The following is a 108,774-nucleotide window of genomic DNA, read 5'->3' on the forward strand; positions in this document are numbered from 1 at the left end:
TTCATATGTGATTGATCCCACTTGATTGAGGAGCTCCTGAAGGCCTAAGATATCCTTACATGGTGTCATCATCTGGAATCAGATGAATGCTGGTTCCAGTTATGAGATGTATTCATTATTAACCAATAGTTTTTATCAGTAATAATTAACATGGCCTTTGAAAGTACTTAATGGTAACTATACAGTAAATGAATTATTGCATAAAATGTATTAACATGAAGTATGAACTTGTTAATTTATAAAATGAATGTCGATAATGAGACTAGGTGTTAGTGACACTAAAATTTCTTATTTATATTTCAGGTCTACAAAATGTTGCACATGATGTAAGGACTATTACACATATTTTTGGAAGGAATGCAACCATTTTCTGCAAGGTTGATAGGAACCTTAGGAGCTGTACACTTCTTTCACCAACTGGAGAACTTTTTACTGGTGATGTTAGTTATGTTCATTCAGGGAAGTGTGCGTCTCCAGTTATAGAGATGAAAGAGGAACATAACGGTGAATGGAAATGTTTCATGACACTAGACACAGATATGCAAGGCATTACAGAAACAGTTAATGTTATTGTCACCAGTAAGTACTCATGACTTCCCTAGTCAAAGGAGGCACTATGAACAAAACTTGTGAATATATCACTTAAAATGCACACATTCAAAATATGAAAGAAACTTACTGTAACATTAAATGAGGATTTCGGCTTGTAGAATAACTGATTATGTTTACTGAAAGCTGAAGAGACCATAGTTGTTGGTAGGGATAAGACTTTGTCTTATTTTAATAATGAATGCTTAGTATTTTTTCAGAGTTCCAAAGATATATAATGATTCTAAATATTCATCACCTTTTTAGTGAAGTCATTAAGTCATTGAACATTTCATAAATTTCACTTCATCCTCTTCCCTTCACTACCATCAAGAGAAATTTACTTTCATCTGTGAGTAACAGATTGTAATTGTTATTGTAATTGATTTTGAAAATTTTTTCCTGTGCACTTTATATTCCTCATTTCCTTGCAAAAATATTGCCAAGCGTAAAAAGTCAGAGAGCAAATGAAACTAGTCTTCATAACTACCTATCCTATTACAACTGATGCCTTCTGCAAGGGCATGGTCACAACATATTTACCTACTATGCAGATTAATAAGTGTCTATCCTCCTCAGGAACCAGGTTTTAAATTGTAAGACATTTCCAGGGGCAGATGTGGACTCTAACCACAATCTATTGGTTATGAACTGTAGATTAAAACCGAAGAAACTACAAAAAGGTGGGAATTTAAGGAGATGGGACCTGGATAAACTGAAAGAACCAGAGGTCGTACAGAGTTTCAGGGAGAGCATAAGGGAACAATTGACAGGAATGGGGGAAAGAAATGCAATAGAAGAAGAATGGGTAGCTTTGTGGAATGAAATAGTGAAGGCAGCGGAGGATCAAATAGGTAAAAAGACGAAATATTAAATTTGATTGATGAAAGGAGAAAATATAAAAATGCAGTAAATGAAGCAGGCAAAAAGGAATACGTCTCAAAAATGAGATCGACAGGAAGTGCAAAATGGCTAAGCAGGGATGGCTAGAGGACAAATGTAAGGATGTAGAGGCTTGTCTCACTAGGGCTAAGATAGATACTGCCTACAGGAAAATTAAAGAGACCTTTGGAGAAAGGAGAACCACTTGTATGAATATCAAGAGCTTTGATGGAAACCCAGTTCTAAGCAAAGAAGGGAAAGCAGAAAGGTGGAAGGAGTGTATAGAGGGTCTATACAAGGGCGATGTACTTGAGGACAATATTATGGAAATGGAAGAGGATGTCGATGAAGATGAAATGGGAGATATGATACTGCGTGAAGAGTTTGACAGAGCACTGAAAGACCTGAGTCGAAACATGGCCCCGGGAGTAGAGAACATTCCATCAGAACTACTGACAGCCTTGGGAGAGCCAGTCCTGACAAAACTCTACCATCTGGTGAGCAAGATGTATGAGACAGGCGAAATACCCACAGACTTCAAGAAGAATATAATAATTCCAATCTCAAAGAAAGCAGGTGTTGATAGATGAGAAAATTACCAAACTATCAGTTTAATAAGCCACAGCTGCAAAATACTAACCCGAATTCTTTACAGATGAATGGAAAAACTGATAGAAGCCAACCTCGGGGAAGATCAATTTGGATTCTGTAGAAATGTTGGAACACGTGAGGGAATACTGACCCTACGACTTATCTTAGAAAAAAGATTAAGGAAAGACAAACCTGTGTTTCTAGCTTTTGTAGACTTGGAGAAAGCTTTTGACAATGTTGATTGGAATACTCTCTTTCAAATTCTGAAGGTGGCAGGGGTAAAATACAGGGAGCGAAAGGCTATTTACTATTTGTACAGAAACCAGATGGCAGTTATAGGAGTCGAGGGACATGAAAGGGAAGCATTGGTTGAGAAGGGAGTGAGACAGGGTTGTAGCCTATCCCTGATGTTATTCAATCTGTATATTGAGCAAGCAATAAAGGAAACAAAAGAAAAGTTTGGAGTAGGTATTAAAATCCATGGAGAAGAAATAAAAACTTTGAGGTTCGCCGATGACATTGTAATTCTGTCAGAGACAGCAAAGGACTTGGAAGAGCAGTTGAACGGAATAGACAGTGTCTTGAATAGAGGGTATAAGATGAACATCAACAAAAGCAAAACGAGGATAATGGAATGTAGTCGAATTAAGTCGGGTGATGCTGAGGGAATTAGATTAGGAAATGAGACACTTAAAGTAGTAAAGGAGTTTTGCTATTTGGGGAGCAAAATAACTGATGATGGTCGACGTAAAGAGGATATAAAATGTAGACTGGCAATGGCAAGGAAACCATTTCTGAAGAAGAGAAATTTGTTAACATCGTGTATAGATTTAAGTGTCATGAAGTCGCTTGTGAAAGTATTTGTATGGAGTGTAGCCATGTATGGAAGTGAAACATGTGTGATAAATAGCTTGGCCAAGAAGAGAATAGAAGCTTTCAAACTGTGTGAATAGAAGCTTTCAAAATGTGGTGCTACAGAAGAATGCTGAAGATTAGATGGGTAGATCACATAACTAATGAGGAGGTATTGAATAGAATTGGGGAGAAGAGGAGTTGTGGCACAACTTGACTAGAAGAAGGGGTCGGTTGGTAGGACATGTCCTGAGACATCGAGGGATCACCAATTTAGTATTGGAGGACAGTGGGGAGGGTAAAAATTGTAGAGGGAGACCAAGAGATGAATACACTGAGCAGATTCAGAAGGATGTAGGCTGTGGTAGGTACTGGGAGATGAAGAAGCTTGCACAGGATAGAGTAGCATGGAGAGCTGCATCAAACCAGTCTCAGGACTGAAGACCACAACAACAACAAACAACATCCTCTTCTAGTGCTGTCCTGCCAGTTAAGATGTCAATTTACTTTATGTTTCTGTGTATTCTATGGACCATGTACATGACAACTAGTTATGACGAGGAGCTTGCCAGTAGATTTAAAATAAAGTACATTATCTCTTTGATAACATTACTACATGCTGGCTGTTTACATAACCAGATTTTTAAAAATGTATCTGTAACAAAATATGATAAAATTAACCCAGCTATACTAACATTCTATCTATTCATAATTCCATCTACAAAGTTGTAAAACAGAAATGATTTCAGTTTGCTTTTACAACTTTCACTATCTGCCAGCACCCTTAATTCACAAGGGAGATGGTAAAATATTTTAATGGCTCTATATTTTTCTTATCTGTGGAAAAGTAAGGTTGAGTTGTGGATTGTGGACGCAATTTTTGTTCTAGTGTTATATTTATGAAGGCTACTACTATTTTCAAATTGTCTGGTACTTCACAGAAAACTTTATAAAAATTCATTTAAGTTTATTGAAGGCAGACATAGAGGTGGGTTTAGTGTTATTTTGTAGGGAAACACATCAAGTTTTTTTACCTTAAACTAAAGATGTTGTATGTGACTTCCATTGCTTATCCTGCACACATCCCATTGGAAGTCAATTTCTTTCCAAACTCACTGTAGCATTGCAGGTGTTACTTGCTCAGTGGTGGCATAACTTCTTGCTTTAATTTCAGGTAGAGAAGCCAGCACAGGAGGTACAAACATCTGTGAGTAACAGATGAATCACTATTAAAAAAAAATTGAATGGTGTCAAGTCTGGGGCTCATGGGGTCCACACAATTGGGTCATCACAACCAGTCCATAGACCTGGAAAGCAGTCACTGAGAAAATCCCAGATGTTAGCCATGTAGTGGGGTGGTTCACTACCTAGCATGAAGTAGACATTTTGTTCTTGGTCATCCTCATCAATCTGTGGTTTCAAAAATTGTTGTAACATATCAAGGTACACTGTCCCATTGATGATTCTCTCACAGAAAAAAAAGGGCCGTACACTTTGTTCTTGCTCAATGCACAAAAAAACGTTCAGTTTAGGGCTGTGACGAACATGTTGCAATGTTTGATGTGGATCTTCACTGCCCCAAATACTACAGTTACGTGTGTTTAACTTGCCACTTAAGTGAAAAGTTGACTCATCAGAAAGGATGATTTTGTCCAAGAAATGTTCATCCTCATGTAATCAGTTTAACATACCTGCACAGATGTTCTTGTGAGCAATTTTATCTGCGTCTTTTATTGGATGTATGATTGTCAGTCTGTATGATTTCAAATGCAAACGGTATCTCAACATATGCAAAACAGTTATATGTGAGATTTGCAGTCTGTGAGATGCATTTCTTAGGACTTTTGACAAAACATTGTCTCACTCACTCAACAATGTCATCAGATGTGCTTGGATGATCTGATAATTTCCCATGTCTTAACAAGCACCCTGTTTCTACAAAACATTTATGCCACTCACAAATTGCAGGCCTAATAGGAGGGTCTTTAGCATATTTTGTATGGAAATTATGCTGAACTGTTGTTGCCAACTTCGATTCTTCAAACCAAAACACACAGCTAGCATGCATGGGTGTAGTAGGGGCAGTCATGTTTAACGCAACTGGCACTACCACTCCTTATGGTGTGATTTGGCACTAGTGAACTATGCAAGACAAAACATGATGTATTTCCCTACAAATTCACGCTACAGTCACCTCTGTAGGTGCTATAAATTAATTTATATGAATTTTCAAAGTTGTTAAGTCCTTTTTGAAACAAAATTGATGTGCATACTAAACATATATAATCTGGTTGGAAAATATTTCCTGAAAAGAAAACATGTAAATTCTACATACATAATTACGAACAGGATAGCAGTGGTTTGTCCATGTTTAACTATTGGAAAAAAAAATCATTACACTACTTAATAACACTACCAATCTCTACTATTAAAGAAAATCAAGTTAATTAAATTCACTAAGCTTACTACTGAAACTTAACACACACTAGTTCTACATTCCAGAAAATTTCCTTAAAACATCTAAACACGTAGTGAATCAAGTTCTTTCTCTGCCTCTCTGTAGAACACTTCTTTATGCCTTAATGAGGGTAGAGCCCCTTCACCTTCTTTGTTTGTGGGTATGCCAATAAGTACCCACCTGGAAATGGACTTCTTATAATCTCAAAAGAACCTACAAACAATACCTGCCATTTCTTATTACATTTCTTCAACGGGGTTGCCTGTGGGCCTATCCCCCTCATTAAAGGTTTACACTTTTATCAAACTACTGTTATGCTTTAATCTCCTCTTCCTGGCCTCTGCAGTTATGTTAAGAAAGGTCATTTGTATTTTTTCTTATCAATTCATTTTTGTATTCTGTAATTTGGGAAAACTATTGACACATTCATTGTTTTCTTCTTTCATAAACATCAGTTCCACAGGTGTAAGTCTTGTTGGAATATGGGGTAGATTAATCACAATTTTCTCAAAATCTGGTACATAAGCTATCCACTTCATCTGTCAATTTGGACAGAATCTCCTCATTAAATCAAATGAGCTCTCAAAATACACTCACTATTGGACTTGCCTGAGTGTGGTATCTTGATGTTAAAATTGGCTTAATTTTATTTTGGGCTGATGTTTATCTCAAAGTGTAAGAGGTGAAATTGGTGGCATTATCTGAGAAAATCTCTTGTGGCTTGCCCAATGGTACGTACTCCTGTACTAGCTTCTGAAGAATGGTTTTACTCATGGCTGTTTTCAGTTTATGTTGTTGTTGTTGTTGTTGTGGTCTTCAGTCCTGAGACTGGTTTGATGCAGCTCTCCATGCTACTCTATCCTGTGCAAGCTTCTTCATCTCCCAGTACCTACTGCAACCTACATCCTTCTGAATCTGCTTAGTGTATTCACCTCAGTTTATGTAACTTTACATATTTTGTAAATATATCTAGGAAATGTACAATAAATATTCATACACCTCTTGTTCTTGGTAATGGCCTGCGTACATCAGCATATACCAGAGCTAATCACTTCTCTGGAAAAATTGAATGGAGTAATCCAATGCTTCCTCTGTTATTTGGTTTAGTTCTGACATATTGTGCATGATCCAATTATTCTCTGTACCTTCAGCCACAAGTTTGGGAAATAGCAGTATGTTTCACAGTCTTTTAGCACACTTAAGCACTCTGAAATGGCCCCACACCAGGTGCGTATAATGCATCAATTTAGTTTCATAGCTGTCAGGAATACATACACACCAATTATCGCTTCTGGTTCTCTGTCTGTGGAATAATACTTCATTTGCTACCCTAAAATACCATTTTAACTCTGAAAACCCAGTTTTTCCAAACTTCTCTTTGTATACTACACCAGTGTAAATCCCTTCTTTATGATGATGACATATCCTGACATAGTTCTAAATAATATATCCAAGCTGTTTTACATTTCTTTTTGTTCTAAAACCACAAGTCTATATAGCGTGTCTGTAATTTGATTCTCCTTTCCCTTGGTATATTGTATCTGAAACTTATACTCCTGCAGTGCCATTGGCCATCTTAATAGCCTTGGTGTAAGTAACTTGCACAGCTGCAAGAAACTAAAGGCGTGATGATCACAGTATACTACTGTCGGTGCTCCATATAAATAATAATGGAACTTCTTAAAAGATCAAACAGCTGCTAAAGCCTCAATTTCAGCAATCAAATATGCCCTTTCACAACTTGATAACGCCCTGCTTGTAAAGTCTATAGGACAGAATATTAGTTATCCCTCAGTTGTCATAATTTGAAACAAACACATTCCTAACCCTACATACAAGGAATCGGTCATCGAGTGAAATTCAAGCTCTATATCCAGGTGATACAGTAATTTTGCGTTTCACAAAACATATTTAATTGCTTAAAATGCATTTTCAAATTCAGTTGTCCATTTCCAAGAAACTTTCTTTCTCAACAGACTGATTAAAGGCTCTGAATTTATAACTTGGTCTTCTATAAACCAACAGAAAAACAAGCCTAGGCCTATAAATCCTTTGAGCTGTTTCTTATTCCTGGGTGTGGCAAAATTCTTAATAGCACTTATCTTTATCGTGTCAGGTTAAATTCCTTTTTTTGTCTATCATGTAGCTCAAAAATCTTATCCTTTTCATTTCAAAATGTGGTTTTTGTAAATTAGCTGTCAGTCCACATCTTCAGAATTTTCCAACAACTGTAGTAACAAGTTCACATGCTGTTCCCACATTGGTATAGCTATTATTATACACTACTGTCCATTAAAATTGCTACAGCATGAATATGACGTGCTACAGACATGAAATTTAACTGACAGGAAGAAGATGCTGTGATATGCAAATGATTAGCTATTTAGAGCAATCACACAAGGTTGGCGCTGGTGATGACACCTACAACATGCTGACATGAGGAAAGTTTCCAACCGATTTCTCATACACAAACAGCAGTTGTCTGGTGTTGCCTGGTGAAATGTTGTTGTGATGCCTTGTGTAAGGAGGAGAAATGCGTACCATCACATTTCCGACTTTGATAAATGTTGGATTGTAGCCTATTGCGATTGCGGTTTATCGTATTGCGACTTTGCTGCTCGCGTTCGTCGAGATCCAATGACTGTTAGCAAAATATGGAATCGGTGAGTTCAGGAGGGTAATACAGAACGCTGTGCTATATCCCAATGGCCTTGTATCACTAGCAGTCGAGATGACAGGAATCTTATCCGCATGGCTGTAATGGATCGTGCAGCCACGTCTCGATCCCTGAGTCAACAGATGGGGACGTTTGCAAGACGACAACCATCTGCACGAACAGTTCGACGACGTTTGCAGCATGGACTATCAGCTCAGAGACCATGGCTGAGGTTACCCTTGACCATGCATCACAGACAAGAGTGCCTGCGATGGTGTACTCAATGACGAACCTGGGTGCATGAATAGCAAAACGTCATTTTTTCAGATGAATCCAGGTTCTGTTTACAGCGTCATGATGGTCGCATCCGTGTTTGGTGACATCGCAGTGAACGCACATTGGAAGCATGTATTCATCATCGCCATACTGGCGTATCACCCAGCGTGATGGTATGGAGTGCCATTGGTTACATGTCTCGGTCACCTCTTGTTCGCATTGACGGCACTTTGAACAGTGGACGTTACATTTCAGGTGTGTTATGACCCATGGCTCTACCCTTCATTCGATCCCTGCGAAACCCTACATTTCAGAAGAATAATGCATGACCGCATGTTGCAGGTCCTGTACAGGCCTTTCTGGATACAGAAAGTGTTCGACTGCTGCCCTGGCCAGCACATTTTCCAGATCTCTCACCAATTGGAAAGTCTGGTCAATGGTGGCCAAGCAACTGGCTCGTCACAATACACCAGTCACTACTGTTGATGAACTGTGGTACCATGTTGAAGCTGCATGGGCAGCTGTACCTGTATACACCATCCAAGCTCTGTTTGACTCAATGCCCAGGCATATCAAGGCCGTTATTACGGCCAGAGGTGGTTGTTCTGGGCACTGATTACTCAGAATCTATGCACCCAAATTGCATGAAAATATAATCACATGTCAGTTCTAGTATAATATATTTGTCCAATGAATACCAGTTTATCATCTGCATTTCTTCTTGGTGTAGCAATTTTAATGGCCAGTAGTGTATGAGCTACAAACTGTATTAGCCGACTTTGCAAGCCTGGCCCCAAAATACATCCAATGCCATTATAAATATCCCTGCACTTATGTTCAGCCTGAAAGGCATTACTTTAAATTGACAGCTTCTTCCAGCATTTGTTAAGGCTGTGTATTTCTTTGTTTGTTGGTTTAATTGGATCTGCCAGTGTGAGGGTCACAGGTCTATATGTGTGAAATACTTTGCCCCATGAAACTTTTGTATCAGATTGTCTATGTTCTCTGGATGGGTTCTCACTGATGTAAGAATTGTATTTATGATCCATGCATCTAATACCAGCCTTACTTTCTTTCCTGGTTTTGATACAATGGATAATGGACTACAATAAGGACTAACTGATAGTTCGATTAGGTCCCCATCTATCATTCTGTTTATTTCTTCATTATCGATTTCTTCAGTTTCCAGATAATTGGATACAATTTGTTACAATATTTATTGAGTGGAAGCACTTCTAAATAGCACATAAATCCACGGATAATTCCAGGTCTTTCTTCAAAAAGCAGACTACATTTTTCCAGAATTGTTGATAGCTGTTCTCTTTGTTTGGTCCCTATTCCATCAGCTTCCTCTGCCTTCTCTTCTACCTGTTCATATATCCCAATTATCTTTATTTCCTTTCCTTCTGGACACTTCTGATGCCTTTCCACTCCGATAAATTTACTTCCACACCCAGGACAGTACTCTTCTTGACTTCATTCCTCCATGACAAGATCCAGTTGTGTTACTTTCCACTGATCACAAAAGTGATTTTACCCTCTCAGAAGTCTCTTTTCAAGTCCTTTTCCCTCATTGCCTCAGATCCAATGACACAATTGTCAATTAATTTGTGAATCAGCAGGAATATGAACAAAATCACTCCATTTCCTTGGTTCATTTATAACATGGTCTGCATAAGAACAGTTTGTGAGAGGGTACCTATAGCAGCAATTATCTTACTGTCATGTACTAGAAATGTTGGTAACTCTGTTTTCTGAGATAATGTTTTAAACAAATTATGGGATATGGCATTTACTGAAGCTCCAGTATCCAGTATTACTGTAATGGGATCTCCAAGATTTCTGCATGTATAGCTGAGACCGGTTCTGTATGAGAAATGGCTCACATGTATTCAAGTCCTCAGTTAACTCTTCCGTAATAGTTAGACCATTGTTGTACCTAAAATAGTTTACAAGTTGTGGTTCACCCCTCATTATTTCTTCATTGACCAAATGTCTGGGGGATGACCCAGTCATATTCAGTTTAAATTTTTGTGTCTATTTAGGCTGTGGTCATTTTTTGCTTCTGATATGATAGGGGCCTCCTCCCTTCATGGTGAGTTATTTGTAGGTTTTGGCTATGGAAAAATTTGGTTATGTTGTGCCTGATTATGGTTAGCATTATATACTGGATTGTATCTTATATTGTATCTTCTCTGTCTGTTGCTACTGGATCTGAAATCGTTTTGGTCACCCTGCTGTTCTTGGACTCTTATTCAGTCCATTAACACAACTATTATCACTGTTGGCCCTATCAGTGTTATTCCCCTCCCATCCATTGTTTCTTCCATTACCACCATTACAATTGACTTGCTTTTTCTCTTGTGGGTGAAAGCCATTATAATTTATCCTTCATGCAACAGATCTATTGAATCCACCGTCCATCCCTGGTAGCTGAGTGATCAGCGCAACAGAATGTCATACCTAACGGCACGGGTTCGTTTCCCGGCTGGGTCGGAGATTTTCTCGACTCAGGGATTGGGTCTTGTGTTGCCCTTATTGTCATAATTTCATACCCATCGACATGCAAATCGCTGAAGTGGCGTCAACTCAGAAGACTTGCACCAGGCGAAGTCTACCCGACGGGAGGCCCTAGCAACACTGCATTTCCATTTTCCATTGAATCCACCACTGTTTAAAGTCTTATAAATTGTCCTCAAGATACATTTAATAACTCCTCCCATGTCTACATTGGAAATTAGGATTTAATGATCATTATAACAATTTTGTGAACAATCGGTTCATTCCAGTATGATGCCTTGTTCAAATATTTATCAAAATACCTTCTTAGGCTGCCATCTTTATATGATAGTGCCTCTGGATTATGAACTTTCTTTTTCAACTTCTCTTGAATCCCTCTTGATCAAAAACAGTTTAAGAACAACTCAAATTCTTCATATGTTCAACGCTTATTTATCACATCTGTTATGCATAAACTCCTGTCTCCTTGGATGTATCCTGCTACATATTCAATTTTTTGCTGGTCTGACCATGCTTGTAGTAACAGTCCCTTAAATCTCCTACTCAGGGAAAGTATCTGAAATTACCTGTGTTTTAATATCTTTCAAGATTGATTTTGTGTAATCATTAAATGATGACACACTTCTTGAGGCTTGCAGTCCCCATTCTGGGTTAATTTCGTTTCCACCTTCCCTAATTGCCCCTCACATTTCCTCCAAACCTTGTGTACATGCCTGTACATTATGTGTGACTTCTCTTTTCCATTTATCTGATTCAGTCCCTGATTGGTTATGTGCCCCCTTCGGCTCCTGATCCATTTTACTAGGTATGGGTGAGCCTTCATATACTATATTTTCCAAAGCTTCTTTGATTCCTTTATCCACATTAAGCAAAACTTGCTGTTCCTTGTTTGACACTCAGTCTTCTAACTGTTGATTAAATTTCTTGTGATGCACTTGAAACTTTTGTTCCATTAGCCCTTTGCATCCTGAAGCTATCTCCTGTGCCATTAAGGGAAGGTTCTGCACTTCATCCTCCATCGTCTGTTGCCTTCCCTGTACAGTTTCAAATTCCTTGTTTATCCTATTCATCTGCATCAGAAACTTTTCTTAAGTTTTCTTCAAGCTCATTGTCTCCCTGTTCATTTCCACTTGTACATCAGAGTATTAAATTCATCTAATTCTTTGACAAAAATTTTCCTTCATATCTTTTCTGGCAAATTCTTAACTTTGGTAGACAACTCTACCTGTTCTGATACTAAATTATCCACCATGGTTGATAAAATCACCATTGCAGCCACAATGTTCATTTGCTTCTTAGCTATGTTGCTCACCATTACTACCATATGTGCCAACTCAGAATCCTCACCATGCCATCTCAGTACATTTTTTCACTAATGTGCTTTGTGAACAATAATCATGCCTATTCAGTGCCTAAATTTGTCACAGTTGTCAAAATAGTTGCCTGTGTAGCTGACATATTCAACTGTTCCATAGCTAAATTTGTCACTGTAGCCTCATCCCTACTGCTTGCTCTAAGTTTGGCTCCTCACCAGTCATCTGACCATTAGCTTCTTGATCCTTCTGCATTTAAGAAAATTACCTAATCCCCACTATAACACACAAAAGTTCCTTCTTCTGCTGTATGACACAAAAAACACACTTCAACATATTTGCTGATGGCAAAACCAACATGACTGACAAAACATCCAATTGTAGTCAGAGAACACTGCGACCACTATATTCGAAGCAGCTCTGTTTTGGTTCACTTCAAATGGTCTGTCACTCAATGTTAACAAGAAGAAGCACTTCCTTTAGTTTCAAACAGCAAATAAAAGACAGGAAAATATTGATATAGTATGTGATGACACAAAAATTGAGTTGAGTCTCCCAAATTCCTGGGCTTACACGTAAACAACAATTTTAACTGGTCTGTTCATATCCATGACATCAATGACTTACGTAGACTGAATTAAGTAGCATTTGCCATTCACCCAATTTCATCTTTTTGTGACTTGGGAACAATTAAGACTGAATATCTAGGATATTTCCATTCACTTATGACGTATGGCATCATATTTTGGGGTAACCAGCCATGAGTAAACGAAGTCTTCATTGCACAGAAGTTCGTCATCAGAATTATGGCTAGAATGCACCACAGATGTTCTTGCAGAAACTTATTCAAACAACTCAGAATCCTCATCATGCCATCTCAGTACATTTTTTCGCTAATGTGCTTTCTGAACAATAATATATAATTTACAAAACAAACAATGAATATCATGATCATGATACAAGAAGTACACATGATCGTCACAAAGATATAAGAAATCTCAATGTGGAACAGAAAGGAGTACATTATTCAAGCATAAAAGTACACAATAAACTTCCATTTCATGTTAAATCACTCATTGGGAATACGACAAAATTTTTAAAAAATGAAACTTTATCTTTTGAATACTTCTTTCTATTCCTGCCAGGAATTTTTTGACAGTGAGTAACAATTAGTACAATGTGTTTAATTTTAAGCATTCCCATAAGAACTGGCTGTGTAGCACTGGCATATCAACTGATGAAAGAATGATTTTTATATGTATTAGAATGTAAGACTTGTAATTTGTTTGTGTAATCATTGTTACTTCTATAATCTGTGTTATTGTGTAAACACTTCAACCTCTTGTATCTGTTTATATGTGATTTTCCTACATACATCACAATTGTCCCTTTTACAATCACTAATACCTAAAAACTTTATCTACATATATCTCCTTTATAACAAATTATTAAAAGCAGAAATTTCAAGCTATTTAAAGTTGCAGAAAAACTCCCTACAAAGACCAGATTGGTGTACACAATGAGCTAGAATTCATTCTTGTGCTTGCTTTAACTTCATATTTGATCAGTGTGAAATTTTTTTGTGATAGACCTGCGTTGTCATAGCTGACTGTATGACTGAGATGCAGCTTACACAGAATTAGATCTCCACCACTAATAGATGAAATTGTACAAAGACATGTATTAATACATGCACTATGCATGCATCATACACTGACCATAACAATGTCCAGTAAGTATTATGATACTATAATAAATGAAAGTATTTATGAATGTAAAGATAGAAATCCACTGCTTCTAGTCCTGTCACATCTAAGCCACTTACAGTATATCCCTTATTATGTTTGTGTATATTGTTGTATGATGTGCAGATGTATGGGGTGAACACAGTCTTGTCCTGATTATAAAACTTTATAACAGAATAACTGTTGGACATAATAAGTTACATTTGATGCCATTACATAGGTTAGTGTTACTAGTTGTGACCAATATATGGTGCTAGTGCTCCACAACACTGACATGGCCTGTTAGGTCATGTTAGTTGCTGGCGAAATGGCATCAAAGGAGGAGAAATCGCAATGTATGCTTTGGTTTCACGAAACGAAATCGCCCATCAGTGTTCAGTGTAAATTTCGGGATTCTTATGGATGCAGCCCTCCTGACGTTAAAGCAATAAAGCGATGGTAGGCAAAATTTAATGAAACAGGCAGCATTGAAGATCATCCTCGAAGTGGCAGGCCTTGTGTGAGTGATGCAACTGTTGATCATGTTTGGCAATCATTTCAGTGGAGTCCGTCGAAATCAACTTGTCAAGCATCACGTGAACTTCATATACTGCAAGCAATTGTGGTGAAGATTCTTCATGAAAGGTTTAGGTTGCATGCTTACCAAGTGCAAGTCATGCAGGCCTTGAAACTGAATGATTTGCTGACACATGCTGAATTTGCAACTGAGATTCTCAACAGGATTGATCCCAGTAATGATTACTTAAATCACAGATGCTTTACCATTCCACTGACATGAAAGGTGGATTCATTGGTAAATAGGCATAATGTCCATATATGGGGTTCAGAGTCTCCACATGCTACTGTACAATTACAGTGAGACAGCGAAAAAGTGAATGTTTGGTGCAGCCTCATGTATAACAAGGTTTTCAGACCATTTTTCTTCATGGAAAAATCCATTACCACTAACATTTACTTAGACGTTTTGCAACAGTTCATTGTCCCACAGTTAGAAGAATATCAACCATGGATAATTTCCCAGCAAACACCCCCCCCCCCCCCCCCCACACACACACACACCACACACACTGGGCTTTGACAGTGCATGATTTCCTGGATGAAACAGACCGGTGGATTGGAAGGAATCATCCAAGAGCCTGGCCTCCCTGCTCTCCAGACATTATGGCCCTAAACTTTTATTTTTCTGGGGCCATATCAAGGACAGAATCATCATCTCACCAGTTGCTGACATCGATGAACTGAAGGCTAGGATACAAGCTGCTGTGGGTACTGTGACAGAACACATTACGAAACACCTGGCAGGAATTGGAATACCGCCTTGACATTCTCCGAGCTACCAAGGGAGCACACATTGAGGTTTACTAATGTAAGTGGTCTTTAAAAAACTAGTAACACTAACGTATGTAACAGTATCAAATGTAAATTATTCTGTAATAAATTGTCATAATCAGGGCAAGATTTTGTGCTCACCCTGTATTGTACTGAATGTGCATTTAATCATGGGAAAAAAAGAAGAAAAATGGTTAAAATGGAAGTAATTATCACTTGGATCTAATAGACACACACCAGTGTCTAAATCTGTGTCTATTGCTCTAAAGTGAGAAAGTTTGTGTTGTGAATAAGCAGAAACTCTCTTGCTAACACTTGAAAGTCTCAGTTACTAGAGCTCAAATTACCATTCTTGTTGTACCTACACTCTCTTAAAGAACATGAGCAAACATCATTAACTTTCATCAAAAATGTCTGGTATTAAGATTGTAACCTAGAAAGAATATTAAATCTGTAATGGTGAAATCTCATTGATTTTGTAGAGCAAAAGCAACTGCTGATATCCTCCGGTTGCCTGTAAAAGTTTTACTGTTCATAAATAGGAACTTGTATAGGATCCTCAGATACTGATTCTGTATGACTCAGTCCACGTTTGCATATATTATGTGTAGCCATTTGCAAATTTCTATTAATAACAGGAAACACTTCGAAATTCCCTTGCAGTGCTTGCAGATCCACCAGCAAACGTTATTAACTAAATGTCTTAAGCTCCTACAGAAACTTAGGACAATTCACGTCCTCAAAATTCACTTTGGAAAATAACTGAGCTCAATTGAATGATCTTTTATAGAATTTCCATATATTCTCACGTAAGTTTACAATGATAAAATCTCAGATCTCTCTCTCTTTCTTTATACAACTTTGTATCAGGTCATTTTCTACAAAATGCTCAACAATTGACAATTATGTGCATCTGAGTGCCATAGGTCCATATGTTAACAATTCTCTATAGTGAGCCCTTTCTGATCAAAAATATTTACTATAGCCGACCTTGCACAATAGAGCAACTCTATTTCTTGGAGCTAACACATCCCCCTCACAGGAAAATGCACTGACTTGATGTATTTTCTCAATTTTAGCTTTAACAGTAGAAGGTTTTATGATCTGTCAGCTGATGGGGCCAGCTTTAAAAAGATAAACGAATAAAATATCTTGGCCTAGTGCAGATTTGGCCAGGATATTATAAAATCAGCATGAGCTATCTAATGTGACTTTTTGTTGCCTATCAGTTAAATATTAATTAATCCATTTATTCATCATACCTCAAAATCCATGAACTTTCCCCTAAATAAATCTGTGATTTGCCCAGTCAAATGCCTAAGACAGGGTTTCTTATCATGCAGCATCGGATTAGATTATTACCTGCTAGTCAATTCAAAACTGATTGTTATTAATTAAAAAGGGAGTGATCCAGACATTGTTTCTTTATTCATACAGCTCCCTAGAAAGGTTAAATCTTGTCATTCATATATTTTAATACATATTGAAATAATATATGGTTCATTTAGTGTAGAGGCTCTTTTGGAATTCAAATAGTGACTGTCATAGAAACTTATATTTGCAGATTTATTTGACCATTCTTAAATATATTACCTTTTCTAAAAACTTTCAGGATAGAAGTTAATAATGAGTGGGGTCAATAGCTATTAATATATGTCCTAATACCTTTATTGAAAAGGGTTTAACAAAGACATATTTTAGTCTGTCTGTAAAGAAGGGTACCTTGTGAAAGTCACGCATTGAATGTATTGCCGAGTACAGCAGCTGTGCCAGAAAAACATGTTTTCAATATTTTACTTGAAATCTTCTCAACCCCACAATAATTTTATCACTAGCAAGAGTTGATTATCTTGCTGATTTCCCTGGAAGGAGTTAGCATGATCCCAAATTGATTAAATGGTTGTGATACTTATTGTTGCACATGCTGCGATGCTTTTCCCTTGAAGCTGACTACACTGAGTTTCTCTGCTGCATTTAGAATGTGATCGTTAAGAAGGATTCTATTGTGATTGATGTCATGGACCATTTGGTAATTAACTTTAATTTCTAGATAATCTTGATCTCTGACAGACTTCTTCATTTTTCTTCTAACTTTGCTCTATGTTGTTTTGATTTTATTTTTTACTATTATTAATCTCTGGCATGACAAGTAAGCTTTCTCAGCAAAGAACAATATTTTCCAAGTAATATGGAAACAGCTACTCATCTGTGGTTATCCTGATCATTTTGTTTAGTTATCTTTTTCTGCTATATTATACTTTAAAGCCTATTGTGGTCCAAAGTTTCTTTGAAACACCAATGCAGCTATATTTCACAGTTTTTGTCTGGAAAGAGCTATTATAGATGGTAAGAAATATATCTAGACATGCATTAAGTTTAGAATTTATATCCATTGCCACATATACCTCATTCCGGTATATGCTTTGCAGTTTCCTTCTAAAAGTGTCAGTTGTAAGCTCATTAATTATTGTAATAATTTTCCTAGTGAACACATGCTTTAGACGTGTCATGTTCTCTGTAATACAAATTGGCCATAATTTTATAACCCATTTAGAACCATGTCAGTGACTCTAGGCTTTCAGTGTTCAGTATAATTCAAACTATCTGACACTATGTGAGGTTACCTACCTGCAAACTCTTAGTGTGCAGTTGGTGTCTCATTGAAGAAACTTTGATGAATCACTGTAAAACTAGTGTTACAGGAAATATTCCAATTATGTACACCAAATAACTTTTAATTAGTATGACTCTTCCTACATTTATCACCACTATAGGCCAGGGATTAACAACTAACCGATTTTGAGTGTGAACACTCGTGCATTCTCCCGCTCTTACTTGAAAGCAGAGCAGTTTCAGTAGGATGGGGAGTGAAACAAATGTGCAAGCACCAAGTGGTCATGACAACATGGTAGAAGCGCAACTGTGGTATAGGGAAGGGTAATTTTGACAGCAGTGTCATCTAAAAGTGGCAGTGATGAATCAGCATTGTGAAACACTGTCAACGTCTTTGCATGTCACTCTGCAGTGTGAGGAGTCTAACCTTTTTACACAAAAAGATGGGTGCACACAATGTTTTTTATGTCATAAGACAGTGAATGCTTTCAGTGAGCTCAATTTTTACAAAGGCACTACATGTCTTACCAAATCAAAGAACTTGGAAATGGAAAATGTGAAGGATGTTAGTGTGGATAAAAAGTTTTAAAACTTAAAATGAAGCTCTCTGAAGAAGAAGAAGAAGAAGAAGAAGAAGAAGAAGAAGAAGAAATAAAGTGAGTTTGGCCTTTCATGGATAGTGTTTTTATAAAAGAATACTTGGTAATTGCACCTCAACATTTATGACCACTTCAAGTAAATTAATTTTATGTGTTGTCATTAGATGACATTCCAATCATACATTACACACAGGTTATGGCAGATGAAATTCAGAGCCAGCTTGCAAGACATTTGTAATGAATTAGTTGCATATTCTTTCATGCTCTATGAAAGTGGAGGTATAAGTCACACAGCTGAATTTAACATTCTTTGCAGTGTTGAAGAAAGTATAAAATATAAGTTTGTCATAGAATTTATTAATTCATATATAAAAACAAAGATGAGGTGACTTACCGAACAAAAGCGCTGGCAGGTCGATAGACACACAAACAAACACAAACATACACACAAAATTCAAGCTTTCGCAACAAACTGTTGCCTCATCAGGAAAGAGGGAAGGAGAGGGGAAGACGAAAGGAAGTGGGTTTTAAGGGAGAGGGTAAGGAGTCATTCCAATCCCGGGAGCGGAAAGACTTACCTTAGACAGACATATGTCTGCTTGTGTCTGTATGTGTGGATGGATATGTGCGTGTGTGCGAGTGTATACCTGTCCTTTTTTCCCCCTAAGGTAAGTCTTTCCGCTCCCGGGATTGGAATGACTCCTTACCCTCTCCCTTAAAACCCACTTCCTTTCGTCTTCCCCTCTCCTTCCCTCTTTCCTGATGAGGCAACAGTTTGTTGCGAAAGCTTGAATTTTGTGTGTATGTTTGTGTTTGTTTGTGTGTCTATCGACCTGCCAGCGCTTTTGTTCGGTAAGTCACCTCATCTTTGTTTTTATATATAATTTTTCCCACGTGGAATGTTTCCTTCCATTACATAAATTTATTAATTCATGTAGACACATGAAAGGACCACCAGGCATGTCAGAAAACAAATCTGGATTCATAACATAACTGAATGGGAAAAGGAGAGATCTTCCAGTACCCAATTCACACTAATCTGCAGCCTGCAGTAATTGATTTGCAATGTGACAAGGAGTATAAAGGCAGTCCCTCAGGATCGATTTCCTCATTAACAGAAGTCTCTACATGGCTCTTCACCCTGTTCGCTGTGACAATGGTGGGGGTACAGTAATCGCTGCTCGCTCCTCGCAGAGTGCACTGGCTGTGAAGCTCTGCTATAGGCCTACAATGACGAGTTCCAACTCTTGTGTAAAATTTGTTTGAACAAGCAAGTACTCTTACCTTACTACTCACCAGCATGGCAGTGACAAAATATTCACAATACATAGTCGCAATTGAATTTTGGTGCTGCAGATGCCTTACAATAGTGGCGTCAGTTTATGTAGGCAACGGATACACTGTCTTTTAACAAATGACACAAATAAATGAGTGCCTGCCTTGATACAAGACATAGCTGGAGACCAAATTATTCACGCATTTGCTTGAATGAAAACTTCACAAAAGTTAATAACTTTCAATAGTTGGATTTGATATATTAAGTCACATGGATACACAAAGTATGCAAATATTGGTGACAAAAATGCACCTATTGTTAGGATTTTACACAGACTTGTTGTATAGATGTTACCATAGTGCTGGTTAGGCAAACTTATAAACTTGATAAACAACATTGCTGCTACAATCTCCATGCCCATACCAGAGATTTTTGGGGTGGAATTGGCTATATAAAGACAGATGTATGAACATTTTGGTATTTTGGAAACTACCATACACAATGATTTGAAAATACTGCCAGGTCAGATTTTTTTGCCATAGATGAGCTATAGATTACAACAGTAATTTGATTACAAAATATGTGGTGGTTTAGTGTAGCACAAAAGATTGTGGAACCATTTTGTATACCTACGTTTGGAATAACCCATTTATGACTGCAGTTGCTATATTGAAAATTATGATAAATTATGCAGATTCTTAATTGATCAGCTTAATTAATTAGTGAATATCATCATTCAGTCCAGAAAAATTGGTGGAAAAAAAAATATAGTGGAAGAAACTGTAATTTAATAAGAACAGTGGAGAAAATAGAAATTTTGAACTGTAGGAATTTTAATTTTAATTACCTGTTAAGTTAGAGAGTTGCTGGGAAACTGAAACATGTCACTGTAAAGTCTGGAAGCTGGTCTTTCTAATGAGTATTTTTAAGACCAACTTTTGGCTCAGTCTAAGATAGTATTTTCAATTATAGTAATAACTGCAACTTTCAATTATGTTAATTAACATCATTTTTAGCAAAACTAAATGCATGATTGGTACATTCATGCATCAATAATAAATCTGCATGAAGCACAACTTGATTAATTTTTAGAAAGGTTCAGGCACATGCACTACGTAAACAAGAAGATGAAAGCTGAAAAATGAGAAGGAAAAAAATTAATTATTGATGGAAGTGTAATCATAGAATGTGGTATGGTTCCTAATTGATATGTTATAACATCCATTTAATACTGGTTTCTGTGAGCTGCATAATTATAATATTTCAATTTTTCCACTGCAAGGAATTAGTGAAGGAAAGAAGATCCTTTATAAGCCCAGCATGGTTGAAATTAGATTTGGGGTGAAAGGTGAGGCCTTTAGGAAGTAGTGAGGCTTCTGCAGGGGTCATAATGGCATAGCATTGGCAATAGTGAGTGGTACAGGATGGGTGTTCAGGAGCAGTGTGTTTTGTGGAGGGTGGTGGAAGTTGTCAGGAATGTGGAGTCAGCTATGACAGGTTGAGGGGGGGTTTGGATCAGATTAGTAGGCTGTTTCTTTGCTATAAGTCATCCTATGTTATTATGAGACAGGAGTAGCTGGAGCAGCTTCCTCAGATGGTGCTGCAAATGCTGTTCCAACTGTGGAGGAGCAAGAGTTTCTATTGTGATAATGGCATTCAGGAATTTGGTGTCACAGAGTAAAAGGATTTTGCAAAAAAAGTAAAGGATGTGTTGTATGGTTTGATCTTGGCTTGTACCATTATAAAAAACCAAACTGATCAGGGTAAGGAACTGATGGAATTGAAAAAGGTGAAGGTTCTTGTGGTAGTGTGTGGTAGGATGAGTGATAGCCTGAGATACCAATTTTACTGGTAATCCCATTACCTGGGATATCTTGTTCCATATAGGATTTCAAGAAGAGTATGTGTGAGTGGAGTTCTGCAAGAGCAAAGAAAAGTTTTTGGAAATAATGAAGGCAGATTTAGCAGAAATTTAAGATTGGATGGTCAGAGGATAAAGGAGATACTGAAAATTCATTAAAGAAGGTGGAAAATAAGAAGGTGGAAATTTATGGTCAAAGTGTTAGAACAGAAATAAATGCTAGGTGCTATACAGTGAGCTATGTAGGAAGTTCAGAAAGCATTTAGTTCAGTGCACTTTGAACATATTCTCCTCTAGCAACTCGTGCTGCATGAATTTATTATTGCCAGATGCTGAGTACTCATCCCATAACACAACTGTCAATCTTTCTGCCTCAACTCTGACCCCTGCAGAAGTCTCACTACTTCCTAAAGACCTTATCTTTTGCCCCAAATCTAATTTGAACCATGCTGGACTTATAAAAGACCTTCTTTCCTTAACTTGTTCTTTGCAGTGGAAACATTTTTTCACCACACACTTCACTGACAACAGCCAACTAAAACCAACATAGAAACTTCTTTACAACAGTTCCAACCTCCCTCCAATCATAATCCCACTCCCCTTCCACCCAGTCATCCCCTAGTAATCTTTAGGAACTACTCCCTTCTAACCTGGTCTGACCTTCCTTTCCTAAATCCCTCCCTGATGAGTCCAACATCACTCCTATGGAATGCACTGCTATCTGTAGTCTGAAAAACAATCCAGACCTTATCATCATTGCCCCCAGACAAGGGCTCCAACATGGTGGTCATGAATCATAGTTACTAAGTGGCAGAGGGTCTCCACTTAATTTCTGACACCTCTAGATACAAACCTCAGAACCATGATCCTGTCCCAGAAGTCCAACATGACCTCAAACAGCTTCTCAAAGTCTTAGGTCCACCCCAAAATGAGACATGTGGGGAACTCAATTAATAGGGATTGTATCTTCAGCATACAGAAGTTTGATGTAAGAATTATATGTGGTGTTTTTTTCAAAAAAATCCTTCAATGACCATTACAAAACACTTTTCTGACAACAGTTTTCTGTGTATACTGGATGAACATTAATAAAACTGATGAACTGCAGAGATGGATTCCTGACTGGAAATGGAGAAAAAAAAGAGGTCCTATGATCGTGAGTCTGGAAATGCATCATTGCCAAGGTGGATAGTACTGACAAATGACAGCTCCTCTGACTGTGTGCCATGTGTTCCCTGTATGTTGCAGGCTGTGTGGTTGATGTAGCAAACAGTAAGCAGTAGAATGGTCCGTATTCATGTCGCAAACAAACCGAGGTAGCGTCTGTGTACAGCCTGACTGATGGAAAAGGTCATGAGGCAGCAGGGCTATACCAGAACATGTAGCCTCACAAAAACCAACCACATTACACACCATTTCACAACCTTTATCAAGTCTTTTTTGGGTGTTTCTGTGATCAAGGGTCCTTTCAGACATGAACATCCAGGGAGACAGCAGTCTGTGCATACACCAGGCCTTGAGGATGAGTCTTTACAGGATACTGAAACAAACCCCAGTACTAGTTCCAAACAAGTTGTCAACCAGCATGGTGTAAGCTGAAGTATGATTATGTGTATCCTGCATGACAATCACTACTACCCCTATCACCTTCAATCCCATGGAGCCTACTTTGAGCATATGTTGTAACATGGATATGTTGCAGCTCTGTACTGTGTTCCAGGACAATTTGTTGTTTTTGCATCTGCACAGTCCATTTCTGGTCACATGTTCATAGGATCTTTTTTCCTCCATTAGAATATCTGGCACCTAATGTGACTAGCTTCCATATCATATTGTTTGTTTCATAAAATAACAATGAATACAATAATAGCTAAACTGATCAACAGTTATGTTACATTTGCTGGCGTTTATTGTGTATGTAGTTCTATAAGAACCCATTTTTCTATCCTGATCAAGTGTATTTAATTTTGAAAGCCTTTTATTATTAAAGCTGCAGACAAAAAAACCTTCATAAATAATGATATTAGTATTTAAATATGTGTTTTGTATGTTTCAGAGAATTTTGTGGCACCTGTGGAGTCAGCAGTGTATGCACCTCTAGGAGAAAGGGCAGTCATGTCATGCAACAGTTTGCTGAAAGAGACAAGTTTTTCATATTGTTGGTTTAAAGATCCTACTGGCTTATTAATTAATACCAGGGAAGATCTTTTAGAGACTTACAATTATTATGGAGCTGGTAATGAGTATGGTGAATGTGGCATTGAAATAAAACACGTTGGTCCACAACATATTGGCTTGTGGAAATGCATGGTTGCCCTTGAAGAAGGAGAGTATGAAGTGAAAGCTGAAGGCAGCATAAGTCTCAATGTTTCCGGTAAAATTCAAAACAGCCATTATAAATGTAAACTAATATTATAAAAACACTCATTTTAGATAAATTTCTAAATGTTGTCCCCTGTGTCCCTTACATTTATTGATAAACCAATGCTTTTTTTAAAATTTACAATTGACTTGAATTTACTCATATTATGAACATTTAATCTAATATTCTTGCTGTCAGAGTTTATTCCCATGTTATTCAAATCAGTCACTGAACCATTTAACACTCATAAAACGAAATTTTGAAGGCAGTGTAAGTTTATTTTACTTTTACTGCAGAAAAAACTCATTTTTATTTCCATGTGTCTAAATATTATTGATTGTGACAGCCATGGGTGAAACAAGATATGATTTAGTTTATACAGATTTAATGGTGAAATGTAAATGATATGAAATTGGAAGATATCTAAAACAGAACAAATCAGTTAGTTAAAAAACCCTGAGACTGGCCAACTGAGCTAGAACTTTCACCAGCAGACCACCGAGTGCAGATAGAAGATGATAATGAAAAATGGCGGAGTAACCAAAACATACCAAAGTGGGAAACCAAGATCAACAGTGCGTTATGGTTAGGAATATGACTGGAAGGCAAATACATCACTGAAAGTGGAACAGCAGTGCCCTAAGCTTTATGGTACTGTGGTGAGCATTATTTGGCTAATGAGATGGATGTGGCTTTGCAGTACATTGAGACCAGCACTACAGGCACTGATTCTAGTGCTCATAGCTTTAACTGTGTTGCCTATCATCTGAGATAGAGTTCCATGCTTTCCAGTGAGCTTGCAAAGTCACTGAGTCAGTATACCAGTTCCTGACACCCCCCCCCCCCCCCCCCCCCCTCAAATGCTCCTCTTGAAATGGACACATATGGAAAATGTCCTGGACAATGCTTCAGAAGGTGAAGTGATGGCATGGTTGTTATCTTGGTACTTAAGCCAGACAGCTGCTGCTACAAATTAGTAGCATCTGGCATTGTGCTGGGATGGGGCAATGTCACAGTATTAGCTGGGGTTGCTGAGACTGTGTGAAGATTTCCACTTCCATGCTGATAACCACAGAAATTGCTGCTGACAGTTTGGAGTGCAAGTTATACCTTTGTGGCAGTGGGACTGGTATGAGATTTCCTGCTGATCAAAAGGCAGGTCTGCTCCCATGCATAGACAAGATCCACATTTGTGTTTCATGCTGTGGGCTTTTATTTATTGGTATTATTACAGAAGCTGAGGAAACATGCCGAACACAGGAGCCATTGTGCCATGCATTTTGGAAAACAGCAATACAGCCCAAATAATGCTACTAGTGGTTTCTGGTCCATGGTTAAGTAGTAGTATAGTATTCTGCCTTACGGCAGGTCTTGTCATGGGTTAAGCCTCTTCTACTTCTGTCTGTCCATAGCCAGTCTTTTCATTTCTGAATATTTGCCTCCTTTGATATTGTCCAGTATTTGATTTCTTCTTTTTCCTCTTCCCCTTTTTCCCTCCACCATTCCTTCTATTCGTTCCTTCAATAAACAGTCCCTCCTCAAACAATGTCCAATCCAGTTCTGTTTTCTCTTTCTGATGACTTTCAGCATGTTTATTTCTTCTCCAACTCTTCTTAATACTTCTTCATTCCTTACTCCATCTTCCCATTTCACTTTTCCCATTCTTCTCCATATCCACATCTCTAGTGCCTCCAATCTTCTTTCATCTTCCATGATTAAAGTGAACTCTATTTACAAGTTGGTAGACATGGAACTTCTTAATTTCAAAAACAATCAGCAAAGCTTCCTTCTCTATCTGCAAGTTGTCCCTTTGAGTAGGTTTCAGCATCTTTGACACAAAGGCAACCAGTTGCTCAGTACCATCATCATTCCTATGCACTATCACTACACCAGTGCCACATGGAGAGGAACCCAGAACCAAAACAAGTGTTCATGATTGAGAAAATGGCTGAAGCAAGGTCCTGTATGCAGCATATGCTTCAACTGCATGAAATTATGCGCACAGGCAGCTGTGCATCTGTACTGATCATCTTTATTCCACAACTGGTTTAGCAGATCCATAATATAGGCCACTTGTGGAAGCAACTTAGAATAATAATAATATTAATATTAATATTATTATTATTATTATTATTATTATTATTATTAACAACAACTCACCTGTCCCAAAACAGTCTGCAGCCGCTGTAAGTTTGGTGTGGGGTGAGAGGTAGAAAGTCAATAGCATTGACGTTGTGGTCAGTGGACTGAATCCCTTCTTTGTTGAGCAAGTGCTTGTGGTATTCCACTTTCTCTTGATAAACTGACATTTGTCCAAGCAGAACTTTATCCCTGCATCATGTAACATAGTGGGTAGAGTGAAAATGACAATTAAGAGGTCAACATAATTTGTGCAAACAGGGATGGATATAGTTAACGGTTCAAGATATCTCTCGGAGAGTGCTGGAGTGGAAGAGATCTGGAGTGTTGATTGATTGATTTCTTTATTAATCCATGTAACAATTTACATTGTGTGGATTTTGTCAGCAAAATCATATACAATTTATACACATAAAATTAGTATTTACACACATTTTTGAGGTATTTTACATTAGTTTTATATCCTTATGTAATTTGTAATTTTCTTATAGTACTGTACAATTCTGGATTTCATATTATAATTATTTCCTCATGTATTACAATGCAGGCTACTTTAATTACACTACATGTTTTAATTCAGATAGTCTGTTACTGCATAATAACTTTTATTTAATTAAAAAAATTTTAGTTTTGTTTTGAACTGTCCAATTGTGTCAATATCTTTTATTTGTTGGGGTAATTTATTATATAATTTAATGGCATTGTACAACAAGCTCTGCTGAGTTTTAACTTTATTTTTCCTCTCTAGATGCAGATTGTATTGGTTTCTGGTTTCATAGCTATGTACTAAAGAATTTTTCATATAGCAGTCAATATTTTTTTTACATACATAATACTTTGAAAAATGTATTCACAGGGGACAGTTAGGATTTCCAGCTTTTGGAAATGTTCAAGGCAGTGAGCCCTACTGCCACTCTTGGTTATTATACAAATTGCTCTTTTCTGTAATTTGAAAACTATTTGAATATTTTTACTGTTGACTCCCCAAAATATTATTCCATAGTAATAACAGAGTGGATATAAGAAAAATATACAGATCTGACACATGTAGTATCACACACTGCAGTCAGAATTATAAGAGCATAGCATGCTGTAGCGATTCTGTTACTAAGTATTTTAATATGTTCTTCCCACTTTAACTGACTGTCAACACGCATACCAAGAAATTTTGTGTAGTCTACACATTTTATAGTTTCAGTGTTTAAGTTAAAGTTGTTATAGTGTGGTTTCTTGCAGACATAGAATTGAACAGCATTTTTTTTTTTTTAATTTAGTGTTAGTTTATTATTGGATGCCTACTCACGTACACTGTTCAGTGTTTGTTCGGCTTTTTCTTTCAGTGCATCTGGTGATTTGTCACTGGTAAGAACATTTGAGTCATCTGAAAACAATATTGTTTCTCCATGCTTGATGTTCTGTGGGAAGTCATTTATGTAAATGAGGAATAGTATTGAGCCAAGGACATTATGCTGTGGGACACCTATATTTACATAATTTGGGTCTGAAGTATACTTTACAATATAGTTTGAGCAACTTGAAATATGTGAGATTTCAGTTATCTGTCTTCTATTTTTTTAGATATGACTGGAACCACTTTTTCACAAGTCCCCTTATTCCCAGTTCATCTAACTTATTTAACAATATGTTGTGGTCTACTGTTTCAAATGCTTTAGTTAGATCAAGAAATATACCTGTTGTGTAGTTCCCTTTATCTAATGCTTCTAGAATGTGTTTTGTGAGGTATGCTGTTGCTGATTCTGTGCTTTTCCCTGATTGAAATCCAAACTGGTCAACAGACAGTAAGTAAGTAAGTTGTATTTATTTAAATAATTCATTAGCCTCTCTTTCATAATAGTTTCTAATATTTTTGCAAAGCATGATAGTAGAGAAATTGGCCTATAATTTTCAATTTTTCCTGTGCCACCTTTTTTGAAGAGAGGTAGTAATTTAGCATATTTTGAATAGTCTGGAAAGTAACCCTGCTTGAAAGATTGATTTATAATATCAACTATAGGTGGAAGTAGGCTCTTGATACAGTCCTTAATTATAAAAATGGGGACTTCATCCAGACCAGCTGAGTTTTTGTTTTTCAGTTTGCTGACTGCGTAATAGACTTCTTCCTGTGTTGTAGGGAATAACACCATTGAGTGTGATACACCATTATTTGGCTTTTTGACCTGAGGGGCTGTTAGAAACTTTTCCTGTAATTTTATTCCTTTGCTACTAAAATAATCATTTATATAATTTGCCATCTATATTGGGCCTTTCATTAGAGTCTCTTCCTCTTTGATTTTCAAGTCTGACAGATTCATTTTCCTGGTACCAGTTACCTGCTTCACAATCTTCCATACTGCCTTATTTTTGTTTTCAGCAGAGAGCACCAGTTTGGAGTTATGTGCTCTCTTTGCTGCAATCAATATTTTCCTATATCTTTTATAAAAGAGTAAGAAAGCTGGATTAGTTTGGCTGAGTTTAACGGAGCTCAGGTACTTTAGTGTTTCAGGCGATTTTTTGATGCCTTTTGTGACCCATTTGTTTTTTCCTGCTGTTGATAATGGACATAATACTTTAGGAAATGTTTCTTCAAAGTTTAATTTAAACAATGTCATGAAATTTTTTTAATTTTTAATTTGCATCTACCTCTGAGTATACGAAGTCCCATGTTTGTCCTGCTGTCTGTTTGGCAAACTCATGTCTATTTTGTTTAGAAAAAAATCGTCTGTAAGTATGCATTTTCTTCGTTTCTTCTGGAGATATATTAATGATTTGACCTGAGTGATCAGATAATCCTAGCTCTGCTACCACCACCACCTCACAGTTTTCTTTGCCTAAATCTGTTAGTACCTGATCAACAGCTGTCTTTGAGTGTTTTGTTATTCTGGTTGCACTGTTAACTATTGGAACTAGATTGAAACTTTGAGCAAGACTTTGTAATGAGTCCCATGTAGAATCAGGATTCAGTTTATCTACATTTAGGTCTCCACATATGAGAATGTGGTTCTTTGGAGTGGATATCTTGTCAAGAACATGATTAAGTGTGGAGAAAAAGATGTTGAAGTCTCCACCAGGAGATCTGTAAATACATAAGATAATGAAATTCCTACACCTGTATTGGTCCCTGATTTCAACTGCCGCCAGTTCAAAATGTTGCTCTTCACTGATTACTATGATGCTTGTGATTCCTCATCCAGACAGATCTGCAGCTATGTTTTCCCAGTTGGACCGCTACATCTCGAATTATAGAATCTCTGATAAGACTGACCAGGTTGCTTATGATATTGATGAAATTTGAGCCATATTGTGGCCACATGGAATTGTTGCAAATATAATTTGAAAGCAACATTCAAATATCCTTCAATGTAAGTGCAACCACATTCAGTAAGAAAAATATCTCTGAGGAAGATCAACAAAGGGAAAGCAGCCATTGGAGAGAATCACATCTGGCCTGAAAGGTGATGAAGTGCTGTTTCAGCTACTATAAATACATGTCCCAGTCATCTTTGTCATCATTAAAAGTCAGAAATGAGGGTGGACCATTCTCCACCTGGGGAGTGGGGAACCATGAATCTGCAGTGGATCCTTCAAAATCTGAATTTCTTGTGACATAGCAACTCATTTTGCTGCTGCTGGTGTTGTTGGAACTGCTGTTGTAACTACTGCTGCAGTAGCAAGAATCTTAGCATCCATAGCATGCCGTTAACCTTTTACCTCATCACTATTTATCTAGCAAAGATTGGAAATGACTCAAAGTACCCACAGACGCTAGCTGGAGTTATCATCAGTGGATCGAAAATGGATAGGTGAAGATGTCACAAGAAAGAGACAAGTACAGCAAGTAACCCAAAGGGGGTAACCAAGCTGTACCAAACTAGAAAAACAAAAACAATGGTGTAATATAATTGGATAGATAAAAAAATTTATTCAACAAGCAGTGGTAGTAGACCCATACGCCTTCAGCACCTGGTTTGATTTAGACTCATTGATGATATCTTTGCCATGTGGACTAACGGTGAGGTGACCTTTTAAAAAGTGCTGAAATCTGATAATACAATCTCCAAATTAAATTTCAGATGGCCCTATTTTGAATCCCATGCCACTTTCCTTGATGTTGACCTCATTCTCACATATCATCAGCTACACACTCCTGTTCACATTAAATCTACTAAGGAACAATGGTAAAAATCAAAGAATGGAAAATCCAGGATGGAATGTAACAATATGAGAGAAGAAATGTCGCTACTCACCATATAGCGGAGGTTCTGAGTCGTGATAGGCACAATAAAAAGATTGACAATCATAGCTTTCGGTCATTAAGGCCTTTGTCAGCAGTAGACACACACGCACTCATGCAAGCGCACCTTGCACACACATCTGCAGTCTCAGAGAGCTGAAAGAGTGTAGTTTCACCTCTCTGAGAGTGAAGATGTGTGTGCAAGTGCGTGTGTGGGTGCACTGCTGACAAAGGCCTTAATGGCCGAATGCTATGATAGTTTGAATCTTTTTATTGTGCCTATCGCGACTCAGCACCACCTCCACTATATGGTAAGTAGCAACTTCCCTTCTCTCATATTGTAACGAACAATGGTACTTATTGATAGTTGCTGACCTTTCCTTTTCAAATTTTCCCTGCAATACAGTCTTGGCATTTGAGGCAGACATATTTATTAAGATGCAGACTCTTGACAGCAATACACCACTGTCCTCACCTAAACTTCACTGGATGTAATTACCACACCAGCCTAGTCCAAAAGCAGATTTACCAGGTCATTACATCCAATCCTGATACTGCTGATCACTCCGAACAACAACATAAGAGTACACCTCTTGTCACTCAGTATTATCCTGGTCGTCAATGTATTAATCAACTACTTCAACAAGGCTATGAATTCCTAAAATCATGCCCTAACATGAGGTCCGTTCTGTCCAACATTTTGCCCACCACATGTATAATAGCTTTCTGGTTTTCAAATCTTATCAAGTGTAGAGTCTAACAATCAGATTTCCTTCTCATCCTGTCCTGAATGTCTCCTGTGACATGGGGTTCTGGGTGACTTTTTCAAACGATCCCCATTTCCAATATCCCACTAGACCTTTTCTTTCACCCCTCTTCTTTCATCTTTAACACTTCTGACAGAAGAAGAAGCCACTGGCTCTGAAAGCTTGTAAATTTCAATAACTTTGTATGTGTGTTCTGCCACCACTTTCTGAGTAGATTTTTTTTTTCTATTCAGTTACATTATATTCTCAAAAACTGATTATTTTTTAAGAATAGTGGTGTGTTATGGCTGGCAGTATGAGTACAAGGCGAAAAATCCACGGAAAATGGAGCTGTGATGTGGCAAGCTTTATAGTGCTGTGGTGAGCATTGATAGCCTGACAAGATGGGCATGGCCTTGTAGCACATTAAGGCCAGTGCTGCAGTAGGTGTTGCCAGCAGTCGTAGCTTTAACAGTGCCACCTGTCTGCTAATTGAATTCAATGCTTTCTGGTGGGTTTTCAAAGTCACCAGGTCAGGATACTAGGTCTTCCTTCTTTGGTATTAGAGCTATTACACTCTTATTGAAATCTTTGTGTGTTTTACCTGTTTCATATAAACACAGATAACACACAGCAGGTGGACTGCTTAATGATGGTTGGCTCTCATAACAATCTTAATAATTCTGAAGAACTACTATTTAATCCAGGTGCCTTGTTTCAACTTAAGTCTCTCAGCTCTCTGTAAAAATTCTTCTCACACCTCTCATCTTATCTTCATATACTTCTCCTTTCCTTTCCTTAATGTTGTCTTAAAGTTTCTTTTCTTAATACTGCCCTTGTATATATTCCTTCTGTCCTTCAGTAGCCTTCTCTTCTTTGCATAGTATTGGCTTTCCATCTGAGCTCTTAATGTTTATCCAGCTTCTTCTCTTTTTCCAAAATGTCTCTTTAATTTTCTTATGGGCAACACTTGTATGTTTCTACAACTTTGCATTTGTCCTGCTCACCATTCTTGTATTCCCATTTTCACATTTTTTAATATCAGTTTCCTTTCGCCTGTTTTATTTCTTTCATTTTTATGTTTTCTCCACTCCCCAGTTAAATTTGACATCTCATGTGTTATCCAATAATTCTCACAAGTATTTGTTTTTTGTCCACGTGAAACTGAAAAGTTTCCTCGCCGGTCACACCTTCTATTCTGTTGACAAGTTCCTTGAAAATTTGCACTGACTCTTATGTTATATTGTTGATTATGTTTAAATAAATTTGTGGCTTGACTTTTTTGGGTTCATAAACATTTTATTTTTATCTGTTATTACTTTTGTGTTGTAATTTCATGTACTGACACTTTCCATGACCTTGGAGATTGGATCCTCAGTTTGGTCCTAACTTGACGTGTAAATAAATAAATAAATAAAGCCACAACAATGTCCATAGGTAGAGGGAAGGGGACAGGGGATGGGGGGGGGGGGGGGGGGGGAAGGAGGCAGAAGTCGTATTGAGGTAAAAGTTCCTAGGGAGAAAAACATAGCTGTTCTTAATGCATTCTTGCAAAACAAAATAAAAAGAAAATGGGCTTTGCATGGACCAGATGTTACTAAAACTGAATTGACTATTTTGTGTCAAATAATAAGAAATTCCACACTCTGTGATGATCTTAAACCAAATCAGAATTTCAGCTGTCCATAAAATAGTAAGACAAGGAGTAAAAACATGTACAAAGCTGAACAGAAACAAACTGATCAGAAAAGAAGTCATAAATGAGGTATGGGTGAATTGATTTAAGAATGACAAGCTATAAAATATTAAAGTAAACACTAAGTTCAGCATCTGAAAGAATGAACATTACACAGCCATAAATGGAAGGGGAAGCTTCTTGACAAAAGTTTCTCCTGCAAAAACCAGATGATGTTATGAGTGTAAAGTAAGAAAAAGTTGAAAGAAAAGATGAATTCCAAGCAAATAATAATAGGAGAATGTCAGGATATTCTGAATTAAACAAATCTGTTTGAAAATGTTTTTAGAAGCTTTTGAGAATACAATAAGAAAATTTGCTAAAAAGGCAATTTATTTGGTCTGTGGAAAACCTACTGGAGATTTACTTCATCTACTGCATTGGAATGGCTTATCAGCAACAAATTTGTCACTGAAAGGAGGTTACAGATGTTTACTAAATGTCATTCTTGATTATACTGAAATATTGATCAATCACAGCCAAAGAAAATTCCTGAAAGTACATTCAAAGTATCTACACCTCAGCAACGCATGAAATAATTATGCAAATAATGTTGTTCATAACTCACCACACCATCAATAAAATACAAAAAAATTGCAGTAAATTAGTTGTCTTCAAATCTCAAGCTTCACCACAGTTAAATGAAGCTACAGGTGTGATAGAGCAAACTGTATTTAATGGAGTAAGCGTTCCTCAGCAATATCATTAACACTGCATTGAAAATTCTTTGCTGACTGAAACTGGACTTGAACTCAATTCTTTACCTAAGGGATGAAAATCAAAGCTGTGGTCTGAACCTTATTCAGGGCATAGTTCTGGTGTCAATAAAATGCAATTTACATGATACTAAGTTACATATGTACAGTTGTATTACATGACAACTAACTATATACTCTACACATAGTCACAATAATTACTTATATTTGCATAAGAATTCACGATTTTTCAAAAATTTTATGTTGGTAATTAATGAATCTTTTAGCAGGACAGTGAGTGACACAACATTTGTACAAACCATTCATCACTATAAATCTGACTGTTTCATTGTTGTTGTTGTTGTTGTTGTTAATCCAGAAAAGTTTGTTCTTCCAAAACACGTCAATAATTTATTGTGGAATGTATTATTTCAGATTTCAGTACAGGAATTTTTCCCAGCTACCTAGAAAGTGTAGAGGGGAATGTGGTGGTACTAAAACTATTACACAGTATGGAAAGTGTAAATAAATGTGATCTCATAACACCCAGTGGGAATACTGTGGATCTTCAACCAAATCAGCGCTTCCAAGTTGATGCTGATGTACAGGCAGAGTATTGTGGAATAGGACTGGAGTCTGGAGACTGTGGAGTCTGTCTCCATGGCCTTACACCAACAGGCACTTTTGAGATGTGGCATCTGTCTGCAAATAGCTCAGATGGTAGTAGTGCTGAGGGACTTGCTTTTGTTTCTGTGTCAGGTAAGCTAACTGTATAACAAATTAATTTCATTATACAATGTAAATGGATAGATAAAAAAAAAAATCTACTCACCAAGTGGTGGCAGGGGAACACACACACAAAAGGGTTTAATTTCTACAAACTTTTGGAACCAGTGGCTCCTTCTTCTGGCAGAAGAGTTGAAAGGGAGGGGGAAAGGGTGAAGGAAAAGAACTGGAGAGGTTTAGGGAAAGAGGCACAGTTCAGAAAATTCACCCAGAACTCTGGGTCAGGGAAGACTAACTGGATGGTATGAGAAGGAAAGAAGTCTTACTTTTGCATCCCATCCAGTAAGTAAAGGTAGAAGTTCAGTGTAGGACAGGGGTTATGAAGATATTTGTTCAAGTATTCGCAATTGTCACACATGTAATAATAAGTTCCAGAAGTGTAATGATGATAGGAGCAACATGATGAGCAGAACTGGATAGATTTCGACAAAAAAATGCAGTAACTTTCTACTTAAATAATGTTGATCTATAATCCAATGGTTGGGTGGGTAGGTGGATAACAGCCACTTTAGCTGAGGAAGTTCCTGCTGGTGCTACAGTGTGTCAGAAAAGTCCTACATGACCACAATGTTTAGGGCTGGTAAATTGTGTGCATAAGAAATGTGAGATTCAAGACACAGGGGATTATGCAGCTGGACAATAAGATAGAGGTAAAATGGATGTAAGACATGAGACAATAACACAAGATGAATGGTATGAGATATAGGATGGGAAGGACCCATTTGGCAATATAAGTAATTTAAAGTAATATACACTGAGGTGACAAAAGCCATGGAATTGTGACATGCACATACACAAATGTTGATAATAACGTGTGCGCAAGATATAAAAGGGCAGTGCAGTGATGCAGCTGTCATTTTTACTCAAGTTATTCATATGAAAAGGTATCAAAATGATTGTGACTGCACAACTGGAATTAACGAGTTTTAAATGCGACATGGTAGTTGGAGATAGATGCATGGGACATTCCGTTTCAGAAATCAATAGGGAATTCAATATTCCAAGATCCTCAATGTCAAAATGTGCTGAGAATACCATATTTCAGGCATTACCTCTCACTACGGGCAACACAATGGCCAGAGGCCTTCACTTAACCCAGATAACCCTGACGTCCTTCTGGAAGGATGACGTCACTGACTGTTGAAATTATTTATTTTTGTAAATAACACATTGTTGCAATGAACTGTGATGCATTGTTGTATGAAGTAGGCAGAATCACTTGTGCACTGCGACAGTCAGTTTGACGCTGTCGTTAATAGTGAGTGGGAAACTGTGTCTTGAAAATAGGGCCGATTTTGCCGTGGACCAACTGACTGACCTTGTCATCGATGGGTATGTATATTTTCTTTCATATTGCGTCAATAATTCTGAAACTTGTCATATAATATCTTAAAGAATTAACCTATATTATTTATGGGTTCATATAATGATTGAAAGCTTTCGTCAGTTGTAATTCAATAATGTTTTCAACCGTCCTTCCAGAAGGACGTCAGGGTAATATGTTGTCATTTTGTATTTACAGAAAACGATGTACACTGATGGAACTTTCAGACATGTTAGAATCAAAACATGAGGAAATACCTAACACTGGTACAAATGTAACATTACACCCTCCTCTAATTTCAACTGATGACATAACAGATGAAGATTCATGTGCTGAAGAAAATCCCAGTGTAGGTAAATTACCAGCAAGTCAGCTCAATGCTACTGCACTTTGTGATTTGACCATTTCTACCAACGGTAATGCTGTGAATGCAACAAGTAAACAATCCTTTACCTCTGATGATGTTCCAGGACCCTCCAGCAGTACAAAAACAGCAACAATAACAACAATGACTTATGTTGACCAGTCACTTACACATGTTCCATATCGAATATACTTTGATAACCTCTTTACCAGCGTTGAACTACTACATGACCTAAAAGAGTGGGGCGTGGAAGCAACTGGAACAATAAGAGGAAACAGAGTTAAGAATTGTACTCTATCATCTGTAGATAAAATGATAAAAGAAAATAGAGGATCATATGAAGTTTGTTCTGAATCAACATCCAGGATTTCCATTGTACATTGGAATGACAACAATTTTGTTACTGTAGCCACCAACTTTGACAGAATGCAACCATTACACTCTGTAGCAAGATTTTCCAGGGAACAAAAGAAAAGGATTAGTGTGCCTCAACCTAATTTATTACACTCCTACGATACTCATATGAGAGGCATAGATCAAGCTGACCAAGATGTATCCCTATATAGATGCTCTATAAGAGGGAAAAAGTGGTATTTCCCGATCATTGCACATTTTATAGACATTGCAGAGCAAAATGCCTGCGATCTTTACAAGCACAACGAAGAACCCATAGATCATCTGACATTTTGTCGTCGAATTATCACTGCAATTCTTGAAAGTAACAAATGAGTCACTACCAGCAGATGATGTCCTAGTAAGAAGGCAAAACTAGATTCTAGGTTTGTAGGAAGAGAACATTATTTTGCTGAATTACCAACAGACGAGCTAACAAAAAAGAAGAAGCAGCTGAAATGTCGAAGTTGCCACAAAAAAACAACTACTATGTGTGTAAAATGTGACAAACCACTTCATGTTTGTTGCTTTTTGTCTTATCATACTAGTGCATAAAATATTTCTATAGGTTATTTTCTTTGTTTTTTTGTATTTATTAGCTGTTTTAGCCCATAATTCAAATTTATTTATATTTATTTGGAAGTATGAAAACAAAATAAGTTAATTGTGCAATGTCATACACTTTAAAAACATGTTCCCTTATTGTCCTGACGTCCTTCCAGAAGGACGCCCATTTTTGGAAATACCAAATAAAAATAAATACTCAAAATTGTTTTTACTTTCTTCCTTACAACCTTGTGAATGAATGTAGATAAGATATAAATCAATTTTGAAAAACAAATAATTCAGGACTATCTTGGTTAATGACCAAGAGCAGTGGCATTTGTGTAGAGTTGTCAGTGCTAACAGATAAGTAACACTGCATGAAGTAACCACAGAAATCAGTGTTGGACATTCAGTTAATGTATACATTAGGACAGTGTGGTGAAATCTGGTGTTAATGGGCTATGGCAGCAGACAACCAAAGTGAGTGCCTTTCCTAACTGCACAACATTGCCTCCAGTGCCTCTTCTGGACTTGTTACCATATTGGTTGGACCCTAGGTGACAAGAAAACCATAGCCCAGTCAGATGAATCCCTGCTTCAGTTGGTAAGGGCTGATGATAAGATTCAAGTGTGGTGACGGCTCCATAATGGTGTGAGCTGTGTTTACATGGAATGGTCTGGTTGCTCTGGTCCAACTGAACTGATCATTGATTGGAAATTATTATGTTCAGCTACTTCATTTGCAGCCATTCATGGATTTCATTTTCCCAAACAATAATGGAATTTCTATGGATGACAATGTGCCATGACACTAGGCCACAATCGTCCATGATTGATCTGAAGAGCATTCTGGACAGTTCAAGCAAGCAATTTGTCCACCCAGATCACCAAACATGTGACAGAATTGAGAGGCCAGTTCATGCAAAAAATGCTGCACTGCCAACACTTTCGCAGTTACAGATAGCTAGAGACAGCATGGATCAATATTTCTGCAGAGAACTTTCAACAAATTGTGGACTCGATACCATATTTAGTTTCTGCACTACGCCAAGTGAAAGGAGATCTGACACGGTATTAGGAGGTATCCCACGACTTTTGTCACCTCAGTGTAAAGACTAAGAAGTAGCCATTCAAGTGGAGCATGCTATGCTCAACAGCATGTTCCATCAGTGGTTAATACTGCTCTTGGCCACAATTTGGTGGTGACTATGCAATCAGATACACATCCACATCTTAAGTGTTCAACATTCATGTCTGAGTGCATTGCAGAGGACCCATGTTCAGTTCCTGTTACTGCCAAGGATTTTTCTTTGACAGAGTATTGTAGTGAGCTAGTCTCAGTGTTGTGATGCCAGTTGAGGAGATTCTTGGGTGAGAGGTAGCTGCTCCAAGAGAGAGTGTTGTGCTGACCCCTGTCTCTCCATACAGCATCCAAATGACATCATTAGCAGGGGAAGACATCATGGCCAGCTGAAACAGAGTGGCTTCTCAGAATGAGTCCCTGGAACTGGTTAAAATTTCATTTGGATAGACAGCTTATTGATAGTTAAGTCAATATAAAATTCTGCTCAGAAACTGCAGCAGAGATGATATGACATGAGAGCTTTGACAGGCTGCCCTGCCTTGATGGGATAGGACAAGGCTGTGATGGGAATGGAGTGGAATGTACTGGATGACTGTATCTGCCAGGTTTTTCACTTTTATAATGTTATAACTATATATTTAACTGATGTGACTGTGTCATGCATCACACTACTAATGCTGTATTTGAACATTACAAAATTGTTTCTCCAACATTAATGTACATTGCTCTACATTTGGAGCAAACTGCCGTCCACCATACCAAACAGAAATTCTAAGTCATCTTGTGTCCTCCTGCAGTCATTCAACAATAACTCCTTCCCATAAACCACAGCATCATCAGCAAAAACCATGGATTGCTGGCCACACTCTCCATCAGATCAGTCTGCAGCTCATGGTCTAGTAGCTAGTGTTGCTATCTTTAGATCACAGGTCCTGGGTTAAATTCCTGACCAGGTTGGGGATTTTCTCTGCCTGGGGACTGGGTGTTTGTGATGTCCTCATCATTTCATCATCATTCATGAAAGTGGCTAGATTAGACTGTGTACAGACTGGGAATGTGTACGGGAGCTGATGACCATGCAGTTGAGCATCCCGCAAACCAATAATCATCATCATCACCACCACCCATTGGATCATTTATGTATATAGAGAAAAAGATTGATTCTATCCCACACTCCCCTGGGCCACTCCTGATGGTACCCTCGTCTCTTGCTGTTGAGGACACCATACTGGGTTCTGTTACTTAAGAAGTCTTTGAGTCACTCACTTATATGGGCACTGGTACCACCTCCATGGGGCCTGAGGGGACATGAGCCCCCTCGAAAATTCGTTTGTGGGGGTGGAGCCCCCCAATAATTTAAGAAAATCATTGCGAGACCTTAACTTTTCCTGGCGAATTGAATGTTCAAATAACTTACGGGTTGGCTGCCAGGTGATGTCGTCGACCACCACCGATATTTTGACAGGAGCACACCCTGCCATTCTCAAGGCACAACTGCAAGGAGGAAGCAGTGTGCAAGGGAATTTAATACCTCGGTTCACAGAGGAAAACCAAGGAAGATACTACACACAGAACAAATAACCGCAGAGTCAACACACAACCAAAGATAACCAACATCAGAAATTTTGATAGTTACTATTAATCAACAGGTGAGGTAGGACTAATTGCGTCCCTCTGTTTTTTGATGAGAGACAGAGCTGGATTCCAAGCAGCATTTAAACAAAATCCACCATCTCTGTTTATAAGGTTGCTTGATAGTTTGATTTCAACAGCTTCCTTAATAACACTATCCCAATAACTGGCCATGCAAGCCAGAATCTCCATGTTGTTGTATTCCATAGGATGACAGGTGTCAAGGCAATGTTCTGCAATAGTGGATTTGCTCATCTGTTGTAAGTGTGTGTGACGCGTCTCGTTTGTGTAAGGCTGGTGTATATCATATTCCTTGCAGTTGTGGCATGTCATATAGTGGTCAGACAATCAGGACTGTGGATGACTGGTGTATTGAACATAAGCAGAACGTTGCCTTGACACCCGTCATCTTATGGAATACAACAACACGGAGATTCTGGCTTGCACGTCCATCTATTGGGATAGTGTTATTAAGGAAGCTGTGGAAATCAAACTGTCAAGCAACCTTATAAACAGAGATGGTGGATTTTGTTTAAATGCTGCTTGGAATCCGGATCTGTCTGTCATCAAAAAACAGAGGTGCAGAATTAGTGCCTAGTGCTACCTCACCTGTTGATTAATAGTCACTATCAATATTTCTGATGTTGCTTATCTTTGGTTGTGTGTTGACTCTGCGGTTACTTGTTCCGTGTGTGGTATCTTCCTTGTTTTTCCTCTGTGAACCGAGGTATTAAATTCCCTTGCACTTTGCTTCCTCCTTGCAGTTGTGCCTTGAGAATGGCAGGGTGTGCTCCTGTCGAAATATCAGTGGTGATCAGTGACATCACCTGGCAGCAAACCTGTAAGTTATTTGAACAAGAAAATTATTGGTCATATTATGCTTTGTAAAATCACAAAATTATGTTGGAATTTTTTATTTTCCTTGTTTGATGATAGTTACCTTTTAAAATACATTCAGTAATATGTTAAAACAAATAATTATTATGGTAGTAAGCAGGTTATCTGAAAATGAGTGGTGTGAATCATGAAAGTGTTACAGTGCTGCGGGCAAACTTAGAATTTGTCCCAGTGTGCGAACCTTTGGGTAAAGTCTGGTGCCGGGGGCCAGCACTACTGCCATGGTGACATCAAAAGGACTGGAGCAGAAGCACCTGCAACCCTCCACCTAACGTTGCCTTGACGCTTTGAGTCATTATGATGTCACTGCTATATAAAGCCACCCTGCTGTCACAGTCATTCAGTGTGGATAGTTTTGTTCAGTGCATGCTGCAGACGTGTTTAGTGTTCTAACTTTAGTGTCTAGTGGACTATTTTATATGACTATATTTTATTCGTTTACTTTAGTCTCTTAGTGTATTGTGAATTAAGTTTGCAATGGATAAATTTGTTACCAAAAAGGTGCGCATGGAAGTTGATGCGACTGCAAGTCAACCTCCAGCAATTATTGTGTCATCAGTTGCTTCATCACCTTGAGGTGAGATCCATTCACAGCTGAAACCTGGACAATCCAGTAAGGGAAAATCATTTCAGAAGTCTTGGTTGATAAAATATAAATGGCTAGAATATGAAGCATCTACTGAAAAAGTTTTTTTTGCAAAACCTGCAAACAGGCAGATGCTAAAAATCTATTACAGTGTTCTTAACAAAAGAAGATGCATTTACTTCTGTAGGGTTTTCTAACTGTAAAAAGGCTCTGAAAAAAATCTGTCTTCATGAAAATATGTTTACGCATGAAGAAGGTGTTCTGAAACTAAATTCTATCACTAACCAAAGTGTGGTGTCCCAATTGAATGAACAGTTAGATAGTGATATGAAGAAAGGTTGTTTAGCTCTTGAGACAATTTTAACTACCATGCAATTTCTATGCCAACAAGGACTAGCAATTGGAGGACATGAAGATGTAAACTCAATTTTTTTTCGATTGTTGGAACTCCGAAAGAATGACATACCTGAGTTTAAAGATTGGGTAGGGCATTCAGGGTATAAGTGGATGTCCCACAATATTCAAAACAAGATCTTTGATCTACTAGGAAAGTCTGTGTTGAGAAAGGTATTGGCTTCAGTCAAGAAGGATGAACATTTTTCTATTATGGTTGATGAAACAAGTGATTCTTTGATTCGCGAACAAGTGTCATATTGTATTCATGCTGTCAACGATTTCTTAATCACAATGGAGACTTGATTGGTTTATACAAGACCCCCAATACTGAATCACAAACCCTGCTTAGTATTTTAAAAGACATTTTTGCTCATCTTGATTTGTCAATGGATAACTTAAGAGGACAGTCTATGATGGTGCCTCGAATATGAGAGGTAAGTTCAAAGGACTAAAAAAGTTAGTTTTGGATATACAACCAAAAGCACATTATGTGCACTGCACTGCTCTGCTCACAGTTTAGACTTGACAGTTGTAGACAGTCTCCACCATCTTATGTTTATGAGGGATATTATGGCTTTAGCCAAGGACTTAAAAATCACCATAAGGGGATCCAACAAAAGGATGAGACTTTTCAGAAGCATGCACTGTCTGAGCGCCAATGACCAAGCTGGTCTGCAACCCCTTTGCCTGACTCGATGGGCTATGTGAGCTTCTTGAGAATATTGAGAATACTGAAAAACTTTAAAGAACTTCTAGAGTTTTGTGAAACATTTTCTGCAGAGGACAAAACAGAGGCAGGTTACATATGTGCAGGACACATTGAGTCAATGTTACAATTCAAGACTTATTTCTTCTTATATCTTTATTGCCATGCAATGAACACAGTAAAGGATGTCAATGAAAAAATTCAATGCCCTTATCTAAGTGTTGCTGATTTGGAAAAAATATATGAGGGCTTGATTTGTATATTTGTATATTGAATGGAAAACGTGATAGTTTTGGGAATTGTGTTTAAAAGTAAAACCTTCACAAGTTGATGATCCTTTGCTTCCTCACAACTGAAGTATACCAAAGAAGTATGAAAACAATGAAGCCAGCTTGCCGTACACTTTCAAAACCCCAAAGGAATACTACAAAGCTATTTACATTGAAGTTTTAATAGGCCCTCTAATACGATTGGCTAGTCATGATGTCATGACTAGCCAGTCGTATTAGAGAGCCTATTAAAAGTTTTACAACAGTGACATCAGACATCAATACTCTCTAATAAATAGAAGCACCTATCCCCATCTAAAACCAGTCATGCCCTGAGGAAGGCCATTGCAATTCAGCTGAAACGTCGGTTTTAGTTTATTATCATTGGTAGTTTTTAGCAATGATACAGCATAATGCCCAGAAGAATTTTAATCACTATATATTCACTGTTCTGTAATAGTCTATAAGCATGATTGTTACTGTATATTAAATTAGTTTATTACGAAAATACCATGCAATTTTTATGTTTTGTTTCCTTTTTCAAAGCCAAAAAATGTCAGGCTTGTCAAGCTTCCTGGAGTGTTGAGTTATTGATAGTCCAGTTTTTGAGGTTCTAATGTTGATCATATGAATCTAAAATGCTTAAAAAACTTTAAAGCTCACTATTTTTCATCTAAAATTTAGAAAATTTCCCATGGTAAGACCCCCAGTATGGGCCCCTCCAATATTTTTTTATAAGTCGGCATCCCTGTATGTGGGTACATTTTCTGTATGCTTGTACCTTCATTAACAATCTGCAATGGGGCATCTTGCTTTCCAGAAATCTAGAAATATGGAATCTGCCCATTACCGTTCATTCATGGCTTGCAGGATATCATGTGAGAAAAGGGCAAGCTGATTTTCATGCAATTGATGCTTTCTAAATCCATGCTGATTTGTGGCCAGAAGCTTTTCCATCTCAAGGAAATTAATTATGTTTGAACTGAGAACATGCTCAAGAATTCAGCAACAAGCCAATGGTGAGGATATTGGTCTGTTATTTTGCTGGTCTGTTCTTCTTATACAGGGTGGGTCACTATCTATTTCCACCTAGAATAACTCCAAAAGTATGACAGGAGCTGGAAAGTTTGTGGAACAAAAGTTGCATGGGACAATGGGGGCCATAATATGACGTTGGATTTTTGTTACTAGGTGGGGCCACTTCAGAGATATGAAGGCCAACTCGGTTTTTCTAAATGGGATGCTATAGTTTGGTACTTATTTTCTGATAGGGGCTATTGACGCAAATCCAATGAAGTGTAACAGTAAGGTCTTTGAAGGTCTTAAAGGTGGCATGAACATTGATTTACAGAAGTGATGACCATTGGTATCAATATAGTGCTGCAATCTTCTTTTCATGGATAGAGTGGTATTCCTTATCAAATTGTCACTTATCAAAGCACATGCTCTGACAATTCTCTCTCACATATCCTCAAGTGTAGTTGGAATGTCTTCATAAACAATGTATTTTATGAATCCCAACAAGAAAAAATCCAGAGGCGTCAAGTCTGGTGAACAAGCCCGCCGTGACACATCTCCTCCACATCCAATCAAAAGATTGGAAATTGTCTCTGCAACTCATTTCTAACCATCAGCAAAAAAAGTGCTGGACACCTATTATGTTGATACCACATTCTGTTCCTTATTCCTAAGGTATTTCTTCTGATAACAGACCTAATGTTTCTTGCAGGAATGTGGTGTACTTCCTACCATTAAGATTTCCTTCAATGAAATAGGGGCCTATAATTCTGACCTCCAGAATCCCACACCATACATTCATTGACCATGGTTTTTGGTGTGCAACTTGCCATAGCCAACATGGTTTGTCAGTTGCCCAATAATGCATGTTATGCAAATTAACATTTTCATGGTTCACGAATGTAGCCTCATCAGTAAATAAAATCAAATTAATAAATGTGTTATCCCTGTGAATCTGAAGATGAGCCCATTGGCAGAACTCATTGTGAAGCATACAGTCCATATCTGTTAATTCTTGGTCGAGACTAATATGGTAAGGATGATACTTATGGTAATGCAGAACACAAACTACACTGTATGGCTCATGCCAGATTCCCTTGCAATTTGACATGAACTAACCCAAGGATCTTGAACCACAGTGGCAAGAGTACCAATTTCCATTTCCTTATTAGTAACTTTCCTTTGCCTGATATGTTTCCAATGTGTTAAAGATCCAGTTGTTCTGAATTTATCATACACACATTTAAATGTATGACATGTAGGGAGAGTACATTGAGGATATCTTTCAGCATATAAGTCTCTAGTTTTCACTGAATTTCGTTGGCATTATCCATAAATGAGAAGCATATTGACTTGTTATTGGAAGGAGAAAGAAAACTGGCATTCTACGGATCAGAACATGGAATGTCATATTCCTTAATCGGGCAGGTAGGTTAGAAAATTTAAAAATACAGGGAGCGAAATACTATTTACAATTTGTACAGAAACCAGATGGCAGTTATAAGAGTCTAGGGCCATGAAAGGGAAACAGTGGTTGGTAAGGGAGTGAGACAGAGTTGTAGCCTAACCCTGATGTTATTCAATCTGTATATTGAGCAAGCAGTAAAGGAAACAAAAGAAAAATTTGGAGTAGGTATTAAAATCCATGGAGAAGAAATAAAAAATTTGAGGTTTGCCGATGACATTGTAATTCTCCCAGAGACAGCAAAGGATCTGGAAGAGTAGCTGAATGGAATGGACAGTGTCTTGAAAGGAGGATATAAGATGAACATCAACAAAAGCAAAACGAGGATAATGGAATGTAGTCAAATTAAGTCAGACGATGCTTAGGGAATTAGATTAGAAAATGAGACACTTAAAGTAGTAAAGGAGTTTTGCTATTTGGGGTGCAAAATAACACGATGTTCGAAGTAGAGAGGATATAAAAATTTAGACTGGCAATGGCAAGGAAAGTGTTTCTGAAGAAGAGAAGTTTGTTAACATCGAGTATAGATTTAAGTATCAGGAAGTCGTTTCTGAAAATATTTGTATGGAGTGTAGCCATGTATGGAAGTGAAACATGGATGATAAATACTTTGGACAAGAAGAGACTAGAAGCTTTCGAAACATGGTGCTACAGAAGAATGCTGAAGATTAGATGGGTAGATCACATAACTAATGAGGAGGTATTGAATAGAATTGGGGAGAAGAGAAATTTGTGGCACAACTTGACTACAAGACGGGATTGGTTGGTAGGACATGTTCTGAGGCATCAAGGGATCACCAATTTAGTATTGGAGGGCAGCATGGAGGGTAAAAATCGTAGAGGGAGACCAAGAGATGAATACACTAAGCAGATTCAGAAGGATGTAGGTTGCAGGAGGTGCTGGGAGATGAAGAATCTTGCAGAGGATTGAGTAGCATGGAGAGCTGCATCAAACCAGTCTCTGTACTGAAGACGACAACAACAACAACAACAACAACAACAACAACAACAACAACATTGGAAGGAATACATCATTCACAATCAATTGATTCAATGCTACTAGTCTTACCATTCCTATTAGTGTTGTATTGTGAAACTGTTGAATGGTGTATACATGTCAATGGCACGTTAGATGGATACGCCATATTCGGCAAATATTTACTATTTGCACAATATATGGGAGAGAACTATCAGAGCATGTGCTTCAATAAGTGGCGAAGTGATAACGAATACCACTTAATCCATGATAAGAAAAGGCAGCACTGCATTGGTACCAATGGTCATCACTTTGAACACCTTCTGTAAATCGACGTTCATGCCACCTCTGTGACCTTTGTTGACCTTCAAAGATCTTACTGTTACATATCATTGGATTCATCTCAATAGCTGCTATTGGTAAACAAGTACCAAACTATAGCATACCATTTAAAAAACAAAGTTGACCTTCATTCTCTGAAGCGACCCCACCTAGCAACAGAAAACCAACATCATATTATGGCCCTGTTGTCCTATGAAAATTTTGTCCCACAAACTTTTCAGCTCCTATCATGCTTTCGGAGTTATTCTAGGTAGCAATAGTTAGTGATTCACCCTGTATGCATGAATCACCTGCTCTTCTCTCTGGTCACTTGAGACTTTGTGCTTGGTGAGAAATTTGCAATAAATGCAAGCAAGGATAATTACCATAAGGTGTTCTCTGCAAAACTGAGTTGGGATACTACCAAGATCTTGTGACTTACTTGTTTTCAACTCTTCATGGGTGCTTCTGTATGCCAGTGATGCCTATTACTACGTCTTCCATACAAGAGTCTATGTGACAGAGAATTGGGTGTCTGAATGATCTTCCTGTGTGAATGATATCTTAAATGCAACATTTAAAATTTCAGCTTTCCTTTTGTTGTCTTCTGTTGCCACATTTGATTGGTCAACAAGTGAAGGAGTCTTTAACCCAATTATCAATGTTATGTAGGATTAGAATTTTCTCAGGTTCTCAGCAAGATTTTTTGCTAAGGTATGACAGTGGTAGTTGTATGCTTCATGCATTGATCTTTTTACAGATGCATGAATTTCCACTATTTTTGGATCATTTGCACATTCTTTTTTGATCCAAGAGTCCAACAATCTCTGTTTCCTAGCATTTCCCAGTTTTGTTATTAAACCATGGTGGGCCTTTCCCATCCTTAATCCACTTACTCAGCACATATTTCTCCAGAGTGCAGTTTATAATTCATTTAAACTTTGCCCACAATTTCTCTATTTCCATCATAGTGGAACTAAATGATCTCTGTACATTGCCTAAATGGGAAACCAACAGCCACTTATCTGTATTTTTCAGCAAAAATGCTCTCTTAGCTTTCTTGATGGATTTATCAACATTAGTAACCTTCATCACTAAGATAATATTCCTGTCTCTATATGACACCAATGATGTCTGACATGTTTTTGGCTATAAGGTCTATAAATACTTCCATTGCATGTGGACTGTCAAACCATCTGCTCAACACAATTTTCAGAAAACATGTCCAAAAATAGTTCACAAAACTGCCTGTCCATATCATCTGCAATCAATCCATAGATGTCCCAGTTTATACTTCAAAATAATTTAACTGGATAGAAAAAAAAAATTTATTCAACAAGTGGCAGCAGAATATGCATATAAAAAATGGTTGTGATTGGCAAGGTTTTGGAGACAGTGGCTCCTTCCTCCGACAGAAGTGTTGAAGGGGAAGGAAGAGGGGTGAAGGAAAACAACAGGAGAGGTCTAGGAAAAGAGGTAGATTTCAGGAAAGTCACCCAGAACTGCAGGTCAGGCAACACTTACTGCCAGGATGAGAAGGAAAGACTGATTGTTGGGGATTGCAATGGATAAGATTTGAAAACCTGAGAGCTTAGAGGTGGCAGACAGGGTAATATGCAAACAGAGATTACTGCTTAAACACCATGCATCAGTTAATAAGAGTGAAAAGTTAAGTGCATTGTACAAAAGAGAGGGGGAGAGGGGTTGTGAAAAATAGACAGGTAAGACAATGAAAGATGTAGAAAATTAAAACAGAAAGAAGCAGGTAGTAATTACTGTGAAGAAATGCTGAGATGGAATAAATCAACATAAATGAAGGCCAGGTTTGTGGTAAGAAACAAGGACATGTTGTAGTGCTAGTTCCCACATGTGGAGTTCTGTGAAACTGGTGTCTGGGGGAAGAATCCAGAGAGCACATGTGTTGAAGCATGCACTGAGGTCATGATTGTCATGTTGTAGAGAATGCCTTGCAACAGGATATTGCAAGTTGCCAGTATACATCCTCTGCTTATGCTTGTTCATCCTAATTGATAATTTGGTGGTAGTCATGCCAGTGTAGAAGGTCAAACAAAGTTTACATAACAGCTGGTATGATGTGTGTCATTTCACAGGTGGCTCTCCCTTTGATAGTATATGTTTTGCCAGTTAAAGGGCTGCTGTATGTGATGGTAGGAGGGTGCATAGGACAAATCTTGCAGCAGAACAGTCATAGGGGTGGGATACATAGGGTTGGGAGATGGGTGCAGAAGAAACATAGGGTCTGACAAGAATATTATGGAGATTGGGAGGGCAACAGAAAACTATTTTAGGTGCAGTGGGCAAAATTTCAGACGGAATGGATCTCATTTCAAGACATGATTTTAGGAAGTCAAGGCCCTGTCAAAGTAGCTGATTAACACATTCCATACCAGGATAGTAGTGAGTCACCAATGGTGTGTTCTGAAGTTGTTTTTTTGAAGGATCAGCAGTACCAGGATTGGATGTGAAGGCCTGGGAAATCTGATTTTTAATTAGGCTCATGGGGTAATTACATGCAGTGAAGACTGGGGTGTATTGGTGTGTATTGCTGTGAAGAGTCTTCATCCGAACAAATACCAGGCAGTATGGGAGGGAGTGTTTGGCATGGAAAGGATGGCAGCTGTCAGAATGTAAGTACTGTGTTTGTTGGTAGGTTCCACGTATACAGAAGTGTGTAACTGGCCCTTGGTGAGGACGAGATCAACATCAAGGAAAGTGACATGGGATTCAGAATAGGACCATGTGAAATCTTATTGGGAGAAGGTATTTGGAGATTCTAGGAATTTTAGCAGGTCAGCCTCGCCAGAAGTCCATATGGTAAAGATGTCATCATGTATCTAAACCAAACCAAGGGTTGAAGACTTATTGATCCCAGGAAAGCACCCTCAAAGCGACCCATGAAAAGTTTGGCATAGGAAGGAGCCAACCTGGTTCCCATGGCTGTACCCCTGATCTGTTTGTATTTTCCCTCTCAAAGGTGAAGTAGTTGTTGGTAAGTATAAAATTGATTTGATGAGTAGGAAGGATGTCATAGGTTTGGAATCAGGTGGATGCTGACTGATGGAATGTTCAGCAGCAGACCGACCATGTATGTGGGGGATGTTGGTATAGAATGAGGTGGCATCAGTGGTGACAAACAAGGTGTGTGGTGGGAGTGGAATGGGCATGGATTTCAGATGATCCAGGAAGTGGTTGGTATCTTTGATGTAGGAGGGCAGTCTTTGTGCTATGGGTTGCAGGTTTTGATCAACAAAGGCAGATATACATTCAGTGGGAGCTTTGAACCCAGCAACTATAGAATGGCCAGGATGATTGTGTCGGTGGATCTTAGGAAGAAGGTAAAAGCTGGAGTACATAGTTTGGATGGGGCGAGAAGTTCTGTGGATTGAGGTGTTAATCCTTGTGTGGTTTTAAGGGGGGGACTGCAGGTTAGTTTGAATCAGGTGGATGGGGTCTTGATGGCAGGTGCTAAATGTAGGGTTGTCAGAGCTGGTGTAGATTTTAACTAATGTACTCCTTTTGGTCAAGTACTGTAGTAGTAGATTCTTTGTCTGCTGGGAGGATAATGATAGTCATCAGCTTTTAGGTAACTTAGAGTCAGGAGTTCTGCAGAGGACAGGTTAGGATCATGTTGTAGGGACCTGAGGAATGGTTGTGAAGCAATGCTGGATGTGAGGAATTCTTGCAAGGGATGATGTAGAATCAGTGGTGGGGATTCAAGTTGGGATTGTGGTCTTCACCATTCAAGGCAGGTGTTAGGTTTGCTGTTGGATAGGTTTTGGGATTGGGTTGCAAAGTGATTTTTCTATTGGATATCATGTGTGAAAAGTAGGTCCTTCACCAATGCAGAGTATCAAATGCAGGTTTAAGACTGAAAGTGAGACCCTTAGATAATATAGATAATTCAGGAGGGGAGAGTGGTTTAGATGAGAGGTTACGGACACTGTACTGTTGTGACTCGTTCTTGTGTTTATGAGTTATTCTTGGTCTGGGAGGCAATGGTGAAGGCTGTCAGATGTTAAGGAGGTTGGCCAAGCTCCGTTTGTAGGAGAGGAGTGGTTGTTAATGGTGTGGCTGTTTAGGGAGCTGCAGAGGGAGTAGGACAGGAGGGACAGGAAGGGAAACACCACTGTTGGGGTAGTTTAGCAGAAGGTGGGATAATTTTTGAGGTGAAGTCTGGCATGTTGTTGCAGTTTGAAGTTGGCTTGATGGATGATACCATTCAAGGAATGTATGCACTACTGAATGTAGACTTTCTTTGAATGGTTGTAAAACTGTCACAGCAAAATTGGGTAGTTGTTAAAGATATCTGATAATTAATTTCAGTTCACTTAGATCTCTTACATTCATCCAAATAACTTCTCAGCCAAAATCAATTTTGGCCTTGATAGGCATAATACTTTCCTTGACTGCAGTGAATACTTTCCCTAATATGGCATTTTCCCTAATATGGCATTTTCCCTAATATGGCAGTTTTGTTTCACATTGCTTGCCTAACTAAATATTTCAGAAATTTGTTATGATTAAAACAACTATTTATTGTTAAAATTTTGACAGCTGAAGTATCTTTACTTTGTACATGGTCTGCCATGTGCACTCCACAAGTACTCTGCCACCCAAGCAGCTGCTTTGTTTGTGTAGTGCACCCCGACCTATAAAAGACAGTCCCACAATTCTCCACCCCACTACATGGGTCCATACATCTGTGGTGAAGATCATTACAGAATCAATGGAGCCTTTGGTAGAGACCCTCCGCATGGCTTGAAACCAAAGGACCCCAATCAATTCTGGGAATGGTGCTGCAGATTGTGAGTTCTGCATGCACCCTTTGAACTAGACCAGCAGTTTTCATCATCTCCACCAGCTGCCCTTACGAAATGAGGACAGGACTCAAGAACAGATGTGAACCACAATTTGCAGACAGCTGCACCCTGCACATATGATAGCTGCAGGTAGGGCCTCGTCCACATCTCAGATGAGATCCCTCCAGCAAACATGCCGAGCACATGTTGGATTTCTTCCTCACCCTAGATGGAGTTCCATAACGCACACAACATTGGAACTCCCAGTAACTAGCTAACCTCTTCTCCTGTGTGTCTGCTGGGATTCTGCATGAAGGAGCAGCCACCTGTACACTCACATGGTGGATAGGTGAGGCCAGCTGGCCAGGATCTGTTTTGACTCCCTGCATTCTCAATCTCCATTCACTGTGTGGTGAGGGCACATGCCCACATCAGGTGCACTGCAAGTTGCCTCAGCAGCAGAGCCTGTGAGAAAAACAAGCAACACCTGAGGTGTCCTATACAGTGTAGCATATTATCTGCCACCACTGCACATAAAGGCAACAGCCTGAAGACAGCTAACTGTGGCCAAAAGCTTCTGCAGCTGTTCAAAAACTGTGGCTAGCTGCTCCTGCATCTGCACACAGTGTGAACACATCCTATCCATCCTAATACTACCAAATTAAGAATGAACTATAAAAGCATGCAGAGAAAGCTACCCTCCTGAAGTGTCACCAACAAGGCTGATACCTTACTGAGCAGTATAGCTGGCTGTTCAAGAGAGATGACAACTGTGCTGAAGACTGCATGAATCTACACTTTACAGTTACTAAAATGCAGGATTATATCTCTTAAATTCAAAAGCACACAAGAAATTTAAGAATTACGCTAAGACAAAGACAGAAAAAGCTAAATAAGTAACTTGCTCCTTGCTCCTATGCTGGAGTGTCACAGATGGCAGCTGAGCCTGATTAGGCAGAGACAAATGGTCACTGGGCATTCAAAAATTCTCTCTCTCTCTCTCTCTCTCTCTCTCTCTCTCTCTCTCTCTCTCTCTCTCTCTCTCTCTCTCTCTCTCGTGTGTGTGTGTGTGTGTGTGTGTGTGTGTGTGTGTGTGTGTGTGTGTGTGTGTGTGTGTGTGTGTGTGTGAGCAAGACCTAAATATTTTTATAATTTACATGCACAAGGTAGGTTCTAGCTAAAATATATGTGAATAAAATGCATACTTTTTAATGTATTATGTTCACCTGCAGAACAATTAATTGAAGCTAAGCTCTTGTAAAATAGGTGTAAAAGTTTTGTAAAAATGTTTGAAAGTCTTGAAAAAGATTGAAATCTTGTATTTAAAAAAAAAAGAAAAAAAATAAATAAAACGCCACCAGTTTCAGTAAACTCTCCTCAAGGCTGGCTTCATGTGGAGGCAACACTTGGGCTCTCGCTATATACGTTATTTGATTTTAACTGAGTGTGGATGTTTTGTGCAGTGAAACAATTTGTTTTTTGCATGCAACATTTCCATTGTAAAAGTTTGTTCATTTATTAGGGAAACATATTTATGCATTGCTTTTTAAACACTGTGTGTAATTTAACTTCAGTTGAGTCGATTGAAATTTAAACTATACTAGTTCTTTTATTATGTATATATGCAGGCTGAAGTGATGAATTAAAATTTGTAGCAAAGCTGGGATTTAAATCTGAGTCTCCTACTCATTAGGCTGATGTGCTACCCACTAAGCCTCCATGACACAGTGGCTTTGCAACTCCATTGACTATCCTATGTCACCTCACTCCTCAATCCAAATTCCCATTCATATCTCAGCCCACTTGATATTGCCTCTGAACTAAAACAGCATTGCAAAGGTTCTCTACCTGTATTGGAATAGTACCTCAACAGAATGTTTCGTTTGATGCTGACATGTTATTCCAATACAGTTGGAGAACCTCTGCAATGCTGTTCAAATTTAGGGGCCATACAAAGTGTGCTGAAGCATGAATAGGAATTAAGATTGAGGAGTGAGGCATGCTAGGGTATTCCATGCAGTTGTGCAAAGCCATTGAGCCAGTGCGGGGTAGTGGTTAGCACATCTGCCTAGTGAGCAGAAGACCTGCGTTTCAATCCCAGCCTTGGTACAAATTTTCATTCTGTGCTTCAGTCTGCATATATACGTCAAAGATGTTTGAAACTTGAGAAAGTCTCTGGAACCATATAGTTTCATTTGACTCCTTTTTTTATGGTTGAATTATTTCTCTTCCTCAGCTTCCACAGAAATGAAAAATGCTTCAAAGGTAGTTGAAGTGCAACTGGGAAGCAACCTAACTCTTACCTGTGGAGACAACATTAGCAAAGATTATTGTGTGTTTCAAGGTCCAAGGCCAGAAATTTCAACTGGAATATTGACCTCATGCAAAGTTTTACTGTCTCCGGTAGCAAAACTACATTTAGGGATCTGGACATGTACAATTGGCCTACCACACACGACAAAAGAAATCCAAGAAGTTATTACTGTAACTGACTTAGGTAAGTGAATATTTCTTCTCTTATGATTTCCATTAAACTGTGAATGAGAGATAAACTCATTTATACAATGATGAAGATAAAATGGAAAAAGTATCCATAAATTTAGTGGTCAGTATAAGGTTCATAAAATGTGAAGTTCCACGCAGAAAAATGAAAGTGCTGAGTGAATGTCAGAAGGTGTGTTGTGCAAATCACTTCATTACATGGAAATCATTGAAGCTGAACTGGTACATCCTAATGGATACAAACTTAAATTATACTACTATGAAACCAGTAAGAAGAAAGGTAGAGTTTTTTCAAGTACAAAAAGATGGGCTTTAATCCCATGCTCTTCTGTGCAATAAGATTTGGATAGTATTCCACAGAATTGTATCAGGAAAACCAAAGCCTGTTGTACTGACATCTCTCACATCACCAGTAGAATAGCTGTGGACATTATAAGGACATTTGTTGGAAACATGTTGCAGTCCATGCAAATAAAAGATAAATATGGAAATACTTAAAAAATGTCTACTTTCATATTATGTAGACAAACCATGAAGTATTTCAGAGTTCAGTACTAGGATCTCTGTGCTTTATTTCATATATAAATATCATACCCATTGCAATAATTGGAAAGCTGGTTATTTATGCTGACAACACAACTTTATTAGTATATAGCAACTCAGTAAAGGATCTGGAGAAAAGAACCACTGAGAACATGCACATGTCAGAAAGATATTATGCAGAAAATAATCCATTAATGCACAGGAGGAAAATAACAAGTACAAAATTTTAAACAAACAGAATGGACAACTCAGAGGATTGTATTCTAAGCGTTGAGGATGCAGTTCTAGAGGCAGTGGACTTTAATAGATATCTGAGGACAGAGGTGAACAAACATCTGATGTGGGAAAACCACACTGATAAGGTTTGCTCAAAAATAAATACAAATATATTCTTAATGAAGGAAATGCTTACACTACTGGCCATTAAAATTGCTACACTATGAAGCTGATGTGCTACAGACACAAAATTTAACTGGCAGGAAGATGATGCTGTGATGTGCAAATGGTTAGCTTTTCAGAGCATTCACACAAGGTTGGCGCCGGAAGCGACACCAACAACATGCTGTCATGAGGAAAGTTTCCAACCGATTTCTCATACACAAACAGCAGTTGCCCGGCATTGCCTTGTGAAACGTTGTTGTGATGCCTCATGTAAGGAGGAGAAATGTGTACAATCACGTTTCAGACTTTGATAAAGATCGGATTGTAGACTATCGCGACTGCAGTTTATCATATCGTGACATTGCTGCTCTCTTTGGTCGAGATCCAATGACTGTTAGCAGAATATGGAATCTGTGGGTTCAGGAGGGTAATACGGAATGCCGTGCTGGATCTCAACGGCCTCGTATCACTAGCAGCTGAGATGACAGGCATCTTATCCGCATGGCTGTACTGGATTGTGCAGCCACGTCTCGATCCCTGAGTCAACAGATGGAGACATTTGCAAGACAACAACCATCTGCACGAACAGTTCGATGATGTTTGCAGCAGCATAGACTATCAGCTCCGAGACCATGGCTGCGGTTACCATTGGCGCCACATCGCAGACAGGAGCGCCTGTGATGGTGTACTCAGCAATGAACCTGGGTGCACAAATGGCAAAACGTCATTTATTCGGATGAATCCAGGTTCTGTGTACAGCATCATGATGGACGCATCGATTTTTGGCAACATCGCCGTGAATGCACATTGGAAGCATGTATTCGTCATCGCCATATTTGCGTATCACCTGGTGTGATGGTATGGGATGCCATTGGTTACACGTCTCGGTCATCTCTTGTGTGCATTGATGGCACTTTGAACAGTGGACATTACATTTCAGATGTATTATGACCCATGGCTCTGCCCTTCATTCGATCCCTGCGAAACCCTACATTTCAGCAGGATAATGCACAACCGCATGTTGTAAGTCCTGTACGGGCCTTTCTGGACACAGAAAATGTTCGACTGCTGCCCTGGCCAGCACATTCTCCAGATCTCTCACCAACTGAAAAAGTCTGGTCAATAGTGGCCAAGCAACTGGCTCGTCACAATACACCAGTCACTACTCTTGACAAACTGTGGTATCATGTTGAAGCTGCATGAGCAGCTGTACCTGTACACGCCATCCAAGCTGTGTTTGACTCAGTGCCCAGGCCTATCAAGACCATTATTACGGCCAGAGGTGGTAGTTCTGGGTACTGATTTCTCAGGATCTATGCACCCAAATTGTGTGAAAATGTAATCACATGTCAGTTCCAGTATAATATATTTGTCCAATGAATACCCGTTTATCATCTGCATTTCTTCTTGGTGTAGCAGTTTTAATGGACAGTAGTGTATATGGTGGATACAGAAGCCTTGCTAAAATGTACTATAGACTTATTTTCTCACAGATATCATACTGAAACAAAACTGCTGGTGAGTTTGGGAGAGCCAGCTATGACAGAACTATTCCTCTTGGTGTGCAAAATATACAAAACAGGTGAGACACCCTGAGATTTCAAGAAGAATGGGATTATTCCAATCCCAAAGGAAGTAGGTGCTGGTAGGCATGAATAATACCAAACTATCATAAATGAGAAGCACCAGTTTGCTTTTGTTCTACAATATTACTTTTATTGTAAACCGGTTTTCAGCTTACAAGGCCATCTTCAGACATTTAAACATCTGGTAAAAAGTAACATTGTAGAACAAAAGCAAACTGGTGCTTTTCATTTATTATAATGTTGTTCTACCAAGAACTGACAGAAGATTCTGTTAATATGACCAAACTATCAGGTTAATAAGTCATGGCTACAAAATACTGTTGCAAATTATTTACAGAAGAATGGAAAAAACTAGCAGACGCCAATCTTGGGTAGATCAGTTTTGATTCTAAAGAAATGTAGGAATGTGTGAGGCAATACAGACCCTTGACTTTTCTTAGAAGATAGATTAAGGAAAGGCAAACCTATGCTTATATCATTTGTAAACTTGGAGAAAGCTTTTGACAGTGTTGACTGGAATACAGTGTTCAAAATTTTGAAGATAGCATGGAAAAATTTGCAACTTGTATAGAAATCAGATGACAAGTATAAGAGTTGAAGTACATGAAAGGGGAGCAGTGGTTGACTAGGCACTGGACAGGGTTGTAGCCTATCCCTGATATTCACTCTGTACATAGATCAATCAGTAAAGAAAATCAAAGAAAAATTTGGAGACGAAATTAAAGGTCACAAATAAGAAATAAACACTTTGGAATTTTCTGATGACATTGTTTTTTTGTCAGAAACAGTAAAGGACTTGGAAGAGCAGTTGAATGGAAGGGATGGTGTCTTGCAAGGGGGTTACAAGGTGAAAATCCACAAAGGTAAAAGAAGGGTAATGCAATGTCTCCAAATTAAGTCAGCTGACACTGAGAGGACTGGATTAAAAAATGAGACACTAAAACCAATAGATGAGTTTTCCTATTTGGGCAGTAAAATAAAAGATGATGGCCAAAGCAAAGATTATATAAAATACAGACTGGCAATGGAAAGAAAAGCATTTTTGAAGAAGAAAAATTTGTTTACGTCGAATATCAATTGAAGTGTTACGGATTCTTTTCTGAAGATATTTGCATTTAAGTAGTCTTGTATGGAACAAAACCATGGACAATAAGCAGTTCAGAGAAGAAGAAAACAGAGGCTTTTGAAATGTGTTGCAACAGAAGAATGCTGAAGGTTAGATGGGTAAATGAGGAGGTATTGAAAAAAACTGAGGGGAGAAAAGAAATTTGTGGTACAACATGATTACAAGAAAGGATTGGTTGATGGGACATATCATGAGACATCAAGGAATGGTCAGTTTAGTATTGAAGGGAAGTGTTGCAGTAAAAACTGGTTTAGGGAGACGTGGAGATAAACACATTAAGCAGAGTCAAATCGGTGTTCGTTCTAGTAGTTATTAGGAGTTGAAGATGCTTACACAGGATATAGGAGCATGGAAAATGTATCAGACCAGTCTCTGGACTGAAGACTAGAACAACAACACATAAGTATGGGGAGGAGAAGCAGATGCACACATTCAGAGAATTTAAAGAACTTCTAAAGAATGCCACCAGATGCATAGTAAAATGACCACCATGGTAATACTGCAATAACAAATTTAAAGAATGTGAAATATTAACTGTATCTGGTTTGTACATAGATGAGGAAATACTCCTTTTAATGATAAACTGTACAGTACCTGCAAACACACTTTTTCATGACGACCACACAAGAGCTAGAAAAACTTACCAAATCTGCAACAAAAGGTTGAAAATGACAGATAGGGATGCTAGAAATGCAGGAAACTCATTTTATAACAGAGTTCCACTTAGCATTAAGAGCATAAAGGAAATGAGCACTTAAAAAAGAAAACTGAAGGAATATATAATCTCTGGATGTTGGTAGAAGGTGAAGCAATACTTGTAGACAAATTCATGGAACAAAGTTGTATTTAAAACTGGAAGAAGTATAAGGTAATTCTTCTTTGTGTACAAGCCAAGACCCTGAGGAAGGAAGATAGGAAGATCTGAAAGTACATAAGAAGAGAATGATAGACTAAGTGCAAATCTGAGTTTCTGATGCTGTTTATTCCTGCCAGTGTGAGTTTAAAAATATTTCTTCAGTTTATGCAAATGTCTCGGTATTTTTTATGTAATATGGCATTCATATATAATTTTGTCTCCTGTTATTTTTAAAATATTATTTTTATAAGGTGTTTTTGTGTGTTTTTGCTGTATATACAACATCTATTTACTACTGATTACCTGTTATCACTATTAGCACATAAAATTATGATTTCACTCTATCGATGATAAATTTAAAAGGAATTTTGTTAAGACTATATAAAACTTGCAACATGACATGTAAAATATCATTATAAAATATGTTCTATGGTTAACAATAAACTGAACTAAACTAAATATCTTTAGCTTCATAAAGCAAATAGAAACTGTTTTAATAGGGTTTTGTAGACATAACTATTCTATTGTGTTCTAACTAGATAAATTATCTTAGGAGACGTTAACATAGATTTTCTGTCTGATAGTATTGATCAAGAATGACTAGAATTGTGATGTCCAGCTTTGCAGTATTTGGTACAGCATAGTTCCTTAGAAGGACTGAAGGACAGTGTGTAAAACTTTGGCAATTTGTTTCTTTATACTCAGTTATCTTTAATGATTTAGATGAAAATTAAAGGCAATGGTTTAGTATGACCACGATGGTAAAATATTCTGATTCATATTACAAAAGAAATTTTGTGTGTGACAGAATCACAAACAGTTACTCAATCCATGGTGTGTGGAGAAAAATTATGAGGATAATACTGGGACGCGATTTATAAAACAGTCTGTGTAGCTAGAAAATTTAACTCTTATTTAATCCATTCAATGGGTATGATGGATATACAGATCCTTCACTTGCTTCTTCTCAGTGGAAATAACACATATATCCATCCTACATGATTCTGTACCTGGTAGTGAATGACAATGACAAGTTACAGGCTGATGGTGTCATGCTGGTAGTTAAAGCTTACTCTACTAGGAAGTACCTCTCATTAGCCAAGTCAGTGTTTTCTCAGGTGGTTGTACTATTTGTGTCATGAATGTGCTTAATACATCACTTGGCAGTTGAGCAATACACTTTTCACTTTCCTTAAAATAATAAGGGTAAAACTGGACAAAAGAAGGCCATGAAATATTTATCAGTCAGAAGCCCATTCATTGCAGCAGCATAACTTCCTTTTCAGTATTGAAATAAGTTGTGATTCAAATCATGAATTATATCTCAATCTGATTATTTTACTTCTCTACTGCAAGTCACATTACAAAAGAATAAACCATTCATCTTTCACTTTGTGATCATAATAAAGCAAAACAGATAGAGCTAAATCACATGTGTCTCTTAACATTTTATGTAAGTTTTCAGTTTGCAAATTTAAAAGAAGGTATATTACAGTTCATGAAAAAAAATCTTCTGCATGAAATCAATGTCTATTTTCTTTGATCCTCACTTGGAGAATGGGCAGCAAATTAGTTCATAAAGTTAGGACAAAGATTTTGCCATCACCATGTTTTTGAAAGGAGAAAATATGGTGGTGCAAGCAGTCTCATCTGAAGTGACATAATGTTAGGATTAGACTCAATGGAAAGAGGGTTAATAACATGAGATTTAGAGATGACATTGTATCATTAACAAATGATTTTGATGAACTATAGACATTGATATCAGATCTTGTCTGAGACTGCCAAGTAGTGGAATCAAACTCAAACTTTACCAAGACAAAAGCTATGCCTAGTAAATGAAGCATGATAGGAAACAAACAGCTCAAAAACACACACTGGGCACTCTCAGGAAATACATTTATTTTGGCCAGCTTGTAAATATGATAGGAGGCATAAGACTGGAAACCTTTCAATGCACTGAACTCACCTGGCAAGCATTTGGAAAACATTTAGCTATCTTAAGGTCAAATATGTTAATAAAACTGAAAAAAATAGTATTTGATCAATGTGTCATCCCCATTTTGAGTTACTGATGTGAGGTGCCTAGACACTTTATGAATATACAGGATGGAAACTTGGAACTGCACACCTAAGCAAGGAACCTCTATATTGGAATTAACAAGGAAAGATCAAGAAAGGCCAGTGGACATAATATCAAGATCATCCTGCAGAGAACAGCCATTACGAATTGGCTATGGGCAGCATTGTTCATGGAAGGAATGATGACTGGACAAAGGTGATGCTGAAATGGAGTACCAGTGTCAGAGACATACCATGAGGAAGACCACAAGACTGATTGGACAAATATCTGTGAAAGATCAATGGAGTCACTGACCGAAAGGACCATTCCTAAAAGGAGAAGAATTTGCAGACATAACTGAGCTCAGTACCTGTAGATCATTCTTTGATAGAGACAGCTACTGCTGCTGCTGATGACAAAGATAATGATGATGATAATGATGATGATGATGATGATGATGATGATGATGACAATGTTGAGTAGTAACTGTGTATCAAATGTTGCTGTGGGAGATACTATTAATCATCATCATCTTAACTGGGATGTGAAAAACCTGATTACATGAAGTAGCAGTGTGTAGTTACTACTCAGTGTCAAGAAGAAGCTCAGAATACTGCAGGAGTAGCCCATAGCTAATGGGGATATTTTTATCCAACTCACACCTTTTTTACAGTAGTAAGTGTAAGCTGAGTATTTCTGCCCATATGTATCCTCTTTGTATGTATGGAGAATGGAAACATTGCATCTTGCACAGATTCAAGATATATTATAGAAACTAAACCTCCTGAGATGTTGCTTGTTTGTTAATTAAAACCTAAATCTCAACAATAATGTACTACATCAGTGACCCACCAACACTGGGATTGGGTCTTATGATGCAACTCTATGTCCAAGCATACTGTATAGAGGCACAGTAGAGCAAAGAACCATCTAACTTGTTACATGCCATATTTGAGAACCTACTTTTAGATTGTATCCCTTACACATGGATTGACTTGTGGTTTCCTTGAGATTATGATCATTGAATGTAATTGCTCACTTCATTTTTTTTAACTAAAGCATACCACATGTTTCTATACGTATGTGATGACTCAGCAATTTTTGCAGTACCAGTTTTGCTGCACTGGTGACTGATCTGCTTTTAGCTCAATAAATTCATACAAGGAAGTACTTAAAGATTATTGCAGTCTCTCATGCTTCATGGATCTTGAAGATCTTTTATTATAAGAACATGAGTGTATATACATTTTCAGTTACAACATGTATTTATTACACACTCACAACAGTGCACAGATGGATTGCATATTGTTATTGGTGATGATCTAGGGCAGAGTTTAGAGGCAGCATTCACTTGGTAAGTTAGTTTGCCCATAAAAAGAATCTGTAAGGCTATTTGGGGCAGGGTCCAGTGTACAGCAATCACTTGTAAGTCTGAAAGTTAATCTGTAAGCAGAGCCCAAGTCAAAATTGATGTCAGTGATAATGTACAGGTCCCATGCTGCCACCAGCATGGCTTGGAGAATGTGTGAAGGTCAGTGTTATCCTCTCCACTATGTTCTGATACTGTGGGAGTTAATGCGAGGTTGCAGGTGCCCTCCATGATATCATCAGCTATTTCTGACAACAGCTCCACATTTATGTGCGCTGACTGTACACCAGTTTTAGTGGTGCCTTGTTTGTTGTTGTGGTCTGTGTCTGGAACTAGCTCTATATTCGCATATTCTGTTCTCAGCTGGATTTAATTGGTGTCTATGGCTGATTGTGGCCAGCAAGGTGCCTGCATCTTGGGGAGTGGCAGAAGTTATGATGTTGAAGTAGTTCCATGGGACCCCTCTCATGGAGCCGTGGCTGGGGTTGGTTATGAGTGTGTAGTCTCTGCCATCAGGAACTGGTCCTGGGTTTGTTCCACTGGTACTTGAAGAGTGATCTCCACATTGTCTGTGGTAGCTTGTGTGGGGCTGTTGGGATGGCAGGTGGTGCTGATGCCTGGTGACATCCAGGTGGGGAAGAAGGAGCCACTTATGTGGTGCGCAAGTCCTGGGTCACAATGGTTGTGATGGTGTACCATCTCACCATCCTTAGTGGAAACAACATACATGTGGTGCAACTGACATCAGATGATTGATGTTGGAATCCACTTGTGATGACACCTGAATGCATGAACCACTTCTTGGCTTTCATTTAGTGGCCCAGAGGCATGATTTGTTTCCCTGTGACCACCCCTGGGCATGGTGAGAGCAAGTGCACAAGGGTGCAAGTTGTCAACCAAGGAGTACTTCAGCATGGCTGTGACTGTTGACTGTCATTGTCCTGTAAGTGCTAAGAAATAATGTTAGGCCTGCCTCTGTTGGCTTTTCTCCTGTGGCCTTTGACATTTGTCTGGGTGGAAAGGTGCCACTGTGATATGTGATATGCCATTCTGGGAGCAGATTTCTGTGAATATTGTGAATGTACGAGGGTAATCCCAAAAGTAAGGTCTCCTATTTTTTTACAAGTACAGAGCTCTGTTTGCGTGGTAGGTGGTCACACTTTTATGAAGAGTGCTTCATGCACTGTGTGTGTAAACAAGCGCACCCCATGCTGAGGCACTCAGTCTTGGCTTGGCAATCGTTGAGAATGGAGCTCCCATTGGATGTTACCGCCAAGTGCGAATTGTGTGCAGTTATTCGGTTTTTGAACACAAAGGGTACTGTGCCAATTGAAATCCATTGCCAATTGACAGAAGTGTATGGTGAGTCATGCATGGATGTCAAAAATGTCCATAAGTGGTGTAGAGAGTTTGCAGCTTGTTGGACCGAAATTCATGACAAACAAAGGAGTGGGAGACCGATAATACAAAATAATTGATGTTAAAATTCAGAAGTGGCCACATTATCCATTGTAGATTTTGAGATTTTGCCTTTGTGTGTGTTAATTTCTAAACCATTATACTTTTATTAACCTAATTTTTATGCTCAAAGTTGCATACTTCATTAATTAAGCGATTAATTAAGATTTTTTCATAATTTGCCATAGTGCTCAGAGCCATTTTTTAACTTTTCTGAATTTTTAGACCCCTTATATTTCACAAACCAAATTTATATCAATATTGACAGTTACATTCCTCTCGGAGTGTTACATTTAACTTAACTTTCTATTGCCTGGAGTTCATTTGATGAAAGAATATAACAATTTCCAACTTCACAAAATTTATTGGCAACTGAACTGCATACTCATCATGTTAACAAAACACTGACTGACATACTTCACAGATCTCTTTGACTGACTGACAAAACAACTCAACAACTAACGCTCCTGCAGCTTCACCGCTTTGCTTTATATAGAATTTTAACAATAAATTTCAAAATAACCCATTGTTAATTTTATACTATTTTGATGTTACAATTAAAATGTACAAAACATAAAGAAACTGATGTTACAACCAAATAAGGTATAAAATACAATATTAAGTCATATAATTTTTTTTAGTATCATCACTAGTTTTAAATATGAAAATTGATATTAACTTTAATTACAATAATGTATCTTGTATTATTTTAGTTACATAATGAATTACAGTTTGGATTTGGTTACTAACATTCAATGACAGTACAAATCTCATGCTTTATCCATCTACATATGTAAAATTTACAAATAAGGCCTCAAATTCTGAAAATGGGAAAGTTGTGTGATGTAAACAATTGGAGAGTTAATTAGAAATGTAATTACAAAGGATATTAATTACAGAGGAGGACATAAAAATAGATAACAAATGAAAATACATTGCTTGGCATCTTTTAAGCCATTTCTCAAGATAATGATGTTCTGTGTCAACCCACCAATCAACTCTAATTAAGGTAATTAGAGGTGCCAACCACTTATGCCAACATTTCCACAGCCTCTTAATATTTGCACCCAGATATTTAACACTTCAATTTCTTGATTAAAATCTAACTCAGCACCTGTACGTAATTTTTTTAATGACAACAATCCGCTGACAATCATGATAATATACGTCCTTTCAGAACATTCTATATGCTTTCACAATGAATATCAAATGTTTTAGCATATTGGACAGAATGATTATATATAAAGACACACATACAAGTCCCTAGGAAGCACCGACTCATCCAATAACTATCCCGATGCGTGAAGAAGAAGAAGCAGGAGGAGGAGGAGGAGGAGGAGGAGGAGGAGGTGGTGGTATCGGTTTTTCAAATGATTGTGTAGTTTCCAAAATAACAGTTTGTTCTTATGCCAGTCCTTAAATAGTCAGATGTCCCTTAAAGTAGTCAGTTGGTGACCAGCAAGTAACCACCTATGTGAAAAAATACGGATACTGGCACTCACAAAAACTCTGTAATGTTGGTGCATAATAACTTACATGTGTTTTCTTTAATTCAGCACTGGGAATATTTGATGGAATTTTACTGTGGCTGGTTGGAGGTTCAAACAACCATTGTGACTGGAACAATTAATTTTTGAGCATGATGAATTTCATTGATGGCTGCTCTGTGTGAAATATTGCCGTGTAACTTTCTTTGAGGAATTTATGCAAAAAAGTATTTTTTATGTGATCTATGACGTAAATATGAAATTCTCTCCACTATCCAGTACTAGTTGAGGAAGAAGTATTTCATTTGTTCATAGTACCATATATTTGTGTACCATAAGCCATGCACATTTATGAGGTACCTTTATAGAATCATCTCCTATACATACTATGTTGATACACTCTTAATAACCCAGTTGTACTTCTTGTTCCCACGATCATTGTCTGACACTACATTATTCTACCCAACCTAACCATCATGGCCCAACATAGCTTCCTACTTTTTATCTATTACAATCATGTTGTACGGTCTTTCATTTTTCTGAGTTTTGGCTTTGCTTTCTTTCCCCCAATCACCCTGTCTCCTTTGCAATATCAGTTTAAACAAATAGTTCGTAGTGTCTGCTATGACATTTACACCACCTGGCAATGTCATTATGTGAGTGCAGTGTTGTTAGTGTGTGTGATCAGTGATAACAAATCAGTTACAGCAGTGAAACAGCTTCTGTGCTGACCTCCAGGGGTGCTGCATTTCATATTATGTTTATATGTTCTCTTGTATTGTTTATTCTGTGGCATATGAATTTTTATATGATTTTTTTTGTGTTCCGTGTGTTTTTATGTTCTGTTCTTCATTCAGTCACTTAGGGATACAGTATCAATAACTGTTTTTCTGACTCACCTCTTCCTGTGTTTTATGCACATTCAGAATGTTTCACCTGTGAACTAAATGTTCAGATGTGTAGCCAATTTAGAGTGTAACAATTTGTCCAATTTGTTTGGTGGATATGGTTGCCGAAATAAATAATTTTGTTCCAATGAAACTTTCAAACACAACATTGTTGTCCTCTTCTGCCACAGGTATCTGTGTATATGCTTTGGAGCAATCCAAAACATTGAATATTGTTGCGCCATGCAGGACGTAATGATAGTCACACAACAAAGGCACAGGATATCGATCAGGCATTGTTGTTGTACTGAATGGATGATAGTCACTGCGCAGGTGCTAGGCAACTCCTTTCTTCATGACAATGTGCAGTATTGACAACCACAGGCTAACTGATGGCCCTCCTTAAGCATCACATGGAATTCCATTTAAGCAATGGACAATCAGATGCTATTCTCCTGGATCTACAAGACACTGGTGGACCATCTGTGGTTTATATATGGTGTACCATGTGGTATACCATGTGCATAGGTGTGCCTTGTAGCCTGGTTGAGGTCAGATTTTGCCCCAGCAGTGCAGTGCACTCCTTGTCATGTGCTTGTGCTGGATTGGCACTCTGCACTGAGGCGTTGTTGTGAAAGCCACCCATCATCAATCAGGGAACACTGTTGACCAGTTTGGCAATAACTACATCTAGTAATAGATGGCAGTGTACCAGAAAATCAGCTCCGTAACATTGACATTGGTAAAATCCCATGTAAATGGAAGTGGCAGTCCCAAATTTACCTCTGTTGCTGCATTCCATATGTAGAGATGGATGAGATATTTGCGGCAAATGCAGTTGGCAGTCTACAGCAGTGAACTTAGTCTTCTCTGAGCTGGTGACTATTAAATACTTCTGACTGGATCCCCTATCACTAACAAACAGGCACCATGACTTTGTTGAACAGTTTTTTTCATCTGCTACTGGATGCCACTCGCATTTGGGTGTGATACAGAGTTGTACATTTATGCTCATTTTTGGTGAACCTGTGGTGATATCAGCATGTAGGGTGTTCTGTATTCCACGATGCAGCATTCATTGATGATTAGCTTCTGGATCTCCAGTGATTACATCCTGTACCATTAGAATCACTGCCCTGATGTGGTAGTGTACCAATCTGTGTTTATAGTGTGTCTACTTTCATCACCAGTAAGTCTAAATTGTGTTTGCTACTGTTGCTTCCACTGTTGTACTACTGCATGGCACTGTTACTCCACTATCCTTCATGAGTGCATGATGCTGTCAGTGCACTAATCTGCATGGGTGTGTTGATCTTTGGAATCTGATCAGTGAGCTCCACCACCACATCCAATGATATTTCCATCAGCCATGCCATGATTGCTTTAACTTGTAAAGGTAGTAAGCTGCTCCACAGTGTGTGTAGTAGGTTGTTAGGGATATTAACGGTATCAACTTTGCTACACAGTTGACACAGATATTGAGACAGCTTGTGATCATTGATGCCTTTTTGTGTCTGTACCTGTCTGATCCACTCTTTGTGTGACATAGAAATCCTTCAAATTAATTCTGATTTATGCTTTTCATATGAATTTTCGTGGGGAGGTACTATGATCATGTCCTATACTTTTGCAGCATAGCAATGGTAAAGTTGGCTCATTGTGAGGATGAATTTTGTCAAGTTGACCATAATTCCTATGTAGCTAAAACTAGCTTCGACTTGAGCAAACCATAACATTGGTTGTTTGGCCAGAATGGAGGTAAATGGACAGCAATAACCACTCCATTCAGAACCTATGAGAGCGAATCTATGATGTTTGGGTTATAGAATGCTGCACAAACTTGGCAGAGGCTTATCAACTCTGCTGTATGAGGACTGCCACTTTGTGTTGCATACCTGACAACATAATTGTGTTTTCTGCCACCGGGAAGCAACAACATCAGCAACTACAAGAAGTATTTAAGTGTCTAGAACAATTTTGTGTGGTGCTGAAAGTGGCCAAGTTTGTGTTTGGACACTCTGAGGTAACATTCTCAAGTACCGCATTTCATCTACAGGGTCCCTACCACTAAATGAAAAGGTTGAAGCAACCTTATTGATACCATGACTGATGACACTCAAGAAGTTATGCTGATTTTTTCGCATGCTTATCTATTACCGCTGACACTTACACGACACAGCAAAACTGCAAGAGCCGTTGAACAAAGCACTTTCTGGCCTCAAGGTTTGAGATGGCACTGCAATGCAACAGTGTGCTCCACTTCCAAGGTTGTGAAAAATAGCACAGCAGATGCAGCACTGCTCACACACACTAAGCTGGAGACACCTTTGGCATTAGTGATAAGTGCAAGTCAAACGATTATAGGTGTGGTACTCCAACAATGGCCAGAAGATTCATGGCAACTGCTCGCATATTCATCCTGCAAATTGTTGCCATCACAGCATAAGTGGCGAGTATGTGACCAAGAACTCCTGCCATGTATGAGTCAATTAAATACTTTCATCCGTAACTAGAAGTGAGGATGTTCATGATGTGCACAGATCACAAATCACTGTTCTATGTGTTAAAAACGAATAGTGTCAACTGCTCTCCCTGCTGGTTCAATTATGTAGAGTTTTTAAGGCCATTTAGTACAGACTTGAGGCACATTTCCAGAATTGATAATGTCAGGCATCAGCTATATAGTGAGCCCTATTGACTTTTCAGAACTGGCACATGCACAACAGGATGACCAAGAGCTCTGAATGTTCTTTACGATGCCACATCAGCATTGCAGCTGCAACTTGTTGGCATTCCAGGAGAATATGGCAGACTATATTGTGATGTGTCTGGAGGAAGACCTCACCCTTTTCTCCCATCACCACTCCAACAACAAACCTCTGATGGTGTCCACAGTCTAAGCTACCTTGAAGCCCATCCCACCTTTCACCTCATGTCACAGTGCTTCGTTTGGCTAGGTATGGAGAGGGATTGCCAGCAGTGAATGTGGACATACCTTCAATGCCAGCATTGCAAAGTGTCCCATTATGTACGTATGCCAGGAGGTAACTTTCCACACACAACCTCTCATTTAGCTCAATTACGCCTTGATGTAGTGGACCACTTTCCACATCGAATGGCCAGCAATATCTCCTTACAATAATTAACCAATATACCTGCTGGCTAGAGACAACACCTTTGGACGACATCACCATGGAAACCTTAGCCTCTGCCTTAATGTCAACATAGCTAGCTGGGTCTAGCTGTCTGCTCCACATAACTGTTGATTGAGGCAGGCACTTTGAGTATAATGATCATTATTATTATCTATTTCATTCACTATGGGAATCAGACCTTACTCTATTAATAAACTCTATTTTCTTTTTGTTTGCCAAATTTTGTCATCCTAGGTAACATAATAGTATTGTTTTGACACAATTATGTCCTGCTTTGAGACCACATAATGTGGACAAACAATGCTTGAAAAGAATAAAATACTCTAATGACCCATCTTTCACATTGTTTTTAACATCAGTCTCTGTGCATTTGGCAACCATGTAAGGTTATACATTATATGGCCTATTTCATAAATTAAGCATGCATGCTGATTTGTGAGGACATGAGCCAATTTTTTTAGCATACTGTTCATATTGATGTTACAATTGAAGGGTGGATTATGGCCAATGACTATGCAAACATTTTATGTGACCAAATTTACAAATGTTAAGTGAATCTCATGGAAATAGTTTGAAGATAATCTTATAGGGCTATAAGACAGCCCCTAAAATTTGTGTGATACCTGGGCATACTATACACAGTAAATGTGAGAATTGCTCTTTCTCCCATTTTTTAAAAAAATTCTCTACTCTCAACTACATCAAGGAAATGTACGTTGAGAATAGTAACATTTTTTGGAAGCAAAGTGGATAAGTAAACTTGTCACTATGACAGATAACAATGGATTAATAATATTAAAAAAGTAAAACCACACAGTTCAATAGAGTTTCTTCTTAGGCACAGAATAAACTCACACATCAGTGCCCTAGGCAGTGAGCATGTGATTTTTTTTAGGTAACTTGGCAATCAGCTGATAATGCTGTAGAATGCACAGTCTCTGCCATCGCCAGTTCAGCCCCCCGTGGAGAAGCAGAACAGCATCTGCTTCCATCAGCCTTAGCACCATTGAGAAATCTTGATGGAAAATGGGCACCTGCCATTCATCGGATGGTGGTTTGATCATAGAAGATGGGGAAGGCAGTTGGCTGGTTGTAGAGGGCAGAGGTGCATCAAAATAGTCATCAAATACAAACACTGGCCTGACACAATCAATGGAGATGGTGCTGCACTTGCCCTTTAGCAGAATGTCCATTGTTTCATCTGTATGAGTGAGGCCATCATGAGGTCTGATATATGGTGATATGAGAGGTGCTTTAACTCCATCTTGTTGAAGCATGACATGAGTGCTGTTTGTTAATTCTTTATGCACAAATGAAGGACATGAACTGTGACATGATGCCAGTTGAGGTTGCATTTGAGCAATGTATTCTTGAGTTGAGTTATTAATTATGGTTGACGTAATGCTCTTAACTTAACAGTTTCCTCTGATAGACCAAGTCTCTCTCCAAAAATGAGCTCTGCCAGTGTTACATCAAGGTCTGGCTTTTGTACTGTTCATAGGTAAGGTCACGGCCCAATTTGTATAGTAGCACATGAGCACAGCTTTCAAGCAGTGGGTCCAGTCCTCCACCATCCTGTTCTGCCTGGGTGGTAGCTTCTGGTTAGTGCCATGTTGCTCCACATAATTTGCCTATCTGTGTGAAAAGTTCAGATTCAAACTGACATCCTCTATCAGTTTTTTTATGTATAGCTGACAACCAAATGATGCAACCCATTGCGTCATTAATGCTACTGGAAGTAACTCAGCAGAGGTATTGTTGACCAGGATTCCTTCAGAGCAACACTTTAATCTATCAGTAGTAGTTGTTAATAGGTATTGCTGTCCTCCTGATGATAGAAGGAGTCCCATGATGTCCAGGTGAATGTGGGCGAATCTCTCGGTGACCTCTGGAAAGCTGCCAATGGGCACGTTTACATGCTGTGTAACCTTGCTTTATTGGCATTTTGTGCAAGAGTGGGCCCACTGCTATCAATTCTTTTGGATACCTGGCCAAAGGTAATGAAAGGCAATGAGTTTTGCTAACACTCTGATGCCTCAGTGGTTGACATTATGTAGACCATGGAAAACCAACTTGTGCTGTCCCACTGGCATGTAGGCCAGCCTGTGTGCTGTGCAGAAGGTTATAGAGTTCCTGACCAGTCTGTTGTGTATCACATAGGTGTGAGAGATCGACAGTCTTTGTGACTGTGCTAACCCGAGACAAGCTCTCAGCCACTATGTTCTCGAGGCTCCAAGGATTGAGATGCTTTGTATGTCAGTCTAGAATTGCGCTATGTATTCGAGGTGGCTACACTGTCATTACAAACACTTGTCTTTGTTTTGCTGCAAGACATATGTAAACATCTTATGACTGGTGTGTATGGTAAAGGTTCTTGCTTCCAGTTGGAAGTGGAAGTACTTTACTGCTCCATACATGGCTAACAGCTTGCGATTATACACACTCCATCTTTGCTGTGCTTGTGTCAGCTTATGCAAAAAGAAGGCAAGAGCTTGCCATGTGTCGTCTACATGTTGCTGAAGTGCAGATCTGATTGCTGTTTGACTGACATCTACAACTAAAGCAAGGGCATTTCTTTGGTATGGTGTGCAAGGAGTGCAGTATTGGTAAGAGTTCTCTTGGCTGCCTCAAATGTGTTGATCATTGTTGGGAACCATTGCAGTAATGCTTTGCCCTTTGGCTTGGGGCCTGACAATGCAAGCACGAGTTGTTCCTACACTTCAGTGGCATGTGGCAAATGACATTGGTAAAAATTGAACATGCCAAGGAATCTGCGCAACTCTTTTGAAGTAGCCAGTTGTGGGAACTTTAACACAGCCTCAACTTTCTCTGGTGGTGGGAATGAGCCTGCTGATGAAATTTGATGTCCCAAGAAAGTCACCCCTGGTTGACCAACCACACACTTCAACACATTTAAAATGATGCCATAAATAGTGAGATGTTCAAAAACCTGGGTAAGATGCTGCTGGTGAAATTGTGGCATTTATGAGAAGATGAGGACATTATTGAGGTAAGCAAAAAACGTGGCAAACCTCATGGTACAGAAATGATGAAGGCTAAACATGATATCCTTCATTTCAATGACTGCTTCACAGCTATGCCTTATGGATCCATCCCACCAACACCAGCTTTTCTGACCTGCGTGGGTGGGAACTTTCTCTGCAATACATCCTACATTCCTGTAACCCTCCTGGCCCCAAACTTTGTTAGTCACTGTCCTCACCCATACGGCCCCCTTCCCTGTTCCCATTCCAGCACTAGACAGCTGTCATTCCACCTCCACAATCAGTCATTTTATTTCTCTCCTTTTCCACTGCTCCCCCCTCCTCACTTCTCTCCTGCCCGCCATCTAACATGCAGCACTTCACTGTCCACCACCCCACCATACTATTCCTCCCCCTCCCACCCCAGCCTCCTCCTTACCCCCACCCACTTAGTTGCTGAGACTACAGTCGAGTGTGTGTGTTGTGCTTGCATGAGTGTGTGTGCGTCTGCATATGTGTGTCTATTATTGAAGAAAGCCCTAATGGCCAAAGGCTATAATTGTGAGAATCTTTTTGTTGTGCCTATCTGTGACTCAGCATCTCTGCTATATGGTGAGTAGCAACTGTGCTTCTCATAATATTGAAAACTTTATTAAGTGTGAATACATTATAACATATATTCAAGAATATAAAACATCTGAATCAATGAGAATATTTGTTCAGGAAGTTCTGAAAATGCCATTAAGATTGCATCAAGACTCCAAAAGAAATAAATCATATTCTTCCAAAATGTACACTTGTTTAATTATAGTGTGGCTTGAGTGCAATAACCTCTTGTAGTTAATTACTTGCACACATCATAAGACCTTTCCCACTATCAATGCACAAAAATCTCTCAGGCTAAACATGTTATTTTTTAAAGATCCTTACCAAAATGTAACAGTGCATGCTATAATACTATTACACAAGTGGGTAGGAAATAGATACTATTTCTGTTTGTATTAAGTCTGATAGATAACAACATAAATAACATTTTTATTTGCCATTTATTAATAGTCATAATCTCATTGAATTACAGATCCACAACTCTCAGCAATGGTACAAGGTGATGCCACAGTGTCTGGTAGTGTTAGTATGCACTGCACCATTCCCAGGAGCCTCACATTCTGTCGCTTCAAACCTCCTTACAATGATTCAGCATTTGTACTGTCTCCTGGTGTGATCACAGGAAACTACAGCTATGTTGGAACTGGACTCAATCATGGTGATTGTGGTCTGCATATAAAAAGCATCAGTGATTTTGACATTGGCCCTTGGCAGTGTTCAGTAGGTTGGCAAGAAGAGGGCTTCTCACACTATGCCTCTGTTATTATTGGACTGGGAAATTCTGCCAATGGTAAGGGCATACATGAAACCAACACACTTTAATTAAGAAGTGCAACACAAATTTTGGAATGTATACATTTATATAATTTTGTTAATGACATTGGACTACATTCTTACATACAATGTTCATTATTGTTCTGCTGTGAGTGACAATAATTTTGAATATGCACCTTAAAATTTACTGTTCTTCAGATGAAAACATTTCATTTGTTTTTATTCATGGTTTCATCTTTCTGTGCTCTGCCTTCTCATTGATACAGTTTACCACTTGTGCTTGAGTTCTTACTCCAATATTGCAGTTCTGAAATTTATAGCTGATGTTTAAGGAGAAAAGATAACAACTCACCAAATATTTGAGGTGCTAATCATTGACAGGCATATCAATTTGTTTGAAAAGTTTGATTATTTTTGGACAGATCCTTCTTCAGAACTAATATACATGTGCAGGTGCAACCGCAAATTGCAATAGATCTGTGTTAATGAGGGCTCCATTGACTTGATATCAATATCAAGAATGTACTAAGAATAATTATTTAATATGAAAATGTAGACACTCTTTGGTAGTCAATATTAGGGGAACAAAATGACATATTATTACAAATCTTGCAGAGGCAGAAGGTTATTTTGTGTGTTCAAAGTGACCCCCATTAGCACCCAAACAACGGTGTGGCACTGAACTGTTGACCAAACTCTGTCTGTCAGTGTTGCCGGCATGAGAGCTGCACAGGATGCCTCGATGGTTTCTCATAGCTCATTCAGTGTAGCTGGCTTCTGTTGATAAACTTCATCTTCCAGTGTCCTATGTGGGTAGAATTCAACAGGTGTAAGGTCTGGAGACCATGGTGGGACTCGTATGTTCCTCTTCAACCATCCATCATCCAGGTAGATTTTGGTTCTGACATATCTGTGGTAGCGAGGCAGAGTGCCGCCTTGTTGTAGGTAGAATCTTTCATTTCCAAACATCTCTCAGATGGCAGGTAAAACTGATGTTTGCAGCATATGAAGATACACCTCACCATTTATGATACCTTCAGAGAAGAATGGAGCAAATCAAATCATGCAACGACATACGACATCACACATTCGCACCCAGTAGTTTAACATGTTTATCAAACAAATGTAAGGATATTCAGGAGCCCAGTACAGACAGTAGTGGTGGTTTACAGTATTGTTCAGTTTGAATTGCACTTCATCAACCTTGCAAACTGTTCATCCTCGGGAAGCATGCCTTCAAACCACTTGCAGTACTTTATCATTTGATTTGGGTCATCCTCTTTCATTGCATGCAGCAATCTTGGAATGTACACTTTGCACTTTGCAGCCTTCAGAATGCAGAAAAGCAGAGAAATAAATAAAAAAAGTCTGGGTGTGGTGGTGGAATGACAGCTGTGTAGTGCTGGAATGGGAGCAGGGAAGAGGCTGGATGGATGAGGACAGCAACTAACGAAGGTTGAGGACAAGAGGGTTACAGGAACATACAGTGTATTGCAGGGAAAGTTCCCACCTGCAAAATTCAGAAAAGCTGGTGTTGGTGGGAAGGACGCATATGGCACAGGCTGTGAAGCAGTCATTGAAATGAAGGCTGTAATGTTTGGCTGCGTATTCAGCAACAGGGTGGTCCACTTGTTTCTTGGCCACAGTTTGTCGGTGGCCATTTGTGTGGACAGACAGCTTGTTGGTTGTCATGCCTATGCAGAATAAAGCACAGTTGTTGCAGCTTAGCTTGTAGACCACATGACTGGTTTCACAGGTGATAATAATAATAATAGGTGCAATTCATACACATGGTTTATTGTCTCACACCTACACACTTTCACATTGTTCCTTCACAGTTTATTCACATGCAGATAAACTTGAGCCAGAGTCTAATAATGCTATATCTGTAATTCCTCCCACATTGATATAAATTATTGGCTGTATCACCACTATTTTTACTCTGTTCAACCCTGATTCCTGTAATAAATCACTTTCTATTTCACTCCTGCTTTCCTCTTGCATAATGGAAATATCTTTAGGTCTTTCTCCAAAACATACATCAGTATCCCCTTCAAACAGATCCTTAATAGCAAACTCAACATTCTCTTCTTCACTTAATTCTTCCAATTTTCTGGCAATTTTAAATTTTATTTTACCTCATTCTCAGGCAACAAAGCTTTATGTAATTTTGCATAGGACATCCAATCACTCAAATCATAATCAGCCTCCTCCTTTCCTAACCATCTACAATTAACATCTTTCAGGCTTGCATCATCATCAGTTAAGAAAACATAGGTTTCAATTTTATCTTCTGGGCAACCTACAGCAACATTCTCCATATCATTACACATTTCCATATCCACATTGAACGCATTATCCCTACCACAGTTATCACCTGTACCCACAAGCACAGTAACATTATCAGTAAGTAATTTACCAGCATTTTCTACATTGTCAAATACACTTTTCTACATTGTCAAATACACCACTCATATTAATCTTTACATCACACTGAATAATCCTCTCCTCACCTTGCCCACAATTCTCCATACTATTTCCAATAAACATCTCTACCTGTTCATCACATCCATTATTACTGTGACCATTGCCCCTTAGTTCCATATCCACTTCTGTTTCTCCTTTAGATGAAACTACCTCTGTCTCTGACCTTTCAATGAATTTTGCTGCATACAAACCAATATTGTCCTCCTCTGCTTGTAATTTCTCTTCCCTCTTAAACATGTCATCAGTGTTAAACTCACACTATTCATTGCTGATATTAGCCTTGATCTATTTATTCCTGTTATACCTTTTATCTCTATTTCTGTAATTGTTAAAACCTCCCCACAGATTTTCATTTCCTAAGACAGTATCCATATGACATTCCAATTTCCCTATTTTTTTTATGCTGACTTTATTACTCATCCCATCATGTCCTTGTCTGGCCCTGTTCACAAAATTACCGGCTCCCCTGCGGACCTTAAGTGAGGCATCAATTAGTTTTTTGACCACCTACCCTGTGCATTTGTATCTGGCATTCCCTCTATTCTCACACCTTCTCTATCACTCCTCCTGTGATCAAAATTGTCTCTTCTCCCCCCAAAATTTCTGTTATATCTTTGTGGCCTGCTTCTCTAATCTCTATCCTGATTATTCTAATCACTTCTATCTTCTCTCTGCCTGTTATGGTTATTATTGTACTCATAATTAATACTGTTACCCCTTTCATGATACATTCCACTCTCCCTTTGCTCCATGTATTTAGGTTTGTAACATAATGCCCTGTCCATATTATCTTCAAAATTGAGAAATTCTTCTACTGAATCTGTTGCACTGTGAATCAAATCCCATTGCAAATGTTCTGGTAATCTTCTCCTTAGTGTTGATATTTCTGTTAATACACCAAGTGGCCTATCCAAATTATTTAATTTATTCAGCTCTCTAACACAGAACTTTCTCATACTATTGAGAAATTCTTCTACTGAATCTGTTGCACTGTGAATCAAATCCCATTGCAAATGTTCTGGTAATCTTCTCCTTAGTGTTGATATTTCTGTTAATACACCAAGTGGCCTATCCAAATTATTTAATTTATTCAGCTCTCTAACACAGAACTTTCTCATACTTTTCTTTCCACTCTTGTAACTCGGTCCATTCAAAAAATCATTTTGCAATCTTGTTTTGCCTGGCCCCAGTATTTGTTCAAGAACAGGTTTTCAAAGGTTTTAAAATCACAAAATTTATGATGACTTTGGTTAGCCCATTTTTGAGCTCCCCCTTCCAACTGCCTCTTAATATATTTAATTTTTGCCTGCTCATTCATCCCTGTCAGAAAGTTATCCTTACATGCAGCTAAAAAGTCAACTGCATGGTATTTACTCTCCCCACTAAAAGGTTTTGATTGAAATCGATGCCCCATAGAATATCCCAACAATAAATTTCCATTCCCTGCTGCTACAGTCTTAATTGTTTCCCTCAAGACATTTATTACCCCTTCTAATTCCTTCTTATTGTCAGTAATCCCCTTATGGCAATCCAGCACTCGTATCTTAATGGATTCAATGTCTGCCTCTGTTTCTGAAATAATGTGCACTTCCATTCCTGTGCCAGAATCTGCCCCACAAGATTACTTTGCACAGTGTCCACCTTGGCTACTAGTTCTTTTTCAACCTCATCAACTCTCTCAATAATTCCCTCAGCAATTTTAACCATGTTTTTGACTTTATCTGTAATTTTAGTGAATTTGAGATCTAGCTGATCAAATTTTTCTCTCACTGTCTTTATTTTATCACTAAGCCTTAATTCCATATCCCCTATTTTTGAATCAATTTCTCCAACTATTTCAGTTTTTATATTCCCCATTTTTGAATCTATTTCTCCTAATTTACTTCTAAGTTTTACAGAAAATGCACTCTGGTCACTTCCTGGTATCCAGCCTTCAGTTACTCCTAACATCCACTGATTCGCCTTCACTTTGAGATTCACACATCACATCAGCCATGGCTAATGAAATGGTTGACTCACCAGGCTGTGTAAATGACTGCCTCACAATTGTAGTGGCCTTATATTGGTGTAACCAAGGGGCAGCGCTTATCTTGTCCAGCACAAACACACCACTACTGCTAATGCACTGATTTAGCTCAGAGCCCCCACACTGGCTGTTCAAAATCCTAAACATCAGACAGACACCCTATTCCGAAATACTATGGAATAGATAAGGAAGTCCTATCCCAGACGAGCCCCCAATTGCAACTGTACTCGGACGCATTCACTACCTATTTTTCATGTAGTTCATCTGCAAAGGGGGTTGGTAGTGAACGGTTGCATTTGTGCCCCTAGTACTGAGTCATATATTGGCTAGTCTTTGAACAGCAGTGAATAGGGTGTCTGTCTGATGTTTAGGATTTTGAACAGCCAGTGTGGGGGCTCTGAGCTAAATCAGTGCATTTGCAGTAGTGGCGTGTTTGTGCTGGACAAGATAAGCGCTGCCCCTTGGTCACACCAATATAAGGCCACTACAATTGTCCATACCACAACCTTGCGCAAAATGAGGTACACTATACAAGTTCAGATTGAAACTTATTTATTTAAAAAAAACACTTCTAACTTTGTGGCCATGCACATTAAAGTTCACAAATCCAATCTGGATAAATAATAATAATAATAATAATAATAATAGGTGCAATTCATACACATGGTTTACTGTCTCACACCTACAAACTTTAATGTTGTTCCTTCACAGTTTATTCACATACACTGGCGTCCATGCTTACACCCACAGCACTTTGCCACTCTGAACTTACCACCACAATGGACAATGACCAAAGACCTTTTCCCACTCATATCCCCAGTCCTGAGTCGGGTCACGTGACACTACATTAATCAAAATAATTCCTAAACAAGGCCACAATTTGTTTAAAATTTTTATAATATTTAAATACTTAAACCTAAATACATTATATATTTATCACCACATAATTTTGTAACTCATTGCAATAAAAGAAAAACACTATGCAAAGGAACTACGACACTCATCAAAGCACAAAACAAGTATTTTCATGTCCATTTTGCATTACACTATTTTCACTCTGCGTTTAATACATAATTTTATTCTTAAGCACAGAAAATTAAAATTAGAACTAATTTATTACATGCTATCAGATTACATAATTAGGAATAACTCTGTGTTTTGGCACAGCTTCACCCCTCTTGCTTCATTTAATGACATCTTTGCACGAAATATGAGACATACAAATACTTGTCTGTCACTACAAAGATCGAAACTGAATGGTGTCTTCTCAATAAAATAACGACTTACTTTGCAGTTGTTCTAAACATCTTTGACTGGATTCTACTATGAAACGTTGTGATTGAAGTACACCAGCCCAACACATTATTTCTGCTGCTCTGCTTTAAATTTAAATTATGAACTATGTGGAAGAGCTCCATATTATCCCCTGTTACCTTAAAACGCCCTATTTTTTTTTTTTTTTTTCCTAAATGACTTGTATTTCTGAATTCCTGAATTTCCCAGATCATTTTTGTACTTTCTTCTTTTGTCCATCAACTGCAGTATTTCTTTTCTTATCCATAGTTCCTCTGCAGTTACTTTCCTTGCAGCTATAGTTTTCTTTCCAACTTCTGGATTGCTATTTTTAGAGATGTCCCCTCCTCTTCAACTGAACTGCATATTGAGCTATTCATCATTCATCTTTAACCTCAGAGAACTTCAAACATGTCTCTTCATTCCTTAGTACTTCTGTATCCCACTTCCTTGGTTTTCAAAGTTCTGTCCAGTGACTGGGGAGCATGTGTTACTGGGTAATGATAAAGAATTCCAAGTTGCTGGTGTTGCTACTATTATTTTCAGCAAAGAAATTAGTGGCAAATGGAGTGAGGCATGTCTCAAAAATCCTTTTTACATACCAGCTATCAGAAAGAACTTGTTTAGTGTCAGTGTATGCATGTCGAAGAAAATAACAGCAGCTTTCAAAAAAGATCAAGTTGTACTAATATATGACAGAGAGACTGTAACTGAAGACTTGAAGGAAGAGAACAATATTTATAACATGTGTTTCATGACAGAATCCACAATAGGGAGTGAAGTTAATGTTGCAGTGACTGATCTGAAATAGTGGCATGAACATGTCAATACATGAGCAATTGAACAGATGTCAGCAAAAGACATGGTTGAAGGACTAAATGAAAAAAAAAGGAAGATTTTTTTTTTTTTTTTCTGTGAATCATGCCAGCTAGGCAAGGCACATTGGCTAAAGTTCAGCAACAAGGACACAAATTGTTCAATGAAACCAAGAGAATTTGTGCATTAAGATGTGTGTGGGCCAATGTCAGTTGAATCAATTGGTGGTGCAAAGCTTTTTGTCACACTCAAAGATAATGCAACTGGATACAGAGTTGTGTATTTTCTGAGACACAAATCAGATTTCATTGATTGGTTTCGTGAATTCAGTAATCTTGTTTTGAACAAGTTTGGTCAGAATGCCAAAACATTACATGTGGACAATGACACTGAATACATGAATTATGGTATGAAGCAGTTTCTGAGCAACCATGGAATTCAGTTAGAACCAACTGCTCCATTTACACCAGAACAGAACAGTCGTTCTGAGAGGGACAGTCACATAATTCTTGAAAGTGCACACACAATTTTGGAAATGAAAAACCCTCTGAATTTTTTATGGGAAGATGCTGTTAACACTGCTGTATACATATTAAATAGAGCTACAACAAAACGCAATTTGGAGCAAACTCTATATGAGTTGTGGAATGCATGAAAACCATATGTTGGACATCTTCATGTGTTTGGGTCATGTGCCTTTGCTCATGTACCAAAACAATTTCACAATAAGTTTGATGCCAAATCCAGAAAAGTTGTATTTGTTGGTTATCAAGGAGAACCAGTAATTATGAACTTTATGACTCATGAGTCACAAAGTGTTTGTATCGAGGGCTGTCACATTCAATGAGGTTAGCAACAGCTCAGCATCACATAGAACAAGATATCATGGACTGGCACAAGCAAGTTACTGGTGAACCTGCCCAAGCACAGGAAAAGATGGAAATTTCACAAAATGATGTAAATAAGGCTAAACTGGGAACTGAAGAGCAACCTACCAAAGTGCTGTCAATGCAGCTACAAGATCATTCTGTCATTCTCAAGCCAGCAAGATATGAAGCGACTTTGCTCAGTATAATAATCCTTACAGCATCAAAGAAGCAATTTCTAGTCCTGACTCAAAACACTGGAAAAAAGCAATTGAAGAAGAACTGAAATCTCATGAAGACAACAAAACCCGAAAGATAGTTCCTAGAACTAATAGCCAGAGAGTTATTACCAAGCGAGGTGGCGCAGTGGTTAGCACACTGGACTCGCATTCGGGACGGCGGCGGTTCAATCCTGCGTCCGGCCATCCTGATTTAGGTTTTCCATGATTTCCCTAAATCGCTCCAGGCAAATGTCGGGATGGTTCCTTTGAATGGGCTTAGCTGACTTCCTTCCCCGTCCTTCCCTAATCCAATGAGACCGATGACCTCGCTGTTTGGTCTCTTCCCCCAAACAACCCAATCCAGAGAGTTATTGACCCAAAACAGGTGTTCAAGGTTTTATTTGACACAGATGGTAAGATTACTCAGTACAAAGCACAGCTGTGCTCAAGAGATTTCAAACAGGACTATGGTGTTAACTACAATGAGAATTTTTCACCAGTGATACAATATGAGTCACTCAGAGTTTTCTTGGTGATTGTCACATATAATGATCTAGAGATGCTACAGTTTGATGTTCATACAGAATTTCTGTATGGGAAGCCTTGAAGAAGTAGTTTACATGGATATACCCGAGGGAGTGGTAGTTAAAACAGAGAAACCTGTAGTTTACAAACTTGAGAAATCACTGTACAGACTTAAGCAGGCTCCTCAGCATTGGATCAAGAAATTTATAGGTTTTCTTTCAGATTATAGCTTTCAAGAAACTGAAACTGATCCATGTTTATTCAGTGGTGTGATCAGTGGTGATATTATCTTGTTAGCATTATTTGTAGATGATGGTCTCATTGCATCAAAGTCAATTGAAAAAATTCATAAAATTGTTACAACACTAAAAGAAGTCTTTAAAAACACTGTCAGTGAAGGTCATTGCTTTGTTGGAGTGGAAATTGAGTGAGATCTTGTGGGAAGGAAAACATTAATATGTCAACAACCGTATATGAGAAGAATAACTGGGAAATGTGGAATGTCTGATGCAAAATGTTCAAGTGTTCCTGCTGATCCTCATGTGAAACTGTTACTTAATGATGAAGAGTTCAGGAGTGAAAAAGTACCATATCATGAAGTGGTTGGATCTCTTATGTTTTTTTCAGTTATTTCTTGACCAGATATTTCATTTGCAGTGAACAGTGTGAGCAGATTTTTGAACAGCCATACTAATGCACATTGGCAAGCAGTAAAGAGAATTTACAGGTACTTAATTGATACACCAGATTATGGTATAGAGTACACAAACTGTGGGAGCAAAATGCAACTGGTTGGTTTTTCTGATGCTGACTACGCAGGTGATCTTACATCATCAAAATCGATAACAGGATTTGTTTTACTTCTGGCTGGTGGTCCTGTAACCTGGACTTCTCATGGGCAAAAGGTTGTTACTCTAAGTACAACTGAATCCAAATATGTAGCTGCTGCTACTGCTACTAAGGATGCGATTTGGCTGAGAAAATTACTATGTGGTCTGGGAATCAAGTGTAATGAACCAACTACATTACAAATTGACAACCAGGGCACAATCAAGTTACCAAAATATCCTGAATATCACAAATGCACCAAACATATAGATGTACACTATCATTTCTTACATGAAAAAGTGATAGAAGTAGTTTGTGTGTACCACAGAACAACTTGTTGATTTGTTAACCAAAGCATTAACCAAAGAAACATTTGTATATTTGTGCTCAATGTTGTTAATTGGTAAATACAATCACCTAAACAGTGGGAGTATTGGAAAGATCTTTCATAATTTCATTTGCCTGTGTTTGCAGTTCTTGTCCTGTTTATGCTCACATTCTGACTGTTAGTGCATAGAGTTTATCTATGTAAGTGCAGCTGTTTATCTTTGTCTTGTTTGCAGTAGTAGTATTCTTTGTAATTATTATTATTATTATTATTATTATTATTATTTGGTTGTATGTGAAAAATCAACCACTGTAAATAAAGCCAGTTATTTTAATTAAAAAATAAGTTCATAGATAGCTTTGTTAATCACTCTTAGCTAACCTCCACTATCTGCATCAGGTAGGCAAATGGGAAATGGAGGTGGTATATTTGTTGCAGTTGACAAGAAACTCAAAGCCATCAAGATAGAAATTGGAGCTGCATATGAGATTGTTGCATATGAGATGAACATCAACAAAAGCAAAACGAAGATAATGGAATGTAGTCGAATTAAGTCGGGTGATGTTGAGGGTATTAGATTAGGAAATGAGACACTTAAAGTAGTAAAGGAGTTTTGCTATTTGGGGAGCAAAATAACTGATGATGGTAGAAGTAGAGAGGATATAAAATGTAGGCTGGCAATGGCAAGGAAAGCGTTTCTGAAGAAGAGAAATTTGTTAACATCCAGTATAGATTTAAGTGTCAGGAAGTCATTTCTGAAAGTATTCGTATGGAGTGTAGCCATGTATGGAAGTGAAACATGGACGATAAATAGTTTGGACAAGAAGAGAATAGAAGCTTTCGAAATGTGGTGCTACAGAAGAATGCTGAAGATTAGATGGGTAGATCACATAACTAATGGGGAAGTATTGAATAGGATTGGGGAGAAGAGAAGTTTGTGGCACAACTTGACCAGAAGAAGGGATCGGTTGGTAGGACATGTTCTGAGGCATCAAGGGATCACCAATTTAGTATTGGAGGGCAGCGTGGAGGGTAAAAATCGTAGAGGGAGACCAAGAGATGAATACACTAAGCAGATTCAGAAGGATGTAGGTTGCAGTAGGTACTGGGAGATGAAAAAGCTTGCACAGGATAGAGTAGCATGGAGAGCTGCATCAAACCAGTCTCAGGACTGAAGACCACAACAACAACAACATGAGATTGTTTGGGCAAGATTATCAGGGTTGAGCATAAAATGATAATTGGATCCTTCTATCACCTGCCAGATTCATCTCCTGATCTAACCAGTAACCTGAGTTCACTTGTATGTAAGTTCCCCAATCATACTGTATCTTCAGGAGAGATTTTAATCATCCAGCAGTTAATTAGGAAAATTAAGTTTTGTTAGTGGTTTGCATGCTGAGACATACTGTGAAACTTTATTAAATGTCTTCTCTGAAAATTACCTAGAACAGATAGCTAGGAACCCCATCCATAATGGAAATATATTGGATCTAATGGCAACAAATAGATCCGACCTGTTTGAGGATGTCCACATCAGGTCTGGTATCAGTGACCATGGTGTGGTTGTGGCAACAATGATTACCAAACTACAAAGGACAACTAAAACAAGCAGAAAGATATATATGTCCAGTAAACTAGATAAAAAATTAATAGTGAAAGATCTCAATGAGGAACTTGAAACTTTCAGCACAGGGCAGGAGGATGTAGAGGAACACTGGCTCAAGTTTAAAAGACTAATTGACACATGGACTGGATAGATATGTACCAAGTAGAACAGTTCATATTGTAAGGGACCCTCCACTGTTCACACTCAGTGTAAAGAAACTTCTAAAGAAACAGAGATTACCGCATAATAGGTGTAAAACAAAGCATAGGGCAACATATGGGCAACATACAGAGAGATGCTGATTGAAACACATTTGCCTGTCAAGAGAGCAATGTGTGATCCCTTGAATGACAACTGTAGCAGAATATTATCAAGTGATTTTTCACAGAACCCAAGGAAATTCTGGTCATATGTAAAAACTGTTAGTGTCCAGTCCATAGTGAATGATGCAGGAAGTGAAATTGAGGATAGTGAAGCAATATCTGAAATTCTTAACTCCACTTTCAAATGTTCCTTTACATAGGAAAACCCAGGAGAATTGCCCCACTTTAAGCCTCATATCACTGGAAAGATGAATGAAACAAGTATTAGTATCAGTGCTGTTGAGAAACAACAGAAATTGTTAAAACTGCACAGGGCATTATGGAACTCCTCTCAGATTCTGTAATGAAATTGTGGCTGAGTTTTCCCCTCTTGAAACTATAATCTATCATCAATTCCTTGAACAAAAAAACCATGCCCATTTCTTGGGAAAAGGCACAGGTCACACCCATCTAGAAGAAGGGTAGTAGAAGAGATCCACAAAGCTACTATCAATATCTTTGACACTGATTTGCTATCAAGTCTTAGAAAATATTCTGAGCTTGAACATAATGAGATATCTTGAACAGAATGATCTCCTCAATGCCAACCAGCATGGACTTTGATAACAATCGATCATGTGAAACTCACTCATTTCTCACATGATATACAGAAAGCTTTGAAACAAGGCAACCAGGTAGATGCACTATTTCTTGATTTCCATAAAACATTTCACTCAGTGCCCTAGCTATGCTTATTGTGAAAAGTATGATCACATGGTGGATCATGTGAAATTTGTAACTGGACTGGGGACTTTTTCGTAGGAAGGATACAGCATGTTATCTCAGATGGAGAGCCATTATCAGATGTAGAAGAAACTTTTGGTTTGCCCCAGGAAAGTGTGTTTGGACCCTTGCTGTTCATGTTGTATATTAATGCACTTGCAGGCAATTTTACTAACAAAATCAAGCTTTTTGCAGATGATGTGGTTATCTGTAATGAAGTACTATCTGGCAGAAGCTGCAAAAAATATGCAGTCACACTCTGATAGATTTCAAAATGGTGTGGAAATTGGCAACTTGCTCTAAATGTTCAGAAATGTAAATTTTTTCACTTCACAAAGCAAAGAAACATAGTATCCTATGATCAGTGAGTCACTGTTGGATTTGGCCAACTTATACAAATATCTGGGGAAGTGCAATCAACCTACAAAGAAGTTTCTTACAAATCACTCATGTGATCAGTTCTAGAATATTGATCAAGAGTGAGGAACCTGTACCAGACAGGACTAACAGGGGCATTGAACATACACAGACAAGGGCAGCATGAATGGTCACAGGTTTGTTTAATTCATGGGCGATTGTCACAGATACTGAAGGGACTGAACTGGAAGAATCATAAAGATAGGTGTAAACTATCCTGAGAAAATCTGCTAACAAAGTTTCAAGAATTGTCTTTAAACAATTACTGTAGGAATATACAAACAACCCCCTATGCATCACTCACATAGGGATCATGAGGACAAGATTAGAATAATTACTGCACAAACAGAGGCATTCAAACTATCATTTTTCCCTTCGTCCATATGTGAAAGGAGCAGGAAGAAACCCAAATAACTGGTACAATAAGACGTATCCTCTGCCATTCACCTAGTGTAGTGTAGATAAGGATGTAAAGCATTTAAAATGAATCATTGTTGAATCACTTGTGCAATGTAGCTTTCAGTGTAATGTGATTGATGACAATGTTAGAAACACAATGCTAAAACTTAATTTTTTCTTCATTGTTACTATTTAGTGAAAATGTATGGGGCTTGATAAAATGTATTATATTAAGTAATAATATTAAAATATGAAAAATTGTGTAGTATAGTTTAAAATATGTATTATATCTCAAAATCTTTAAATCATGTAATTTAAAACTTTGAAATAGGGGTTCTTTCAATGTAATGCATAGAAGTTTTAGTTTTTCTTATAACTACATATGAAGGAACAGAATATGTAATTACATAAAATCCACACCCTAGTCATCAACTTAATTACTACACACAATACGGAAGTCTTCTGTGTTGCAGGTAACATAAAATTTGCTGTTCACAATAAATACATTTACATTTTAATGTCACAAGGCAGTTTATAGTTACAAAAACACATAAGTAGGTAGGATTCATTTATTTAATGTTGCCCTAGACCTTATGATAAGAGAGAACCCTGAATAATTTAGAATTTACCAAATTGTAACTCAGATGAATTGTCATAAAATAATTAGGAGTGAGTCACAAGAATGTGGAATGTGCAGTATCTTCCTACCTACAGAATGAAGTATAAACATTATCATGTTTTAAGTGGCTACAAGGAGACACGATATTGTAATACTACAAGACAGTCGCTAGAGAAATTTTTAGGTAACTCTGACATAAAATGATAACCTAATGGTAGATAGTTTCTTTTTTTTGTTGTATTTAAAAGGTGTGCTCTCAATGTCCAAGATTATAATCTGTGTAATGTAAGTCGGCTTAAAGAACTGCAAAAGCAGTGTTACAGTCAAATTAGAGTTATGTTTCCTATGTACTTATACTGTCTCTTTACTTCTGAATAGTATCAATGCTGATTTGAGTCTGTATTTCAGAAACTGTGTCAGACAGCAAAAACGAAATTCTGGCTGTTTTTGGTTCAAAACTAGAAGTTAGTTGCCAAGCTAACGTAATTCTTGCATATTGTTGGATGCGCCATCCCAGTGGATCCCAGATAGTGCCTGAGCAGGATGATGATTTACTTTCAGTGGGAAAATGCAAAATATCTGTTGAAACTACTAATTATTCTGACTCTGGTATCTGGGAGTGTCATATGGGAGGCACATATTCTGCTGGTGATGAGATTATCATCTCAAGATCTGTTTTCATTTCAGGTAAATACTGTAATATATCATATTATACTAACAAAAATTTTAATTTATTTTAGAGAGAAACTGCAGTGCTGTTCCATAATGAAAATTATATTTCATGTGCATTTCTGATCTGTGTAGACTCTATATGCTTATATTTGAATAATTTAGAAGACCTCAATAGCTATTTATACTATCGCACTTTACACTATGACATGGTATGGATGAATTATGTTTTTGTGTGATTCAGTGTGGTAACTTTAAGTACAAGAAAGCAGAAGAGCAGAGTGTTCAATAGATTACTTAATCTGCTGTCTAGACATCTTCACTATGAAATGAGAACTTTTTCATGATAATCTCCTGAAACCACTGCACTTTTATATTCACAATTGCAGTTGTAAGTCTTTTAAAAGTTTCCTACATATATGCTGTTACTTGAAAACTGTTTTGTTTGATTTGATTTTGTCTCTCAGATGGTTGAGGGATATGCAGGTGTGGAAACTGCCACATAGCCTGACTCTCACTTTTATGTAGTTTTTCACTATAACGAATAGGACTTACTCTTTCATCCATGCAGTAAAAATCATGAACCATGTTCAGTAGTCATTAGCAATATGGAACTTGAAAACAATATAAAGAATTTGTGTTGCAACTGTAATTAATCTTCTACATTTGTATTATGGAGGGATTAAATGACTCCCTGAGAATTGTTGTTTGAAGTAAAAGGAAAGTACTGCAATATTTTTCAAAAACATGTTCTAACATACCAACTTATCTATAGCCAATTATACAGCTGCAACCACTATAAAACAATTACATTTGCAAGTAATGTTACAGTAGGTATTTGTATTGACTTTTAGTAAATAGTTATGTGGTAAATTCAACATGTTGAAGGTTGATAAGAAATTGCTCAGATTTAAACTATGGAATGAAACAATATTTTTTATGTCACATATTTATGTACTGACTTATCATTTAAAACAGTGACAAAATTTCACATGCCCTTTTGAAGAATGATTAATATTTGTTGCAAACAAATCTGCCAAATAACTGATACAAATTGACAACTTCTTAACAACTAATCAATGACTAATCTAGCAACTGACTGACTGACTCCACACTGGCCTTAATGAATAACAATTAAGGATAAGGCCTTTTTATTATTACAATTTTAATGAGTCTTCATTTCCAATGAAGCATTAAATAATTCTTGAATTTTAAGTTTATAACATACTCTTCACAAACAATAATTGTTTTTGAAATGTGCAAATTTCAACTATATAAATTCAATATTTTAGTTTCCTACATGTTCCAATGTATGAATGTTACTGATTTATTAATTTACATGAAGAAATATCTTTAAAATCAGATTAAAGGTTTTTAATGGTCTAAATATTTACATTTTGAATGTTTGACAATGATATTTTACATTGTTTTCTAGAAACTCTGTTTGCAAAGCCTTTTTATTTTATGCAGAAATAGTGTTACATTAATAAATTTCTGTCTTCCTGGATTAGAAATTATTGAACTGACAGAAGAAATACATATATACGCAAAATTTTAACTTGTACAGATTCATAACTTCGTATAAGAAATAAGGTGATAAAATTTATTTTATATAGGTCATTAAATTATTTCAAATGTTTTTGGATAATGATTAAATGTGTACCAGAAAGAAATATAATCATAAATACAAAATAATATAATGAATATAATACAGGGAAAGATTCCACATGGGAAAAAACAAAGATGATGTAACTTACCAAACGAAAGCGTTGGTATGTTGATAGAGACACAAACAAACACAAACACACACATACAAAATTCAAGCTTTCGCAACCCATGGTTGCTTCATCAGGAAAGAGGGAAGGAGAAGGTAAGGAGTCATTCCAATCCCGGGAGCAGAAAGACTTACCTTAGGGGGAGGACAGGTATACACACACGCGCGCACACACACAGTCTGTACTGTATATGTGTGGATGGATATGTGTGTGCGAGTGTATACTTGTCCTTTTTTCCCCCTAAGGTAAGTCTTTCCGCTCCCGGATTGGAATGACTCCTTACCCTCTCCCTTAAAACCCACATCCTTTCGTCTTTCCCTCTCCTTCCCTCTTTCCTGATGAAGCAACCGTGGGTTGCGAAAGCTTGAATTTTGTGTGTGTGTGTGTGTGTTTGTGTTTGTTTGTGTCTCTATCAACATACCAATGCTTTCGTTTGGTAAGTCACATCATCTTTGTTTTTATAAATAACATAATGAAATTTACAGTGTATCACATACTTCACTAGAAGCACATATTCCTATGTGAGTTGGGAATCATTTATTTCATTAATTAGCTGCCCCAATAGGTCAGTAACAACTCAGTATCAAGTACTGTTACTTTGGTCAAAGTAGATAATATGGACTTGTAAAGCATCACAGGAAAATGAAATTTATTGACCACATCAAAAACATAAAAAATTTAATACAAGAAACATTGTTTTCTGGTGCAGAAATACATAATAAATAAACAGGATTAATTCATCAGATCTCTGGCAAATGTGACCCTGAACCTTTTCGTAACCATGTCTCTTTCCATTCTGGAAGTCAACTTCAGCCAATGATGGACACAGGCATAGCAGGCCCAGAGTTTCTTAGCTGTGTGCTGGTAAGTGCAGCCAGTCTCATACTACCATGAATTCTGAATATGCATCAACAAACACCACAGGGGATAACAGAGGGACATTGTGAGTGTTTTGGGGAGTGGGAGCTTTGGCTTAACTCCTTTGATTGCGAGGATGTTACACCATCTATAGAAAAACTTCAGTCTCAGGGTATCATACATGCTGTTGGGATGGATGGTTGTTCAGGCAAAAGAATAGTTAGTGGGAATCTGCCATGCCTGCTTGGAAGCTTACAAACACAAAATTATATCTCTCAGTGGGATTGGTGGACCATTAGAGATCACCAACACCCAAACTACTAAGAAGGCTGAACACAATAGTCCCTCTGGAAATCCTTTAGGAAAACTGGACTGTCATCATTATAACAGAGCACAACAGTGCCAGAAAATCTTTATTATGATAGAAGCAGAGGAGGTGTCTTTTGAGGAAGTATCTCCCTTCTATATAACTAAACGTCGTAAAGTATTTCTGGAAGTATAAAGACAATCTAACACCATTGCTACAGAATGTTTCTGGTTGAAACTTCTACATCTCAAACAAGTAAACACACTTCTGAGTTCATCAACATGCTGTAGCAATTGAGAAACATAATACTCTCAACTTTAGTAATGGCTTCATAAATTGTGGAGACATCATGGACATGGTCATGGACATGGACACTGCTGAAGTCCAAAAATAATAGGGAATGGAAACCAAAAAAGAAGTAGTAAACATAACAGGGAGAATGAATGGTGAGCTGGAGAATGCAGCTTTCATCCTAACTTTCAATCTGCCTATCCCCCTTGAGTCGATGAAGTCTGGATTTATTTGACTGAAGATAAGATCTTATGTGCCCAATCTTGTATGGTGTTATAAATGTCAAAGATACTTCCCCTCTACAGAAGAATGTAGTGGTAAGATATCACATGGAATATGAGGGAAATGTGCCTACAAAGTAAGAGCATCACATTCAGAGGCACATTTCTGTGTAAACTCTCAGTAATCACCCTACTTGGAACAGGAATAGCGTGGCATTTTTAAAAGAAAAGAAATTTCAAATTAAAGTGACCAATAAAATTTTTTATACAGATGCAGGAAAGAATATAAGGTCATCCAGCCTCCTGTTTTCTTGACTTTCTTTGCTGCCACACAAACAAAGGCAACAGATATTGACACAAACATCTGCACATGTAAATTTACAAGCAAATATACCGACACTCCTAAGTCTGCAGCTATTTCTAAACTAGTTTCAGCAAAGGTCACTACCAAACTGATTAGACAACCTGCAGCCATAAGTGAGAAGCACAGAGCAGTTACATCTTTTCTAAATAGCTTGCAGTTCTACAACAAAAGACAAAAAAACCTGTCATGAAATCATGCGATAAGAGGTGGTCAGCATTAACTAATTAATCTTACACTGAAGTGAGACTGAATACACACACTGATGAAGTGGAAGGTCATCCTACTTACAACATGTGTCACCAAAGAATGTGAATGGTTCAGGAATATATGTGGAATAAGTAAAGATAGTATAGGCCCTTGTGCCAACACATACAAGAAACGCAGTTCAAGCCTTCAAAGAACCATGTATTTAAAGGTTACATCATCAACAGGAAGGATGATATTAGTGAGTGAGAGGACAAAGGATGAAGTGGCAGTATTTATCCATAAGACATTCCATTCTGTACTTGTTTTCCCCATTGCCCACCTTCAATTAGTAACAGCTAATGTTTGGACACCATTATCTGCTGCTGGTATTTTCCAACTCATGAACACATGGATAATGAATCCCTTGAAGGTGTCATCTACAAACTGCCCCGCCCTTCCTCCTTGGAAATGCCAGTGCCTATCACATGCTATGCTATGCGTCTCTACATCCACTTGTCCCAGGGTGCAAGCAGTGGAAAGGTTCATCTTGTCGAGTAATGTCTACTTCCTCAATACAAGGAAAGCATGTCCTTTGGCAAGCAGTGGAAGTCTTGGATTCTAATGAACATTTTCCTGCCTGAATAAACCTGCTAGGTACATAAACACTTGTCACCTAAATGGATGTCAAACAGAAGCATCTGGATGCTTTACCATAACCTGTCTGTATTCCAGCATCAAGGATATTGTAGAACATGTTAATATCATCATCAACAGAGCGACTGATGTGTCAGTCCCAATGTTACCTGTTATGCCTGGTAGACAACCAGTATTATGATGGGGCAAGGAGTGCCATTTAGCAGCCAATTGGCAGCACTGCAAATGTTCTATTATAATCCATCTGTTAGTGATCTAGTAGCCTTTCATATTTCTCTGGAAAAAGCTTGGTGCATTATCATAGAGAGCAAAAATCAGATATTTCCTAGATTTTCACAATATGTTAACTGTTTCGTAGCATCAGTAAAAATGTATGAGCCAATCATAAGGAGCAATGGGAAAGGTAATTCATGCACAGCAATGCCCTAAGCACTAAACCAGAAGCTGTAGAATAGAGAATGGCAAAATACTTTGAACAAATGGCATCTATTGCCAGTCAAGATGTTGCATTCAAATTCTGATGGGAGTAAACTGGGAGTGCATGATTATAATTTAGCTCCAATGACATTGAAGAGTACAACAACCTAGCGTGTATGGGCAAATAAAAGCATGTACTATCTGTAGCTCACAATACAACATCAGGGAGAGATGAAATGCACTATGATATGTCAAAAATTTTGAATAGGGATCAAAGAATCTCAACTCATGCTTTTAACAGAGTATAGTTTAAGAGACAATATCTTTATTCATGGAGGGAAGCAATCATTACCCTCCCCCCAAAACCTGGGAAAGATAATGCACCAACCCATATAGTTATCACAGTGTAGTACATACCTGTTATGTAGAGAAGACACTGGTACTAACGATTAAGAGCTCAGTAGTACAAACTGAAGAAGCCAGAAAAATTTCAGTCACCTTCATTGTAGTTTCTATCAGTACCTTTCTACACACAAAAACCTAATACTCCTGGATGTGGTGATACAAAATGCATTTTCTGTGTGGGCAGCAAGTGCTATGATTATTTTTTACATTGAAATTACCTGTGAAACAATGTGACAATATTACAAAAAGGGTACTTGCTACTCACCATATAGCAGAGGTGCTGGGTTGTTGATAGTCACAATGAAAAGACTATCAGAAAGTGAGCTTTCAGCCAACGAGGCCTTCATCAGAAATAAACAATATATACATACACACTCATGCAAACACAGTTCACTTATACATGAACACAGTCTCTGGCTGTTGGGGCCAGACCGCAAGCAGAAGTGTATGATGAGAGAAGCAACGGTGTGTGTGGTCGGGTGGGGGGAAGGAGGGTGAGGGGGACAGGTGTTACGGAGATTGTTTGGGCAGGGATGGGCAGGGGATAGCAGGGTGTAGGGGTGGAGGACAATAAAGTGGTGTTTCCTCATCCCTTCCACACTGGTATTCTGGTGGCCCCTGATCCTATACAGTATCCTTGCCCATCCTTACACAACCACTGCTCCCAACCCCTTGCCTCATAGCTCCTATCCCTGTAACAGACTTAGATACAAGACCTGTTCCATACATCCTCCCACCACCCCTACTCCAATCTGGTCAAAGCATCACCTATCCCATCAAAGGCAGGGATACCTGTGAAACCAACCATGTGATCTACAAGCTAAGCTGCAACCACTTTGCTGCACTCTGTGTGGGCATGATGAAGAACAAGCAGTCTCCAGAATGAGATTCTCACTCTGCAGCGGAGTGTGCACTGATATGAAACTTTCTGGCAGATTAAAACTGTGTGCTGGACTGAGACTCGAACACGGAACCTCTGCCTTTCGCGGGCAAGTGCTCTACCATCTGAGCTACCCAAGCACAACTCATGCACCATCCTAACAGCTTTACTTTTGGCATTACCTCGTCTCCTACCTTCCAAACTTTACAGAAGCTCTCCTGCAAACCTTTCAGAACTAGCACTCCTGTTAGAAAGAGCAAAAATCTCATTCTGGAAACATCCCTGAGGCTGTGGCTAAGCCATGTCTCCACAATATCCTTTCTTTCAGGAGTGTTAGTTCTGCAAGGTTTGCAGGACAGCTTCTGTAAGGTTTGGAAGGTAGGAGACGAGGTACTGGCAGAAGTAAAGCTGTGAGGATGGGGCATGAGTCGTGCTTGGGTAGCTCAGATGGTAGAGCACTTGCCCACGAAAGGCAAAGGTCCCAAGTTCAAGTCTTGGTCCAGCACACAGTTTTAATCTGCCAGGAAGTTTCAACAAGCAGTCTGCCTGAATGGTCACTGACAAGCTGTGGCCAAGAAACAGCTGGACCACCCTGTTGCTGAACATGCTGCCCAATACAACATTCTTTATTTCAATGATTGCTTCCCAGCCTGTGCTGTCTGGATCCTCCCCGCTAACACCAGCTATTCTTAACTGTGTAGATGGGCACTCTCCCTGCAATATATCATATGTTCCTATAATCCTCCTGGCCTCAACATTTGTTAGTTATTGTCTTACCCATCCAGCCCCTTCCCTGTTCCCATTCCAGCACTAATTGCCCTCTTTCTACCAAATTTTCTGCTACCCCACTCTCCATCTATCCTCCCAACTGCACATAGCTTCCCTACCCTCTCTTCATCTCATTCCTGTATGCTCCCATAAGCAGAACTTTACTAACCACACACCTACCCTGCTATCACTCTCCCTCCCTGCCCCAGCCTCCTCCTTACTCGTAACACTTGATTGCTCCTCCCATCATCTACTGCTCGCACTTTGGCCCTAACAGCCAGAGACTGTGGTCATGTGTGTGTGTGTGATATGCATTTATGTGAGTGTTTGCATGTAAGTTGTCTATTTCTGATGAATGCCTTATTGCCTGGAACCTCACTCTTGACAGTCTCTCTCTCTCTCTCTTTTTCTGTCTGTGACTCAGGATCTCTGCTGTGAGGTGAGCAGTAACTGTCCTTTTGATAATATTGTTACATTCCATCCTGGATTTTCCATTGTTTGATTTTGCCTATGATACTACTTAGAGATACAGTATCAGCCAAAAAATGTAGGAATGTCACTTCTGGGATTGTCATTCCATTATAGTGAGATCCTACCTTTCAGGGTGGTTTTTCAGGTTCAGTTGGCAATGCACTCTTAGACTGACATACTGAGATTTGTATTCCTTGGGGGAATGTGTTAACTGCTACTCTTTCTGCAACAGCTGATAACAGTATAGTGTCCACAGGCAGAAGCCTAGTCTGCTGCTCTCTTTTTGTTGGTGATTTTTTTCGGTATTTTATTCATCTTCTAGTTATCAGTTTTCAGTTTTTTTCCCCAGAAGAATGTGTATGTGCCTATTGTTATTGTATAAGTCATGTGGTTAATCAAACCAAACTGCAACTGAGAAACACAATTCTTAGTTTCAAGGTATCAGTAAAATTCCTGCGCCTCCTCTTTGGTGCTAAACTCCCTTGGTTGCTACACCTGAAGCATCTCAAGGACAGTGCTTCTATCATTTGTCTACTACATCAAATTATATTACCTCATGATGTGAGAAGTAATGGCTCTGGGGTTGACTTAAGTGCAAAAAATTAATTTTAATAAGTAAGCCAAACAAAATTACTACAAAGTCACAATAGTATCTGTACACCAAAGATCAAATGTGAAAGAACTCATGACATCTGTCACTCACACAGTTATATAACCACAACAGTTGTATCATAGTTTTTCACTGTTATAAAATTCATCACAATTAATGTTGTTATTATATAAGACATTTTCCAAATGATTAATGGAAAATCTCATATAAAGATGTGAAATACTAACAAAGAGATAGAGGGGCTGGCCAGTACTTACCTCAGCTCAGTACTAACACAAAACAGAACAGAAAATTTACATTCCTAGCTTTTGGAACTTTGTTCCTTCATCATGGAGGAGAGAGGGGAGGGGAGAAGAGAGATGAAGGGACAAAGTTCCGAAAGCTAGGAATGTAAATTTTCTGTTCTGTTTTGTATTATCTATTGGCTGTACTGAGCTGAGGTAAGTACTAGCCAGCCCCTCTATCTCTTTGTTAGTATAAGGCATTTTCCATAATTTATCATGCTACATTTTCTTAGCTTGATTCTTTAACTTTAATACACATGTTTTTCCTTCATAAAATGGCTATTATAGATAAAAAAAATTAAATTTAGGTTTTGTTTTGATTACCAGTTTCATTTTATATTGGTAATATTGGGATACAGTTTTCACCCACATCAGTACAGTGATTTAACATCACTGTAAAACTGTCACCAATTTCGGTTTTCCTGTTGAAGTTATATTTTATGAACAATTTTAGAATTTGTCTGACATAAACAATGTAGTCTCACATACTTGTGTATTTTTATTAGATACTACTAATTTGCCAGTTGAGATAACTAACTAAAAAATTAATCAAAATCTAAAATCTTCTAATTAGTAATCAAAAGAGTCAATTGTCTACTGAAAATTATTTGTTAATGCCAAAAAAACAGAGAAGACAAACTATTGATTCAAGAAATACCCACATACCAGGCAGTACACTAATTCTCCATAGTGCATACTATTTTAAAAGTCAGCCAGAGCAGGTGCATTTCAAGTTCTAAAGCTTCTAAATATTTCAGAGTTTTATGTGCATTAGCAGCACATATTAGGAGGAGGGAAGGGGAATGGGGGTGTACACAGATCCTTTTATGCTCAGTTGTGGCAGGACTATGGCCATAGTGTATATGGTTCTGCACTGCCATCCTATCTAAAGATCTTGAACCCCATTCACAATGAGGGCATTAGACAGGCAACAAGAGCCTTCAGAAAAAGCTTCATACATAACCTCTTTGCTGATGCTTGGGAATTGGCTTTAAACATCAACAACAAGTTTGCAAAGACACAACATGGTCAATCAGTCCCCAAGCCTCCAGCCTTTAATCTTCTAGTCTGATTATAACCACAATAAATGTATGTAATTTACAAAAGATTGAGAAGACCAATTAAGATCGGCACAAAGGAACATCTTACAGATCTTAGTGTGATGGACAGGAATGTTTCAACACAAGGTTTGAAGCTAGTATCTACCCCTATTAGTAGGAGAGCAATGCTGTTTTGATATCTAAAAGAATTCAAGACATCTTGTACACCAGATTATATTTTGAAACAAGAATTTGACATGTTTTTAGATGAGCACTATAAGTTAAAGTTTATCTATACTAATGGTTTTAAGCAGGAACAAACTGTCGTTGCTCAGAAGTTTCCTCTGATGTAGAGTCTGCTTATAGACAAATTTGCTGTCTTTAACATAGAGCTCTATACAATCCTAAAGAGTGCAACAGACAGAGTAACTTCCTCATCTGCTCTGATTTCCTAAATGGCCATCTAGATAACATACGTAATTCACTATTTTATCTCTTCCCTTTTAATACATGTTTTAATAAAAACTGGACTTTATATTCTTACATTTTTCTTATATTTATGTTCCACTTTGTGCATGTGTATGTGTTTTAGAACCAATTTCTGTACTTTTACCAAAAATATTTTATATCTTTTACTCACATTCACACTCATTTCTCAGTAAAATCAGCATGCACATTGCTGATGCAGATGTTGTGTGCCATAAACAAAAATTATCATTTTGTTTATCCCAAATTTGGTAAATGAGTTAAAGGCTATGGTTATTGGAAGGCTAACCTGTAAATGCCTGCACAGTCAAATTTGCTATTCACCCCTTTAATTAAATTAACAAGTAGACATTCTTCTCTAATATGCTGTAACATCTATTTGCTAGTATGTGACTATCACTGTCTTTTGTCATGTGGCCTTCCATTTCACATATGTGGTATTGCTTCACTGTATCTACTAATCCATCCAAAAGAATTTGGCCCCACTTCTAATTATTTAATGAATAAGATGGGACACACCCACAATAGTCAATTACATGTCTGGTAAATAGTGCGTGTAGATTCCACTTAAATTTATGGCCCTATTTCTACTATTCACAGATCACAGTTCATACACATTGAAACAATTCATTGCTCTGCTATGATGAGAATTAACAGGTTGATTGATTTTATTGCTTTTGTCACTCTGCTTTCATCCACATTTATTCAATACAAATTTGTTTAAACACTATTGAATTACAGTTTGATGTTGAATTTTTAGTAACACACTTTGTAAATTTTTTTAATCCTACAATAACTGATATTTTAACCTTCATATGACTTTTTGCATATTTCAGTTGACAATTGTATGGTACTAACATGCAATCCAACATTGAACAAACTACTTCTTGCAAACTATAGTTATCAGCTACTACACTCTTCTTGTTACCCATATACATAATGTATTGCTACTGCAGAGTAAACACCTTACAGTATGGTTTCAAGCCCAGCTAATCCGTTTGATTTTGTCTGAGTAATCCTTTCTTTTTGAATAATAGACCTGGCCCAGTCATACAGAAAAGATTAAGTTATAAAATGTTGCCACAGTGTGGAGAAGTGCTGTTTTCCAAAATATTTTCCTTAATACAAGTGCTTATTTTACCATTGACTAGAACTAATGATCTGAGAATAATTCAGGAAAAGTAGGGCAAGATTATTTTAACATCTCCAACAACTTTCACTTTCATCAAAATACATAAAAGGAAGTATTGTTTGCCAGGCAAGTGGTAATGTGCACATTCACATGTGAGCAATTTACTATCAATCAGCACTCCAAAACTCTTCTTTTATTGCTTTCATTGTTTTGACCCGCCACGTTACTCTGTCAACTGCTGACAGAATATACTTGTAACCACCAGAATCTGGTTGGAGCCTACTAATGCCAAATGTATGTACTGCAAGCTACTACCAGAATGTCATAATGGCCAAGTTCCAGGATAGCATACCTGTATGGTAGTACTGACATGCAATGCAGGCATGGTTCCAGCATTTACAGTTGTATTTAATGTCCAGCCAAACAAAGTGCCTGTTACAAGTTTAGCAATGGGATGGATGCCCAGATGAGAAAATTGTGAAGGTTATCAAATACAAGTCCTCTCATCTGAGATGGAACCAGTGGCCTGATTTTCCCTGTGGATATATTGCACCAAACTTGTGTGAGTGAAACAGGGAAGGGACGGCACTCAAACTTCAGCCTTGTTGAGAAGTCCTGTAGTATTTCTTTGAAATGAGCATCCATCTCCTCTGCTGAATCAGGTTCATTATAATTACTACACACTGAAAAAGCATTGATTCTCGAGAGGAAATGTGCCACTGCATTGTAGGCCCCTTGAATATGTTGCACATCTTTTGTATGTTGACTCATATAGTCCAAGGTTGTTGGACCCCATCTACTAATTGCTGGAGTACAGTGCCTATGACTAAGTCACTCATTTCAGTGATGATAGATAATAGGGCATTGGTTATTGGGTGTACTTAAGTCACAGCTTCTTGGAGGAATAGTTTGAGATGTTATTGAAGGCCTTGAGCATTTCCAAAGTCCATATCAGCAGTTTCCTACAATGTTTATTTGTCCCTGCCAGCATGTCTGTTAGCAGTGCTTGTATAGCTGCATCCTGCAGCAGATGCTGCCTATAGAAGTTGATGGTTCCCAAGAACTGCCTTAATTCTTCACACATTTGTGACTGGGGAGAGCTTGAAGCAATGCTGTTTTCTATGCAGTTGGGAAGAGATTCCTCATGCACTAATGTATGCCCTCAGAACATGACTGTGTCCTGGCCCAGTTGGCATTTTTCCGTATTGATTTCCATGCCATGGTGATAAAGCATATCTAATACAGAACACAGGTGTACCTCATGATCTGATGGATTTGATTTTTAAAAAAATGTCATTGAGGTATGAATAAGAAAAAGGAACATCTCTTAAAATTTTATCAGTAAAATGCTGCTTGGTCTGTGTGGCATTTTCGGGTCCATAAGGCATGAAAAGACACTGATACAGTCCAAATGGAGTAATAAAAGATGTCTTAGATATGTCCTCCTCTTGCATGGGGATCTAAAGGTAAGCCCTCCTGTAATCGATTACACTGAAGACACATGCTCCTGCCAAAGCTTAAGAAAAATTCGGAATGTCCAGAATAAAGTACCTGTTTGAAACTGTTTGTGCATTTAGTGAACATAGTCCTTACATATTCTATGAGACCTTCCTTTTTTGACACAAATGTATTGTCTAATGGTCTCACAATCTCTGCATTGAATAACTCATCTGCAATAGTCTTTGCTGTATGGAGTCTACCTGGCACAAGGCACTGAGCCTTATAATGAACAGGGCCCCAGCAATGTAAGGATATGGTGCACTGTCTCATCGTTCACAGTGCACTTGACTAAATGTTTGCACTGCTCAGTAGTGTCACTCATCACATGAGTGAAGGACCCACCCCTCCTTGTAAAAATGATGTTGGCTGACAAGTGTGGCATGTTCCACTACAAAAAGAAACGTAAAATAAAATAGAAAGAATTAAACATTTCAGTTTTTTATTTTTTTAAATGTTCTACATATATTGTAAAACTAAAATATCAGATTTGCGTTTAATCATTTGAAGAACTAGCAAAGGTTTGATTATTTCAAGGCTTTAATGACTGTTTTGTAATTTTACCATAAGTATATTTACCTGACTTCACAATCATCATGCATCCATTCACTTCATGCACAGGCACATGTAGTCATTCTCTGTTTGCTGAAATGGTAAACCCAAAGGAGCTCACAAAAGAAAGAGTAGTTATCATTGCTTAGATGCCTTCCTGTGGTTAACAGGTAACAGCTATGTACGGATCTTACTCAAGTTAATCCATGATGATAAAAAAGCATTCTGACTTACATTAAAATAATCTCACCCAATTATTATAGTTTTAATTGCTGCCAACCTTGGTTTATGTTGCCTAACCTAATAGTTCATTTTCCAACAAATGGAAGAAAGATATACATTTAGGTGCAATAATTGAGGTTCACAATTGAAAAATAATAAACCTGAGGATTTCTTTATGCAGGAACAAGATTATCAGCAGAAGAAAACAGTTTGTTAGTCTCCCCAGGAGTTACAGCTTACATTACATGCCACTCAGTACCTCAGGGCTCAAGTCTTTCTTACTGCAGATTCATACGGCCAGATGGTACAAATATACCTGCAATCCCAGGGGTCATGAAAGAAAAATATATATATTATGGTGATGGACTGGAAAGTGGCATATGTGGTCTGCAGATCAATAATCTGCAGAATGAAGATATTGGTAAATGGACATGTGCAGCAGAATTACAAGACGATAGATCTGAAGCCACTGACGTCATACAAATCAACATTAGTGGTAAGTTACGTGGAAAATTTGATAAAACTTTTGAACCATAGTACTCAGTGATTCTTTAGCTATATGTCATATGATTTAATTTTCAGAGACATCTGTTGTTTCTGTGAGCATTATAGTTGTAGCTGTAGCAGTCAGTCTAATTGTGGCATCTGCTGGGGCTATATGGTGTGTAAAAAGACATTACAAGCGTTCTAAACAGCCTGTGCCTCCCATTGTTTTCTCAGAACTTAAAGAGTCTGTCTCACAAGTAAGTAACATCATTCAGAATTTTCATATATAACAAGTAGAACCCCCTCAAAATTATGTTATAGAGTACTCATTTCTCTGCATCATTTTCTCATGCTAACTTTTATCAAAAGTAATATCATAGTGAAGCTGTTGCAAAGCTTCCTGACAGATAAAAATAATGTGTGGGGCAAAATTCAAAGCTGTTCCCTTATTTTTCATACCTTTCTAGCATTCAGGGTCATCTTATTATTTTGTTAAACCTGTGAAGTTCCTCGAGAAAATATTGTTTACTCTTAATATTGTGTGTACAGTAATTTATAAAGGACCTTGTGGGTTTGAAAATCACTTGAGCTCATGTTCTATCTCTACTCATCCCATGCTTAATGTTATATTAAATGATATCAATTACAGAAAATCTGACACAGTTAAACCCATTTAAAACTGTCTGCTACTTACAATACTGTTATATGGAGTTTTTTCCATGATGTAGTGTTATAGACAGTTAACAAAACCCACAGATTTTATACTTGTGTGAGGAACATACACTAGAACCCATAAAGATTAGAGTTGAAAATTCTTAAATTCAGAGCATTTTGTTTGTGCCTTGATCATTATTCAGATTCAGATTCAGTGCTTCATTTTTCTTTGGCTGGGGGTTACTGGTATCTAGCTCTTCATCTGTAGCAAAAGTGCTGAAATGATTTTTTTCTGATTGTAAGTTGAAAATGTATTTTTGTCATATCTTGGTATACTTTTCCTATTCAATAATAAATGACATGCTGCTCAGTCAAGGAAGCAATATTAACTGTTTAATTATTTTGAATTTTGCTGCTAAGTTTGTGGGAACAGCATTCTCATATATTGCAAGTGCCACCAGGTGCCCTTCAAGGCATTGTTTGATATGCTAGCCATATCTGAGAGTCTACATGGCACACCTCTCATTAAAAGTAGTCATCATTGCTGTATATGTTTATTGATGTTAAGAGAGCAGTGCGGAGGGAAAGCTGTTGAAAAATCAAAACTCTTTTACTATCAGTATTACAAAACATTTCAGAAATTCACATGTGAACACCATACTATACATCGCAACTGGACACACAATCCAAATTCATTTTGCTTACATATATAATGTTTTCTTTTGCTTATTCCTCTGAGTGCAATCAACATGGCTCTTTGCAGAGTGATTTTCTTTACAAGATGATAAAAGAGACCTTGAATAGTGTATTCTTAAAAGTAAAAATTTTGGCTTCTATGTTTTCTTCCCTAAAATGTGACAAATTAGGGTCAAGCAGGCTCATCCACTGATAGATTAGATTAATACTAGTTCCATGGATCATGAATACGATATTTCGTAATGATGTGGAACGAGTCAAATTTTCCAATACATGACATAATTAGGTTAGTTTAATAACATACTTAAGTTAATATAACAACTTTATTTTTTTGTGTTTTTTTATTTTTATTTTTTTATTTATTTATTTTTTTTTTTTTTAATATTTTTTTCTTAATTTATATCTAAAAATTCCTCTATGGAGTAGAAGGAGTTGTCATTCAGAAATTCTTTTAATTTCTTCTTAAATACAGTTTTACCTGTATATATTCTGTAAATAACGTTTTTTCTGCAAATAGATCTGGTGTCTTGTAAATACTTGCTTGCCTTTAAGCCAAGTATATGAGTATGTGCTTTCACCTTTAGTCTTTTGTTATATATTTTCTTGCTAGTCATGCATGGTGCAGAAACTTAAGTTTAAAGACATTTAATTTGTTCATTGTATATCTGCTGTTGAGAAGTCCATAACTGATTATAAGAACTAACAAAATATGGATAATATGAGATACATAAGCAGTACCAGTCAAATAGTCTTTTTTAGTAACCGTGCAATATAACAAATTTTCCTTTGTTAGTTTTTGTCTATTTATAAGTCTATGTTCAACCAAAAAATTAGATGTCACAAGTAATGTAGTATGGAATTAATACTGCCTTTCTTTTTCAGTCTGATACAGGCTCATATTTATCCAGTGACAGCAGTTCACAAAGTGAAACACCTCACAGAATGAGTTTGATACACATTTAATTCAGTGAGTTAGCACATAACTACAGCTTTGTCATGCTGTCTAAATTTTGTACTGAATACCTCGATTCCTGTTAAGGATATTATTATTATTATTGTTATTGTCAATATTATTATCATCATCATCATCATCATGATTACTAATCATTGGTCATCCCACATCCAGTGCTGGGTAAAGGTCTTTTCTAGACTTTTTCATGTATTACAGCCTTCAGCATTATTATTATGCAATTGTTGCTGTATCCAAGTTAACAGTGTTTATATTTTTCTTAAAAATGTGTGCTGCTTGTCTTTAAAAAATTGTGGCTCCAAATTGAACCAAATCATAACATCTTCATTATTTATATATTTATTTAGTTTATATATAAGAAATGTATATAATAAGAGAGTTTAAGCTTAAACATGTGTATGTACTGTAATTGTAGGATTGAATATCATGTCACAGTATTATGTGCAAAAACACCACAAATATACTTGCATTTTATGGTGAAAATATGTGAAAATTATTGAATCTAGAAGTAATTTTAGTACTGTACATTGATCCTCATAACAAGTAATTTTTGTTTTCAGTCCTTGTAAATAAGAAAAGAAAAGAACAATAAAAGTAACTGCTTTTCAAATTATATTATTTGCGAGCTACTTATATACCGTTGCTTGTGCAACCATGTCTGGGGTCATTCCTCATATTAAACAAATGCTCCGGAGTCTAGATTATTTATGACATCACATGCACGCTGGGAGATGCTGCATTGTTCACTGCTTGTAGTGTCAAGATATCTCCTCACCTGGAGAAGCATGTAGGGCCAAAACTAACCTGGTCAGTGTGGTGAAGGACAGTGTGGCAGTAGCACGCTGGCTGACACTCCCAAGGGGTCAGAGTTCTGACACAGAAGAGAAGGTGAAGAAGCAGAAGCTGGCTGCACAGATTGAGATTCTGGAGGTACTGGTGACTCCACTGGCAACGGAACAGGGTTAAAGACCAAAGATATCTGCAGCAGCTGGCATGAAAGACATGAAAGGACTAAACATCTGTTGTCCCCTGTGAGATGCTGCAGATTATAGTGCAGAGGTGGCTACTGCTACAATATCCACTCAGATGGTGGTGACTTCTGGTTAGAACACCACAACCAAAGTTGATTTCAATGCCTGCAGACCAATCCTGTCAGTTGTCACCAGGACCATTTCATGGCCTGGTTGCACTGAAATCATGCCCCATCGCTATCAAAGGGTCTGCCCAATGGTGTGTGCTCAGATGGGAGTGCCCATATGAAAAGGCATTGCTTCTTCTTCAACTCGAGCCAGCACCAGTGGTAAAAGGTTGACCAGTGTGCGGTGGGGTCACCCATGTAGCACCCCTGGCTGCTCACCACACTTTGGTGAGTATGTGCTTGGCTTCCACGGGGCCCCAACCTTTGCAGCATTACCTCCTCTTCCTGTGCTGCAAACCTACACTTCAACTATTGGTTACCTCCTCTGACTTCCCATTGGATGGTCGTTTTGGTGTAGACCCTTCTTGGACTTGGTTCATGATTTTGGCCTTGATTTCCAGTTTCACTCCTGACACTATCTTCATACTCCATTAACAGTTATATGGGCCCATTTACTGGGTTTGACCTGCCATCTTTTCCAAATTTTACAGAAGTGAACGTCATGCTGGGAAAGTCATCCACTGTGGTGTATACTCTGCTTCTGTGCCCTTACATCTACATCTACATCTACATGATTACTCTGCAATTCACATTTAAGTGCTTGGCAGAGGGTTCATCGAACCACAATCATACTATCTCTCTACCATTCCACTCCCGAACAGCGCACGGGAAAAACGAACACCTTAACCTTTCTGTTCGAGCTCTGGTTTCTCTTATTTTATTTTGATGATCATTCCTACCTATATAGGCTGGGCTCAACAAAATATTTTCGTATTTGGAAGAGAAAGTTGGTGACTGAAATTTCGTAAATAGATCTCGCCGCGACGAAAAAGTCTTTGCTTTAATGACTTCCATCCCAACTCGCGTATCATATCTGCCACACTCTCTCCCCTATGACGTGATAATACAAAATGAGCTGCCCTTTTTTGCACCCTTTTGATGTCCTCTGTCAATCCCACATGGTAAGGATCCCACACCGCGCAGCAATATTCTAACAGAGGACGAACGAGTGTAGTGTAAGCTGTCTCTTTAGTGGATTCGTTGCATCTTCTAAGTGTCCTGTCAATGAAATGCAACCTTTGGCTTGCCTTCCCCACAATATTATGTCATCTTCCCAACTGAAGCTGTTCATAATTTTAACACCTGGCACCCTTCCTTCCTGTTGTAGTAGTATGCCCAAAACCAAACACAGAACCAATCCCATTGTAAGGGGGTGGGGGTGGGGCACACTCCCCATGTATGCCTTGGAGTACATGCCCATCATGACTGGGGCATGGGGAGTCCCAGCAATGGATTATTGGGCAAGTTGCCATTGCTGAGGCTGGATGGCACCCATGGGGAGAGCCCCCATTTAGAGTGGATGACACCATGGCAGATAGTTCGCACACGAAGCAATTTAAACTTTCTTCGGCTGGTGGTCACAAAGCTCCAGCAGTCTCTTTGAATGGAAAGGCCTTGTATAGAGCAATAAAATACTTTCCCACCATGTTATCTTCCCTGGCCTCACTGTGGGTGGAATGTGGGACTAGACGACAAGGAGGAAAATACTCCCCCAATACTTAGTCTGTACTAGGACTGATGGGGAGACCTTTTTGGCTAAAAAGCCTCTATGTTTTTGTCAAAAACTTGAAGACAAAAATGGGGAAGTTGCAGCCATCTCTAAGATGTTCAGTTACCTGCTGATTAAAATGTCATCCCCTGCCCATCCACAGGCATTGCTCTATTGTGAAAAGTTGGATGACATTCCAGGGACTGTCATCCCCCACAAGAGTCTCAATTGTTCCAGGCATCATCTTTCACTGTGATCTTCTTTTGCAATCTGACAATGAGGTGTGGGCCAACTTAGAGCAACAGGGTGTGAACTTCATCTGTTGTGTCCAAAAGGGTCCAAATGAAAATAAAGTTGCTACCAGGGCTTTCATCCTGGCTTTTCAGGGTGACATGTTGCATGAGAATGTCAAGGTGATGATCCACCAGTGTGGTGTGAAACCCTATATTCCACTTTCTATGAGATGCTTCAAGTGCATTAAGTTCAGACATATGACTTCCCGTTGCACCACTACCCCTGTCTGCAGGGATTGTTGAATGTTGCACTCCCCCCCTCTCCCATATGTGTAAACTTTGATGAGTTCCATTCTCCCTGTTCACCAGAATGCTCCATTTTTAAGTGAGAGAAGAAACTCCAGGAGTATAAGATCCTGGACAAGTTCACATATCCAGTCCCCATCCCCCAGATAGAGGCATCTCATCTTCCTCTAGCTCCTCTCAGGACTCTCCCTTCCACAGTTTCTGCTGGTTCATAGCCAGACACCAGTTGATGGCTGAAAGAACCACAGGCTGATGGCCATCAGACTTCTCGTTCTTCCTGTGTCCCTGGAACCAATCTAGGGAAACCTTCCCAGTCCTCATCTTCTAAGGAGAAGAAGAAGTGGAACTGTAATGGATTTATCCACCACGTGGCTGAGGTATGGCATCTTGTAAGTACTTACCCTGCATATTATATTGCCACCCAGGGAACATAATTTCCAGCAACTCAGACCTCTACCATTTGTGGCTTCCAAGGTTATTTTAAGAATCATACTGACTATGAGAGGTTACGGGGTAGAGTTAGTACATATATTCTGGCCTCTATATGTAGTGACCTTATGCCTCTTGATACAACTCTGGAGGCTGTGGCTATTTGGGTTAGGGCACATCAGTATTTTAACATCTGTAACATTTATCTCCCTCCCAATGATGTCATGTCCCAGGATATACTGTCTGCATTACTCTGTCAGCTCCCTCAATTTTTTCTTGTCTTTGGCAACTTCAGTGCCCATAATCCTTTGTGAGGTGGAATAATGGTCACTGGCCATGGTAAATAAATCAAAACTTTACTGGCACAGCTTGATCTGTGCCTCTTGAACTCTGGTACCCCACACGCTTCAGTGTGGCACACAGAACTTATTTGGCCATTGATCTTCCCTTTGGCAGCCCTGGTCTTCTACCATCTATCCACTGGAGACTCCACAATGACCTGTGTGGCAGTGACCACTTCCCAATCTTCCTGTCCCTCCCTTAGTGTTGCTCCCCTGGATTCCTGCCCAGATGGGTTCTCTGCAATGCTAACTGGGATGGGTTCACCTCTGCTTTCATCCTTTGCTCCCCATCACAAGGCAGTATCAATGTGGTTGTTCAGCATACAGTGGCAACTATTTTTTTGGCAGCCAACCAAGCTATCGCCTATTCCTTGGGAGTCCCCCATTGAAAGGTGGGCTCTCAAGTGCCACAAGCAGCACCCTTCTCTGGAGCACCTCGTAGCCCTTAAATGGCTCTGTGCCTGTGTCCACTACCTCATAAAATAATGAAAGCAAGAGTCCTGGGAATGGTACATTTTTACCATTCGATCACATAGTTTCTATCACAGGTGTGGGCAAAGGTCAGACACCTCTATGGCATCCAGTCCCCTGTAGGTGTACCAAGTATTTCCTCATCTGGTGCCATTTATACTGATCCAGACTCTGTCACCAAATATTTTGCTGAACATTATGCTCATGCATCTGTGTCTGAGAACTACTGCCCTACCCTTCAACTCATAAAACAGCAGCTGGAGCATATGTGCTTATCTTTTACTATTCACCAGCTGGAGTAATATAATGCTCCATTCAGTGAATGGGAACTCGCCAGTGTTCTAGGCCATTGCCCTGATATTGCCCCAGGGCCAGAGTGCATCCACAACCAAATCCTGATACATCTCTTAAGGGATTGTCAGCATCACATCCTTGCCCTCTTTAATCATATCTAGAATGAGGGTGAGTTCCTAACTCAGTGGCGAGAAAGCACAATAGTTCCAGTACTGAAACTGGGTAAGAATCCCATCAAGATGGACAGTTATTGCCCAGTCAGCCTTACCGACATTCACTGTAAGTTGCTCAAATGCATGGTGACCAAACAGCTGTGTTGGGTCCTTGAGTCTCAGGGCCTTTTGGCTGCATCTCAGGGTGGTTCTCACAAAGGCTGCTCCACTGCCAATAATTTGGTTCACCTGGAGTCCACACCTGGCCTTCACACATCATCAGCACCTCATCTTTGTCTTTTTTGATTTACAGAAGGCTTATGACATGGCATAGCATCATCTCTTCCTTACAATGTCAACTGAGTCAGGTCTCCATGGTTCACTCCAGATTCTTGTCAAGAACTTAGTTTTGCACCGTATGTTCCAGGTTCAAGTGGATGCTTTACTCAGTATGCCCCATATCCACAGGAACAGGGTCCTGGAGGACTAAACGACTCTGTACTCAGTGTCCCTCCCTTTCTGGTGGCCATCAGTGGTCTAGTGGTAGCTATGGGGTCTTTGGTATCACTCTTTTTATATGCTGATAATTTTTTATTTTATTATTGCTCCTCTAGTATGGCTG

At 38.2% G+C, this 108,774-nt stretch overlaps 1 protein-coding gene across 1 annotated transcript; it reads left to right on the plus strand.

Moving 5' to 3' along the window:
* The first annotated feature begins 480 nt into the window (after positions 1 to 480).
* On the plus strand, positions 481 to 103,471 carry LOC126474943 (uncharacterized). The gene is made up of 9 exons (XM_050102462.1): positions 481 to 579; positions 23,616 to 23,933; positions 33,903 to 34,226; positions 53,286 to 53,546; positions 72,524 to 72,841; positions 86,753 to 87,031; positions 100,615 to 100,929; positions 101,016 to 101,176; positions 103,152 to 103,471. The coding sequence occupies exons 1-9, from the start codon at positions 486 to 488 to the stop codon at positions 103,230 to 103,232; spliced, it is 2,151 nt and encodes a 716-aa protein (XP_049958419.1). The 5' UTR covers positions 481 to 485; the 3' UTR covers positions 103,233 to 103,471.
* The last annotated feature ends 5,303 nt before the right edge of the window (positions 103,472 to 108,774 follow it).

The sequence above is a fragment of the Schistocerca serialis genome, chromosome 4 (genome assembly GCF_023864345.2).
Source record: "Schistocerca serialis cubense isolate TAMUIC-IGC-003099 chromosome 4, iqSchSeri2.2, whole genome shotgun sequence".
Lineage (NCBI taxonomy): Eukaryota > Metazoa > Arthropoda > Insecta > Orthoptera > Acrididae > Schistocerca > Schistocerca serialis.

What these genes read in the sequence shown, in the direction of transcription:
- LOC126474943 (XM_050102462.1), top strand. Translation starts at nt 486, where the DNA reads ATGAAAGAGGAACATAACGGTGAATGGAAATGTTTCATGACACTAGAC. An exon ending in AGTTAATGTTATTGTCACCA is followed by an intron (nt 580 to 23,615) that starts GTAAGTACTCAT and finishes TGTATGTTTCAG; the next exon opens with AGAATTTTGTGGCACCTGTG. An exon ending in CATACAAATCAACATTAGTG is followed by an intron (nt 100,930 to 101,015) that starts GTAAGTTACGTG and finishes TTTAATTTTCAG; the next exon opens with AGACATCTGTTGTTTCTGTG.